Source organism: Scophthalmus maximus, chromosome 11 (assembly GCF_022379125.1).
Source record: "Scophthalmus maximus strain ysfricsl-2021 chromosome 11, ASM2237912v1, whole genome shotgun sequence".
Taxonomy (NCBI): domain Eukaryota; kingdom Metazoa; phylum Chordata; class Actinopteri; order Pleuronectiformes; family Scophthalmidae; genus Scophthalmus; species Scophthalmus maximus.
Genome location: NC_061525.1, coordinates 3,158,124 through 3,302,302, shown reverse-complemented (window position 1 = coordinate 3,302,302; position 144,179 = coordinate 3,158,124). Strand labels below are relative to the sequence as shown.

Sequence of the window (144,179 nt, the reverse complement as noted above, 5' to 3'; positions counted from 1 at the left end):
TCCTTTACTTGTCAATTTCTGGCTGTGCTTGTCTCTGTGTATCCATTCCCACTTCCCCCCCACCATCACTCTCTCTCTCCTCCCTTTATCATTGCTCCCTCCTTTCTCCCCGCTTTGTTTTTCTGTTTGCCGATTCAGTGGCTGGCCTAGTCCACTTTACCCAGTTACAAGTATGGGGAGGCTGGCCAGCGCCTCTGAATGCAGCCTGGGAGACATGAAGCCTTGCCAGCTTCCAATGTCATTACTGGAGCACAACAGCCAGACAGACTATGCACACACACACACACAGACACACACAGACACACACACACACACACGCAGACACAGACACACGTTCATTTTTAGCATTTCACTGATTAATGTTATTTACTCAACAATAATGCTGCCTTTTTTTAAACTCATGTTCCTGCAGATACCAGCTCACCATCAGGACCTCTGAGCAACTACAATGTTCTTGGAAGGAGAGATCTTAATTACCCTTCCTCAGACCACTTAAACAACTTCTCATCCAAGTTGGCATACAAGCTGAGATCGAAATTTCCTTCTTGACCTTGCAAAAATCAGATAACAAAATAGTTTTTGCTTAAAGATCCATTAAGAAGCGCTAGCAGACCATTGTCCATTTGTTATGGATAGAATAATGAATAGCATTGGTCTATATCAAGTTATGTGTACATAGATTAGAGATTAAAATGATGTACACAAGCAACAGCTAATACTTGTTGCACTGTTCAATATAAAGAATTATGAACCATCCATTACTGAATCTGTCCTCTTCTCCGCCATGATGAAAGGTTCTGGTCACCCGAACTCGGGTATCTAAATTATCTCAGACTTTCCCCACTCGTAATTACGTGCAATTTCCAAGTCAGATGCCGCATGAAGGCAAAATGAGTCCAGTGGTTGATGCTCAGCTGCCTGCTGGAATGTGAATTGATGAGAGCAGAGAGAGTTCATCAAAAAAAAGCTGTGGCTCCAAAAAGCAAATTGATCAGCTTGAATCATTTTTCTTCCTAGAGCTGAGGAGAACTGCTGAGTGTTAATTCTCTATGGGTTTGTTGTAAGTGATACCATCTACATTACACATGGTCATTTGGTTCGTTGTTTATATGAAAACAGTGATTTATACAGCTTTAAAAATGTTGTGGAAAGTGTCTAATTTCACCAATGGAATGGCACATGGAACAAGACAAGAAAACACCCTACACCACCATCATTTTGTGCAGGGGTGTTAGTTAGGTGAGACTCTGTGGGAAACTGTGTTGACCCTTTGTCTGTTCTGGGTCTGATGCTCGACTCGTTTTCACCTCTCCAGCAGCTCTCCATCTCTTTTGGTGCCTCATCCGTCTGTCGCTCTCCTCCTCTCCTCTGCTCTCTCCTCTTGTTCTCGTCTTCGCTCTCCTGTAAAAAAGATGAAATCAGCTCTGTCTAATTAAACTCTAACAAAATCTATTTTGATCTGATGATTACATCATGAACATATCTAGTTTATAAATGTGTTCATACATAAACTTGATCCGTTACTTGGACACACCAACCAACATCAGATGATACACAGTGAACCATTGTCACAACATAGCAACACAACTCAATGCCAGATACAGGCCAATATTCAAATTTCAGCATTAATATCAGCATTCATTTGCTATGTGTTACTCGCTGCAATGTCATCTAACTTCATGCCTTAAGGTTCCTCTCGCTCTCAAATTTAAATTCACATGAGCTTCATTGGCATGGGAAACAGAAGTTGACATTGCCGACACAAGTGTGAAGAAAAAACAAAAAAACTAAAATTACAATGTACATACAATAGCAGTGAACTAGAAAAATAGTTCTTACAGATCTGTGCAATGTTGTATTTAAATATATACATGAAAATAGGTCAAGTTTAATTTAGAAATATGAACAGAACATTTTAGGGTTTTTGTTGTCCTGTAATGGCCATGGCCACACATGGTAATGTTGCTCAAACACTCACCTGCTCACATAGTTGTTTTCTTTACTTTCTCATCACCTTAGTTTTCCACACAGTTAAATTTAATTTGCAGTCAACCGCACGCAGTTAATTAACATGACACTTAATTTCTGCAATATATATTTGTCTTAGCCTTATAATTAATCCATCGTTTCTTTGACTCATGGCGTGGCAGAGGGCTCAGGACACTTAGATGATGGAGCCAGCTGATTGGGCTAAACCATGTGCTGCCATATCATGGGGGGAATTTGGGTTTAATTGGTTTTGATTTATATTTAGTTTGCAGTTTGCACCCATCTTCTCTTCACATTGTGTATCATTTGGTTTGGCCAAACCAGTATATACGTTTCCTCCTATGCCATTGTGGGAGGTCTGGTTATTCTTTTAACACCTCATTAATTTAGTTCGTTTCTTTAGTGTAGTTTTGTTGACCTGTTTTATAAGCCTAGCTGTTAAATTATTGGTTTCTATGGTTTTTTGCATTTTGGGGGGTAAATAAAAACGGCTGCTTTGTGACCAAAAACTCTTTCACCGCTTCGCCTCACTTTTGGCATTGAGGAGCAAAGGGGCAGGTGCTTGAGCACCCAAAGCCCACCACCTCCTTTCACGTGCAGAGAGTTCAGTGCAGTCATTTTACGATGGTTCGAATGTATTACTTTTTGCATTGGTTTTCAGAAGGGATGGTGTGATTTACCACCATACACTAATCTCAGACAGAGTCAATAGTGCAGTTATTTTTAATTCAATGTGTGCGGGAGAGAAATAAACGTGGTAAAATGGGCTCAGGAATGGAGCGAGAGACGAGTGCAACACCAAGGGGGACAGAGGGAGGGTGAGAGAGATAGACATTCGGAGGGGTGGGAGTGCGGCGGGTTGCTTTGGGGGGGGTTAGTGTAGTGGAGTCAAGCTGCCGTCTGGCCTAATATACCAGCGGTGTGATTGGCTGGGACTGCTGGCCTGCATACCTGATACCCAGCTCTGTTCTAATCGTCCTTTTCCTGTAGCTGGGCTCGGACAACGCTCCATTCTCCTTTTATCTCGTCCTGCTCCACTCCAGGCTCAGATCAGGTTACTAAAAGAAAATCGCAGGCCGCCACCAGCTCTCTGTTTCAATGCCCCCTTGCAATCTCTCTTTCTCTCTCTCTCTCTCTCTCTCTGTTTGTTTCTGTTGTAATCGCTAGAACCAGTTTCTTCTCCATTCATTAAAAATCCTCCGGTGCCTCAAAACGGGAAACGGACACAAGATGGCTGCAAATGGATAAGAAGACATAGAAGACAGGGATTGAAGGCCTACTTGCAGCGGGGCTGTCATCTTAGCAACTTGATATGTTTCAAATCAGATGTCTGTTACTGTGAACACAAAACATAACACTGACAGGTGTTGCAAAAACAAAAACAAATATCGGGATAATGCTAGAGCTGCCCTCTTAAAATTGTGCTGAACAATATTTTATTTTCACTTAGTGAAAGGGGCAATGTAAAAGACATAGCCCCATATAGCTTTTAGTCGATTATGGCAGAAAGCTTCTTCTTCTTCTAATTATTATTATTGTTAAAGAGCCAGATATATTCTTCAAGAGTTGGTGAAGACTTAAAGGGAGCTAAAATTAGAGTAAATATTGAACCTGCTGTATATATTTACTGGGTGACTGGACTCCAAATGAATGCAAATTTTTCTCTGCATGTCAATAAAGTATGTTTAATAGGAAACAGTTTGACAGTTTTCCATATCAACTTTTTAAAGTACTGCTGTGTGACTCTTTTGTAACTGTCACCAGGAGGCCTAAAACTAAATAAAAAATTATTTAAAATGTGTTATGTCCACATGAGAGTAAATTGCCTCCCAAAGTGACACAACAAGTGATCCACAGCATTTGGTAGGCACGTGTATCACATCAAGACCTACAAAAAAATAAAAGGTCACCATTTCGTCCGACCAACAGCAAGTCGACCATTCCGATTTTAGTGTACAAATTTGGACATTGTCGCACGTCAACTCCTCCGCCAGACTTCACACAAGCAACTTGGTGTGTGTCATCCCAAGACTTATGGGATCAAACGATACTCAAAGATTGTTATTATTATTATTTTTGTTGTTGTTGTTGTTAGTTATGTTTAAATTAATAGCATCAATGATGTAATGAAGGTAGATAAACTATTTTGTTGTCAGAGGATGGCTTTAGAAAGAACAACAATAACTACAGTTTATTAAAGTGTGTGTCTGTGTGTGTGTGAGTGTGTGTGTGTGTGTGTGTGTGAGACAGAGAGAGCAGTGGTTTTGTATCTGCAGCAGAAAATGAGAGTGTGTGTGAGAGTGAGCATGACAAAGGATTCTGAGCATGAAGTGGGAGACTTAAGTTTCCAACCTGGCCTCTGACCCCCACACCACAGGATAATTGGGCAGATTTTGGGTCTGATGCACCCCACCCGACAATCAAGGGGGCGTTCCCAATTCAAGGATGTCAGAATCTATTATCTGCCCTAATGATCCTGTACTGTGAGCTGTGAAGGGGGTTTATAGACATTATCATATCGCATCCCTAATTTTGAATTGTAATGAAATCATGAAATGTGAGAGGAACAGTGATGGAATATTGAGAAAAAGCCTGCAATAGCAAATAAGAGCGAGCTGACCTTCGTTTTCTGTAAGGGCTGTCTCCTTACCGTCACTGCTGGAACAGCGAAGAGTGAAAGAATTGAGTGTGACTGCAGGTTTTTATTGATAACGCCCCCTGATCTTCAGGAGGCTTGTGAGGATGTCACAACCCCTATCAGCACAAATATATTGTTAGTGTCTTCCACAAGATTATAATCATACTGTACGAGCGTGTCACCCATGCAAGCTCTAAGGTTTGGGAAAACAGGTTGGGAAAACAAAGGGACTTAGGTCAACAATAGGGAAAGATTGTGATCGCGGTTAACAGAAACTAAAGCTCACTCTTTGAACAATAGTCTGCCCTGTTACATGCACCATACTCTCAATGGCAGACTTAGATATAGACTATTACTAAAAGACACAGAAATAGAAAAATTAAACATTCAACCCCATAATGTTGACAATAAAGAAACAGGATCCAATGTTATCAACAAGAATCATATTTGGTGTACCACATGGCTCAATTATGGGGTCAGTGCTTTTCACCTAATTTAAACCTACAAACCTATTACAATGCCGAGACAGCAAGTTGAGGTCATCTTAAACTACTGCCTTAAGGTAACCGAAACATTGTGGTCATAGTAAAAAAGAAACCAAGATTTACTAGTGGCAGTAAATGCAATGCAAAGTAAGTAAGTAAGATACTTTTTTTTTGTTTTAGCTTAAAACCCACCATGAGCTCTTTCCTATGAGGTTGTTGGTATCATAACATTATACTACTTCTGCTATGATAGACAAAATTCAATATTCACATGGCCACATGAGTGTGCTCATCCGGAAAGAGTTAACATACATGTTAAGAAGAACAAAAATCAAATCCTATCCTGTATGATCTTGTGTTGTCCTACATTGTCCTGTTCTGTCCTGCCTCCTCCTGTGTGTTAGTGTTACAGGGTGCAGGTGTTGCTGTGCGGGGATTCTCAGTGTCACTGTGCACCGTGGGAGGACAAAGACAGTATTGAGGAGGCAGGCATGGAGCAGGGAGCAAGCACAGGATACTCTTACAGACTAGCCTGTGTTTGTGCCAAGTCGTTTCCTTCATACACACAACAGACGCTGTGTTCAGTTTCTCCCCACTCCCAGCTTTGTCCTATCTGGATCGCTTTCTGTCCCTCCCATTCCCTCTACCTCCTCTCCTCCTCTTTTTTTGTGTAGCAGAGCAGGTTGGCTTGTTCTGAATTCGGCATCTACTGTAGGGTGCAGATGAGACGTCCAGATAGCAGGAGGTCTAAGAAGAGAGTTGGGTATTTGAGACTGTTCTCTCGACCTCCAGTGCACAGAAAGGTGGAGTTTGGAGTGAAGTTCAAAGAAACTCAATCAAGTTGCACTTCAAACTGGGCGAGAGGGAATGGACTAAAAATTGTGGTATTTTTGTTAGGATGATGACCTTTTTCTCTCTCTTGAGCCTCAGGATTGAAAAACAGATTTCTGTTTAGACAACCGCAAAACGATCAGATTTTGTTACATAAAGCACTGCAGGTAAAAGTATCTGATTGGCGCGGATGGCGTAAAGATAACACAACCGAATACTGAACATGCCAAAAAAAAGGAAATGATAATAAAAGCCCAGAAAGTATGAGAAAGCCTTTTTGCTGTCATGGTTACAGAGACCTTGGAAACTCTGCTGCTTTCTCATTAAAAAAACATAACTGCCTGCATTAGCCTGATAATCAGGCTCTCTGACCACTCCGACATTAAAGTACGACTATGGCTTCTTATTTGTATTTTCCAGACTTTTCAACATCACTGCAAATAATTCGTACGTTAAGGTGCAGTACCTCCTCTCACTTGAATAGTATTAAGCCCCAGAACCATAAGATGATACCTTTGGTCACTCAAAGAAACAAAGAAAATACATTTATCAAAACTTTGATGTATTAATATCTAAGCCTTTTATTTCCCACTATCATTTATGTTTACATATGTGACGGCTTATCACCAATCCATGTGCATTCATGGAATGTTTACCAAGATTCATAACTGCATTGATACTAAATATAAGGGGTAGATGATATTGTTCTTAGTAACGATTTCTTACTGGTGTACAAAACTTAGTAAAATACTCAAAAGTATCATTTATACTTTTAGATAAGTTAGTTACAATTTATCAACCCTTGATATAGACACTAAAATCAGCAATCATATAATGACATAAGTAATGAATAAATTCCATCACAGATATAATGACAATGAATAGATCTGGAACACACCTGCTTAAGTACACATATAATGTGACACATTATGCAAAAAACACCTATTCAGTGTTTGTGCACATACCTGTGTCTATCTGTGGAGCCTGCAAGCCCACAAATTGTGAGAAAAGTTTTTTTTGTGAGCTTGCTTAACCCTTCGGCCTGGCTTTGAACACCTGGTTCAGATTTCTGTCGCACTGTGATGTCACAGTCGGACTCTTTGGGGAAACCCCGCCTGCAATCTGAGAATCTTCTCTCTTCTGGTGAAGGCGCGTGACATTTCCTAGACATTTTTAAAATCGGTTGACCAATCACAACAGACTGGGCCAGCTGGCCAATCACAGCAGACGGGGGTTTATCGGGAGGAGGGGCTAAAATAAATCTGGGCATCAGACAGGGTGAAAAGAGGAGCTGCAGGAATGGGCAGTATGAGAACACTGATTTTTTTTAAACATCAGAGCATGTAAACCTTTTCAAGTAGTAACCCCAAATTAAAAGTATGAACCTGAATATGAGCATAATCTGTCTCCTTTAATGACAAAAAAATTACTTGTAGAGTTTGAGGGGTTCTTTGTTGTCTGACCTGATTTCAGTCCCACCTCTAAATGCCTTGATTGGCTGTTGCACTTTTTCTCTTGGCTGGGCTGAGATGCTGATGAGGGCGACACCACAACTCCGAAACACAGTAGGTGCTGCAGGGACCTGGAATGAGGCCACATTTTCCATAAAACAATTGTGCAGTAAAATGATACCCCTCTGCACTTTAACTCTGCATCACGACCAGCCACTCAACTTGTCGGATAAGTGCAGGTAAAAAGGTGACAGTTGGGAAGTGTGCATCACACAGTGCAAGACATTTGCCCTGACAATGTTGAGCCATGCGCACCAACAAATAGTGGGTCAATCTGATAACAGGCTCAGAACTACGAGGACTCTGTGTGTGCGTGTGCATACTCTGTCTGTCTTTGAGGGAGTGTGACCTGGCTTTTGGATGAAAACAGAGAAAGATGACACTGGTGCGATAATGAGAACCTCACCCTGTGGCTCCCGGAGAAAAACATTGTTCCAACCTACGTTGTCATCAGAAAACAGACAGCTTTGTACATTGTCCTCTCATTCTATGTCTGTAAATAAAGCATTTCATTTGCTTAAAGAAGGCTTATACGTTGCCCTGATTGCGCTCCTGAATCTGCAATGTGTAATATAATCATACTTTCCATACAGTTTCAGTCAGATTTTGCTCAATCTGACATACTACATCATGCCAATTTTGCTACATTGCTTATGATTTTATTACTCATGGCATAATGTCTGTTTTTGGCGCACACTATGTGGATCCATCCCTGGAACTGCACTGATTTAGCTGTAGAATTTAGTTGTTATTCAGGTGTCCCCCTGGGCTTTATTTTGGATGTTCCCACCTAAGGCTTTTTCTACACATACTGCATGTCAAATAATGCCTGTTTGTCAACTGTCCATCATCAATATTTAGTGGGTGATAAAGATAAATATTACATTTCTAACTTTCCAGCATCTACTGTAAAAGTCGAGCATAATAGTTTGAACAGATAACTCGCATTAGAATTTGATTATTTACTTTATTGATGGTGTGCCGTCAAACAGGAGAGGTGAGGCAACTCATTTCTTCGCAGATAATAGTGAACATCTCCAATTCCATCATGCAAAATAAAGCCCATATTTGTTTGCAATTAGGGAAATTTATACTAATATAAGTATGCCAAATTTACTATTAGCAGTTCCAGTTTGCTTATCAATGTGGATGTTAACTTGCCCTGGATATTAGAGATAATGAAATTCCTGGAAGGTGTGTGTCTGAGTCGTTCTCAATCTGTCTAAATCAGGTCTGTGTGTGTTCAGATTTAGAGAATGATAATAAGCAGCCTTGTGGGGCTCATGAAAAAAAAATTGTTGGATGGATGAGAAATTATGACAATAACTTATGTTCTTGCCACTATTTTGGGGGCAACAAAGTAAAGTTGAGCCTGGGGATGATGCCAGTAGTGACGCTGACCTTAATTAAAAGTGTTTATTTCCTTCCTTTTTATTTTCCTCCTTTTATTTTATTATTTTTTACTGAACTTCCAAGTTCAGTTCAGAAAAATGAACAACCTTGAAATCATTAAACATTTCTTCATGTGCTCTTTGATTAATGTAATGTATTTAGTACTAATTGTTTCTTTAATTCTGTGCATTTCTTTCTCTCCGGTTAATTTAGTTGCTGTTCTAGAGCTTTTCATCATGTCACATGATCTATATCAGCAGATGGATTTTATCTTATTGTCATGTTGTTGCTTTGTTGGTGACTATATTTTCAACCCTTTCTTGAAATTTTTTTCAGTATGTTATCCACCGGATCAACTTTATAATTTTTTACATTACCTTGTGTTTCCACTATACTTGTGGATTTTTATGTCTGAAGAAAAAGGCATTCTGCACAGCTGCTTCATGAAGTGATAACATCCAGATTGTGTGCAGCCTTTACAGCAGAGATGAACACAGGTTGGCAGAGCGGCAGGGCGTCTTGGGAGGCACCATCATTTGGGTGGTGGATCACCAGACGGAAATGTATGTCCCTTCTATTGTAAAATGGAGAAAAGGAAAAGTGATTGCACCCTAATATAAATGCAAGCACGTCCACACACTCTGTGTCAGTTACAGTATCTGGAGAATGGATGGTTCCGCTGAAGCTGAGTCGATGTTACTTGCAGAGAATAAAGCCAGAGTTGAGTAAGAGTGAGCGACGTGAGACAGACTGGGTGAATAGGGATTATGTTCATACAGTATGTGTGTGTGCACGAACAAACTTTGGAATATGCATATGTACATCTGCCTTAATGCATGTGGTCATGCACGTGTGCTGTTTGAGTCTGTGTGTGTCTAAGATAATTAAGCGTCCACAGAAGCGTGTCATTCCTCTATTGTGTGTCAGAGTGGACTGCGGGGGTCCTGAGGAGGAGCGGAAATGCTGATTTAGTCTCACATTAGTCTATGGAGTTCCCTTTCTCCTCGCTTTTCCATTTGATTAGACCAGAATCTTCCTCAGATGTTAGGTGGCTACATTTAGAAATACCTCCCAAATGTCACTTTCGTACCACCTGCCTGGCAGGCTTGGAGACCTGAGGACATGCACACGGACACTCACGCACACAATCATCCTCAACATTGCTACATCCAACATTCATTAACTCTACCACCAGCAGACTGCTGTTCGGCCAGCTCGATACTTGGAGGCCTTTTCCAGAGGAATTCTTAGGGTCGTTTTTTTCCTTGTAGATATTCCACGCCGCTTTGCACCCTCAGATTTCACGCTGCAACATTAACACGAGCTGACACACTGGATTAAAGGCAGACAGCTGGAATGCTCGGGCCTTTGTGCAGCGTGGACCTCAGCCAAGAGCCTTCGCTCTGAGGCCAAGAGAGACCTGGGAAAGAGAGACCTCCTTGGAAATAAACACAAGACTGGCCAAGAGGGTGGAATGCACCTGATGGAGTAAAACCTTCACTGGCCTGGCCTGGCCTTGGTTTTTTAGCCAATCGGGTTGCATAAAGGACGCTGACATTCTGTCAGTTTTTTTGTGTGTGCCACAATACAAGTTGTTTCAGAGTTTGTTTGTTTTTTTGTGGTTTTTAAGCGAGTCTATGCCACTTTTGCAGAACAGTGTGGCAACTAGCCAAAGTCGATTATATGCAAAAGGGAAACACTTGCAGAAATGACTGGTACTGTAAAAGGTTTAACAGGTAGCTATGTAAGGTAATGTATGCTTACGGTAGCTAACATTAGCTTGGTGATGCAGTGACATCTTGAAGGGCTACCCAGTTCACGGCAATAGCTCTGCCTGTGAGCATGTGAACTAGGTTGCAAACCAGACAGTAAGTAAACATAATATCTAACAAGTCCTTTGCCTTACATTTAACCTTCACGTTCACTAGACCATTGTTTTTATGGTTACATTAACACAAAGTTAAGGTTAAGCCACAAAGATGACTGGTTATGTTTTCAGGGGAACATTATGGTTGTGTTAAAATAAATATTTTATAATTTTAAATTTTAAATTAAATTAAAACCTACCAACCCAACAACCGACCAACCTACCAAACAACCCACCGACCTACGAACTAACCAACCCACCAACCAACCAACCCACCAACCAACACACCAACCAACCAACCCACCAACCAACCCAACAACCTACCAACCAACCAACCAACCAACACACCAACCAACCAACCCACCAACCAACCCAACAACCCACCAACCAACCAACCAACCAACCCACCAGCCCACCAACCTACCAACTAACCAACCCAACAACCTACCAACCAACCAACCAACCAACCAACCCACCAACCAACCCAACAGCCCACCAACCTACCAACTAACCAACCCACCAACCAACCCAACAACCTACCAACCAACCCACCAACCAACCCAACAACCCACCAACCAACCCACCAACCAACCCAACAACCTACCAACCAACCCACCAACCAACCCAACAACCTACCAACCAACCCACCAACCAACCAACCAACACACCATGATGGACATGATGCTAAACATTTTCCCTTCTACCTTCACACTTGACTACTGAAACCACAGTCTTTAATTCTGCCTGAAAATGAAATTCAGCCAAATGGTTGTTAAGTAAGAAATAAGACGGAGACAGGAAGAGAGAGAGAGAGAGAGAGAGAGGAAGAGGAAAAGCCACACCGGCTTGTTGAAGGTCTCCATGGTTACTGAGCAGTCTAGTCACACATCATTATGGCGAGCCAAATGTTTGTATTGGCCAGCCAGTTCCGGAATGTATTCTCCCCATGCTAATAGCCTTCAGATGCCATCAGCTCATTGCACTCAGCAATGTCACCAAACTCTTGCGCGCACGCACACACACACACATACACACACACACACACACACACACACACACACACACACACACACACAGACAGATAGGGAGAACTGGCAGTTTTATGGCTTCAAATATTTTCCCCAGGAGATCTGTCTGAATAGATAACATAATCATTCTCAAAGTACTGCTGGCTGGCACCACTGGCTATATTCTCTCCACTAAGCTTTCCCATTGTGTGTGTGGTGTGTGTGTGTGTGTGTGTGTGTGTGTGTGTGTTTGTGTCTGTGTGTGTGTGTGTGTGCGCGCGTTTGTGTGTGTGTGTGTTTTATAGAATACATTGTATGCAAACATTTACCTACATCCCCTATTTTGCGTGTCATTCTCCGTACTAAAATATTGTGTTGTGCATAATTGCATACTATGCCTTTGCCATAGAATAAAACTGAGAAGCTCTGAAAAGATCAAAGATTATCTAAATCATCAATTACCAATGATGTTGGTGATAAATGAGGGAATTGTAGTGACTGTAGTTTCAAGCACACTATTGTCCTCTATTATACCCACAGGTCTATTGAAATGTAGAGAATTACTCAACATGCAGAGGCGAAAGACACTTGCTGAGCATTGTTAAGGTCAAGGTTGCGAGACCATCTCCAAGCAGCTTGGTGGCCTCAGATTGAAGAGAAGGATAGTTTGATGAATAACCAAGGGAAAATTCAAACAGAAGCTGACCTCCAACATACAGGCACACACACCATTGTCCTTCACTTACTGATTCAAACTGGGCTCCATGGAGGGAAGACCCAGTAAAAGCCTATCTTTGAAAGAGAACTGGACTGGACTCCAGCTGGCTAAAATGGATGTTGACAAGTCACAGTGCTTCTGGGACAGTGTCCTGTGGACCAATGAAACAAAATTGGAGCTTTTTGGTATAAGTCACCATCAATCAGCTTTATGTTCAGAGAGGAAAAAAAGCATCCCAAATGGGAAAGACGGAGGACGCTCATTTGTGTTATGCAGCTGCATCTGGCACAATGTGACTTGAATCAGTGCAGGGCACAGTTGACACATACTACCCAGAGTCAAAAAGCTTTGTCTCAGCATCCGCCAACAGGATAATGGCAAGAATGGATGAGTAGAAACTGTTAGACCTTTCTAAAGTGGCCCAGTTTCAGTCCTGACCTTAACCGACTGAACATCTATGGAAAGAGCTCAAAGTCGCAGTTGGTAGAAGGGCAGCAATCGAACATGAGCGAACCAGAGCAGTTGGCTCAAGAAGAGAGCGTCAAACATGCCAGCTGAGAAGTCTCATTCTCAGCCAATAAACGTGTTCAATAGCAGTGATTGTCTCAAAGGTTTTTGCTTCAAAAATGTTTGGTTAAGGGTACCGATATTTTTGTCATTGCCATATTCATTTATTGTCATGCTGTCCCACCTCACTCAATCCACTCATCTCCTCCTGATCGCGTCAGCCACCTCAACTGTTCCTTAAGTTAAGTATTAAGTTAAGTATTTAAACTCTGGTTCTCAAATAACTTATTGCTCAGTTGTTTAGTCTATTTGTGTGCTACAAGCTCTAAGCCCTCATTGGGTTTTTTGCACAAGTTCTTTGCTTCCTTGTGTTCAGCCTTATTACTGACCTCATATCTCCTGTGCTCCAGGACCAAATCACATGCTACATGCTGCTCAACACCACCCAGCCCTGCTCCATCTGCCACCGGCCACTCTCATTCATCTCTCAGTCCTCACCCCAGCCTACTGAGCCTTCATTACCCTTACAATAAATTCTGTTCAATTTGCTCAACCTGAGTGTTCTGCTCCTTGGTTATAACAGAAAAATCTGGCCAACATGGACCAATTAGAAACAGATTCGATTCACAAAGCCTAGCCAAAGCATAGTCCTTGGACCACATGAGCAACACCTCACAGAAGCAATCTCGTCATCTCAGGTCAGGTCTCCTGAAGTTGTAATAATTGTAATCATTTGTGTAACTCTGAAATAGTCCAATTACAACACTACTCAGGTTAAATGTACCACACACCTACAATACTGACTGACTCTAACCTGCAACTCTTGAGATCTGGGAAAATGTAAGTAGTTTGTACTCCAATGTTTAGTGGATTCAATGATCCGTTGAACGATGATAACTTTCTTGATTTCAAGTTATTTTTCCAGGAAACTTCCTGTTGAGCTCCTGGAGTTGCACCTAGCAATGTAGAAGACTCTTGGCTTGGATCACTCCGATCCGCACATATATGTTTACAATTTAAAATGAAAAATGATGTCCTAACGAGGTTTTAAGAGTAGCATCTTCATAACTCATCATGGCGATAGTAAACAAGTGGTTATGTTTGTAGAATGGTAAACAGTTTGGTTAGGCTTATGGACGAAAACTACCCAGTTAGGTCTAAAAAGAGAACATTTCTTAAAATCCAAGGAACTTCATCATCATGGTCTCTAAAAAAACACATGGTTAAAGTTGAGAACAGTTATGGATAAGAGAAACATTGACGTGATCCGTTTCACATGGGAAACAAACAGTGGTCTCTTGTGTGAAAGCCCTGTCATTTTTTTTTTCCAAGCCATTTGAAGTGATGCTCGACTTGATGCTCTTCTAGGACTTCACAGGGATTTATTTTTCCCTGGCAACTCCAAAAACCTGGCCCAGCCTCACTAATCTGCACAGTGTAAGGCTACTTCACTTAAGAAAATGAGCCGTCATGCAAAAAGAAGGTAGGAGCAGCTTGGCTCGGCTCAGCGTGGCAGCTGAGTGAAGCAGGGTGGAGACATGCAGAGGGAGATATGGGATGAGAGGTGAGTGGTGGGGAGAAGTGCAAATAAAGAAAAAATGAGAAGGGCAATGGGCAATAGAGAAAGAGAGAGGGAGAGAGAGAGAGCAATTCAAAGAATATCAAATATTTTTTGAGTAATAGCCAGGCTTAAAAGATATAGATGCTCCCATTTGATTTGAAGATACAGTAACAGGCTCGGACTGACCAGTCACTCATTCTCTCCGCCGAGGTTCTGACAGAATGTCTGATGCGTTTGAATGGCTCAAACTGAAGAGGCTACAAGGCAACACTAACCTTGTAGAAAACGTCTTCACACAGTTAAATGAAGACCCTGCATATTTGTATCTCATCGTTGTCAGTGCAGGTTATGGGCTCCCCATTAAGTGGGAACACACACACTATTATTGCAACGAGTCCTCCAACTCATACGACGAACTATGTCGTATGTATAAACTACGACCAAATCGACCGGTGACAGGAGGTACGCCACAAATACTTTTCGCCTCAGAGCAATGTGGGGTTTTATTTACTTATCCAACACATGGTTAATGAGCTTGTACAGGTAAGGGTGGTTAGGACTACAGATTCTATGCAAATCTGTTGAAATGCACAAACTTGTCGGTCTTACCAGGTCAACGGTACATCTACTAATGAACTCTCTAAAACGACCACTTAGGTCGAAATGAGCTGCTTGAAAAACTGCCCCGAGTTTTTGGTGGAGGACACACTTCAGTGAAACAAGAGATGCTTTTTTTATGCAAAATATTTAAAGTTAAATTGAGGAGTAATCGTATATATATATAATCTCTCTATATAATACATATCCTGTGTGTGTGTGTGTGTGTACTGTATTTGTGGGTATGAAAACATCCGAGAATCCCTGCAGTAACAGACGAAGTATGAGTGAAGTAGACAAGTGGCTGTTTGGATAGAGTCCCTGTGGGTTTCCTCAGTGTCTGTAGTAACTGATAAGTGCCCTGTGATTGTACTAATCTCAATGTGGGCGGGATGAAAAGGCTCATTTAGTCGCGCAGGCGAGATAAAAAAACAAAAACAAAAAGGTTGCAAATCACTTAGGGCAAAGACTGTTTATGTAGTTCCACACAATTGGATAGAAATAGTTTGTAACATAAGGCCTTTTACGGTTTGGTTGTGGATGGAAATACCCTGCTCGTGGCATAGCATGACACACTGAAAACACACACACACACACACACAATGATTGTATCAGGCAGCGCGGTTCATCCGAGCATTAAATAACATCGCCATCGCCCTGTAAGAAAAACAGTCTGCTTCTCGGTGCGGGCGGCTGCAGCATGTCAGCGGCAGGGACGTATGTGGCCACGGAGACTGTTATCAACGCAACTCTGGCACTGACTTCTTATAGTCATGACTGTGATATTAAAAATAACACATTCGAATAAACACAAGCAAAGAGCTTCACGCACAAAATCTGCTACATGCTTAATATCATGTAACAGACTGCATATACATTTATTTACTTCTATAATGTCACATTTCTTTACTTTAAATCCTTTGTCCTTTTGGCAACTTGGGTTTACGATTTGTTTACCACCTCAAACACACTTCATTTTTGATGTTAATTTAGATTTTCCATTCAGCCATCAAGTCATTACTTTGAGTCATCTCGCTCGCCTTCTCTGCGAAACGGTGAGGAAGCCCGAAATAACATGTTTGTTATTCACAAGAAGCATCTGCTGATGTAGATGATCTCAGAAGACTTGAATCTGAAGACAAACTGGGGATAAAGATGATTTAGGCACAAGATGGAATGATCAGTGAGGTTAAAAGGAAAAGAAAGCAAAAGAAGGAAAAAAAGCCCAGATTTACAACTAAATGCATAAAGGAGTTGATAAGCTAATTGATCCGGTTGGGTGAGGTGACCAGAGAATAACTCCAAAACAACTAGTTATTAATAAAGTTTATCTCATCTTTGTTTTAAGAGTAGTGTCAGTGACCATGGAAAAGTTGTCAGGCCATTTCCTCTGCAGCTCTATGTGTGTGTGTGTATGTGTGTGTGTGTGTGTGTGTGTGTGTGTGTGTGTGTGTGTGTGTTCTGCAGGACGAGCCGCAAATCATTTAAATGCAAGTTCGCATTCCTGGTGGATTACTTTGAAATGTGAACGCTGCGTGTCTCCACTAACCTCGCGATAGTTGAGCTGAACAATAAAACAGGATTCTACAACTGTCCAGAGTAGTAAAATCCTGTCTCATTGCAATAAACCACTGTGCAGAAGTTTCTGGTGCCGCACGAGCCTTGAACCTAACTCACGTATCTGTTACTCCAGCTGTACTTCCTGGATCGTATTTTAAGTCTCACTCGTACGCGCAGCAACACTCCCCCCATTAACACAGCATCGTTTTCACACAGGTCCGTTTTTTGGTCTGCATTAAAATAACTCCGAGGTCGGCTCAGCTGCACAACATGTCTTATTCACAGGGAAGCAGCAGACGATCATGGAAACCTGCAAAAGGGGAGCCCATTTGGTGGTTAGGCAACACGTACATTTCGATAGGATCAATCAAAATTTGTCCACTGAGTCTATTCTTTTGTATTGCTCTACTTCTTGTCGTCGCCTTCAGGTAACCTTAGAGTCAGAGTTTGTTTTGTCCATTCCGAGGTACTGTATAAACATGTCAGTGCAACATGTCGGACTCCTGACGTAAGGGACGGGCTCATGCTACTGTGGAGGAAACACATTCTTAGTTTTGGCTTCATACAAATGAAAAGACCTTTGGAGCAAACACAATAAACCTGATCACAATTTGGAGTGCCACAACAAATTGCCTGAATGCTTTGATAATAAATTAAGACAACATGTAATTTTAGTCTTTTTCTTTGATAATTTGTAAAATAAACTCTACAAACGTGTTTTTACTTTGTTGTTATGGATTATTTAACATAGACTGATGGACAAAAACGACAACTTTGTCCTTTTCAATTTGTATATCACGATAAAGGTTCAGAAGGTGTGTTGCTTGTTACATGACTAATATAGAATTCTGTAGTTCTGTTTCAAACTCATTCTAATTGTCGCTAATGGACATGACCTGCGAAAGGAGTGAACAGTTTGGACCGTAACATTCATGTGTTTTAAAATGTTACAGTCCAAAGTACCTGCTAAGGTCACAAACCCGCACAGAAGATCACACACGCACAAACAAGTTCACAGTCATGCTCATCCACTGTGTGCCGTGTGGAGTGGGGTCATGTTTGAGGTGGAGGGAAGGGGCACGCAGAGGTGGCGAGCTGGAAAGGGGAGGGTGGGTGGCGGGGCATCAAATCCCATGAACAGCAGGGCAGATTTGAGGGGTCAGGGACCCCCTGTCGGCTGCTGTGAATGGTGAGTCGCACACGTTTTTCCGACTGCCGTTTGTGCAGCAGCGCATAGAAGAAGAGAAAAGGAGTAAAAGAAACACAGGGACGGGAGGGAGGGGGAGAGTAGACAGCAAAAGAAGCTTGTTTTTGAACTTGGTCGATAGTACGTGCAATTTCCTTCAACACGATGCAACAGGTTGAGCTGCTTTATAATTAAGCAGCGGTCTGAGGAGGAGCAGGGGAACGTCAGCTGATGCAACCAACGTTCGTCCATCGGCAGAGAACAGTGATGCATGTGTGGTAAAAAAAAAGAAGCCTTCACTCACAGTTAAAATTCTATCCGAACCAGTTGGGTGGAATGATGGTCAGCCTACATAAAGGATACATTCATCTCTTCCAACATAAAAAAGCATCTTATGGGGGACAGAATCCCCCATTCTTCACTGGCTGAGTTCATGATGTGTTTCTCCCAGACAGTTCATACTATGTGGCACGGTGTTGGATTTGTTTTCACCCAAAGAGCACCCAACGCTGTATGTGTGTCAGACAAGGTTTCATTTCCCCTTTGTCCTCACCAGAAGATCACCCATACAGGATTTTTTCCGATTTCACCCCATCATAGCGGCAACGCACCGTGCACCGCGTTGCGTCTTCTCCATTCAAAGGGCTCTACGAGATGTTTCCTCACTGGTGGGGCACTTCCGCGGGGCAATATCACATTTGTCTCTCGGCCGCTGGAGCGGCACCCGTGGGGGCACTTCATTGCAGACTGTCACGTGTAGAGGCAGTTCATCCTGTTTCACCCATAACGAAGACAGCCATTACAGAACTGTGGTATGTTGTCTCCTTGTGTGTGGGCACCTTAGAAAGTATTCTATCATGTTTACTCTCCAGTGGAGGCGCCTCAGAGAGCACTTATGCCATACTCTCTTGCACCGGGTGGGGCGGATGCTCCCCCCTTGACCCCCACTGGATCCGCCAGTGATGTGAGGTGACATAAACAACAGCGTTTATGGTCTCTACCGCACCATGCACAAACATTTCCACACTGGACCAAAGAGGGGAAAGTATTTGCTAGTGTGGGTCTAACTTGACCTCTCATTCTAACATGTTCATAACAACATAGGTTTGGAAGATGCGAACTTCAGACTGATCTGGGAGATATGTTCTTGCCTCTCCCAGTTTGAACAATCACCAAACAAACAGATAAGTCCCTAGGGAAAATCTCTGAAGCTGTGGCAGCAAGCTGAATAGCAGCGACAAACAGTGTATCTATGGCACTGTGGCAATATTTGAACATTCGGAAACTTGCAGACACAAATCATCATATCGGCCACAACTACTCTCAAGGGCTGAATGGGACACTAACTATGTTTCCATCTAAATGTCAAGCGAATTTGAAGTGAACTTTTGAACGTTTGCAAAAAAGATCATGTGAATTACGTGCGTTAAGTAGAGGTTGAAAACTGAAAAACAAAACAACAGTTGCCCTGGCAACATACCCATACGACATGCTGTATGCTTGGCAATGGAGAGGGGAAACATGGAGCGCGGTCTGCAGGAGTTACTCTCAATTCAGCGAGTTATCATAGTACTTTCAATTGGGTTATTGTTGGCAATGTGTAATGCTATCTGGAGACGAAGACAGAGAAATGCCATTCTGATGAGACGACAGGCGCCATACGTATGGGAAAGGCAGGCCCAGCTTCTGGGAGGTCATAGTGGACAGGCATTTCACAGCCGGCCTTTGGCGTTGCGATCTCTCATCGCGTTGTGGTCCTTCAATACGGTTGCAACCACAGCTCGGAGGATGACTCTGACAGTGGAAACAGCGGATCGGTCATGAATGTTCGCTATACGTCAGAGCTTATTCGGCAAAGTTGTTTTTTGCGCATTGATTGCAAAAGGCAAAAACCACCTCAAGCGAGCATATGAACTTTTTTGGCGAATTACAGGATTTTTTTTTTTTTGGATGTTCGGGTGTGGTTCATCAGGGTTTGGTCTCATCGGCCGAACAATAGACCAAGAACGTAAAGACATGAAGAACCGAATGCCTGGTTACTGCCCTCCTTTTCCCTGGGTCAGGCATGGACAGAGATCTGTAAGTCGAAGCCTCCACATAGGCTTGTAGTTACTTACCTCAATACATCAGGTAGATATTTACCTTTATTAAGGTTACAACTTCAGCGGCTATCTTTCTTTTCACTCATCGGTTTTTAAGGATGCCACTCTGTAATCTTCCTTGAGTAACTGTTTGAAATTAAAATTAAACATGGGGAGTAAGTCTTGAGAAAGCCATATGGGTCATGCTCTCAATCTGTACTATATAGAGCTCCCTTGTCTCCTGCACCCGTTAACAGTTCCTATATGGTCATATAGTGTCTGTTCCACCCAATCCGCCCATCAGACAATACTGCTCCACTTGGCTAACGTATTGTTCAGCCTGTGGGAACCAGCTTCCTTTATTGAGAAAACGGGAGAGAAGGCGGGAGAGAGAGAGGGAGAGAGAGAGCGCCTGCTCATTCTCCCGCTTAACACAGACATAATAGTCGTCTTAGACTGAGACGGCATTGAAAGACAGTGGAAGGAAGTTGCACACTCTTCACACTTCAGTGGTCCACACCCCCCCCCCCCTCCCCCCCTCCTCATCCTCCTCTTCTTCTCCTCCCTACTCCTACCTTTTTTCCTTCCCCTCCAGCACACACATTTTTCTTAATGGATTCTTTTGAAATGGGACAAGGGAGAGAGCGAGATCAAAGGAGGCCAATTGCCACACACAGTATTCCCAGCCCTGGATCTGTATGTGCACACACACACACACACACACACACGCGCGCACACACACACGCAAACACTTTACTTCATTTTCAGATTCCAAATATATCCTTTACATTGTAGAAGATATTGCATAACCATTAAATAGTTCCCCTCAATTGCTCAACTATGAAGAAAAGATATTTTGTTGAATATTATACTTTAATATCACACACACACACACACACATACATACAAACGTTAACACAGATGATGCTAAACAATGGTATTCAAGCTGCGACCAAAAAAGGGAAGGAAAACTTCATCACTCATAACCGTCTTTATCTCTGTTCATCAGGTGAACAGAATTTTGTCAGTCAAATCTGATTAAGCGGTTCAACTTTCAATATTCGAAATTTGTCCTTTTTTGAGCTATAAATCAATGCTTAAATGAACTGGCAGATTTTTGAACAGGGTTTGTTTGTGTGTTAGATGTGACGTGAAGTGATGTTCACATGCTCACATTAGCTCTCTGAGCCAACACTTAATATCAAACAAAATAATGTGGTTTTGAATTGCTCTGTCAGATGCAGCGGACTGCACCCGTCGCAGAATTCTTCACCAAGCAGACGCGAGGACTTCAGGTGAATGGTTTTACCCTAGAGAGCAGCGAGAAAGCAGGGAGTGCACATTCTGCAGCTACACACTGACATTTTTTTTTATTTTTACATAAAAATGACAAATGCTTTACAATTGGGATCGACTTCCAGGGGGCAGCCCTAACAGGAAAGAAACAGTATACAGCTTGTTATTTGAAGGATATCACTGTTGCGAAAGGTGTGTTAAAATGATTGAATTATATCTAAATGAGTTGAGGAAAAACTGACTGTCTGTGACGTTTTTGTTCAGATACATTATGGCAACAACTTCCGTTTGCAGTTTTGTCAAACGCTAATTTAAAAACTATTGTAAAGATTAACCTGATTTCAGACTCTTCAAGAATCTGGGAACAATGTTGAACAGATCAGGCTGTGTTATAATTCATATTTAATATTGAACAATGCATTGCACTCTTTCTGCACCTCTAACCGCACCAGAGCAACCGTCAGATGTGGAGACAATCTAAATGTGGCCTCACATCTCCCGAGGCACCATATGCTATCTTCATGCATACCTCAGCCACTGTGTGGCACCTCAGCCTGTTACAGTCCTCCCATTGGTTTTCAGGGAAATGAGATGTGGAACACAGATATAGAACATACGTTTTATTGGATTCAGAGATGACTGTGATTTCTGAAGAAAATCAGGTTCAGTCTGGAAACGCCTGCTGGCATTTACGTGTTCCTCTGCTATAGGTCAAAATACACAACAATGGTACAGTTCACCCACGTTTGAATTGGACGGCTCCTTTGGTTAAGAATTCTAATAATTTTGTAGGACAAAGGCTCCCAACTCTGAGCTCCCTGAACTGACAATGATTACACATACTTTAATTAAAAGTCCTGCACTCTACAATTGGCCCAATGTGGCCTATCAGTTCCTGCAGCTGTACCATATGATGGCTAAGTTTATTACTGTATCTGAATCACTTGACACAACTTGTCTCCAGGAGGAATGTGCTACCACTGGAGCCTGATGACCAGTGCGACACTGCAGTGAGCAGACAGTTCGCAGTGAAATTGCCTAAATAGTTTCACTAGACATGTGTTACTGGAGTATTACTGGAGGCACATGATCCAATACTTATTACATTTTAAAAGCAATGCCTATAAAGTAGATTGAAAAATGGATGCTTCGTGAATAAATCCACATTAATACAAATGATACATGACAGCAAATTATGAACAAGAAGAACAAGGTAGAAATACAGAGTCTGAATACAAATGAAAGGTAAGAGTTGGGTCCCTGGTTAGTTTTGAGATCATCCAGGGGCTGAGCAGTCACACTGGTTCACTCTTCAAACGCACATTCATTGTTAATGATACAGCTACAGCTAACACCTGGGCAGTTGGCTACATGGGATGGACGTGAAATGACAGCGAAAGTACCCCAGTGGTCACTGGAGAGCGACGCCCAGAACTGAAAATGAAAACCAGCAGCTCGTGCTGCTGACTGTGCAGTGCAGTTTGTTGTTAAAGAGGTACTGAACACACTTTTCTGAGCCGTTGACTAAGTGATACGACTAAACTGTGATTAAATACATCAGTGGTCATGTTATTCATTCAAATGTTCAAAAATTTTAATGAATTATTCAAAGCTGTCTCAGTGTGAAGTGGCTATAATTTACTCCTCAACTGAAAGATACTGTATACATACTGAATGTATACTATAAGTGAGAGTCCTTCACATCTAAAGGGTTTATTCCAATGGGAACAGCCACTGCAGTCAGACATTTTGGATTGAGGGTGACATCTGGAAAAAAACTATAAAATGAAAAGGGTTTCTCTTCTAGGGAGCACAGCCATTCGCTGTAAAGTTCACAGCAATTTTACAATTGGAATTGGCTATTTTTTCAAAAATCACCAAACACACAGATTTTTTCTGGGAGCATGAATAACCATAAATAGCCCATGTGAATTCTAACAAGTTGTTATCATTGTTAACTCATTGCTAAGAAAAGGTGACAGATACTGCTTCCCAGGAAGTAACCACTTGAATGTCCAAATTAGGGAAGGGAAGCACAAATTTTATGACATTGTGTGTGTTATCTATCCCTCAACCCCTTTTCCCAGGAATTAATATTTTATTATCTCTAGAAATTAAGTCCAAATTGAACAATTTCACATCTTGCGATACAGTCCAGTGCCATCATTACATCCCATTATGATGTTAGTTGAATGGATTTACGTTTTGGGAATAATGAAAGATTTAAAAAAAGGTATTCAATTATACCTCTAATTGAATGCCTTTTTTTTAGAATATTTCCCAAAACAGTATTCCCAAAATGTAAATCAATTTAAATAATATCATACTTACTTTCCTGTTTATTGTATATCTATATATATATATATATATATATATATATATATATTGCAACAATGTAACTTAGCTCAAATACGTGATTTGCCTACAGAAGTGGCTCTTGAAATTAGTTGAAACTCACAGCCACTGGCATCCACTCTTCTCTTTTCCATATTTAAACAGATATGGTGCTTTTTTTGTTGCTATTGCAACAAATGAAAATGACATGGACAAAAATAATTGGCTACTGAAAATAAAATATTGTAGCACACCTTTTTGAGGCACTAAAGTCATTTTTGTAGCTTTTAGTGTGACTTCTTTGATAGTAGTTTGACCCACTCTTCTTGAACTAACCCCAGTTCTCATAGGTTTGTCGGGTGCCTTCTCCCAACTCTGACTTTCAGCTCTTTCCATTGATGTCCAGAAGGATTAAGACCAGATTGTCCAGTGTTTTCTTCTCATCCATTCTTGGCTGCTTTGAGATATATTTTTCATTGCACTGAACACTGGGCAGCATGTTTTCCTCCAGAACACCTTGATGATCTTTCCATTGTGCCCTGCTCTGATTCAAGGCATCCTGTGCCAAATAAAAGCCCTGTAGCATAACCAAGCTTCCTCCACATTTCACAGTGGGGATGGTGTTCCTTTACTTGACATTATAGAAACACGTTCACTTTTAGCAAAAGCAAACTCCTATCAGGCTCTAGTCCAGTTCTCTTTCAATGTGGGTCCTAGGTCTTTTTCGATGGAATTTATTTATTAGTATGAATAAATAGTTGGAGGAATTTAAGACGATGCATCATATATGTTCATATTCAATGTTTTTTCAACATTTTGTATCTATCATGCTGTATACATGTCCACCTTTATTCAGACTTGGCATGGCAGACATAAGTGGGTGGTGTTTGGCTCCAGATAGGGAGACAGAACAAGGCAAAAAAGCAAATGGAGGAGGTAAAAGGAATAGTTCAAGAATGAGGGCAGTGTCACTCCCAAGTCGTCATAAATGGACAGTTTTCAAGACCTATTGGTCAACACACTGAGAAACCTAGCATAATTCTTCAATGTGCAGGGTCATCTGAAAGATGTTCTCTGTTGAAAGTTGATGCACGAGTCATACAGACTGCAGTCCGTTGTCTGCTGATATACAGCATTAAGGCTTTTGAAGTCGCAGTGAGGTTTTTCTGAATCAAACCACAGCACAATCTTCCCCCGAGTGCTTTTGTTGCCTGAACCAAAACCCCAGACAGAACCCAGGTCTCTGGCGTGAAAGTCGGGAGCTTTGTACACCCGCCGTCCTCCCACACCACCATTGAAAAAACACACTGGCCTCTGCATGTTGAAAAACGATAGTTACCCAGCGCATTCAAACATTACACCAAGGGGTCCTGACCAAGATTCTGTATACAAAAACAGACAGGAGTAGCAGAGAGGCATATACAGTAGACTGGAATGCTACGGTTGGAATGGCACAATAAACAATCTTACAGTGTTCGTGCAAATGGGGAGGTAAATGTCTGTACGATAAGGAACAGATAAGTAAAGGCTGGGTTAGGGTTAGGGTGTCAAGTGGCTCAAAGGCAAGAAGTGCTGGCAGGAGTGGTGGTCTGAAATGACGAAAGAGTTATGTATATTTAATTTACATTTTTTCACAAGAGTCAAACCATACGCAAACACTTTGGGGAAGCAGATAAACCCTGGAAACAACTCTGCACCTTAATCTTCTTGCTAATCACCAGTAATACTCAATAGTCTATCATGAAAGGTGATCTTTAAAGGTCTCCCGCTAAGCACAGATGAGTCAGGGCTGTGTATTAACTGGGATTGAATGTAAATGCATTTGTAATCTATAATGACGGGGATCAATCATGCTGACATCTGCTGTTTGTGGTGATCAGGAGTAAATACGGGGAAGTGAAACTGGAGCTTGCCTGAATGATGTGAATGATGGGATAAAGCAGAGCTTTTCTTTTACCACGTAGCCATTGTGCAACCAGGGCTGAACCTGTTTTTAGAATTAAAATACAAAAAAAGAAAAAGAATTAGTGCAGAAAACAGAGGTTTACTTGAGGTACAAAAGCAACTGCTTCAATGACCTTTTTCCCCCTTTGAACTTCACTTGCACCACAAGAATCCAGTGTCAATTATGCAATCAGCTGAAAAGTACAAAACAATGACATACTTCAACCTCATTGTACTTTCATCATTGACAGCAGCGCAAAAAAAAAAAACTCAGAGGAAACGGTGTATGTATGCAGGAAGAACCGTCTCAGCCATCTAGACGTACTGACAAACAGAAAACCCTGAACTACGGCGGGGTAGCCAGAGGAAGCCATTTGGAAGAAACATGGCTCTTCAGTATAAATAGCCTGTACAGGGCATGTGTACTGACAGATTAAACCATCTTTGAAGTCTGCCATACATCAGTTGAAAACTCCCTTCCCCTGCTCTTTAAGCTAATAAGCTTAAATCTTCCCGCAGCTTTGGTTGCTGGAAGATTAAAAAAAAAAGAGAGAGGAAAGAGAAAAAAAAAAACATTTAATCCCGGCTTTGATGATACATTATGTGCTGCTGGAAAGAACACTCAAAGTTCCCCCCGAAACTCAAAAGTGACATGGACCCTATCAGGCTGTTCTGGATGGAGGAACCAGCAGAAGGAGCATCCACATGACAATAGCATCGGCAGCTGGAGGGTTGGGGGTCGGGGAGATGCAGGTGTAAGATGGAGGAGTGGGGGGGGGGCATGTTTCCGTTCTTCATTGTAATACAGCATAATCACAAACATTTTGTCCCCCTAGGCTCAATTCCTCAGATATGACGGCGGCAAACAACAGCCAAACACAAGTTTAAACTCAACGTGACCCTGCTTTATGCATGTGTAGCAGTCAGCAGCTCAGTGCGCGGAGATTAAGCTCTGAGGAGAAGCAGTGTGGGGGCTGAGGTAGGAAGGGAAGGGGCGACACGGAGAAAGAGAGATAAACAAAAAAGGGGGGGGGGAAGAAGGATCACAGAGGCAGAAGAGGAGAGTTGTGAAGGGTGAGCGTGGAGAACTGGAGAGAGGAGGTGGTGGGGGGAGGCCACGGGGTTCAGGTTTGACTGTCATTTTCCAGCATCGAGAGAGACCGAAAGGAGTGAGTGAAAACAAAGTAGAGCAAAGATCTGCCTTCTGGTTTCTATGACAACAGCAGACTATTATTCTCCACCTTCATTTATTATGAAGGGTTCTGACGTCGGCGAGGGAGGAAGGGGAAAGCAGGAGTGAGAGAGGACATACAGAGGGGTCAGGCCGGTCAGGTTACCTCTGGGAGTAGAGAGGGATCTGTGAAGTTAAATGATGTGAGGTAAAACCCAGCAAATAGTTGCCTCTGCTCACATCACATAACAAGATCAGGATATGACCAGTACCGATTGAAGCAACAATATTCAGTAACTGGAAACATGCTGAAAAAAATGGTAATTTGAATATTTAGTAATACTACTTAACATTCTAAACAAGACTTGAAGGATCGTTCTCTTCTTTCAAAGCCTTTGTGGTCTCATTGAGATCGTAAATAATCAACACATACCGTTTAAACATAGACAGTCATGTGTTATATGTTTCACAAGTGCAACCTTTTAAAATGCTCCAATGCAATAAAAGAGTGTAACTTGTTGGGCAGCTGGGCAGTTTTTGCAGTATAACATTATAAATAAGCACCATACAAAATGAGGAACATTTGACTTTTCATATAAGAAAGTAAGTGAGAAAAGCAACACCTGCGACGAAGTGCAGCACACTGTGACGAGTCAAAAGGTGTGTGTTTGTGTGTGTGGGTGTGTGTGTTCAGTTGCCTTTTGATTGGCAAAACGGAAAAAAAGAGTTTCAGATCTAATACCATGAAGTATTTTGGTATGGGCAGTAGGCTGAATATTCCTTGGTGACCTAGAAAATAGTACACATTTCGTTTTACCAGTATTTAACACAAGCTTATGGTTTATGAGAAAAAGCTGTAATCTTCAAAAGCACACTGTTATTTTGCTGTTGCCTATTGTGGAGGTCAGCGTGGTTATGGCACTCAGCTGTAGGAGAGAGGGGGGCAGTGAGGAGCTGGCTCATCGGTATCAGTACCAGGTCGGCACGATTGGCAGAGCTGGTCCGAGTTTGCTAATCATGCTCTCCCTCTTTATTCAGTATCGTCTGGACTGAGCGAGGACCCAACGCGCGAAGGAGCAGAGAATTTAGAGTTGTAATTTTGGTCCCTGCGCCGCGGCAGCGCAGCACAGACAGCTGAGTTATTTTCAGTTTAATTGTGTCCCAAGAGAATAAAACGCTTACCTCGGCTGCGTGTGTGTTCAGTGCTGTGAGAACCCCGAAGTAACATAGTTTGTTACACATATAAAATGGTGTCATCTGCATAAAATGAACACAACAGTTTGGGATGGCAGAAATAATAATGATTTTGCGCATAAATAAAAGAGAACCAAGAATGGACCGTGGTAGAAACACCTATATTAACATACCATGTGATACTACTGTCGGATTTCTACATGAGAGATAGAACACATTTTCATGGACTGTTCATCTACACGGACGGAGAATATTTTTTTGGAGTAGAATGCCATGATTGACTATATCAAATGCTTATAGGTCCATGAAAAGTGCAGCCCCATATGCATGATTGTCTAGAGCTTCAAATATATGCAGGGGTTGTTGTGTTGTGACATGATCTAAATCCTGACTGCTCAGGTTGTAATAGATTGTTGTTGACATTGTTGACATGAGAAGCAGTCTCAGTAAAAAACAATGACTAGGGACTCCTTTTGATAAGCAGGGCAATTTTGAGTAATTGCCATCCTTAACATAAGGGGATAACCTGCAAAAGACTCCAAACTTTGGTTATTGTACTTGATGCTGCTGATAAGATGATAAAATGTAAGCTATAGGTGCTGCATTTAAGTCCAGACAGAGTTGTAACTTTTGCATGTTTTTCACCCTTCTCATATAACATATGCACTTTACTAATTTAAAAGCAGTGTATGTTTTTCACTGTGATGAAGCAAGAAATTAGTCCCATAACCTTAATAGCAATACCATAATATGAAAAAAACGTTACGTATATGTGTGTGTATGTATACACATATATATGTGTACAGTATATATTTATATATTTATATATATATATATATTGTCATGGCTCACTCTGGGACCCCTGTTGTGTGTGAGTGGGTGTGGCTGCAGGTGTTACCGTGGGCGCGGCCTTCATTCTGGACCACCTGGCTGGTTTGGCGCACCTGGTCTGAATCTGTAAGCAACCTCTGCTCTTAAGATGAGCCCGGACATGGCTTCGTCGCCAGATCATTCTACCTGTTGTGGTTTAGTACAAGGCCAACCTAGCTAGTCAGTATCCTGTTCTGTCAAAGGTTCTCTGTTCAACCACATTTTCTGTCCAGGTTAGAACCCGTGGATATCAGAAGTTTCAGCCAAAGGAGGAGATTACCTGACCTAACACCAGCCTGTCTCTGCCTGCCTCGCCCCCGCTCACCTGCCTACCACCCCTGCACATTCTTTGTACCATTGAGTTTAATTAAACCTCTTAAACTGCTTCCTCTGTGCATGCTCTGTATATTGAGTCCTAAACCTGAACCCCAACCCATAAATATATTCCATAAAAATAATTAATGCACTTAAATAACGAATTACAGTAATATACTTATAATATTGGACTTTTTCTACTTTACCATTTTTAAATGAGTATATAATTTAATGTACTAACAGGGGCTCTCATGTTATCATTGCATTCCCATAATATTGAGGGACTTATTAGAGGCTGCTTCAAAAAAAAAATCGTTATCAAAACTGAAGCAACACCTGGCCTCCAGTACTGTAATTTGATAACTTTACATTGCATTACAACCTCCGCAATTGTTGATAACTTTTTTCCCCCAGAGAGACAGATATAGTCTCTAAAAAGGATAAATCAATAAGTAATTTACAGTATTCAATCCACACAGTGAGTGTTCAAGCCTCTGGATACAGTATCACAGAGAAGTGATATGACTAAAGTGTAAATCAGCAGCCATTCAACTTTGAATTGCATGGTCCTGCTGTCTTGCCACACACACACACACACACACACACACATATACAGCATATATAAAACTTACTATTCACTAGAGTCTACGCTTAATCTTTTTGTGTTTCTGTATTTTTTTTGTATTTATTTTTTATTTTATAATGTGTTGACTGACTGAAAGTTATTTCACTGTTTGTTTTCCTGTAAAGCACATGTGTTGCTCTGGCATGAAATGCACTGTACAAATAAAGTTTGACTTGATCATATATACATACATACATACATACATACATACATAAATAAATAAATAAATAAATAAATAAATAAATAAATAAATAAATATATATATATATATATATATATATAAAGAGTAATATTTTGAACTGAGTCTATGAACTGAGTCCTCTATGCACTGAAGAAGAAAAGGCAGGGGAGAGAAATGTGGAGAATACAGAAGGGGGGGAGAAATAAGATATGGGGAGGTGGGTGGTATTTGGGTTGAGGTGGAAATATCTCTCTTGTTTTCCATCTCTCCTCTCCTCTCCCATCCTCTCTGTCTATCGCCCTCCACTCCTCCCCTTGGCCCAGCTCCTGAGAGTGTTTGGGAGCCGATCCAGCCAGTGCTCCAGGTGTCCCTCTGCAGTGCCCGGTGCTCAGAGCTGGAGGGATGGGGCCTTCATGCCATGCGCTACCTCGAGGTCAACGGGTTTGTTCTGGCAGGGCCTGCAGCAGTGAATGGGCATCATTACAGTTTCATTACAGCGGGAACTGGCTGAAATGAAAGCTGTATTTAATGTCCAGAGGAGCCCCTGCAACTACTTGAGAGCCAGAGACAGAGAGAGAGAGAAAGAGAGACAAAGGGGGATAGAAAGAGAGAGGGAGAGACGGTGAAGTGAACCTCGATGGGAATCAAGAAAGACATCTATTGAGGTATTACATCTGGAGAGGCTGGGTGAGGAAAGGGCTGCAGGCTTTTCATTTGGAAAGGAATTCACAGGGTGGGGGACAAAGTGAATTACCAAATATTTTGAAAAATCGGGGTGGGGGGGGGGGCTTTTTTGTAATGGCAAGGTCACAACAAGACAGAACTTGTCTTCAACTAAACGTGTGTGGGGCTCAAAACAGAAAATTCAAATCAAAACAAATTAACTGAAATAATACGTTTTTCCCAAAAAAACAAAATTAAAAAACATGTCTTTATTGTCCTGACTGAGAATTGGCTTGATGAGTACCAGGACTGTCCCAGGCCAGGATTTATGTCGCTGTTGGCTACTAACATTAACGACGACTTAAATTAACAATGCTCAAAACTCTCCCCAAAATGTTGCAAAAGCACACTGTGGCTGCCTGATCCAACACAATGGATCTCTAGATGAATGTTGTGGTTTTCATTTCATCCTGATTAAATAAGTTGATATTGTGCAGTTTGTCAAGAATTCTTATCGCAACAGAATGAGGAACCTTTACTGAGCCAGTAAAACTCGTTGTCTCTGGAAGGTGTAGTGGAAACACACAAGAGATAATGACATGGTCATATCAGCTCGAGGTCATTAAATAGCTGAGCTCATGACTGAGAATCCAACAAAGAAATAAACAAAATGTTACTTTCACAACCACTATTTAAAAGAATTCTTATAAGTATGTATTAAAAATGTGACCTTGACACCAATTGAGTCAAGCTTAATATTACAACTTACTTACATTATGGTTTCTGTCATAAAAATCAAGATCTTACGTAATTGACATTCATTATTGCTCTTTGTCATTTTCAACATGTATTGAAGTAGGAAGCGCCATGTACATGTCTTCAGTTATTTCAGTATTTATTAATTTAACCATTACTGTGTTTCTTACATTTCAGGTATGATAGTGCTTGAATGACTGCATACTCTAATGTAAAAGAATGTCCTCAGTTTGGCTGTGTTAGAATTACTTTGTTTAGTGAAATGAAAATGAGCTCTAAGAGTAAGAGAGAGATAAAAGTTCATTTAAGCTCATTTATAGACCATAATAATAATAATAATAAACTGAATATACTGTATTTTTCTCTTAAATGTGTGAAATCGTTTACTTCAATTTTAAGGTCCCTGTGAAGCAGATATCAGAGCAATATTTGATTCTGTATATTGACATGTTTCTGGTTAACACACAAAGCTATGCCGGAATTGTCATGGATTTTGATTGACGTTTACAGTAGCCAATAGTGCTGAATGTGCTTTACGTCCCCGCACCAGATTTGACAGCAGCTAGCATCTCCACATGTTCAGTCATGACGACGGCCGGCTCTCTGTTGTTGAGGACTTTTCACCACCACCTTCACCTCCGCCCGGAGATTTAACTGATGAATCAAGACAGGGATAAAACAGGGAAGATGATGACTATGTTTATATGTTTTTTTTGGAGTGAGGCCTCAATGTATATGTTCGAGCCTAGCTAGCTCCAAAGCGAGCAGTGCATTAACATAGGACACAAAATTAGTTAACTCTCCTGAGTCCATGATGTCATCAAACAGACTAAACCATTTTTAGGAGAGAGATTTTGATGTTTTTCTACTCAAAGCCAAAGGCTAGGGTAACAATTAAGAATGAATGTTAAATCAGTAAAATGTAATATAGTAGAGAGGGTTAAATATATACCATATCCTACAATGTCTTTGATTTCCACTGTCAAATTCTGGACCATTTCTCTGGATAACTTATTGAGAAAAGTGAATTCTAATTATTATAGAGCTGCATTTGTGAAGATGCAAAACAAAAACAAAAATGTAATGAAAAAAAAAAAGTGTAACGAAATTGTAGAGGTTTTGTGTTCTGTTCTTATTGAATTTAGTCACACTAAACCTTGAATATCAAATATTAAATATTCACAAAACAGGTGCTGTAGATAAGAGGGATGAGTGGATAGTTGGATGTGTGTGGAAATGTGTTCAGGAGATCTGACCTTTTTAAGACTGTAATTTAGCACTGTGAGATGAATTGCTTTGTGAACAACAATCTTTCACTGAAAAATCCTTCATGTTGCAGAGGTAAAACCTCTGGGTGAATATTGCTGCAAAGCATAAAGAAGCACAAATCGATTTTTTCGGATGTGAAGTCATTTGAGATGCACAAGGTTGAGTTCATTACTTTGCATTCAGACCCACAGAAGCAATTTGTAAAAGGCATCAAAATAAAATCATAATTTTTGGCACAAAAATGTAATACAGACAATTTCAAATGTATTGCTTGCCATATGAGTAAACAGCAATTTTGCTCATGTGATAAATCGATACAAACATATTAAACCCTGTGTTCTGTACAAAACCAATTCAAGTCAAAAATGCCAATAATAAAGAATTTAAAAAAAAATCTCAAACCCAACAATTCTCAACATGAAATAATTGTTTAATCTCAAAGATGAGTTGCCGAAATAAAGATGAAAGTCCAAACGATAAATATGATTGAAAGGTGCAAAATATAAACCATAAATCCTTCTTCATGTCCTTAACTGCCTGGACTTTGCCTCTCTGCCTCGCTCTGTCTCTCCCTCTTTCTCTCAGTGAGCGCTGTCCTCAGATGGCTTTTGGCCTACTTTTGGCTGCAGAGCGCTCCAAACTGTGTGAGCCAAAATTCAGCATGGATTTACAGGCAGAGCGGGAAAGGGATGGAGGGTTAGAGAGAGTGAGAGATTCAGCTTTGTGCTGTCAGTACGCTCTCTGCATTTACATTTTTATTACCAACACTCATGGTTTACATTTTTTCAAACTCATTTGGTCATGTAGCGCATGCTGTGTTTGACAAACTGAAATTAATACAACACCTATGTGTGACAAAATGGAAGGAGCACAGCACGAACTAAGACATGCAACATTTGAAAATATACATACACATTACAACCTATCAAAACCTGAGCAGTTTCTAATATGGATGTATTTTCACAGTGCTGTTGATAAAATTGTGTTCTATAATCAGAGGGTTCCATGACGACCACACAGAGGCAACTCACAAGATAACTGTTAATGAAGTCATGTTGAGGTGAGGCTGGGAAATCAAAGTGCTAAAAGAAATCGACAAATTGTCTAAATGTACTGCCTGTAGGCTCTCAGTTTATTACAGACTGAAGTGAAGTGAAAAGTATATTCAATTCTACATGATCTGCACCATCAGACATTAATCTATACCCTGGCCCTGGTTTTCTGGCCCTTTTGTATCTGAGAATATCCTTGACATAATGATATTGATGATATAATAATCTACTATATTCTGATAAATCCTTGGAAAAAGGGGCAACGATTTTATGTCCATTGGTACACCGATACACAGAAAATAGCAAATACAATTACTTTTGACTGTTAGTTTATTCTGGTCCCCCATGTTGTCATTTTAAAACTGAATGAATGTGTATATTCATAAATAGGAGGTTACATGTGTTTTATGCAAAAAACCCACAAAAAACCCTAGAATAGGCCCACTATTAATTTGTCTAGTTAATATGAAAATAATTTGATTTGAACAACTCATAACAACAGCAACAACAACAACAACCCATTTTACACTTTAATTTGAACACATTGGTTGCATGTTGACAGAAACATAATGAAAAAGAAGATGCAATTTAATTTTATCTTGTTAAATTAAAACTGAATTTTTATTTTACAACTTAAAAGATGTCTCTGTCTGTAGCTTTCCAACAACTTGAATTTTCTGAACTAGTTTTTTTAGATACTCTTAACCTTATACAGAAAAAAAATGTCTCAATGTGTAATCTACATGGTGTGAAAAACTGTAGATATATGTGTGGGATCCATGTATCCAGTTATTTCCCCCCCATAATACATCTCACTAAATGTAGATTAAATGATGCTGTGTAGACACCAATTCTGAAATTGAGAAAAACTTTTGGATAATTCGTTAACCTAATATTCAAGTGTTATGTATTTTGATTGAATGTAAGATTTAATCCTTTTTAATGAAATAGTTTTAACACAATGGAACTAAATAAACTGATGGTGACTAGCACTATTATTAAATAGCACTGATAAAAACCCAATGTATTTAAGATTTTAAAGCCATTTGATTCATTTTAAATGTTACATTACTTGTCTCATTTATATTTTATAAAAACATATATGCTTCACATTAACTTTGTGTGCATGTTAAATGTAAAATCAAACTCCCACATGAATCTCAAATATATAGATATATGTTTCAGTTGAAAACCATAAAATGAACATAATTATTATAGTAGGTATTTTTCAGTGGTTCTTCTATAACAATGCATGTCCATTATATGCAAAAATCCATGTTAGAAAAAGGAAGAAGAATTTCTTATTTTTGTAGCCCTAATTGTTCATAATGTGGCTGGACAAGTTGTGTTTTCAAAAAAAAGGGACACGACTGTGTGGATTTTTTACAGCTAGAAAATGTGTTGACATTCTTACTGTCTTGCTGTGTCAGCTCCACATGGCCAACGTCCTGATGCTATCACTCTATCGAATGTGAAACCAAATGCTGCCCGTAACAGGTCCAGGCAGGAACTCCTGGGGTGTTCAAAGTTTCACTTGGAAATAACTGGCAGGTCGAGGGTTAAGTGGACGCCACAACAAGACAATATTTCAACCCAGCAACTTCAGGAATGTGTATTCATTTGTCATGTGCTTGTGGTGCATTGGATCAAGACTTTTTCTTTTTAATGAACATGGGCCTTTTAGTTTTTCTGAATACGCAACACTTTTGTATATGTGACACATTATGTGACGTTTTTGAATAGTGCATTCTTTCCCCTGCACAGTTGCTTCCGCTCACCTGCAGAGCGGCTGCGCCACACTAAGGTCTGCAGAGGGTCCCTCCTGCTGGACTGCTGACAGCACCGTCGGCGGTAACACTCAGTCATCCTTGGACAGCTGCGTGGACGAGGCCTGCAGCAGCAATCCGGCTCCGGGAGTCGCTCATCTCGTTCAGCGCAGGTACGGAGGGCGTGTCGCAGCGGGGCGCGAGTCACAGCGCCCTCCGTGTCCACCGTCCTCCTCCACTTCCGTCGCAGTTAGTTCTCAGGTGAGGTCACTCTGAGCAAAGACTCGGTTCGTGAAGTTTACATCCAAATGCTGTGTATAACCACAAAGATAAAAAAAAACAAAACAAAAAAAAACAATGATTGGACTTAACGAAAGTCGGGTCCGCTCTTATGAAGAGCTAGTATGGAACCTTTTACCACTCAACACTGTGCATGCTAACATCTTAGCATGTGGCAACATTTCCCTGAATATAGGCCTGCATACTGTGCTAAAATGTTAGCATTGAGGCTTCTACTCAACAAGGAGCATGCTAAAGTTGTAGCGTCATAAGGTTATTAAGCAGAATTTAAGCTCACGTGTTGCAATTGAATGGTCACAGAGTAGTGTATGCTAAATAGTTAGCATGACGTTTAGCCTACTCATGCGCTGAAGTGTTAGCATGCAGCCGACTACACAGCATAGTAAGCATGTGTTAGCGCAAACCATGAAATCTATTAGAACATTGAATTAGTGTTAAGAAATGGCAAATGCTTACATATGCCAATACATAGCTAGCACTAAATATTACCATAGATCTTGGAGGGATTTTTTCTTGAAATAATACGACAGAAGAGCATTTTAAGAAATGATTTATTTGCATTAAAATCTTTTCTTTTTAATGATATATCAGTATCTCATCATTAGAGCCACATCGAGAAATAAGTTGCATTTCTATGACTAGATGTCAGTGAGTGAGCTTTCACACGTACAGATGTATGTCCTGGTCAGGATACCCTGTGTGTGTACGTGTATATGGGCAGACGAAGCTTGCTTCTGTGTCCTATCCATCTCATGTTCCTGGACCTTTCTGACACGTCCTGACCTGTTCTAATAAGCTGTAAGTGAGAGCAAGACAAAGCGGCCTGAGCAGTATCAGGACATATACTGTAGAACAGTAACTTAACAGAGCAAACTCGCTGTGTTCACACTCGCTTCATTTGTCAAAACAAGTGTGAACTCATGAAAAACAGCAGATTGATTTTTAAACAGAATCTATGAACATTTGTAAACTTTTAATAATAGATATTTGCATTACTAATTAATTATTTACAGTATTTATGCAGGCAATTGCCATGACAAACATGAATTAATAATGTATTAATGTGGTATTTTGACCCATTTAACAAATAACCATACACAAATTCTCACATCCAATTTCTGACTTCTGAGAACTTGCTTGTCAGTCGTCTTTTTGAATGTCTTTATCTAGGTCCATTTACTGCTCCATGGATAATGTCAGCAGAGGAGGGGGTTGTAATACATCTTGGCAGCTCCGCAGAAACACACATCATCAGCCAAGGATTTAATCTTGTTGAAACAGATTCAAGCTTTTGAAAAGACATAAATGATACCGCCAAAGATAAAATGTAAAACATGCCAAACGGCAAAATTTCACCATTCATTTGGAGCTCCTATTTATAAGCACAGCAGTGGAAAGAACTGATAATCATGTGAAATGACAGCAGTGAGACTTTATTTAGACACAACTGTAGGACTTCTCTGTCTCACACTGCACCTACTGTTCACTGTGCTCTCACATCGCTGCCACATTCATTATGAAATATTAAAAATTGTGTAATCATCAGTCATGTTGTAAAATATGACCACCAGTCATCAGAGCAAAACACTGCCAAATTTCACACACACTGGATTGACAAAAACAAAAATTTATTTGAATATGACATTTGAAACACTGACAATATGCAACATTTTGAAATCTCAATTTGAAAATATTGAAACAACAGAGCCAAAAGCAAAAGAAAGAGGAAAAAGTAACAAATTACCAAAGACGTAAGTTGATGGTGACTCCTGATGTGAGCTCGTTGGACAGGTCACAACGGCTCATGGATATTACAACCTGGTGCTGAAATAAAAGCAGGAAATGAGCAATGAAGCTTGGCTCACAACTGGTTTGACATTGTGTGAGCATATAGTAGTCTTATGTCAGATATTATGAGCATCACATCATGCAGACAGTAATTTTGTAAACTGAACAAACACTTAATGGTATTCATTAAATAGTTTAGAAGGTAACACAATTTCCTGGACCTCACACATTATGAATGTCTAACGTACACACAGTAAGGCATGATCATTTTTTAAAAATAACAAAAACTAAATTAAGTATATACTTTTTCATAGAATAGAATAAAAACATTTTTAATCAACTTTATTGGCCAAGTATGTTTGGACACACAAGGACTCTAATACAGGAAGGTAAAGCAGACATGAACAAATAGAACACATAGAGACAGTAATGATAAAGAGTGCTTGAACAAAAATAGTCACATATAAAAGAGGGGACAAGGATGGTGCAATAAAATGAATTCATTATATAATGCCTTTCTTTTTCTGCTGTGGCACAGAAAAAAAATAAAAGTCATTATTAATGGGTGGGTCTATTGATTATTTTCTCATCTCAAGTTTATGAAAACATGAAAAAAAATGCCTAAACTGTAAAAGTCTCTAAAACTGTTATCTACACTTTATTTAATTTTTCATCAGACCAACAAGCCAGAATTCAAAGTTATCAAGTTATAGCTGAATGTTGCCCATCAAATTTCTGTCGTTCAACCAAGCCAACTGTTGCAGTTGCAGCTGAACTAAAGACGCAGGAAAAAAGTAAGGGGGAAACAAACATTTTGTTTTGAAAAAAACCCAAACAATTTCCGTAATGTCACAAAGATTCTTATCCTGTTACAGGAGCCAAAAGACAGAGGGCAGGTCAAGGAGTCCCTCAAAATCCTGCCAGCTCAAAAAGAAACCAACTTGGAACCCCCACAAATCTAATCTCTGTCATCTGCCCAGCGACATGGCACCAAGGCTGTTGAAGCAAAAAAAAATAAACAAATTTATATGTAGCATGGTGGCTGTAGCCAACATGCTTAAGACATTCCCTTCAAATGTCCAACAAAAACATTTGCAGCTTTTTTTGGTTGACGTGGCAGGAAAGTGTTAAATGTCGATTCATCGGGGGATTTCCAGCCGGTCTTTACAAAACTGATACGGAGGCCTGCCGGGGAAGAAGAGCGGACCTGCTCTGCCTCGGCCTCCAGTCATCAATACCTGGCTCTCTATTCGGTAAAGACAAAAGGAACAGCTTTAAATGGGATGTGTGTGTGTGTGTGTGTTTGTGTGTGTGTGGCTGCTGACACATTGTTGGTGACATTAGTCTCTCTCAGATTAATGAGGTTAGTGTGTAGTCCAGTTAATCTGCTGGTGTGATGTGGCTCCGCGCACAATCCCTGAGCTCCTTTAAACTGGCTTTAGCCAGAGTTAGTAAGGACAAACACACACGGCGTACCCCCCCCCACCCCGGCAGCACATTTAGAATCGCAAAAGAGCTGCAGACAAAACAGCATACAGTTTGGCAGCTGAATCACACACTGAGTGAAAAAAAAAAAAAAAAAAACGAATAAAAATGAACAAGTTAAAATGATGAAAGTACTGGAGCAGCCCCAAATTCTAAATCCGGCGAAGTGGGCCAAGCTACAGTACCGAGAAGTGCCTCAGCAATTCCAGCTATGTGGCAAGTAAATAGCCCACAGGTGTGCAGCTATTGAAAAAATGCCCCCTTGGCTTTCCTCGGCCACAGGTAGAGGGCAATAGAAATAACCAGCGTGGGGCTGCAACGCCATCTTCATTCATTCATCGACAGACTGGAAGGAACCCCCTCTGCATTGTGATGCACTCCTACACACACACACACACACACACACACACACACACACACACACTGACCAGCTCTGATTACTGATGCAAGTGTTTCTCCCGCCCGCAGCCGACAAGCAGGCTGTGCATGGGAGGGAGTGGCAGATGAAGAAACTGCAAAATGGTTGCTGCGAACTCGGCACAGCGAGAAACGCACGCCGCCACAAAGGGACGCAGGGGGCTCATCCGTCTGCCACCTCGTGCGATTCCGTTCTTTTACCATATCGATCGACCCTCTGATCAATAATTTCGCTTCGCTACTTTGACCCGAACGGGGTAATTCCTCAAACATTTTTTCCCGATGCCGTCCGGGTGCAGATCTGTATACTGTGCCCTCCCGACACGTACATCTGAAGTGCCCCTGCTTACCAGGTTTAAGTCCACTGCACCTTCCTGTCAGTCCACCCCAACAAAGGGTCACCCAATCAACAGCTGCCTGCTGCCATTCATATTCAACCAATACGGGAAAAGCCAATATTTCAAGCTACACACACACACACACACACACACACACACAGATGCAAGTTTTTGGTGACCGACACACCTGAAGAGGCTGCGCATACATTTTCAACCACGTTTCAGTTAAATCTGTATGAAATGCTATATCAGATCAGATTCACGCTCACTGGCTGTCCAGATGCACACTGCATCATCTGTATTATGTCCAGATAACATGTTATCGGCTCGTGTCCTTTTTAGAAAAAAAAGGAGAGAAAAAAATCAATCAACACTAGTCTGTCTGTTCGTCTGTCTGTCCGTCTGTCCGTCTGTCCGTCGGCGTCTATCCTCCATGTCTGCCTCAGCCATGGGGACACAGTGTACAGACAGTGCGCGGAGCAGCCGAACAATGGAGCGCACGCCCGCAGCCCTTTTCGAGCTTACCGGCGAGACGCGGAGTTGCCCCAGGTTAGTGTTTGTTTCCCAAGCTGAACAAATAAAATTAAAAAACAGATTTTGTGCAGAGAGATGGTAGGAAAGAAAAAAAGGGGGGGAGGGTGGCGCGGGGGGGGGGGGGGGGGGGGGGGGGGGGGGGGTACTCACAGAGGCATTACATAAGAGAATTGCTAAAGCAGCAGCTTACCAGTGAAATGGGGGGGGGGGGGGGGTTGTTCAAGCTAAAATCCATATTAGTTCATTAACAACAGGATGGAAGCATCTCAGGGAATCAACTCGATCAGAGGCGACACAGCGGGACAGCATGAAAGCCCAAGCGCACATCATGTCCGGCTACTGTCAGCTGAATACGTTTCACTGAGGGTGGGAGGCGTCTTCGATACACTTCTGCAGGTCAGAATCCAGAATGACCGAAGTGAGGTGAATCTTCAGGACCACAGTGAGACACCCAGACATCAACGGTGGTCCCCGTTGAACATACAGTACATGCAGAGACGTGAGCTTTGATTTCAAGCGAATCTCAAATGTGTGCAACATTCTAATGACAAACATAAGAAATCCTGCGACAAAGAACATTTCAAACTGACTGAAAGGCCATGCAGCGACCTGTAACATGACGAATGTCCTGCACCATTTGCTGTTGCTTAAATCTTAAGTGCTTTGCTATCCATTTCAATGAAGGGGAGCAGCCATACGAGATTGTTTTTTCTACGTCATGCCCCATTAAAATCAGACATTAGCCGCCAAGTCACATATTGATGAATCGTGCTGCTGCCATAAATAACAAAAAATGAAAGTGGGTCTCGGGAGAATGACGACCTCCTGAGACCAGACCGCGACGTGCACTGGAGGATGACACGGCCCACTAAACCCTGCGAGAAAAGAACACCAAGGCTCAAGTGAAAATGTGCCGCCACGTGCTGCTTTTGAATAACAATTAGTTTGGTCGTAGTAGCGAAAAGTCAGCGAGTGGGATCCCTCGGTCACTACCGATGACAAAGTGTGCCGTCGCCCGGGTTCGCGGCTCCAAAATGCAATTGCCGCATCCAGAGAAGCGGTTGGGAAAAACAAAAGAAAAAAAAGAAGAATCACGGGGGGGCCGCAGCCATGTCACCTAGTGGCAAAAAGGGCACTGCGGGTCATTCTCGGTGGACTCCACTCGCTGCCACCGCTACGCCGGCGTTACCGCGGGTGAGTGAGCATCAAACGTCGCTGGGGGTTCACTGAGGTCAAGCACATAATGTACAGAGCTGTAAACGTCACGCTCAACATTACTCTGTGCCGCTCTCAAGCCGTAAAGGTGCGCACGCACACACACACACACACACTGACGGCCAGGCCTGCAGTCGCAACGAAGGGGCAATCGCACCAACAGATGCTCCTTTGCTCAGCGGCGTTCACTGGCGTGTGGAGAGGTCAACGCCTTCACCTCAGCGGCTCATGCCAACCAGTTGTTTAGCCGTGCCCTTCGCCAGCTGACAAGCACTAGTGTACGGTGAGCATCCCCACCAGGGCCCTTCGGTTTTTTCTTCTGTGCCGGCCGGATGAGGAGCTCAGATGCTTGACTGTGCAACTGTGGTCGTTGCTACCTCCGACGGTGGGGAGTCATTTACCGCGGCATTCGGGTCATGTGTCTCCATTGAGAGGCAGAATAAAAGACATTGATGTGTCTTCACCCAAGCGTGAAATTGGATCAAAAATGCTACATTAGCATGAGGCCACAACAAGTGCTTCCTATACGACCAGACAGGCAGCATCACATCAAAGATGAACGACGCCGACTGACAGATACTTGATGGTTAAATTTAGGCAAATGGCAAATGATTAGCGTAGACCCCATGTCAATAGTCAGAGATACAATCAGGACCCTGTTACTAAAGGATGACGGCTTCCCTGCGTCTGACTTTGTCACATGACCCCTTGAAACGGCATGCCGCTACCTCCCCATCCTCCTAACCCCGGCGAGTTTCGCCAGGGGTATCTGTGGTATCTGCGCAACTCACACTCCAACATGTATGGAAGGACGAAGAAGAAGACCCAAAAAAGAAAGGGGCCCAGGTGACGTGCGACAGCAGCGGCACGTGGGCCACGCCGAGGAGTGCTCCCATGGCGAGGGCACGGTGAACGCCTCGGCTCACTGCGCCATGGTCTTCCTCCTCCGATCGCCATTGTTTTTTTCGAATCGGGAACGTGCGGCAGATAGTGCTGGCCACGCAGCCCTCCCAGCTCCCGAGAGCCTAACCCGTGGACATGAACGCACAACGTCACAAGTTAGGGTCTCAGGGACGGAGAGAGACACATCTTCTACCTCGCACGGCTGAATTCGGCCCTCCCGTGGCTTTTCTTTGTATTTCTACTTTGGCGTTGAAAAAAAGGGAAGAAAAAAAAGAAGCCGCCGCCGCGCGTCACGCTCCCGAGCCGGGGAGCTTCCGCACGGAACTGTCTCCGAGTCAAAAGGGGGCCGCGGGCGTCCCAGGGTCTCCCGCGCGCGGAGCCAACCCTGCGGGCGACAGACCCGCGGCCACGCGTCGAACACCCACTCAGCGATCACGTACGTTTATCGAGCACGGCCACTGCAACCTCCGCTGCCCCCGTGCACACATCGCGAACACACAAGTGCGAGCCTCAGCTAGACACAACACTGTCCAACCCCCCACCCCCCCCCCCCCCCTCTCTCTTTCTCTCTCTCTGTATCACTCTCTCTTTTCCGTTTCTCCCTTGCCCCCTCCCCCATCTCGGCTGAACAATACAGCACTTTGAAAAATGCCTCCTGCTTTCAGGTACAGAGCCTGCCGCTGTACAGTATGCCCCAAAGAACCCCCCCTCCCCCCCAGCCCGGCTGTCTCACAGACGGATTCAAAATCAGCGGATGATTTGCAATTATTGCCGCAGGCCACAGACGACAAAAGCCCCGCGTGGACGCGTCGTTCACGCCGTCCAAATCCGAGGCTCGGACCGCACAGTCCGTCACACAATCCGTCCGACACGACGACTCGCGCGCTCCACTGCCTGTCACATCTCGCGCTCCTAATAAGAAATCTCCCCGTGCCTACGAGGTTGCAGATCCCCGCGCGGCGGAGCCGCTGAATTCTCCGGAGAGGCGGCACAGAGAAAGAGACGAGCCAGATAACAAAGCTCTACGGCTCCTCCACGCTACCATGGTGGTCCGGAGCTTAGGAAACAGATGGGCGCTGAGAGGGGAGAGGAGAGGAAGAGGATTTGCTGGTACCGACTCACCCTCCCCTTTGGATCCGGGATGTTCCCCACATTCGTTGTTCTTCTAGCCTGCCGCCTGCTCGAGGGGGGGGGGGGGGGATAGGAGACAGAGAGAAACAGAGAGCTCAGATTTAAACTTACAGTACACCGACATGATTTTCCCGGTTATGTTCACGAAGCAAGGATGAACGCTGGCCCGTCTGGAGAGCCGCTCAGAGTCAGGCGAAGACATAGACGGCGAGGGGGACATAGAGAGACAGACGGAGGGAAGAAAACGAGGCTTGAGGATGGGTGGTAGGACCAAGCTGTAATGAACCATTTGCACGCTCTCTTTCCCTCTATCTCTTCACTCTCTCTCCCTCTCTCTCTCGCACACACACACACACACACACACACACACACAGACAGCGAGAGCGAGCAGTCTGGGGAGGAGAGAGAGAGAGAGAGAGAGAGAGAGAGCGAGAGAGAGTCAGCGAGACGATTCCTCTTCCCAGAAAAGGAGACGGCGAGAGGTCGGATAGAGCAGGTAGGTGGCGAGAAGGCGAACCGGAGACACCGAGGGCGAGTCGAGGAGGAAAGGCAAGAGCCAGAGAGAGAGAGAGGGGGCTGAATCGAAAAGAGCGAGCAGCGAGCCACAGAATCAGAGCTCGCAGCCAGGGCCACAGTGCCAGGAGCATACCAGTGTGCTGCCTCACCGAAGGGAGAGAGGGTGTCGAGGAGGGGGGGGGGCGCAAACACACACACACACACACACACACACACACACACAATTCCGCAGAGACACTCGTTTGCCTTTCCTGGCACCTTCTCCTCAACCACATTGTATCCAAACCTGCAGGTCCGAGGCAGGTCGGTGCGAGGGGGGGATCCACGCACACGCACTCACACACACTTTGTCACGTGCACACTTTCTCTCACACACACACACACACATACACACGCGCGCACAAATCCGAGTTAAAAAACGAACGCGCCCGCTGATCTCTTGTCTCGCTCCGCTTTCTCTCGCCTTTGCCCCTTTTCCCTCGCATTGTTTTCTCCCTCTTTCAGTCACATGCAGAGCTGGGGAGGAGGGAAGGCAGAAAAAAAAGCATGACCCCCTTCACACACACACACACACACACACACCCCCTCTCCCCTCTTTTTCCTCACCCCTCTCCTTCTCTCAAATATTAGAGCTCTTTCCTTTTTTCTCAGTCCTTCCTGTACTCTTTCTCCCCCCCCCCCCTCCCCCTCTGCCTCATTGTCCTTCCCATGTTGATAGGCAAGACAGAAACAGCAAAAAAGGGGGAAAAAAAGAAGAAAAGAAAAAGCAGGAGAAAGGGGGGAGAGAAATATCATCCATTAATTTGCCTCACAGCTGTATTCGCTTACAGCCAGAGGCCCTTCTTTTCGTCTGTATCTGGCGAGAGCGAGGGAGAGCGACAGAGAGGGAGAGAGGGAGAGAGAGAGAGAGAGAGAGAGAGAGAGAGTCAGGGGGTGGGGGGTAGTGAGAGAAAGTAGTCCTCCTTTCGTTGTTTTTTCCACCTTGCCAGTGTCCGTTTTCCACCCATAAAACAAATCCAGTGTTCTCTCTCTCTCTCTCTCTCTCTCCCTCTCTGCATGCATGCAAAAAAACAAAAATCCACTTTTCCAGTCTTTCTCTCCGTCTTTCGTCTCATTTGCTGTCTCACACGGGCCGCCATCATTCATACTATCCCTTCAGAAAGACAAGGAGAGGCAGACAGACAGACAGACAGAGAGAGAGAGAGAGAGAGAGAGAGAGAGAGAGAGAGAGAGAACGGGCCATAGAAACATTGCTATATGATGTGATTTGGCTTATAGAGGCTACATTTAATCTCCCCTGCTCCCCCGGGCTTTGGTATGGACAGACAGAGAGAGAGAGAGAGAGAGAGAGAGAGACTGAGCGACAGGGAGAGAGGGAGGAGAGAAACAGGAGAGATGATGGGGGGGGGGAGGAACAGATGGAGCAGAGAAGGAGAGTGACGACGTGCAACCGACTGTAGGCTCAAATCAGCGACGGGGCCCAGAGAGAGACCGGGGAGAAGGGGGGAAAAAAAAGGAAAGAAGCAAATTCTCTGAGATCACACTGCCCTCTTGCTTTTTCTCCGGCTCCCTCCCTCCTTGACTGACTGATCGACCAACTGTGTCTGCACCCCGGCTAATCTCCAATCCTTTCGGACTGCCGTCTGGCAGACGGAGCATTGTGCTGCTTTCTTATCCATACAGCTGCAGTTGCCGCAGGAAAATCGTGCATCTGGATCTAAAGCATGTTTTTTCTTCTTTTTTTTTTTTTCTGTTCAAACCCCCCACCCCATCCACCGTTATAATCCTGTGTACACGCACACGCACGCACGCACACAGCCACCCCCATTTATCACCTGCTTTGTGTCCAGATAAAGACAGTCTTCGGCGAGGCGCTAATATTAGCCTGCTTTGATGGTGAGAGTCTGCAGCAGGCAGACAAAGGCTCACACACACACACACACGCGCGCCTGCACACACGTGCATACTATGCACACGCGTGAACAGGCAGGGACAGGTGCAGTGTGCGAGTGCAGCAGCTCTGCACAAACACCGAACATGCACCGGAAGAGAGATTTCAATGTGTAAAATTAATTTTTTGTCCGGAAAAGGGGAGTGGGCCAAACTCCTTCCATCAGGTGAATGATTGACTTTTTCTATCGGGTTAAATGATCGCCGTTGATTTACTGATGCCATTTGGCTCTCTTTAAGAACTATGTGCTGGTAATGGCCAGGAATCGGCCCCAGCTTGCCAAGCAGTATATCAGGAGAGACCCAGATCTGTCACACCGGGCCCGCGCATGGTCCGGGGAAACGGTGCGGGTCGCTGTGTGCGTCTGAGAGCTCGCGGGATGGCTGCGGGAGCCGCGCAGTCGCCCCAGAGTGACCGATTGGCAGCATGTCACATCTGACTGAGGGGTCACCGGGGTCATTGCCATGGCAACGGTGAAAAAAAGAAAAAGGTTGGGGAAGATGGGGATGTCTCGGTGATATTTCTGCAATAATCATCAACGCTGTTATTATTGTCGCTATCGTTCATTTTCAGTTTGCGGTATTTCTTTTGTAAGATTCATGAAACAGAGATGACTCAATCAACATCCGTGAAAACGAGAGGGGAAAGTGGAAACGTCGGGGAACGTCCTGCAGACAAACAAACAGCGCGTCTCACACTGCACCGTATGTACATTGGGAGGAGAGAGAAAAGAGGCAAAGGACGGAGACGGAGGAGGAGAACACAGGCCACATGAAACCCCACAGAGCTCTCACTTTCTGCTCTGGTTTGGATTAATGCATCGTCCCCCCACAGACGCACACACACACACACACACACACACACACACACACACACTGAGCGGTACAGTAGGAAAACCCACACGAGCATACGTCTCACTTCGGGAAAAAGCCATTCGTCCTGCAAAATCGCCCGTGTTTCATTTTCCTCCATTTGCAAAGTCACCAGATCCCGGCCGGGCCCACAGCTGGACACTTCCCGGAGTCCTTCAACAGGGGGCAGTCTTTTGCTCCTCTACCTATTACCTCGGCCGCACACAAACAAGCACAGTCACTCACACTCACACACGCACTGGTGGATGTGGAGGCCTCGGCACGTTATATACAGTCAAGGCGCATGTTTCGGGCGCTGCTGCTGCTGCACTGGCACTGCTCGAAGCCGCCTGGTTTGGCAGCTCCCTTCTCGTCCACCGGCAGACTTCCACCGAGACCGTAAAAATCTCACGGAGATTTTCGCACCGGAAAGAGGAGCAGAGGAGGGTTTTGGCTTTGACGGTGAAATATCAGCAAAAAGCTGTGCAGGGACAGCAGCTGACCACGAGCGGCAACAGGTTTACGGGGTTGAACCCTGAAACAAGTTTTTCAGCTCCCGCAGGAGTCCTTTTGCTCACCGCGTGTCACAATATTTCACAGTCTGCTATTTTGACAGCAGCCTGCATCTGCTGATTGGAAACATTATGACAATAATTGTTCACGGCGACAGTTGATTTCACCGCGTGTGAAAAGGACCGGGATGCTGTTGTCTGCGACGCTGCCCCCCCTTTTGTGTCTGAAATCCTTTACAACTGCTCCCTGTCACCGCGCAAGCAGCACGACTGAAGCGGAGGGACTCCTTCCGCACAGCCGTCAGCATTTAATGAGGTTACGGCCGCGCGAATGATAAAATGTCACCCCAGAATGGAAACGAACTGCCGCTTCCAACGCGCGACATGTTTTCAAAAGCCCTCGCGCAGGTGCCAGATGCTCTGCGGCGCTGCGATGCCTTTCTGTACCTGCCTGCTGCAACGTTCCTGACCTCGAATCAGCCAAAGCAGAAAAAAAAAATACTGCGCTTCCGACGACACACGCGGAAAAGACGCATCCAATAAGTCCAAAGACCAACTCAAATACAAAAAGAGAGAAATGAGCAGATACCGGCCTTTTAGTAACAATCTGACCTCAACCAAATCCAGTTGTCCGCTTCTATTACGCAGGCCCTACATCATAATAAAACAATAATATTGATATATGAAAGTGTTGATTAAAGCAGAACCATTCGTTGACTTATGAGTTGAAAATTATTCCGCAGCTGCTGCTTCTGATAATTAATAGTTCATTTTCAAAAGCTAAAATATCCCACGTCTCCAGTTTCAACTCATCACACGAGAGTACACTGCCGCTCTCTTCTGTTTGAGCCAACTGAATAGCCCAAAATAAGCTGTTTAAAGACGACGCCATGGGCAACTGCGCTGGGCAACTTTAGTTGGCTGCACTCGGAGCAATGACGACAATATTGACATGTCACTTTAGAGATGCATTGTAACTCAGACATGAAGAAAAAATCTGAGGGGAAGTCCTAAAAGCCTCTCTTCTGAAATAATATTTTGGCACTTAAAAGGGTCATATTTAATATTATTTTTATACTTATTCAGCAGTTCAAAAACATCAGTGTCAGTCTACAAAGGTCCCGGCGATCTTCGAACCCCTGGTGCCCAAACACATCATCATAGACACACAATCCGGGGTCACAAACCCATGGCCTCTTCCTCTCCTGCTGCTCCATCAGCCACGTGGAGCAGACAGTCATCTTGAATTTTGTCTTTTTTTGGTTCTTTTTTTTTGGGGGGGGGGCGGGGGGTGACTTGTACAGCTTTGGTGTATTGATCCGGCTTTGCAGAGCGCCATGCATACCTCAGGGAAAGCTAGGAGGTTGTACAGTTATCTCCTGCGGTGTAATTCTCAACTATACAACCTACTACCTCAGCCTGGGAGCAAGCAGACCTGGACACCGGGGCGTCATGGTTCAGCGGGTTGGGGAATAAACGGAGGGGAAAAAAAAAACGAGCGAGGGTGCAAACATTTCAACCAGAAGAGGAATCCACTTATGGTGAGAAAAAAGAAAAAAAATACGTTCAAATGTTGGATGCTGAACTTGTGTGTGGCAAACTTGAATCCAATCCCCCAAAGTGACTAGGACATTTTAAGAGTCTTGTCTCCACGATACAAAGCAAATAAGAACGAAATCTCGCTCAATGGAAAAGGGCCCACGGTTTCTCATTGTAAGGGGTTAACATTGGCGAGGCGGTGGCCGTTTGTGAGGAAAACAAGCTTCCCAACTGTCGTTTATTCATTTGCATTCCCTGACTGGGCCAAGGTTCGCTCCTTTAAGGCCAAGCTGCAGCTCCGCGACTGAAACTGCGCTGGTCTCCGAGAAGGAGGTGGTAGCAATCAGTATCTCTTTCTCTTTCAATTGAAGACACGTCTTCTCTCCTTTTGGCGTCCAATTCTCCGAGGAGAACTGTGTGGAAAGTGTCGAGGAAACTTGACAGACCCCAAACCCCCAGTCTTTTACTAAACTTTGCTGAGATCTGCCCGAGTCAGATATGTTCACATTTGCGTGCTATATGTCCTTTAGAGAGATTCGAAGTGACACTCACGAGGTGAAACAAACGAACTTAAGCGGCATAATTGCGATGCCGCGAGACACGGAAGTGGCGAGTGAAGTTGGCGGGAGCTGGCGAAGCAGCCCCCTGCTGCCTTTCGCTGACGCTGCTCAGGCTGTTGGAGCTGCACAGACGCAGACCTGTAGATACAAGCTTGTGGTGAGTGTTAACACAAGTTCGGATCTACGGGTTCGGGGCTGCGAGCAGATGACTTCACACATCCATCAGCATGGGGAGACGGGGGGACGGGGGGGGGGGCACACAAACTCATTTCTAATGCCAATGAAAAGGCTTAAAGCTATATTTATATAGATTTAGAGCTGAAGACAGATGACCTCCACTTATTTCTGGAATTTGGATGCAATCATTTAACCTAATATTCAATAATTTAAATAAAAGTTTCCCATTCTATTTCACGATTTCCCTTTTTGAAAGAAAATATTTTTCTTGGCCCGTAAGAAAATGACAGTTTAATCGTCTGCTGCTATTTAAGCGATTGGAAGAAAAAAAACACGAAACTAAGTGAAAAGCGGTGGCATTTCATTCCTCATAAGATTTTATTCACAACGGAAAAATTGCGTGAGGTGAGCAAAAGAGTCACCCCACAAAGCTCCTGTGCACTGCCCCTGTTTTGTTCCTGAGGACAAACTGAACTTCAGCTGCCACTTAATCATTTGCTCACAGGTTATTGTCTTACCGGCACTTGTTTTCCTTCTCGGTGAGATGCGGGCAGACAAACAATTCAAGTGGCGTTTTAAGAAGCATGTGGTTCATCCAAAATGAGACACGACTAACAAGAAATTGCAGAAAAATTGCTCCCATAAAAGCTGCGTGCAGGAGTTTGCCTTGGTAAATACCTGTGGTTGTTCAACAGCGATGGCACAAAGACTCCTGGCCGTTCAGTAAACACCGGAATAATAATGTCATCTTGACTGATGATTATTAAGTGACCCCTACAAGAGTTGTTTGAATTCATTTACTGAAAAAGTACTTGAAATCACTTCAGAGGTTTGTGTTGACTTGAAATCAGACCATGGATCTTTTTTTTGATGTCATCTCATTATTATCTGGGGGTTCCTACACCGAACTACATGCCCAAATTCTCCTGAATGTTGAACCGTCGATTCAAAATAATGACAAAGGTAACACAGGAGTGTTATTTTCAAAATTTTCTAAAAGCGAATACTGTCATTTAAGAAAAAGAAACTGTGCATTCAAACAAATATACAATCACACCCTTCACATGACAAGTCTTTCACTCAGGGAAGAGGCCCCCAATCCACACTGATATTTTCATATACAATTTTAAAATCACAAAAAGTCCCAGTGCATTCCTGCATGCTGTGAATGGAGTTGTTGCTGTGCTCGGCCGGGGGAAAGAAAGTGAGCGGTCCAATTTCAACTTTCGGTCTCCGGCTGAACTTCTCTCTCCCCTTCTCCCTTCCCTCGGCGTGAATTTAAATGAGACGTCTGACTTTGAAGCTGTCGCCAAGTCGCTGAAAGTATGTCAGCGGGTCTTTGCCAGTCAGCTGAAAGACACCTTGAGATTGGCTGAACAAAGAGGTCAGCGGGGTCCACAGCTCCCTGCCAGCCAATGCCGCCACCGCTGCAACATCGCGCGCGCGCGTGTGTGTGTGTGTGTGTGTGTGTGAGGAAGACTTAGAAAGCACCGACAAAGCTAAGACCAGCTAAAGGCCACCGCCTGCATAGTTCGGCACCGAACAGCGACAGCGGCCGTACCCAGCGGCGATAGGCGCCCCGCTCGCCAAAATCTACCCAGCAACAGAGGTAGTGTGTGTGTGTGTGTGTGTGTGTGTTTATATATGTGTGTGTGTGTGTGTTTTAAAAGAAAAGCAGGAGGAGGGGTCCCGACGAGGGTGAACAAGTGAGCGTCGAGGAAATGACATGTCATCGGTGCATCCAAAATACCACGCAGTGTAAAACAGAGAGCGCCGGCCGGCCCGACGGGTAGCGCCAAGTTCGGGGGCCCCTTTCCCCGCAGCTGATGCACAGTAAACAAACCAGAGAAAGCTCCACCGTGGAACGAAAGCAGCGACGGCGGCGCACGGCGGAATACTGAGAGCCGCGAGGCCAAAGTGTGGAGAGAAGAAGGGAAGAAGAAGCAAAGCTCAGAGCACATTGGGCAGCGTGGTGACTTACCGACTTGTTTGGCTCTCCGCACGTTTCTTTTTCTCTACTCTGCGGGGCCTACGGTGCTCGGCGGGAGGCACAGGCGCTCGTGTCCACTGCTGGCCCAGCGAAAGACATAAAATAAAAACACATGCAACTACAGTAACAAAATCACCCCCGAAAGGCGGCTGGGGTGGGAGCGAGGGAGACAAAAGGGAAGAGGGAGAGAAAGTGGTGGGGGGGGGTGGGGGGGTGGGGGTGGTGGAAGGGGGATAGGGAGGGGATAAGGGGAGGGTGGGGGGGGGGGGGAGTAAATGATGACAGAAAAAACAGTCTAGTTTTTGTGGTGTTTTTACAATTTCGGGTACGGCGCGCGCGACAGTAGCAATACTGACTCCAAAGAAGCGAGAGGTAATCGCTCAGCCTGTTGAAGCCCCTGCGCTCCACAAGCTGCTTCCCTGCACCGCGCACGAGGCAAATGACAGGCAACATCTGTTTGTGAGACACCCAAAATCCCAGCCTTATGAAGAAAAAAGAAAAAAAAGGAAGAAAAAAAAAAAAAGAAAAAAAGAAAAAGAAAAAAAAGGGGGAAAAATTGGCTGGAGTTTCGCCCCCTTTTTTTTTTATTTTTTCGTCTTTTTTTGGAAACTGCAAACTCTGCCAGTCTGCGTTGGGCTCGCTCACTCGCTCACGCTGAATGAGGCGAAACAGAGAAAGGGGGGAAGCGGTGCGAGGAGATTCGGCGAGAGGGAAAATGCAGCCATGAAGCCGTCCTCCGGTCACCCCTGAATCTCTACCCTTCCCTTACTCACTCACCCCCCCCCCCCCCCCCCCCCCCCCCCCCCCCCCCCCCCCCCCCCACCCCAGCAAAATACAAAATATTAAAAAATGCCCGCTCCCTGCCCTGCACACTCCCTCTTCCTCCTCTCCGTCTCCCGCCGCCCCACCCTCCCACCCCCTTGAACGCAACAGGGACAGTCCAGTTCAGGTAGAGCCACTACTCGCCCGTCCTCCTCTTCCCAAAACGCCCCATTACTCAGACGCACAAGCGCTCGGACCCACACGCTTGTATCCGCGTCTCCCAGAGCGTCCCACACAGCCAGAAGCAGACTGCCCGCCTTGCACGTACACACTCGTGGACACGCTGACAAAAAGTGCATACACACGCACACACGCACAAACACACACCGGCGCACATTTCTTGGAAAGCTTCCCTGCACCAAAACAAATACCAATCTTTAGTTAGCCTCGGCTGCGAATAGAAAAAAGGAGTCAGTTTGGGACTTGGCTCTGGTTTAAGCGAGGAACAGATACAGACCATTTCCCCATATGCCTGCCCTTTTTTTTCACGGCTCCGGAGCAGCTCCAGATTTGACTGCATCCTAACACTGTGGAAAACATCCTCTGTCACTGAGACCCCTTCCGATGGCATCCAGCTCCAGCAATAGCACCGTGGAAGTGGCCGATATTCTGCGAAACCAGAAATGCCGGACTCGTCTGTCGCGTTTTTTTGTTTTTTTGGGCGGGGGGGGGGGACTCTAGGAATTAGCACATAGGGTTGTGTGTTTCCTCAAGTGCCAGTGACAGCACATGAGCACTGTTCCACGATGGGACACGAGTGGTTGCCAACTGAATCAATGAAGGATTCAGAGACGGTTTCAGTTTGAGCCAATAGATACGCACGCTCCACTGAGATGCTGCAAGTTTACTTGAATTTCGTCCCTTAAATTCAGGAGGAAGGTAGAGATGGCCTCCGTAAACAGAAAGCTAGACTCAATAAAATGAGTTAGTTTCCTCTCTCATCTCTATGGTATGCTTTGGTTCGAGGCATCACAGACTGGCTGATTTGGTAAAGAGGTGCATGTTGCATACTGACATCACTTTACAGGAATTTCGGGCATTCGAGTCTAAATCTGGATCGCCCCAAAATAAAATGCATCTACAGACCTCATCTGGATTATTATGGATCCCATTGCAGTCATAGTCAGAAACCAAAAACAAGCCTACATTCTTATCCTAATTTTAGCCATCCTCCAAACCACTACTAAACCATAACAAAACTGTTTTATATTTAAACTTTACTGTGTTTTAACCTCAGGCCAAATCCCAAACTCAGTTAGGTTGAAAAAACAGCAACATTACTGCCAGTGTGTCATCCGTCGTTTCACCACACGATCGCATATGATTCTAAAGACTAGTGACGGTGAGTGCCTTATCATTTATCATCGTGTATCATCATTCATTTAGTATGGCAGTCTTTGAAAAACAGACTCTAAAAACTTTCAAAAGCTCAAATTAGTTTAACTCTTACCCGTTATTTTTTTTATTCAAAAATATGTATTCAGTACGGTAATTATGTTTTGATGTGATTGAGAAGTAATACGCAGGTAGAGTTGCTGTAACTCAATAAACTCACCAAGAAAGCTTTTGAAAATACTGTGGTCTTTGTGATGTGAAGCACAGAAGATTGTGGCTATCCATAAGATGCATGTGTAGATGCATGTACTGTTAGTGAGTGTGTGCAGGGGTGGGAGGGAACCATCACAGCGGCACTGTACTGTACTGTACCATCGAGAATACCAGGATACTTCCCAGTTGGACATTGCATAAAAAAAAAATTATTAAAAGATTTTAACGGTCCTCTGCATGTGCATGTTATTCCGGGTGCACATGAGAGCATGCAACAGTGTTGATTACACTGTAAAGGGCTGAGAAATGTGCCACAAATCAGCCACATTTTGACATTCCTCAAAATATGAGCTGCCAATATCTCAGTGTATGTTTTGAATCAGCAATTTCCAAATTCCGAAATAGAAGTTACGGAGCTCAAAAGGAACCATGAGAATGTAGTTTGACCAGAGCTTGGAGAATGTAGGAAAATCTTTATGATAATAAGGTGAAGATCAGACTTTTGGATATATGCTGCAATCATTTTCCACTTGTGGCTGTGTCTAACATGCTGTTTTGAGTAATTTGATAACCACTTTCTTTGCTTTTTGGAGCTAATAGAGGCAGTGTGGCGAATGCAACATGCAGCTGTAGCTAACATGCAATGTGCTGTATGTGAATGTGCAAACTTGTTTGTGTTTCCACGGAAGGTGAGTAGTCATTTATTCTTTACTCCTGAGTAAAGTTTTCCTTTAAGAGTTCCAAACTTAGAGTCTCTAGATAATCCAACTACAAAACAACACCGATATTGTGAATACCAAACCATGCAAACAAATGAATAAGGGGCAAAAGGTAAAGCCTACAGCCATTTGATCCGTCTGTTTTTGATGATCTTACGATCCTTTGTCTGACCTGGCCTTGAGGTACTGGTTCCAGCACCTCTGGCACAAATTGAACTAGCTTAAAGTTTCCTTCAGGGAATGAAAAAGACAAATACATTCCTTAATAAAATTTTACCGTCCAAGCTTCTGGTGTCAGGGTTCAGACGATGTGTTTGCTGCAGTCTTCGTAATCCCTTCACATTGCCACGTATACAGAAATGAAAGATGCATTGTGCCGTTTCATGATGGATTATGGGTTCTGCCTCAAACACACTTGATGAACCTGCGTTCTACCATGCTGGACTGTAATTGTGTCTGACTGGTCTGACTGCAGCAGCTCAAAGCAGGCTGACTACTGGAAGTGAAATATTGTAGAACAATTAATCAAGCCCTCCTTGCCTTCCGTGTTGTCCTCCGACTTTGGACTTGATCAATCCTCGTCCAACTTTTCATTTAAACAGCACCTCAATCAGTTCCACACCTCAGAAGTGTGCATTTAGTTGAAGTTTACCAGCACTTTTCCTTTATGCAGAATGAGCCGCTGGTCTTTTTGTGTCCTCAAGCAGAGAATGTCAACCCTTTCCTAATTCAGCATCTGTACCCTTTCCATCTTCTCTCCTCTCTTCTCCCTCTGTCTGATATTCTGGTCACGCACAACTGCGGCAGCCCTCCTCCAATCGCTGGCATTAATCCACACCTCAGACCCCCCAGACACACAGTCTGGTCTCCTACAATGTACCTCAGCTGCAAAACTTTCCCAGACACATTTGGCCTTCTCTCTATCGCTTACCTCTCCCTCCCTCTTCAGCCCCCTTTCTTTCACTCGGTCTCCCCATGGCTCTTCATCGTCCAGTTTCATTTGCTCTGCCCCTTTCTTTCTTTCTATTCAGCCCTGGCCTGTCTGACAAAAGTATCTCCTAATCTTCCTCAGAGGCCGTCTGACATAAAATGGCGGCAGCGCAACCAACCAATGCTGGCTGTTCTTCTAACATTCGAGTGTAGAGCTACACTCCACCTCAGTTTTTTTCAAGGTTTTAGATTTGAATTGCAATTTCTTGCTGCAGAACCCCAAGTAGACCCACAGTAAAGTCCCAGATTCCATTTATCAAGATTTCCGCAGACGTAAGGCACAAAGACCTCCAAGTCTTAAATGTCTCTATTCTGATCATTAAAAATCAGGTTTTAGCCACATATTTCTGCATTGTTTGGTTGATAAATTTACATACAGAAACAAAAAAAATCTTCATTTTATTCACCTAATTTTCATTTCATACAATTCAGTCAGGACCACTGTAGTCAAAATAGATTAATTTTAATAATAGCGAATAGTTATATGTGGCGGTATGGCTCTGTTCTGGGACAACCCTGCCCTTCCACATGTATATGTGGAATGTCTGAGGTAGGGAGAACACACCTCCCTATCCTCCCATGAGCCACTTTATGTTGCTACATGTGATTTTTATGTTTATGTTTAGATTCAAGGCTTGTAAAATATGTTATTAAAGTAGTATGGCTCTAATTTGATGCACCTAATTAATGTCATCATAACATTTTGGGCATTCAGAAAATTGTGCAAGGTAAATGACGCAAGTGTAGAATAAAGAATTCTCCATATTAGATTGCACTGCAAGATTTACATGTATGTCAACTTAATATCATAATAGGGATAGTTTTATCTACCTTGTGTCACTGACAAGTTTATTTTGTACAGGGAGCACACCTCCCTACCCCTTCCATGAGTCCAAATGCAAAATGAAGCAGGGACATCAAAAACTGAAGACCCCCTGATAAAACCATACTAGACAAACTTAACCACCCTGCCCTTCTACGCGCACAAGTGGAATGCCTGAGGTAGGGAAAGCAAAGCTCCCTATACCTTCCATAATCCTTCATGGAAAATGAGGCAGGGATAGCATCAGCTAAAGACTCCCCAATACGACCATACTAGGCAAACCTAACCTCCCTGCCCTTTCACATGCAGACGTGGAAGACTTTAGGGAGGGAGAGCACACCTCCCCACCCTCCATGTGATGACATGGAAAGTCAGGGGGAGCAGCAGCTAAGGCATTGAACACACTACATGATTTCCAAAGTCGTAAGATTGTGTACCGTTCATACTACACGACTTGCTGTTTTGTAATCACATGGCTTTCAGTCATTGTGCTGTTCAAACTAAGGGACTCATCGGTGACAGGGGGGGCCCACTACACAATCCTTCACCAGGATAAATCCTCAACAAGCGTCTCTCGTCTCCAAAGTATTTTTTGTCACGAAAACACACGCGAGAAGTGACAAGTCAGTTTCACGTTCATTTCTGCAATATTTTATGTTGAAATGTAAGAAAAAGGAAGTAGTTTGAGCGGAGGCTCTGTGTGTTGAGTGGACGGAGATTAATAACTCGGCATGTTAATGTGTTTCAGCAATAAAGCCAGCTCGAGGTTACGCTAATTTTATATTGAAGTGAAGTGAGTGAAATGACAAGTTAGGTTAAGGTAACGTGGCCTCCTCAAAAAAACAGAATTACAAAATACTACGATTTCATTGACTGCATATACACACTATACCACACACACTTTATTAGGAAAATCTGTGCACATGCTCGATCATGCAATTATCCAGCCAGCCAATCATGTTTCAGCAGTGCAATGCATTTAATCCTGCATCCGCCAACTACTTTTTACAGAAAGGTCAGAGGTAATGACCAGGCTGTTTTGAGTTGACAGACTACGGTCACTCAGATAACTCGCCAACCGCATTTGTTTCAACAGACCAGGCTGCTGGTGGTGGTGCAATGATGTGGGGAAGGTTTCATCAACACCAGGCAATCATGGCTTTAATGCCACAGTCAATCAGTTTTGCTGTTGACCATGTTCACCATCTTCTAATGGCTATTTCCTGACGGATAATGCTCCAGGTCAACGGCAAAAGTCTCAAACAGGTTGCATAAACATGACAGTGAGAACAAAGACTCTTTATAATAGGAGTACAAAGGATTGGAAATCTAAAACAAGAGCAGCAAACAAATGTGCTATAAGGATTCAACTGGTACAAGGAAGAGATTCACGTTATTAAAGGAGGATCACAGAAGTAAGTCATAAAAGCAGAAGGGCACCTGCTGAGGACCACCACAGAATTAACTTATCAATTGTTTACCTAATCTTCATTGGGATGCCAAGCTCTTGTTTCTTAACATTGTTGCACTACATGGTCGCTAATTTGTGCCATGCTCACTAATTTATTCTTTGGCAGTCATTCCAAGGAAAGAAAAGACCCTCTGCAAAAAGCCACTAATCAGTGTTTGTTGGCTTGGACGTGTAGTCTCCCCTCACACAGTGATTTCCTCATAAGGTTTTAACGTTTATCTGTGATCTTGTTTGGCCGCAGTCTTGGGAGTCTTTCTGTTGTGCTGGGAATAGACAAAGCTAAGAGGATTGAATTCAGAGCTGCAGGCAGACATGATGGGAAGTGTAGATAAAACATAGAATGAAATCCCTTCAGTGAATAAAAGTTCATCCAGGGCTCAGCTGTCAAGCAATGGGTTTCATTTTATTGAGATGTGATTATGAGGGAACATCCACCTTCCTCTCCCTACCACCTCTATTTTGTAGTTGTAGCAAGAATTAATTTAAGGACGTACAAAATGTTCAAAATGAAAGTCAAAGTTTTGCTCAAGTCTTGTCTGACAATTTAAAACAGCATAGATCACACTGGGTCCAGGGCTGGATAGTGAACCGCAGGACTTTTAACGTCCAAACGCCTGAAATGTTGGTAGAACCCAGTAACAAAACACTGAGGAAACTGCCAATTATTCCTGGATCTGACAGTGTCTGGTTTAAATTACAAGTTTATTAAGATTTATTCTTTTTTTATCATCCCTAGCACCCGACAAGAATGACAAGATCAAAAGATTCTTCAAAACCCCAGATCCATGCACACAGCCAGTCACTCTATGGGTGACACAACATAAAAGCAAAGGCTGGTCTCCTGCCAGAAAGTCAGAATCACTGCGGCAATTCACCACCCTGACCCGTGTACTGTGGCTGTGGCTCGGGTGTTAGAGTGGGTCGTCCCCTAACCAGAAGGTAGGGATGGGCAGAATAATACTGTAACGATACTGTAACGAACTTCGACACACACAATCTATCCATTTAGTATTGGTTCTGTTTTTAAAAGAATCAACGTTTTCAAGTTGAACGTTTTACTTTTATTCAATCATATTATCGCTGTAAAACTTTTCATTTTACTCTAATAAATTGAATTTATTGGCCTGCTTGTGTCATGTGATTATAATACCCATTTAAGTGTAGTACAGTATCGGTATTGTTAAAATTATAACAGAAAGTATTATATATTAATGGAATTGGAAAAAATGTTTGGTATTGCCCATCCCTACCAGAAGACAGATAGTTTGATCCCTGACTCCACCAATCTTCATGCTGAAGGGTCCTTGGGCAAACTGTAACCCTGAAGGCTGTGCAGGTAGTGTATGAATTTGTATGCTGGAAAAAGGGCTGTGTATAGAAGCGCTGTATGAATTGGTGTGAATGGGTGAATGGAACTTGTACTGTAAAGCGCTTTGACTGGATGGTAAGACTAGAAAAGCTCTATATAAATACAGTCCATTTACCATCCATTCACCAACTGCCCTCCTTTCTACGTGACGTTCACACTGCTTCCTCCATTAGCACTGAACACCGGCATAAGATGTAAATCCAGTTGCAAAGTGGACGTAATTTTGATTTTACTTACACTGTCGTTTGAAACTTTGGATTTTGGAGCGCTTTTTTAATATGTTTGAGGTATTCATAGCTCCGTTGGAGAAAGTAATGTCACATCTTCACGTTATGTGAGGATTTCAGTAATACATTTCAGGATTTTGTAATAAATCAGTGTGACGACTTGTAGGACTGTTTGCCCAATGAAGCAGATTAGCTGAATTTTTAAATCGTACTCATAATACCGAAGGATGTGGGGTTTTTTTTTACTTTGATTGTTGCTCATCTAGTCATGAATATGTATTGTTATGCACGGATAGTTTTTCCAGCGTTTTCCCATCAAGAACAGTTTTGTAGAAAAACGTGCTTCCCTTCGGGACTTGAATTTTTTACTGTAATACAAGTAATCAGAATCATATAATGACTCCTTTTTTGTGACGTCAGTGTTTAGAAAAAGGTCATTATGGACCTTGTATCGGCAAACAAATTCATCTGTTCGATGCGACGCCCAATCTTTTGTTCGCCTTTCTTGCTGTCCTTTTGTTTCCTCCGTTGTATCAAACGCTCCCTCGTTCTCTCCTCTCCTCCAAACTCCCTCCCCCCTTCCTCACAATCCCTTTTGCGTTCCCTGTCTTTCTTCCCATTCTTTCCATCTCTCCGCACGCCTCACCAGCCTTCTCCACCCAACCCCCCCCCCCTCCTCTGTGTTTGTGTCCTCATCTGACCCTGCTCGGCCTGAATCGCTGTTGGTGCCCATTTGGAGCGGGCACAGCTGGTGCTGCTGCTGAAAGCCGAATGCCATTACCGCCGCTATCTCCCGTCCTTTCTGTCTGCCGGTTTGTCTGAGAGACACGTCTTCATAATGGTATTAGCCTTATTTCTCTGATTCTTTTTCTCTTTTGCACGTTCTTTGTTTTCTATGTGGTATCCTTTTTTTTTTTTAATTCCCTGCCACAAGGGGATGATTCAAGCTTTATCTTGTTTGCCCTTCCATTCAGGAAATGGGAAGAAATGGCACGTAGTAAGATAGGGTGCATTTACGTAAACATGTCAGCCATTTCGTGAAAGGACAATACAAACGAGGATGAGAGGAATAGGAGGGCACTTGTGCTCCTCACTGTCCGATCATGGGTCAATAGAAACCAGGAAGGACTGGACAGCGCCGCAGCAGCGACTCACTGTTCATCAGCTGCCAGTAAACTTAGTGAAAGCAAAACTCAAAGGCTGCTGTGAAGAGCGGAGAGCCAGAAGAAAAGCTCCCAAAGCAGCACTCAAGTACTAGATAAGAGCGATAGATATACACCAATTCTTATAATCTAATGTGATATTTAAGGGGGCGTGTGTAGTTAATAACATTTATGTACATAGATAGAGGTGATTATAATGTAAAACATTAATCTGCGCCCCTAATGGGATTGTAACGTTAGTAGATTGCTTTTACTCTCAAAGGAAGTCGTAGATTCATGATGAAAATAAAAGCTGCTGCTGAACTAAACCCCCACCAGGCTTCATTTAGTGCTCAGCCATGCCTGTCATGTAGCATCAATAGCTCCGGTCCGGTGTATCTTTTTTATAATGTGTAGTGAAGAGTAATTTTCAATCACAATGACTTCTTTTATTATGACAATCAAAGGAGCGTTGGGCCTACAGGAGGTATGTAGATGAGAAATTATGATTTTTCCAACACTGCATGGAGAATTATCCTACACTGAGCTCACTGTTTGGTTGAAACAGGGATCAAGGCTTTTATTTCATGATCTGGATAGTCCCGTTTTGAATTTAGCCTCCTCCACTGTGGTCTTTAAGCAGCATGATGTTACAGTGTGGATAAACCCTTTTCTGTTTTCTATTGACAGTAATTTTGTCTCAAAATAAAAAGACAAACATTTTAAAACCACATGACCCTACAAACAATTCTTACTTCTGATTGGCTGGCTGGTATGGATACCAACAGTTTGCCGTATATGTTTGTTTGGGGGTTTTTTTCTTCATTGGACTAGAATTAATCTATAACTGAAATCAATGGTTTTCATTTCTAAGTTAAAATTGAATATAACTTGTAAGCAGAAGAGGATATAACGGAAAGTTCAATCTGAATTGAATACATTCATATAAAATTCTGAATGAATATCAGGATATTCATGCAGAATATTTCTAATACCTCGCAAGTAAGCTTGTTGCTCCAATTGATTGCTAAATGAGGCATGCAGTTATATTTGCATGTAAAACGTTAACATTGAAAGGATGAATAGATGATTTTCTCCTTAAAACATGTTGGTAAGTAAAGCCCATTCAAGTTTTGTTTTCAAGTTTTTTGTTAGACACGGCTGAAATTAGAATCCCTTTACATTGGTTTACAAAACAAATGTTACCTCTGAAACATTTCTAAACAGACGCGAGGGTTTCCATTAGAATGAGACAAAGTATCCTTTTTTCACCATCGAGTTACGCCAAAACTCTTAAGTGAAACAGATGGTAATTACTTCTTTTATTGTTGGTTAGCAGCTCAAGGCAGTGTGAAACTCCCAAATTTAAGATTATATTTTATTCATTTATTAATTTGTATTTGTGTCTATATTAATATAAAATATAACAAAAACTACCCCCCCCAAAAAAAAGATTAAAAAAATTATAATAATCCATTTTATTTGTAACGCAAGGTTATGCTACAACGTCAAAGCATCAATAAAAAAGCTAACATCATAAATGTATGAGCATAAAAGCAGGAACCAGCAAGGGTAGTTAAAAGTCACAGGTTCTGCAAAAAAGATAAATAAATAAAAAATGTCAAAAATGAAGATGAATTTTTTGTATACCTTCGAAAAACGGAACTGACAGAATTATGCAACGCCCTCTGTCTGGAACCATTGTCTTTGACCCTTCAAGTATTACTCATGGCTGCTTGTAACGGTTATTTCAGCTGCTACATATACGTATAGTATTTTTTTTTTTTACAGTCAGTCAATTGCAAAAGTGTATAATGTCATGAACAGCCGATGCTATCAACATAATGTGAGGTCCAGTGAGCCAAATGTGACGTGATGTTTAATTAGACTGCTTAAAGCATGTTGACTGTTCATTCAGTTAATAGTGAACCAGACCAACAATTAAAAGTAATGGGTAAATCTGAATTAATAAAGCATACAATCAATAAAAATCTGCCTTTTTATTTTAAAGGAAAAGACCTTGAATGCAGTTTAAATTCCAAACTTTGAGGGATGACTTGATGAGCACTTACAACTGACAGTCTCTTTTTATGTATATGACTGCTTTGCAGGATTTTTGAAACACCTGAAGTATCCCTTTCCTATTGCTGTACTTCTCTTCCGCTTCACTTCAACCTTCTCTCGTTTTCACGTACCACTACCCGGGGTTGGGATGGTTACTTAAAAAATGTATTCCAATACAATTACTGATTACCTGTTAGTAAAATGTATTCAGTAACCTAATCCAGGTATCATAATGTTTAAGTAATGTAACTTGATTACTCTCCGTTACATACATATTACATATTCGTGCTGGTAAAATTGTTTAGCCTAATGTGCACACATCCTCAAATGCTTCCTTTGTTAAGCGCAATAATAGCGGTAATTATCGCATTTACTTGTTAACTTGTTAAGTATGCTGTTCACACTTTACTCTCAAACTTCAATTAAACTGCTATAAACGTATTCAGGTCTGGGGTTTGAGTTCTACGCGCACAGCATCCCGGTCACGAGCATCACCACCTACAGTACGGTCCCAAAACATTTTTCACTGGTAGTAGGCATAGTAGTAGCAGATAAACCGTCTCTGGTAGTAGTATTAGGTTAGCTCACATTAAGTTCAGCTAAGTAAATGTCTGTGTAAATAATGCGAGCGTTTGGATTTACCTGTAAACGTTCCCTCAAACTTGATGTGGAGTCTTTGGGAAGTGACAGTATTTTCGGCGCCGGGAGGCATAAGCCGCATGGTTAGGTTGTTCCCATTATCAGCTTCGAAGACAAAATATTGTCTACATTTCCAGCCAGCTTTCTTTAATCTCAAGGCCATGGTGGTGAACCGGAAAGCTCCGCCGTGACTCTGCCTTATTTCCCTCTCTCTCCCGCTCTCGGTATGAGTGTGTTGCAGCCGGTGCAGCACTGGGCGTGACGCTGTCTCTATGTTCGTAGCTGGTGTCGCACCTGACGCATCTTCTCATCAGTGTCCGCCTTCTCAGCGCCACATTGTTTGGACTGCAACAACTTCGTAAGATTGTAATCCTACATATAATCCCCATTTTTTCGAAATCTATCTGTCATCTGATTACGTCTTTTTTGATCTGTAACTGTAAGGTAATAGTTACCTCTTTTTCCTAGTGCCCAAGCCTGCCACTGCCATATGAAGGACAGCTGCGGTGAGCTGACAACCTGGCTGCCTGCCATTTCTTACTCTGCCAGTCGATTTTCTGTACCACCCCCCAACGCCACAGCAATACCCATCATGCATTTGTCAGACACAGTCTGGGATGCTGCTGCTGTTGAAGGGCTCTGACATGAATTCAAAAGAGAAACTATGAGCTTGTGGTCATTGTTATGTTTTAAGACACGTAGATCGCTCTGCTCGGAAGACTCAGTTTTAAATATCAACTTTCCTGATTTTTGATAACGCCATATTTCGCCTACATCTGCGTGTTGCCGTCTGCGTGCTTCTCGCTACCTAGCAACCTACACAGTATATGATAGCAAAAATAGGACCCAGACGGCTCTACTGGGCTGGGGTCATTATGCCTGATTAGAAGTCCTTTAAATGTCTTACGGTACTGCCAGTTTGTGACCCCTGCTTTACAGCTTTCTACTAAAAACTGCACATATCCAGAGTGAGCTCAAAAGAGAAATCTGATTTACTGCTATACCCCGTAAAGCATCTTCTTGTGGTAAAAGAAGAAGAAGAAAAAATACCATCAACTAGCATTCACATTCCTGAGAAAATACAATGTGACATTTGCCCTACAAGTATGCTGACAGAAATTCCACAGAGCCAGCAGCAAGGGAGTCTGGCATAGACCCAGAGACAAAAACACAAAAAGAAATGTATGATTGTCACTCTGTGTATTTCAAGGCCAGAATGAAGCAAGCCTGAGACAAGCCTTTCAGAAAAAGGAGGCCATCCTTACATGCAAATGACCCCAAAAATGCTCAAGAAAGCCAAGGAGCTTTTTCCACTGTGGAGAATGCTAACCCCAATTCCTACTCATACCTGTGGATATGGTTCAGGAATGTTTGGGGCAATTCCTGTTTGTTTCCATGGCTTATCAGGGCTGCACTTGCTGCAAAGTGTGCCAAAGTGTCAGCTGGCCTTCTTTTATACTTCCCTGTCTTTTTAAGTCTCCATTCTTCATCAAGTCTATCACCATATTAGAATACTGATATTTGATGATTCTGCAAAAAACCCAAATAACTTTAGTTTTTTTATATCAGCCTTTTTAAAATTCTTACTTTTTCAATGTTATACTTTCTAAACTATGGTTCAGCAAATGGAAAGATATGGAAATAAAAAAAATACTGTGGTTATGATGATATGGTCGGGGGGAAAAACAGGATATTAGGAGAACAGTTAACAAGTTGACTTCTTTGAGATCTTATGTTCTTCATACACTGAGCTGGTTAGTTATTACTTGTATCTACTGTATTAACAGCTTAAATGTTTAGAATGCAACAAAGTTGTTTGGCGGAGCTATAGTGAGCAAAATCCCACAACCAGTTAGTTAACGAGAACTTCATGTTTCACCTTAAGACCTTAAGAACTTTGGCAATGTTGTTGGTCTTGGGCACATTGACTGTGTTGGCGCCTCCAGGCACGACGGGCTGGTTAAGTGGATTACAGACCAAACGGTGTGATGAGCACTCATTATCTTCTTACGTTATTTGTCACATTGCTCTGCGACACGTGTGGCAGTTGCAGTGCATGCAATACAAAGCCATCGTGGAATCTTGGTAAATGGACTGTATTTATATGGCGCTTTTACTTATTGACCACTTTAAATTGCTTTACAGCACAAGTCACATTTGCACATATTCCACGCTTTTTCTGTCACATTCATACTCTTCCGGAATAGCTGTCAGAGGCAATTTAGGGTTAGTGTCTTGACCAAGGACACATCGGCATACAGAATAGGGGAAGCTGGAATCAAAACGCAGACCTTCGAGTTTGTGGAGGAACGTCTCTACCCGCTGAGCCACAACCTTGTAAGGTAGGTTTCAACGGCAGGGAAATTTGAAACCATCAAATGCTAGTTGTGCTTGTTTTAATGGACCACAAAAAGGCCTACAGCCCTGGGTGTGTTCGAAATGAACCAGTTTGTGCGATGTGTCATCAGTACATGTCTGAAGGCTGAAAAAATAGCCATTCACTATAGCAACACTCGATGGAAGGGTGAAAAAAACCTGTAACTGCGGGACACAAATGTTCAAATGGGGATAATTTCTTGACAGTCTCTCCTCTAAGGAATTTGCAGCATACACACAAAGCGTGGCAGAAGTATCTGTGTCGGGAATAAAAACGATTGCAATTGTAAAAAAGGAAATTCAACCCCTGCCTACTTTGTCATCTCCACACACCCGGCCAGTCGCTGTGTGAGGTGGATGCTTGTGAAGTTGACGGTTTTGTAAAGTTACAAAAATTGTTGAGCACCTACTCACCGAGAGGGGGTTTTGATGCTCGCACAAGCACTTCCTTCAAAGCACTTTGATGGCTCAAATAATTTGTTGGACTTCATAGCGGAAAATGACCTGGTCTGAAGTCAGTGGTGCAGTATTTCACAGATCTTCAGGGTGCATTACCAAATTGCACCTACAAGGGCAGGTGTAACACTCTGCTTGTTCCATGCCGCAGTAATGACAAATGACATTTACTTACTATTTGATCAACCACGGCAACATACACATATGTAGTCAAACACAACAAGGATTGTTCCCTCTAACTACCAGGTATATCTGTCATTATACTAGCAATCCAGCAAGGTGCAACCACACCTGGGTGTAAAGAAAATGGGAGATGGCACTCTGATTGGTTTATTGCATGCTAACCAAAACACACCCATGATTATTTAAGAGACTAAGCGCAACCCCTTAGAACCATGCACCTGGTGCTGCAATTGTCTTCTTAAATAAACTAACTCCTTCAAAATAGAAGTACGTTAGCTTACTGCCATGCTGGGAGTGAATAAGTGAATAAGGGGTCAGCTGTAAAGTGCGAATAAAGCACTATAAAAATGCAACTATTCACCAAATGGCTAGTGTAACAATGCATATGTCAGATTAGCTTTATAAATAGCTAACATTGCAGGAGTTGGTAAATTTAGTAGCTGATTTAGTAAAACTAATTGTGTCTGTGGTATTCTTTTCTGAAATGTGGCTTAGGATTATGAAGAAAGTTAATTGATTGCAAATGTATCTATAAAGAGATCTGCATCAGATTGATAAAGAAGCAAACTCAGTTGAAATGTACTGTAAATGTGTATTTAAACCAGATGGGAATTCGGCAGTATGTAGAAAAATGAATTGTTGACACTAATGTATGTATGAAAACTCCCATTGGATGTATATAGGGCATACTTTTATCATAGGTGCCAGTCCCTATTATTTCAGCCCAAATTTGGCCGAGTTACACCCTCGAGTTACGAATACCATCAACTCTACTAAAAAAATGGAATAATGTGTTCTGCAGCCCCGTTTTCACATCAGAGATAGATCCTAATAAACTTCCTACATGACATACCTTTTATTAACAGAGACAGAAGTTTGAAGATGGGCCATGGGTGGAGAAAAATATGGAGTAAGGGAAGCCTGTGTTGGCGAAGAACAAATGCCTTTCTGCGAGAAGAAATTATCTGTGAAGTTGTTCAATCCCAATTTGACAGTTGATGCTGCATTATTAATTGCAAACACCTTCATAATAAATGCAGTCTCTGTGAATGACCTCATTGGTGTTTCCAGATCAGGTCTGCTTTGATCAAACTGCGATACAGCTCAATACAGTGGGAGACTTGACTTAAGTGTTGCCAGGAAGCTCTCCCTGCAGAACTGAATGGCAGAGGGCCACAGGATGTGCTAGCAGGCTGTCATTACAACAAAAGGGTGGCCTTTGCTAAATAGAACAAAGGGGAAGGAGAGAAAAAAAATACATAACATATGGTTGGCTACTTACTTAGTAATGAACTTTGCATGCTGTTGGCCAATGCAGAAAACACAATGGAAAGATGTTACACATCTGCACAGCGCGCTGGAAGAGGTAAAAGAGGACACGTTTTTCCATAGAATTCTGCTTGTCATCATGAATAAAAATGGATTTCTGATTATCGCTGAAATATTTGTCTGTCACAGCATCCCAAACCTTCTAATTGTAGTTCTGATCTAATGAATACATTAATGGCAATGGCTCTTGGCAAGACTTCTTATAAAGCAGCACTTAAGACAATAAATCTGGCATGTCAGAAACTGCTCTTTCTGTTCTACTGTACATGGAACACGGGGAATAGTAAAAGGGGCACTGCAGACTAAGGGACGGCAGGTAGTAAGCAAGGAGAAGAAAATGGAAACGCAATGCAGGGTTGGAGAGACTCCTTGGGAAATATAGTTTTTGAAGACTTACAGCAATAGTTTTGATGATTTACACACGGTAATAGATTACATTTTGCAATTAATGTTCACCTTTTATTATCAACTGTAACCTCAATCTTTCGATATCCCTACCGAGACTGTCATGCCATGCATAGACTTTTAAAAAAGTAAGTATTTGACACATTTCACAGTGCAAGGGAAACAACCATGAGTCGGCAAACACTCAGAAACAGCATGAATGATTTAGGGCGCTTTCACACCTACCTTGTTTTGTCAAGACCTTCAGTCTTTCAGTTTGGTCCGGACTGAAATTGCAGGTGTGAAGGCTGCCATGGGCCACGGTCCGGAAAATGGACAAAAATTTGGTCCGACCTAAAGAGGTGTTCCGGATCAAACTGAACCATGTGATCAGTTAGTTAACAGTGTGAAAACTCTTTTGGGGATGTTTCTGACTTTCGGACCAATTACAGTAAGTTGAGTCACCTAACTATCATAGAAGAAGAAAAAGAACTGGAAAAAAAAAATGGAAAAGGCTACCCGCCGAATTGACAACACAACCAATGCCCATCTACAAACCAATCAAAGTCAAGTATAGGGAAACGCAACCCACGTAGGTGATAACAACAGGACCTAGGTATGTCACGTAAAGTTCTTAAACGGCCCATATTATGCCCCCTTTTACACAAGTTACATTGGTTTTCAGGTGTGTGCACTACATGTCTTTGCCATTCCATGTCAAAACACCTCAAGGATCAAGCCACACAGCACCCTCCTCTTTCTGTATAAACAGCCCTGTGAGACTATGGTCGATTCCAACGCTTTCCTGCTCACTCCTCACCCCCCCTCCCTTCGTGTTCCGCAAAGCTCCGCCTCGCTCCTCCCCGGGTCTGTTGCACAACTATGTCGTTGCGCTGCCATGACAACAGTCGCACGTGACAAGGCACAAACACGACGTAGAGACTCGGGTGGCACAGCGAACACGTTCTCCATAAGTACACACAGAGCACATTAGGCCTGGGCGATAGAACGTTAACGATATCCCGCCCAGCCTGCGTAGCTCGCGGCCGGCCGGTAGCCGCGAGTCTAGCTACGCCTCTAGCTCTTTTGCATCACTTTATGTCACCACTATGTGGCACAAGAGAACATGCACCAAATATGCATTATATTTGTGTAACTCAAGTGTAAAACAGACCATCAAAATGTTATGTACTTTAAAAGATAATGACAGAAGTAGATGGGAAGTAGATGTCCTCAGACCAGGATTGGGGCAGTTTGACAATGTATATTTGAGTTATACAACTTGTTTTGCTGAGGAAAAACATTTACCATGCCAATAAAGTACAAGTAAATTGCAAAAATTGGGCCAAAATTACACCGTAAATTAAAAAAAACTTTCTGTTTCAGTTTTGTACGTGTAACTTTAGCCACAAATATTGATCAGGTATATTCCTACCTTGTAGCTGTGACCTTCCTGACACAACTCAAGAGGTTCCTGTTAAACGTTGTCAAACCTAGAGCAATAAGATGATGTTGTCACTGTGGAATTATAAGTGTTGGATCGAAAGTTTTTATCTAATAAAACAAAACCCTTCTCCTCTACAGCTGTGCCCTGACATAGAAGTTGTAAAATGAGAGGTCTGAGGAGACAGCATGTGTAAACAAGCTGCTCTGACTATTGTTTCTACATACAGCTGGCTGACCAGGGTTTTCAGCAAAGTGGGAGTCCAATACTTGTGTAAGTCAGGGGAATTCAGACAAAGTGCTGCATCAGTTCAGATGAATAGACAAAATGATGAATACATCCTTCTGATGCTATAGACAAAGAGTAATCAATTCTACAACACTTTAAATGTGTAATCAATGAACCTGTTTCACACCTTTCATTTAGAAAAATTGGATAACAATAACTAGATGATCTGCAGTTATAAAAAGCCCATATCAGTCCTTTATAATAGAAGCCAAATGTATCACTGGAGAGCGCTCTACAGCACTTGGTCTCTAACTGTGAATCATTTATCATGCAAAGTACTTGAGTTCTCTGGTGTATTTGGCCGTATGGGAACATTGTGATGCACTTATTTCATAGACTGACGATAACAGTGAGAGAAGAAAGAAGGAGACAGGAAGGAAGGGGGAGAACGGCGCTGTCTATGACTTCCTCAAGCTCTTTAAGCCCTCAAGAAGAACAAAAATTCCTTCCTCTGAAACTGCTGCAGCACGCCAGCACAGACAATACCACTGAGAGGTGTTTGGCAGGGAAAGATAGAGGAAGTATACCCCAGTGCGTTTAGATTAACATTAACTTTCATAGAAAGAGCTGCCTGGAATGACAGCTATCTGCTCAGTGCACAGCACTCAAGAGCCACTGACTGTCAAATAAATGATGATAGTGGTTAAAACAATGCTGATGACAAGTGGTACGTGTAAATAATATTGATGAACTTACAAGGGCCTGATACCATTTTCTTGTACAGATGTACAAGAAAACATAAAACAGCGGTGGTCAAAGCGAGCTTTACCACCACTTTTAGAAATATTATATTGCATATATAATATTAGGCTGCACGGTGGTGTAGTGGTTAGCACCTTCGCCTCACAGCAAGAAGGTTCTGGGTTCAAGTCCCGGTTCAAACCAACCAGGGCTTTTCTGTGTGGAGTTTGCATGTTCTCCCTGTGTATGCGTGGGTTCTCTCCGGGTTCTCCGGCTTCCTCCCACAGTCCAAAGACATGCAGAATGGGGTCAGGTTCATTGGAGACTCTAAATTGACGGTAGGTGTGAATGTGAGAGTGAATGGTTGTCCGTCTCTGTATGTGGGCCTGTGATAGGCTGGCGACCTCTCCAGGGTGAACCCAGCCTCTCGCCCAATGTCAGCTGGGATTGGCTCCAGCCCCCCCCCGCGACCCTTAAGTGGATAAAGCGGTAGACGATGAATGAATGAATATATAATATTATATATATATTTTCAAATTAAATTGTCCTCCAAAGGTAAAAATATACTGTCAATGCCTTCCAAAATTAGAAATATTTTCTGATGTCTGATCTCATTCAAATTTGCTCTGCCAAAATACGGTCTGGAACCCCTCCATTGGGAAGTGATTTCCCTTTGCAGAAAACTTGCTGGTCCAATTACAACTGATTATCTGATAATGGGCGGGGTTTATACCAATTTACGTGGACAGAAGCAACTTTTGTAAACAACCAAGGCTGCCACTGATGAACGAGCATTTGTCTAAAAGTACCCGGTATCTTAAGTTTTCTCCCACAAAGACAGCAACACTGCTTCACAGACATTGCGGAATCATCATCACAGACATCTCCTCTCTGCTCTAGTCTGTTGACATTTCCGTGCGCTAAACTGACGTCACATGATTCGTCTGCGTCCATGGTTACGCCTCTAGGAAATCGAAAATGAACCGGGAGTTCCCAGACTAATACGTATTTGAGTGTAAGTCACACACTGGCCAAACACATCCATCCATTCGGGCCTTTAGGGTTTTGCCAAACTAACAATGTCACACTACCTTGCCTTTGGTCCTGCCAGAAGGCAGGAATAGTCATAACTCACGTGGCTGCTCCAGGTCCTTGTCTGGTAGACACAGACATAGGAACAAAGGACAAATTCATTCACTTTCTTGTTACAACAGTCTTGGAGTTTTCTTGGTGCAAGGCAACAATAAAAAAAACTTTAGGATCATAAACTTACTGTTGGATTTTCTGTAATATTGTGAGGTCTCGACCTCACTATGTAAAGTACCTTGAGACGATGTACGTTGTGATTTGGCGCTATACAAATAAAATTGAATTGAATTGAAAATTAAACAGGACCGAGACAAAGCCTTTAACTCATCTCCTAACACAATCTTCTACATTGCCTCTTACTAAACTCATTTAAAATTATGTAATTAATTATGTATTTATGTTCAATCTTTCAATACAAAAGCAGGAAGTCCAGTAGTGATCTTATAGTGCAGTATGAAGTTGTGGTGATGGATTTGTATATTTGCTTTTGATACTGTGGTCTGTGATTAACGTCCTCTTTCATCTCTCTCTCATAACAACATGGCAGGTTTAGTTCCCTTTAGTTCTGCCAACAGATGCATTTATTTGAAGACAATATGTGAAAAATGTAATGTGGAAAAAATACTATTGGATCCATGGAACCTCTACATTGATGGTTTTAGATTTGACTAATACTGGAGTCTCAAGTGGGTGTGGGCTATTATGTCCTCCACTGTTTACCGCTTCTATGCCTCCTCTCAGGGAATGCCACTGGCGTGAGGTAAGAAATCTTTCAACTGTACAGCAACATTAGGCCACACACACGTCGTAAGTGTAAACTGAAGGCTGGTTTTAGAAAGATGACTATGACTTGATCGAACAAACTGCAGATAGAACCAAGGCACGGACTGTATTCAAGATTATTTTGCTACTAATTCAGGGTGATCAGGACTTTTCTGTCTAAAAACATGGCCGAATGAGCTCCAGCTTCAAGGTGCCAGGCTCCACTCACTCCAGCTGAAAGTGTGTGCTCAGTGGAAAATATTAACATTTGCAGGGATGTTTTACTGCATGAATCTGTTGATGAGTGAAGCAGTTACAGATTTTTTTTTAAAAAAGGCTACTGCTGTCGCTTTTAAATATACCCTGCTTTTTACACATTTTTAGCAAACCACGAATTAAGCTGTTTCGCCTTCTATGTCGAAAGTGTCAGCAGGTGTGCTTCTCATTGTGAATTTTCAGCAGGTTTGTTATTTTTGGACCTCAAATATCTTGGGGTTAGTCATTGTACTACCTCACATTATATCATTCTAAAAGCAAAAATTACTGGAGACTAGTCTTGCATATCTTTGTGACACCAGCCTAGCCTCTGATTGGAGAGATGTGTGGGTGGTGAAATCCATTGTTTTTTTTTTCACATGTTAGCATTTGCCAGTATTCAAAATCAATGAATATTGTACCTTCAAAGTTGAACGCCTACATGATGGTGGGTCACGTGCAAGCTGTCAAGGCTGACTTTGCTGCAGGTGTCGCATCCATATCAAAAGGCAACAGAGACCTACATTTAGAGAAAAAGTAAAACAGAAGCCTAAAAGAAAGATTCACAGCTAGTACTGTGACAGTAATTGCCTTACCTTCTGTGTATCCCATTACAGGCCTTCAGCTTTCAGCAGCAAGATCGGCCGCAGTCACTGCTGTGAATGCCCAAAAAAGAGAACACAAACGAAACTTAAAATTTTGAGTTGGTACAAGCAATCTTGTATATCATGATCTATTTGAATATCGCAAAACCAAATAATTTCAAGTCCTATCTGTATGGAAGAAAAATTGGGATTTTCCTACGAACATATTCACCGTGACTGTAGTTTTTTGGGTTAAAACTGACTAAACCCTGTAGTCACTCTTTCACCAAAGCTCATTCAGCTGCCACCAATAACAACACAAGAAAAACTCTTTAAAACTCTAAGTCACTCACAGGGTGTGCTCTTCTTTCTACAGCTGCTGTGTCAAGGATTCAGGTCTATTGTAAATAATTTATCTCATGTTCATCATAGGTGGAACTGGCGAAATTGGTGTCATGGTAGAATTAGAAGAGAGAATGAAGAGATTGTATCACATGGCTAAAAAAATTGGCAAAGTAAAAATGAGAGCAGATAGTTCTAATGCATATTGATAAAAAAGTTAAACTTCAGATGTTTTAGTTATTATGCCTACAGAGTTCATTTTATGGGTTCTAATCGAATAACTAAGGTTGGTGGTTTGCAGCGCGCTGAGCTTCTAATAAATACTGTCAATTGGTTCAAACTAAATTCTAGATGTTGGTTTAATTTTTGCTTGCCAACTTCACAATTTAAACTTTCTTCTTTATCAGTTTCTTGTTCCACAATTTCTAAGCTGATGTGCAGTAAAAACATACGCAGATGTTGCTAATAGATTTAACATTATTGTCTCAGTTCTAAGATGTAAGTAACAATTTAAGGTTGTGAAATCAAGAATTACGATTGAGATACTTTGAAAATAAAACACATTTTAGCAATGTCACACGTATAGTGCCAAAAGTCCGTCAAAAGTTTTAAACAGGTGCTGATTTAAAGAGAACTTGTCCAACAAATACCCACAGTCCGCCAGGTTTCCCACTAAACTGGGTCCGTCAATACTCTAGTTTAGTAGGGAAACCAACTCCACTAAACTGACATTACAGGGTAGATAAAGCTTTGCCGTAGACTCTAAGGCTTAGAGCATTTGAATGCCTTCAAGTGAAAACATCATTCTGCCAACACAAGTCACTTGCAAAAATGATTTTTCTTAACATAGTATAAGAACAAACAAATAGTTCAGGTCACACGTCCTTTCTGGCAGTTCACCCAAAGTCTAAAAATGCCTACACAGATTGCCTGTATTCAAGGCTAATGTTTACCTGAAGATGGTTTGCTAAAGAAAGCTACCATCTGAGCATTATCGCTCTAAGTAAGTGTCAAATAAACCCAACGTGACGTAACCCATTGGTTCGTCAACTGTCGTTTTTAAGCCTCCAGTTTAGCATTTTGACCAGAGCCATCTTGCTTTATTTGGAACCAGATGTAGGAGCGGGATGTGGGCCTGACTAAGACGTCTTCCACTGCGCGCCCACCTACACCTGAAACCGTGCACCAGTATGACGGTACTAGATGTCAATCACGCTGTATCCATGCGCCAATGCATAACGTGCTTTATCATCTTTTTGACTCCAAATGACACCATAATTTACAAAATGAACATCATGCTGTATTGAAGAAGACTTGAAACTAGCGACTGAGACCATAAACTCCTCAGCTAAATGTTTACTGACGTTATAAATCAAGTAAGAATTGGAATCATGTTCTCATAGATTTACACAGATTATAGAAACGTACTTATTTTTATAGCAAGTGAGTCGCCCTCTGCTGGTCATTCCAGAGAATACAGGTTTCCGCATTGGTCTAATTTTCCAGTCCATTTTTTTTTATACAGTCCGTGTGTCATGTCTACTGCTGCAACTACAACTTAAGTCTGTGTGTTTTGTATCTTTGACAGTCAGTAAGTCAAATCCTCAGTGAGCTCCTGCAGCTCAAACTGTTTACAAAGATGTCACTCTCAGTCCAGTCAGATTTTTGTATGTTACCTGTTACTGATATACCGACTGTGTGTCTGTCCTCAAAGCCTGACTACAACATGTCTATTTTTTTAATAATTTCTGCCATATGGAGACTAATTCGGAGCCAAGTTCTGGACACCACTGTGATTTGTGACCACTGTGGTTAAATCCACCTAGATTGGGGAGCTTTTTCTTTTTACCATTTTCCACTGCTAATGCTGGTCAGGGTCACATGGCAGCAGGACACACTTATATTTTGCATTCTAGATATCTATGACTATACCTTATGTTATTTTTCGTTTTTATAATGTCGTTTTCAGGCAGTGGCTCCAAAGCGGCAATCGCAATAATCAGGATAATATGGAAACACTAAAGTGCTAGAAATGTTTTTTTTGTTAACTTAAGGTTAATGGCTGAAACTTTTTGCCTCAGAATTGACCCCTGAAGTGACGCTCCAAGCCATTCAACAGCAATTATATCAGCAGTTCTGTAAAGCACTGACTATTAAATCAAAGTGGACTGAATGAGGACAAGACAGAACAAATCAGTATTTTGAATCCGTAGAGCAACAGAAGTATTTTTAGCTGTGATGATAAAAGCAAGTCAAAACAGGAAAGAAACAGTCCTTTTAAGCCCCAGTAGAGCCTATCATCTATTTTGTATTACAGTAGGACGAAATTAACTTTGCTGACTTTGTATTCTTTAAGATAAAAAAAAAAAAAACAAGTGGAGTTCAGCAGGGTTTTTTTTTCTAGGCCCCTGTCCCTTTAAAAACAATGACCTGACCAGCAGGGCACCTTGGCTGGAGATGAGAAAGTAGTTATTTCCAGCACCCTCCTCATTTATTTGTGTACGTGTTTTAAGAGACCTAGCAGCAGGCTGGATGCCTGGGAGCCATGCTGATAAAGCAAGAAGGGGACTGTGTGCACTTTACCCAGGGCCCCTGAGTGAGTTGGGGCAGCACAGGGGGTGCAGACAGGTGATCAGGTCCAGGCGGACACACTCGGGTGGATAACATGTCTTTAATGCTACTGATGGACTGTCCAACTGGCGCCCTAGTTGGCTGGCTGGCACCATGCCCAGCGTTCTTCCACTGGCTGAGCGGCTTTATATTGTAACTTGGATGACTGCTGTGAGTCAGAGAGGGACAGTCAGGGGTCACTGACAGACAGACCGCAAACAGAACGACAGACAGAGGCAACGTCAAACACACCAGACACACAGAGGCCAAAGGCATAGGCACACTAGAGGAGATAATCACTGACGAAGAAAAAAATGAAGAAATCTGAGATTACAAATTCATAAATTTCTGAGCCTAAACTCACAAATTTAGAAGAAAATTCATAAATTTAGATTCAAACTTAACATGTTTTAGGCCCAAATAAAATAAGGCATTTCCTTATTGCTAAATCTGGTTATATACTTATCTGCTGCAGGGGTCTCCTTGACAACAGCAAACAGTTTATTTTATTTTTTAATCCAAGAATTAAAGGAGTACGCGATTTTGGAGAAAGATTTTTTGTTTTTGATTTTGTTTTTGACCAGTGCATCTGTCTGTTGCTAGCGCGTCTCTTGAGGTGTCGGGGAGTGATCTTTACAAACTGCAAACAGTGTTGTGCGGTGCGGTTTGCACCATTTTGTTTTGCTTTAAATTTGCAGAGGCAGGACTGAGCCGAAAAAAATGTTGTGCACACACAGAACTGACAGCGAGCGGACCGTGTGGAAATATTCGCTGAATTTTACAAAAAGTGTATCGGATTGAAATTGCCCTATTGCCCATTTAAGAGAGAGTTCTTGAAAATGTACAACTTCAAAATTTAAGATTTACTTACAATATAACCATCTTCCCTCCCCTAGCTCATACATACATACATACCTACCAAACCTACTATGATCCTGATATGCTGTCCTAGTCCATTAACTGACTGTTGCAAAATGTATGAAGTTAAGAGTTTTCTGCCAGGGGGAACAAAACAATTTTGAATGTGATGTTCATATCTGTTCAGGGCGCATTTTCTGTCTGAATACTGTATTTGTACAACTAGAGCAGCCAGTTTGATGAAGCAGAACAATGTCATGTGTGCACAGTTGCTCATCTGATGCCAGCCTACAATATTTCATGATACAGAAGTTGAACAATGCCCAACTATTTTTTTGTATCTGCTATGGCATTTAGCCACCTTTTTTTTGATTACCAATTCAACACTGCAGCAAACGAGCCACAATCTGTTTTCTTGAGTTCCAAATGAGAACCTGTGAAAAACCAAGCTGTTAGAAGTGCCCGGCGATTCCGAAGAAAAACTAACGTATTAATCTCCTTGACGATCTCACTCTAAATGTGCTCAGTCCCCCTTGAGCTGCACTGCACAACAACGAAACAGGACAAAATGGGAGGGAGTTGCAGATTGCAGTGCTAATGAAGCCATGAGTCAATTGACTCCCATTAAGTGAAAGCAGAACCAGTAATTTTGTGGCCGCTGCAATGTCAAGAATATTTCACTTCTTGTCTAGCAGTGGTATGAATGTTCTTCATTGTCCGGTACTGATTTTAATTAGTACAGACTGGTCTCTGTCTGTACAAGTAGCACCACTGCACTAGTTTTGAATTCTCAATCTAGTAAAATATGTATGGACTAGATTGAAATGAGGGAACTGAACCCTTGAACCCTTGTTCAACATTCTATTAACATTTGTAATAAAGTATCATAAGTTCAACTTTTGGCTCTGCTCATTAGATCACTGACTGCTGGCATAGCTTATTGGGTTATACCGCTGACTTTCGTACAGAAGGTCAAGGTTCGATTCCAGGTCATCCCATTGTGGGCCTGTAGTCAAGGCCCTTAATGCTACCTGCCTTGATCCCACCCTCTCAGGTATCTCTGACTCCAGAGCTGCATCCAAATGCGACACTACTCAACTGTTATTATAAACAATGTCATTACATCAGTGTCAGTATTATTATTGTCATTATAAAAATCTCCTCTCTCTTCTCTACCCCTCTTTTCACCCTTCTCTCCTCTCACCCCAACCGGTCACGGCAGATTCAGGAGTCAAAGGATATATATATATATATAAATTTCTTTTTCTTTTTTGAAAAAAATGTGATTATCAGGTTGCATACTAAAACATGAAGCTGACACAGGGAAACCACAATATTCATTTACTGTAGAATCCTGATTCTGACCATGTGATGGATGTAGGCTGCTGTCTTATATAATTCTATAATTCCTTTATGTCTGGTTTGTTCACCACCAATCCCTGAGGAAATATATCTGCTATTTAACTGCTACATTCTCCACTGTGTTCACCAGCTAGTCGCTAACTGTGTGCTAACTCTTCTGATTTATGCTGGGGCTTGTGACTGAGACTAGTCTGGTGATTATTCAGTTTAGTTTCATACGCGCGACCTTATTTTGATACTGAGGAGCTGGGTATTATGGTCAGATTTATTTATCATCCAAAAATGATTATTGCAAGCACAGTAAGGGATTCTTAATTTTTCCCTACACTGGCAGAGTCACACTCTAATAACCACTATCTTCCCTGAAGAGTAAATGGAGCATGTTCAGAAAACCTGAATGAATTCAGTCTGATGATACCTGCTGCTACAAATACCAGGACACAACTGTATTCAAAATATGTCCTAATGACAGGACACTTTATTTAAAATCGCGCGACTGGATCTGCTGTATACAGTTAGCTCGTGGTGGACGGCCTGTTTATATCTGCAGGGCTTTTAAGGAGGTCATGCTTTGTTTAGATTATCAGACATTTCAGCTCGCTGCTGGTTATTTAATAAATAAACAGCAGAAGCTCTGGGTCTCAGATTCTGTTTTGTGTTTAGTTCAAGATGGTTTGAGTGGTCTGGTTAAGCATTTGCCATCTATTATTATAAACCCTCATCTTGAGAGTCTGCTTACTAGACGGAAACACAAACCTGATCTAATCTATTTTCAGATTTGTTAGCTGTTAGTGATAGTCATATTTGGTCAATCTTTTTTATTTTAGTGTAGTTCAAGTCAAACTGTGGACAAGAGTACAGCAAGTATTTTAGTCTCATTTAAATCTTCAGAAAACCAGTTCAAATAAGATTCCGCCCAATTAATTTAAAGCTTAAAAAACTGCGACTGAAAATCAGCCAGAAAATGACAGATTGTATAATTAAGTCTGCAGGTTTGCAGATAGGTTGTCTGGTCTGATGCTATAATTTAAGCAATACATCAGGATGTGAAATTTGTTCTGCATATTTATTTTGAATAAACGCAACTCAAGAAATGACTCCCCCAGATGAATGGGACATGATGTCTTCACAACAGACAATTACTATAAAGAAAGTCAACATCAGTGACAACAGATGTTGTCACTTACATTTGGAAGAAAATATTTGTATGTTTTTGCAGACAACAGAAGTTTTGTACCAGATTTTGACAAATACACTTTGTCAAAATGTCCATTAACAATATTAATACCATAACTAAACAAGAAATCACACTGATGAAAGTCATCATGATGTCATCCATGTTGGACTTGGTGATTAAGTGGCAAAAGAAGGGCTGCAAATCGTATACATACTGTAATATTCTCTCATATTCTAAATATTCTCCATTGTCGTTTAAGTGGATCAATGAAAAATACTGGCTCAAAATACCCTCAAAAACAACTGTAAGTTATACATGAAAAGTAAGTGTATTTTAATTGAAATAATATTATTCACTATAAAGATAATGGCTACTATTATTAGTAAGTAAAGTAACATTGGTAACATGTTGGGACATATTATCCATGAAATGAACCCTCCAGTCAGCACTAACTCCAGGCTGCACTCACAGGATGCTCCACCAATCAAATGCTTTATCTCATAGATAGCTGATGTCAGGGTCCTGGTTGCCAATCCTGGTGAAGGAGGCCTGACGGGGAGAGGACAAATATTTCCCCTGTGATTAATAAATACGATGTATTCTGGCTGGACTCCAACTGGAGCTGCTCCAGTCTGCTAGCTGAGTGACACAGCATATTTACTGACTATAACACTGAATTCTGGAAGAATCACACGGGCTTATCGGAGCAAGCCGGGCCAAGATCTATAGAAGCTGTTGTTTCAGACATGGGCTCAAGGCGTGCACTGGGGCCAGTGGGCCGGTCTGTTGGTCTGTTAGGACAGTGGTGGGAGTGGCCTCAGAGTGGTGGGAGTGGCCCGGCCCAGATGGCCGTCCTGTACAGCCCAGGGACTTAATATCTTTCTTTTCCCTCCTCTCAAACCAGATGGAGACCATTACAGTGGCCTGAAAGACCTGAGAGGTGTGTTTGTGTGTGTGTGTGTGTGTGTGTGTGTGTGTGTGTGTGTTGGGGTGGGTGGGTATCTAATTACCACAAAAGTTTTTTTCCTGTCCATTCTGCTTTTTTCTTGCTTTTCTGACACAAAATGCTCCACTGCAAACCCTCCAGAGAATTCATATGAGAGACCAGACTGTTTCACACAGAACAGAACAGAAGGACGGACAGAGAAAGAGAAGAAATTCAGAGAAGGGCAGGAGAGAGGAGGGGGAAAAAAAGCACATTAAAGATATGCAAATCCAGCTGTCTAGGGTGAGGAGCATTAACTAGTGTTAGCAGGATAGCTTCCTCTATTTTTAGTGTGTGTGTGTGCGTTTGTGTGTGTGTGTGTGTGTGTGTGTGTGTGCGTGTGTGTGTGCGGGCATGTGTCTGTCTCTCTCTGCCGAGGTGTGTGATGACTTCCTTAAGTCTGGGCTTTCATGTTCTAGTCAGACAGTCTGGGCGTCAAGATATGTCAGCAGAAATATTCTGCCTAATTGAGACACCTCACAAATGAAGCTGTCAAGCCTGGGCTTCAAACAGAATACACAACAGCAGTTCGTGAAAAATTTCTAGGACAGCAGTGTGAGGCAGCGCCTTTTTCTGATTTTATTATGGCCAAGTAAAAACAAAGTTGAATGATTACAGGTTTGTTTCAGGACAATCATCAGAACTTCAAAAACTTTATAGAAAAAAAAACTTGGAGTAGCCATGCCAATCACGTCTTCATGAATTCAGATGAAGAAGGTCAAGGGGAGGGATGGATTTAACATGTTTATTCTTATTTTCTTTTGGTGTTATCCAAAGCCAGTGTTAAAGCTACAGTGTGTAATATTTAAAAGAACGTATTCACAGAAATTTAATATATTGTCCATACGTGTGTGTTCATATATATATAATCACCTGCTACAAAGAACCGATTTTTTTCGTCAACTTCGTCAGTTCAGTTATATATAGTAACATTAGGAGGACCCGACCTCAAGTCTCCATGTTTGCTGTGTCGTGTTGTGCTGCGTTCCGGTTCCACTGCGACTCGGGAGGCCGGAAACAAATCACCACTCCGACTTCCGGGGTCCCAATTCCGAGGTATAATAGACGCAGCATTAAATACGGTTGCAGAAAACGGTCCAGAATACCTCACGTTCGCGTTGAATTTCCAGTGCTGCGGGGAACCGGAAATGGACTTTAGAGTCTCCAATTCACCTAAACTGCATGTCTTTTGACTGTGGCAGGACGCCGGAGCACCCAAAACAAAAGGGACAGGGAAAGGTCTCCAGATGCTTGTGAAGCAATAAGGGATTGTTAATGCATCAAGACTCTCTCTACACATGAATAATAATATGCCAATGGGTCTGGAGATTCTTGGATTGATCTTCAATTTCCAAGTGGTCTTAGGAATGGTCACAGACCAGCATAGCATATCAACAGATACTGCGGGGCCAGTGGATGTCAGCTGAGTAGGCCCCATAGGTACCCAAGACAAAACCCACGCAATCACTGGGAGAACATGAAACTCCACACAGAAAAACCCTGGTCCGCCGCCAGCTTGATGAAGCGTGGAACTTACTCGCTGTGAGTCGACAGTGCTAACCACTGGCCCTAACCTCCGACATCTCAAAGGCATCCTCAGTTGCGTTCACACATGTACTTACTGTACATCTGTTTGCCTGATCACCCAGGGCGGATGGTGATGCAAAGTTCCGAAAAGAGCCTAAGGCTGCAAGGCAAGTTCAATGCATCAGTGCATACATGGTAAGTACTGTAATGAACTTGTCAGAGAAGCAACAGCCCACTTTGCATCATGTCAAGGTTTCACCTCTTCTTCATCCATTATTTGCTAATGTCTGGACACTTCAATGTGCTTTAGGAATTTGATGCTAACAGCTCCATTCAAGTGTCATGAGTCAAGAATGTGTCTCTTTAATTCACTCTCATTAATATTATGTCTATCCTTCAATTTGCTCTGTAGCCGTGACTCTAAGAAATGTCTGCTCAAAGCATCCAGTGTTTACAGCAGCTGACGTGACTGTCTTCCTTGAGCGTGATCACAAACTGATCTGATATTTGGTGCTGAAAACTGTAAGCTACTCATGCTCGGCTGCACGCCCTTGCCATACTGTACAGACACGTACACCTACAACCATGCAGTATCTGAAATATGCAAACACACACACACACACACACACACACACACACACACAGAGTATACAGCCTATGTAATCCCATCGTCTGTGTCTGCTCATCCCCGTGTCCTGTGCTTGTTTGCGTTGTATCTAGTTCCCAGTGCCATATGGTATCTGTAGCCATCAGTATCACACTCTGCAGCCAACCCTAATAGCCTGCTGTTCTCAGGGCTTGGCGCTCCTTGTCTTAACAAAGACTGCACTGACAAACTCAGTATAAAGTATTGTAGTATTGGAGCAGACACTCAGATATTGTTTTACTGGTCCACTCTCTTCACAGTTTTGCATCCCCATCATGTGTAGAATCACTTTTCCAGCTACGGGTCCAGTCAGTGTGCCCATCATGTTGCCTGCAGCATTTTTCTTTTATTGGAGATACCAAGCTGCATTATACATGGTTATTAAACTTCCTCTGGTGATTTACATTTTACACTTACGGTGGGTGGCTTGTGAGAGGTGTTCTTTTTTAGGTGGTCACAACTGAAGCAACAAGAAAGAGATGTCCTGACTTTGAGTTCCAAGTAGGTCACACCCCAAAAAACCTGGATCCAACACAGAGTTATGTTAACTGAACATGAAAAAAACAATATACGAAGTTAGCTCTACGATTCAAACTGACAATCTTTGCAGACAGATTTGCTTTCCGTTTATATTTCTCAGTTTAAAGAGTAATTTGACATGACGACTGATGCTGTTCAAGCCATTTTGTACCCGAGTCAGACCAAAGACAACTTGCAATACTGCTCCCAGTAACTTTGTGTTATGTTTACGGGGATAAATCATTGCCACCATTATTATGAACAGAATCAACCATGACTTGACAGAACATGTATTAAAGACACAGAATAAGTTTACATCATGTTTTTTTTTTTATTACAAAAAAATTTAATTATAATGAAAAAAAATGAAGATTACATGATGTGATGTCTCGTAACATGCTAGTTTTGTTTCTAATTTTTTTTCTGCATTTAATGAGTTAAGTGTACTTTTTGCATTTTATTTATTCAACTCATAATTTTAAGTCAAAAGACTCCAAGTAAGCAAAAATCAAGCGTGAGTATAAACTCAATTATACAATATGAAAATTGAAAAGTGGAATTTGGCTTGAAATCAATAAAACTCACATTTTATTTTAATCTTGTTGAGTTAACAAGTAAAATGGGTAACACTTCTAAATTCCTGTATGATATTGATATACTCCAACTTCTCGACGTTTAATGGGCACTTTTTTCCAAGCCTGTGGCATACAAATCTGAAAAAATAATAACAATAACAATGTACGACAACAGAAGCAGAGCTGTTTTAAGGAGCTGTCAGGACCAGGATTACTATTAACTGCAGCAGAAGTCTAGTAGATCATAGCCAGAGGAGAGAAAGGCGAGGGGGGTCTGACAAAAAGCAGGAAGCCTAAAGTCTGCCCGGCCCGGGGCGAATGCTGTGCTCCGCAGGGACACAAACACACTGAACTGCAACTCGGCTCTCTTGTGATAAACAGTAAGCTAGGGAACATATGTGGGCAGCACACATGAGCATACATGAAAATGCATGCAGAACACAATATGTTTGTGGAGGAGACATTGGAGCCACGGGCCTGTTAGACAAAAGGATCCTTTGTTCTGTTACAAGACACACACACACACACACACACACATACACATACAGTACACACCAAAAACATGAGTGTTCCATGCATACCAGACAGAGCAGAAAAAGACTGCAGGTTCAAGGCTGTTGGGGACTGTTGGAGTCTGAAAGTTGCATCTGTCTCATTCATCAGTGTTCTATCTCTCGAGTGCAGCTACACTGCAGATCCTCTTGCATGTGTGTGTGTGTGTGTGTGTGTGTGGCCAGGTATTACTCATGTTGTGGGGACCTCAATCTGTATACACAGTTACATTATTGGGACTTGTAATTGAATTTTAAGTTGAAGATATGTTTTAAGGTAAGCTTTGTGTTAGGTTATGGATGCTATGGTTAAAGTTATGAAGAGTATATATGAGCTTGTGAAATGATGGTTACAAATAATTCCTCAGCCAGCAGCTGTATATCAACATAAATTGAAGTTTAATTACATTCGGGACAAACTGGTGCCTACTTTACAAACCTGATTCTACAAGGAAATGTTAACTCAAGTTATGTGACACTGTGAATGTGCTGTTATGTTACAAGAAAACAATAACAGGAAATATTTGTTAAAATAAAATATAAAATATTCAGGGGCAGGCCGTAATAAAGGCTATTGCAGATTGCAAAGCCAACCAGTCCCCAGTCTTGGGAAAAAAATATTTTATAGCAAATATTAAACTCCATTTCTTGTTAAAATAAGGCACGTGCAGAACTAATATTGGTAGGTTCAATTTGATTAAGTATAGGACAGCAAGATAAGGAGAGCAGTATCACATATCCTAAGTAAATGTCTGAGGCAGCTTTATGGAGTAAAAATGTACGTGAATGCATTTTTTTTACATGCACACATGTGATATACAACTGTAGGCAGTCGAATTATTTGAAACTTATAAGAAAAATGTAAGTCAACGTAATGTCTTATGCAGTCATTGTGTGTGTGTGTGTGTGTGTGTGTGTGTGTGTGTGTGTGTGTGTGTGTGTGTGTGTGCGCGTGCGTGCGTGCGTGTGTGTGTGTGTGCCTGTGCGTGTGTGTGAATGCTGTATGTAGGTCAGGTCATCTTCACCAGCAGGTTCTGTCAGAAGGTGAAGATGAACTGTTAGGAGAGAAGTGTCTCTCCGTGTCAGTGTAGCAGTCTGGCAGCCTAGCCCCTCCTCCACGCTGCTCACATCTCTGTGCAAACATAAAAACGGAGATTTCGCTAAAATATTCAGTTATCTACAGTACGGCGTATCAAATTGCCAGCACAGACCCTCCCTTTTTTTCCGTTTAATAGAAATTATTTATGAAAAACCTTCATATAACCATACTTCTGTGCAAACATGGACACGGATAGCTACGCAATTGCACACCGACAGTAGAGACACCTGCACTTGCATACTACAATCCATTTTGTTCATATGCGGTGTAGGCCGTAGTATGTAGTAGCTTCAAGTGGTGAGATTGCAGATTTTGCAATCAACTAAATACCCTTGGTCTCAACCTCCCCTGTCGAGCGTGAAGGAGAATGGAAGCTGACTTCGAACATGGGTGTGGTATGACTCATGAGTGCTGAGTACTTGTATTTATGCAGTATTGTCTACTGAGTACTCATGTAATGTGAGTATTCACGGAGCGGTTTACATCCACATGTTGATGGCTGTTGCAGCTGGGGTGATTCCATTGCGAGATGGTCTCTAGTCTGCCCCTTACCAAAAGGCAAAACAACATTAACTAAATAACTTACAGTCAGGACCACTGTTGTCAAAATGAATTCATTTCGATAATCGCAGGGCCTGAGGTAGGGAAGGCATACATCTCAACCCTTTCATGAGCCTTTCACGGATTGTGAGGCAGGGAGCGGAGAAGTTAAAGACCCCCCCCCCCCAAAACAACCATACCAGGCTAACCTAACGTCCCTGCCCTTCCATGTGCATAGGTGGAAAACCTGAGGTAGGGAGAGCACACGTCTCATTTTAAATGGGACTCATAGACTGTATGAGCTCCTATGTCTGGTTCCAAAAAACAGAGATTGCAATGGTCAAAATTCTGTACTCATAACGGCAGTGGGTGATGCCATGGTGGGTTGCCACTTGATGAGACATCAGCATGAGTTCCAAAAGCAGAAAAAAAGCCCAACAGAGGATGTTTTTCTCCAGGATGTTTTTTCTCTAGCTGAAGAAGCTCAGCCCTTTCGCAGGCTGCGTTGATCCAGTTCCAAACTGACATCATTGAGTCTGTCCTCACATCAATCATCGACGCCTGGTATAGTGCAGCAAAACAAACAGGACATTCAGCACATAATTCACTCAGCCCATCGGATGCAGGCTGCCCCTCATTGATCAGCTGCACTCCACTAGGTTCAAGCAGAATGCTGGTGTGATCATCTCTGACTCCGACCCATCCCTCTCCTGACACAGACTCTTTGAGCTTCTTCCTTCAGGCTAAAGACTGAGATCTATATAAAACCTCCACGAGCTGACACAGGAACAGCTTCTTTCCAGAAGCAGCTGTGCTGCAGACCTGTGTTGTTAACAAACTGCTCTTCACTGTACATTTCGTTTCATCCCACCTCGACTGTTATATTATTGTCTTATTGGTCACACATTCCTCATTTAATCATCGTACAGATGTAATACAACTAAACATTACATTGCACAGTTTTTCAGCATTTTTATTGGTTGCATATGTCATTTAACTGTTGCACTTTTCATCGGACTGTCCATATTTCATATACACTTTCACGTCCCATTTCAAAACTATCATAACTGTAAATGGAGCTTAAATTTTAGTTTTTAATTGTATTCCTGTTCTTTCATTACTTATAATAATCGTACTTTGACTCGGTTCTTCGTCATCTATGTTGCCTTTGTGGACTGAATGCTGGAACACATTCTTTATATAGCTGCATACTTGTAAAAAAGAAAAAGAAAATCCACAACAAAACGTGATTTCATTGATGGCGGTCACCAGGATAATAATAGGCCAATTCAAAATTATTATTATAATAATTAAAAGATAATAATATCAGATTATTATTGATTGTTTTAGCTCTATTATAATTTGTGTTGAATTATTTATAATAATACTTACTTTTTTCATATGCTCCTCTCTGTTTTAGAATGCAACTTTTGACTCCCAGTAGATTACCAGATGTTATAGTGATCAAATTTTGATGCTTTTGGGATTTAAAGAGACCAAAACAAAAGTTGGAATACAGTAAATACTGGACTTTTCCAGGTGACAGGAAAAAATGTATCCAAATGAGTGCACACGTTGTCAGCTGGATGTGTAAACACAAAACCGCTTGCAAAAAACTAAAATAATCTGTCGATCTTCCACTGCCAGCAAGTTGGCACTAAATACAGCTTTAAGGTATTGTGCTGATACAAAAATTCCCATTATGGTTATTGAAAGTAATTAAATAAATAAAAGTACAGCTTTAGCCAAAGTTATTTTTCCCATTTACTTCAAATGAAAGAACGCATTTGTTTCACTGTGCAATCCATCATTTAAGACCTGCATATCAGTCAGTGATTCATTTGGTGACGTGTTCAAATTGCTGTTAAACGACTATTTCTCAATGTGTTTGCTTAGGCAGCAAATCAATCAATGTTGTGGGGAATCCTTTCATACTTTTACTGCACCAAAGCAATACGATCAATGCGTCAGCTCTTGACAAAAACTGCACGTCGCCTCTGTTCACACTCATCAACACTTTCCCCCACAGCTCTGCATGAAAAGTTTGCTTCTTAACTTTTCATGTTATTAGATTTGACTAGCTCATTTTTCATCTTGACAGCTTCACTAAGGCAGCCTGAAAAGGATGAAAATATTTGCGCGCGTGTGTGTGTGTGCGCAAGCAAACGAGTACAGTCTCCATGCCTTTTTTTCCTCAAGTCTGCTCATCCTTGTCACCATTTCAAAAGCTGTTCTTCTTTTTTCTCCCTCCAAATTCCCGAATCCCCCCTCCTTAACCCCCCATCGTATTACTCTTTCTTCTACTCCTCCTCTATGATATTTTCTTCTCTCTTTTTTTGCCAGAGTAAAAACCAACAACAACAACAACAACAACAACACTTGTCGTCTGGCTGCCAGTTTGTCTCCAGCCTCTCCAAACCTTTCCCTGCTTTGGTATTGGCTGGCTGGAGCTGCTGTATTGGTATTGGCTGGTTCCAGCAGGTGAGGAGTAGCTGTGCCCCTTAATCAAGGCCCTGCAGTGAGGGAAGCAAGTGCCAGACAGACAGTGCAGCAGCAGTAGCTGCAGCCGTCAGCATTGGCAGCTCTCCATGAAGCCGAGCATGGGGATGCCATGACCTTCAGACAGCTGGGACTAGCAGGGGGAAAGACAAACAAACACAAATACAACCCATACATATTTTTTATCGCAGTCCAAATTCTCTCTGTGCCCACGTAGCTCCAATTTTCCTCCGCAGACGACAATGCGTGCAAGCTTTTCACAATGCATAGCAAGAAGACGTATTGAAAGTCAAAGAGATGCTCAGATGAAATCTGCACACAAAGACCAGACCACGGAGTCTGCCAGATGCATTTAAATGTAAACCACAAAAAACGAATCCGTTTAAAAAACGAAGATAATGTGATGTTTAGGATGCAACTAAAACAGAAGACTCTGAGGCTCTCTCGGACCATAAATACATTTAAAAGGCCTTTGCTGAATAATAGTGAGCTGGCAGAATGCCATGTCACAGCACATCTTGCACAAAAAACTATTATTGCCAAGTAGCAATAGGGTCAAGGACAAGGCTGGTGTTTTTCTGTATTCATTCTTAATAAATCCCATGAAACAATGCTTTACATACACACTCAAACCAGTACAGCACTAAATGGGTGTATTGCTCCAGGTATTGTTGAGAAACATCATCATCTTCAAAAATGGGATATTGTGTGCATTTGAATTTGGATTAATAGGGATAGGAAAACAATAGTGCCCACTTTGTTCATTGCAGTGAAGTAACCACTGGTTCCCTCAATCCCAAGTGGTCAAAAGGACCCTGACCACAATACTGAACCTACATCTGGCAGGTCTGTATTAGATACAGTCTTGTTGTTTAAAAATATATAATATGGTACTAAAGGTACACACACACTGACATGTATTTATGTCTTAGGAGGAAACCCACAATGACAGTGAAAAGACTGAAGCCTCAGACCTCAGCCAGTCAGCCGGGCTCTTACTCAGCTGGTCGACTGATATCAGACAGACTCAGACTTACTTTCAGAATCTCCAACTCTTTTTGTTTCTCCATCTGATCTATTATTTGTCATCATCAGACTCCTGGTCTCCTCCTTCTGCAGCTCAGTTTTCACTCGCTCGATCTGGTCTGACAGACACTTATTCTCGTGGGTCTCCATCTCCAGCCCGGTGGTGAGCTCACTGACCTTCTCAACAAGGTGAGCCTCTCTCGCTGTGTTGCACTGCTTTGCCTCCATAAGTTCCTGCGGATGGTCATCCTTTTTGCTTCTACATTTGATCTATCATCTCCAGACTCCTGGTCTGCTTCTTCTGCAGCTCGGCGTTGAAATACTCGTCCTGTTTTGACAGCGACTCGATCTTTTTAATCTCTGTCTCCAGCCGAGTAGAGAGCCTGACTGACTGATTTGTCTTTCAAGAGCTCTGTTGAGACTCTTCTCAATCTTGAGGTTGTGATAGAGGTCAAAGTTGAATATTTTCAGGTCCACAAGTTCGTGAATGTGTGCCACCCGAGCTGTGTTGACCTGGTTTGCTATCAGAAGCTGCTGCCAAAAGAAGTCTTCAGCAACTGGTCACTCGGCTCCAGACTCCTGGTCTGCTCCTTGTTCAGCTCAGCTGTAAAACCTAACTGGTCTGACAGAGGCTGGTTCTTTTTAGTATCCAGCCAAAGCAGAGAGGTACCTACTTTGACCTTTTTAAAATCAATATATTTTTCATTTTGATAGGTTAATAAAAAAAAATCGTTTAATGTTCACTTAAGTCTGCAACAACAATGAACCCAAACCTTGATACTCGCCATAACCCTAACCCGATCGAAGTTAAAGGCAACATTTTAATTTAAAGTGTCAAATCAAAGAAAATACCTGATGTTACGTTGATTGTCTGCCATCTTTGGAATTCCAGGAGATGTGACAATATGCATGCATGACGATGTGATGTGCATTGATTTAGGAACAATGACTTATGAAATATAGTCTCTTTTTCAGATACATAGTATATGCAGAATCTCATTTTAAACTCCTTCACCCTCCCTTCTTTCTTCTTTCTTTCTTTTCTGTCTCCAACACTCGTCCAAAATATTGCCCTCCTCCCTAACCCCTGACCTCCATTCACTCTCCCAACCTCCTCTTGTGAGCCCTGTGCAGAACCGACAAACCCCCTCCATCCCGGGCCTATTAACAGGCCTCGGATCACTGTAATGATGCCTGTCCTTATGTCTGTACAGCTACTGCAGCACTGAATAACATCCACATCAGAGGATGGTATGATATGAGGATGGAATTTATATACTGTATATATATACATATCTTTATCATTATTGTGCTAGACACAATACTGTTTGTGTATGTACGTTTTGACAGTATTAAGATCTGAAATTTAGATCTGTGTGTAGATTATGTGTCTATGTGTCATGGAACGGCAGACAGCTGCTGCAGGATCCGTCATTCAGCTGCTGTATTTATAGGTTGATGACCATAGCACTCAAACAGCTGCATCACACAGGGGACAGAGAGTGAGACGGAGAGGACACAGGAACCTGACATGTTCAACGCTCACCGCTTAAATTCTGCCAGGGCTCAAAGTGACTCTTGCGCCAAGTTTAAATGAGCTATCATGTCACAAACAAAAGAGGGGGCCCTATGGGGCATGTCCACCATGAAAATCAAATAAAAATGAAAAATGTATTGTAAAAGTCACTTTTTTTTGTGTGGAATAGATTTTCTGTTTGCTTCCTTCTCCATGGGTCCTGTGCATGGGTGTTTTAAGTAGAGCAGAGTAAAAAAAAGATGGATTACTGCTTTGTTAACGCTTCTAATTAAAGCCTGTGACATACAGCATAATTACTCCAATGTTACTTTGTTACATTTAACTACAATTTAACCCGTCAAATATACTTGATGTTGATATATATACAGCAGTCACAGTTAAATGACATTGGTTTCGTCTCGTCGTCATTACTGAAATTTAACGCTCTCCTGTTCTAAACTAGACATTAACTGGGTATAACTGCGTGTAAGATGAAGACCGTTCATCTGCATAAATTCTACATTGAAAAGTTAAGTTCCTCCATTTGCCAAAAATGTCTGTGAGGAAGTAACTGCAAAAAACCCAGCTGCTCATGAAACTTGCCCTGCTCTATTAAGTTAGAAACAAAATGTCTGAGGTTTAGGTCAATTAAATTGATTTTCGAATAAATTTGTACAGCCCTGAATGTAGAGGTTTCTTTGTGATACTACCACACTAGACGCAACTAATGATTATTTTCCTTTTGATTATTGTGGGACATTCTCCATTATTTGTTTAACCAATAATTTTTTTTTTTAAAAATCAGGAAATATGCAAAAATGATTTCCTTGAGCATATGGTGATGTCATCGTTGTTCAAGCGATGCTCCTGATCGTAAAGGTTTTCCACACCGACACCGGCGTTCCCCCCCTAATAAGACCTCTGCCCAGGTGGAAGGTGTCCAGAGCCATGTTGGATTTATGTGAGGTCACCACCAAAGTTCATAACACAGTTAGAGTGATGTGTACCCTCTCCCACCCTAACAGGTGCAGTAACACTAATGGGACTCATTAGAGAGATGTCAGTCAAGCGCTGTCTGTATGTGTGGGTGGAGGTGTGTGTAGGGCAACTCAAGTTTCAGTTTACTATCACACAAGACAAAGACAATACACACAACTGAGCGGCTGGAACTAGGGATTTTAAAGGTTTACATTATGTTAAATTAAGAGTATTGCTTTCCTCACAAGACGCATTTGTTGTGCTTTAAGTCTTATGTATTTCATAAGATCAGAGGTGGCGAAGCAGGACCCAGAGAAAGCAGGTAGAGAAAAAAAGGAAATTCAATTAAGAGAAAAATAAAAAAAGTAATCTTACAGTGTACAGAGGGGAAATATAAGTCCAAGCGGGAAACAGAACAAAAACGTAAAGTGACTGATAACAAGACACATGAGAACAGGAAGTGAATGCGAAATAAAACAGGAAATACCAAACTCAGGCTGCACAAAGAGACACACAAGGAAGGGCAAACCAAATAATTCATTAAAAAAGCCACAAAGAAGTGTTTTAAGGGCTTCCAAGAGTTTTTCCAATGTTCACAAGAATTCATGATCCTGGACAACACTAACTATTACTGCCTTACAGGGATAAAGCGGCAGTACAGCTTATATCTACACCACTATGTACAGTGCATACGGTATCATTACTTACAGATCAATGCCAGGTGTCATTGGTACTCTCTGTCCTGGCAGCTCCTGAGGACAGGGAAAGATAAAGCGAGTTAATATCTAAATGAGTGCAGAGATTGTGCTGAGCCAACTGGAAGAAAAAGCTCTGACGGATTGTATCGTGGCAGAAATAAAAATGTTCAGCTGACCATCCACCTGGCCTGCCTACTGAAATATCAGTGAAGCAGCTTCTCTGTTTCTAATGAATAAAAAAGGAAGGAATGTACCTGCTTTATATTTCAGTGGCTTCTGGTCTAATATTGAAAACTGAGAACCATTAGATATTTCTCACAGGTGCAAATAAAATTGTTGTAGGGGCCTCTGTTCCTTTTGGTGTGCAAATCAGCCAGCATGGACCATACCATAGCTTTGAGACACAGTAATCGAATGCCACCATTATTCATGTTATTAGTTGCATGTGTGTTTCATGAGTCAGGATTATGCCCACATTGTGATTACATTATAACATTGATATCTGGTAGGTGAAGGTGTGAACAAACATGGTGCTTCTCACTTCTAAAAGAGTGCTAAAGTGGAGTCCCCAAGGCTGGTAACTGAGCAAAAGGGGCTTTTGCCCCAGGGTCCCAGAACTCCAGGGACCCCGACTGTGGTTTGGGCTAATTTTAAGGCTAGACCTAACAATTATTTTCCTAATCGATTCATTTGCAGATTCTTTTGTCGATATATATATATATATTTTACAGTGTAAAACTCAAAAACTGCCTACCACAATTTCTCAAAGGCATCAGCGGTCAGATTACTTTTTCCTGATTTTTGAGAAGCTGGAATGTAATGTTTGGCAGTTTTACTTGAAAATAAATACTTCATGGTGCTATATTTAAGTCTGTGGTTTGTTGTTGGGATTAGGTGATGGTGATGGTTGCTGAGCAAGATCTTCAGCCATTGTTATATTTAAAAGCAGGAGATGATTTTATGACCTCTTAGCAGCGCTACTTCTTCAGGGCCTACTGGATGGGCCAGCTGGGCCAGGGCTAACTGGTTAGCATGCTAACTTTGAAAAACAAACATTAACATTGGTGTTGCTTTCGACCACTGGAGAAAGCCCATGGAGAGTAACGGAATGAAGTCGGAATGCTGAACTTGCAATGTTTCATCTTGATTGGTTAGTAAACAGACACAATTCTTATGCTATGCAAAAAATTACATACAGCATCTTTAAAGAGTAATGTTTCAAAATAGTATCGCCAATGACTGGCGATACTACTATCCATTGACTGTTCAATACATTGGGTAAATATCGCATCTCTGAGGTATTTCAACTGAATATTTGTTTGGCTGAAGCAAAATGCATAAAGCGCATAATGTCCTTTAAGGTGGCTCCTACTTTTGTTGTGTTCAAAGACCTTTGAGACTTTTGTCAGGTCAGTTTTCAGTTTTTATATATAGTTTTTTTTTGAATGATTGTGTTGGACCAATTTACTAGACATCAAATCTATGACTGTGTAGCGTTCTTAAAAAAACAGATTGTGGGACTAATGGAAGATTAAAAGGAACCGAGAGCCCTGAGAGTTTGATGACCTTTTAACTTGCCGTTTGTTGTGAGGAGGTGGCCAAGGAGTGCAGATTACATTTACACCTGGCAAGGCTACGATCTGATCTGATCTGATGTTGTGTAGTCGATCTGATTGCATTTAGATAGCAATGCGTTGTGTGTGCCTCCACACTTATTGCTTACTTTTTCTGATCTACATGAGATATCAAGATACAGACCGAATGCCTATACAAAGTGCAAATGAGTAGAAACTATCCGCAATGAGACTAGTCATTAACCCAAAATGTGTTAGCCTGGGACCCAGCCGAATTCTGGGAGCTCATTTCATTTGCTCTGCCAGACTACGGTCTGGATCCCCTCCATTGGAAAGTGATTTTCCCACAGGTAGAAAACTTGCCGGTCCAATCACAACCGATTATCTGATGATGGGCGGGGTTTATGCCATGGCACGGAGAGAAGTGACTATTGTAAACAACCAAGACTGCCGCTAATGAACCAGCATTTGACTGAGCATGTACCCGATACTTTTTAATTTCTCCATCAAAAACAACAACACTGGTTCACTGACATTGTGGAATCATCATCACAGACATCTCCTCTCTGCTCTCTGCTCTAGTCTGTTGACATTTTCCTCAGCAGACGTCACATGGCCATGACCTACTGGTTGTAGGTCTGTCCAATTGCGTCCGGGGGCATTTTGACCTGAATCTGTTGGTAACGCCTCTTGGAAATCGAAAATGAACCGAGAGATCCCCAGACTCATATGCAATTGAGTGTTAGTCTGGCTATCCTAGGCTAAAATTAAGGATGGGACACATCAATCCTTTATCACTTTATTTGCATGTAATAACTATATAGCAAAGACTGTATCTGCCATATGTGAGTATATCTGCAATGAAACACAGTGTCCCCCTCATTGTAATGGCAAAAATCAAGTGTTTTCCCTGAAACATTCATCCCTGGCCTCAACTTAAATTACAGGAAAACTATTCAGGCAGCGAAGTTACACAGATATACATTTTTTTGGAAAGGAGAGTGCCGGGTATCGGATCAGCGTGCTCACACATACCCTGAGGGGACCTGTCAGAATTGGTAGCTGGCGCATCCCTTCACATTGAAGGCAAAAACAGAGGTAAACATTCACCCTTGGAACTGGAACTATTTGAAGATCGCAGGTTAAGCCAAGTGAACTCGTGACTGAGTTCAAATCCCCACACAAGATGCAAGTATGAGCGGAGGAGGTAGAATACGCCGCCTCTATACATTAGCATATCCTTTCAAGGTGCCCTTCAGCCGGGCTCTGAGCCCCCGACAGTGTCGACTGGTGTCGCGCTGGGCAGCTGCTCGAAGGTGCTGTAGAGGAGTAGGGCTGCTGGAGAAGGGCAGAGCATTGAATCATATTTCACATCTTTATTTATGCCGTGAAAACTGAAAAAGAAAAGATGATCTACTAATATTGTTAATTTGCATCCGTTCAGACCCACGGGCCGCCTGACACTGAGTAGATGCAAGAAAGAGCTACTTTGTGCGCAGCGGTTTGACGATTCAGCGGACAACGGTCATGGCTGTGCTGCTAATTGATTTTCGGATCAAAGGCGGGCCCTTTGTGGAGTACGGGGCCTTTTCCGACGAGTTTAGTGCCTTGTTTATTGTGTTCACAAGAGCCTCGACAAGGCTGATCACAGCCGTGTCGCTGACTGCAGCGCAAAGACCAAGGAAGGCCAACGGTTAGCGGTCGCATCACGGCCCCTGTGCGTCCCATTAAAACACACGCCGTTGCACATGAGCAGCCTACCCTGCCGCACCGTCCAAGGTTGGCTGTGAAGCGCCTCACCATGGGTAGGAAGAGAGAGAGAGAGAGTTAGAGAGAGAGAGAGGGAGAAGGACAGCGGTTCACCTCGAGATTGAGCTCAGCTGTGATGTAACTGTTTCGACGACGGCTGTGCCGCAGTCAATTTAGGATTCGGTGTCCTCAAACGACCTCAACACCCCCCCCCCCCTCCTCCTTCCTTCTCTGCCTCCCTCCTCTCTCGCTCCTCTGTCTCTTTTTTCCTCTCCTCACGCTGATGCCATTTATCTCTTCCACACCCTCTGTGTCTCGCCTTTTTTTTTATCTGCAACCAAAATCTGCGGCTACCCTCTCTCCGTACCCTCCGTGCAGACTCTAATATTATCCCCTCGCCTCTTCTTCCCCTTCTCTCCTCCCTCTCTCAGTGTCAGCTCGTCCACACATCACTGCCCCTGGTCTCCTCCTGCCCAGCATCATCCCCTCTCTCTCTCTCTCTCTCTCTCTCTCTCTCTCTCTTTCACCCTCTCAGGCTGCAGTGCTAACCTGCCACACACACACACACACACACACACACACACACACACACACACATATAGAGTAATATGTGTACTTCAATAGTGCTCTGGAAGCGTGGAACGCGTTCGCTCGCTGCAAACTGTCCACCTCCACAGTTACGCTGCTCGTCGGGTAACCTTGCTTCTTTCAATGATGGCGTATCCCTGGACATATTTAGCTCTACTATATATTAATGGCTCCGCTACACACATCTCAACCTCTCCCTGCACCACTCGCATCATTGTTCGCCTTTCCACAACCCCTCCCCTTCACCTTCCTCATTCTCTTTCTCCACACCATCTTGTGCTTACCTGTCGAGTCAGGGCTTTTCAGTGTTTTACCGCTGCGACTGCAGACAATATTGCTAAAGCATTTTGGTTTGTGATAAGCTGACAAGCAAATGCTTACACATTTAAATAGAATATTTTGAATATGAAATAATGCAAACCTCTATCAGAGCATCTTGCCTGTTGTGTAACTATTTTGCGTGTTTGTGCATGTGTGTGTGTGTGTGTGTGTGTGTGTGTCTGTGTGTGTGTGTGTGTGTGTGTGTGTGTGTGTGTGTGTGTGTGCCCATCCCTGCTCTCCTCTCCTCTCTCTGACTGATGGAGGGTGGGGTAATCTGCACCGGTTGCCATGACACCAGACAGCCCTTGCTTGGCGAAGGCACGTAGTTTCCTCTCTGCTCTATTTCCCCGGAGCCCTCCACTCACTATATGTGCATCTGTGTGTGTGTGTGTGTGTGTGTGTGTGAATCTGGGAGAGTCAAATATGATGCACAAAGCTAAATGGAAGAATAGAACATGGGGAGAGCGAATTTACTATCTCTTCACGTGGAGCTGGGGGGGTAAAGCACACAACACCTGTCTTGAGGTAAATATTTTAGAGTCATGAAACAGTGTTGAATATGGAAATCATGGTTAGAGTATTTCACATTTTCTTTAGTGGAAGACCTTCTGGTGAACTTCATCCAATCCTCAGGATGCTCAGAGACCCTGGAAGCTACTCAAGGACGCCCGGACTTCCCACAGAAGACCTTCAGTACAAACACATGCCACAGTCCTTATCCTATGGTTCAGACATCTTGTTCCGAAACCCAAACTGTTGGTAGCTACTGGTCAAAGTGAGTAATAGTTGATACACTCTACAGGTATTGGCATTAGGGAGAAAAACTACAACTGTTGAGACAAAGAAGGCAAAAACCGTTTAATGCTTCATAACTTTGGTACATACAGAGATCTGTACTCATTTCACTCTTTAATTGAGAACATAGATTTAATTCCTACAGCAAATAGCTGCTCCCCGGCCTGATGCAATTACTTTTCTTGGTCTCAAAAGGCAATCACGGTGTTTTTCAAGCACTCCGCTCACAGCCCTCGGAATCCTAATAAAAGTGTCCATGCCAGCGCCTATCCATCTATCTATCTCCAGACTCCAGCCCAGTTGAATAATTTAGCAGGCTATATTTCCAGCCATCTGCTTCCCTCTCTCCCTCATTCACACACACACACACACACACACACACACACTCGCTCACTCCCTCTCCCTCCATCATTCCTCTTTTCCTTTCTCAGTCCCTCACTTTAGATTCTGCTCTTTCTTTTGCCAGATTATGGCTTGCGATGAAGCTCCACATATAAAATCCTGTATATGAAAAGGTGCATGAAAAGGTGTGTTTGTGTGTGTGTGTGTGTGTGTGTGCGTGCGTGCGTGTGTGTGTGCGTGTGTGTGTGAGTGTGTGTGTGTGTGATTATACATGGGGGGGGTCATTTGGCGTCAAAATAATAATAATTCACATATGTGTTTGTGGTCTGCGAATATTTCAACGTTCTTCTACTCTCCCGAAGACACTCTGTGGTTAATAGGAGCCAGAGGAACACACACACACATATATATATATCAATATGTATATACATCCTGGATCAAATCGTTAGCAGATCAACATCGGCCACACTGCCTGTCAGAGCCCAGCAGAGGTCAGCCAAGTTCCTCTTCCCTGTCAGCATAATGAGCAGAGCAAACCGCATGTTGCTGCACCAGCAACGCGCCCATCGTCATCCGCGTGCACCGTTTACGCTGCCTCGGTAACTGATGGTCCCCCCCCCCCCCACCACCACCTCCCTCCCTCCTTAACCTCCCGCCCGCCCTGCTCGCAGCAACAGTGTGAGCGTCACACTTTTAAATGAAAAATGAATGCTTGATTGCATGTATAGGGACCGGTTGATTTCACGGCGTGTGGAATTAATGTGGGCAAATAAATACAGCTGGGGCCGACGCAAGATGGAGGAGCAGGCAAGCAGACAGACAGACAGACAGACAGACAGACAGACAGACGGACAGACGGGCAGGGAAAAGCTCCGGCATAGGTTAATGTTAATGACTGGAAGATCACGAGGTAATTAATTCAGGTTGATGAGGCCGTAATGATGAGGAAGATGGAAAAGTTTAACAACACTGACTCAATAAGTTGGATTCATGTTATGTTTCTCTCCCTCTCGAATAGAAACAGATGATTTCTTTTTTTCTTTTAAACATGAATGGCCGGGGGGAAAGAAAAAAACGAAGACAGCACAAGGAACCCTGGGCTGATGGGAGACTCCGTAATTGTTCGGGGGTTTGTAATCAGTGGTAATTTTCCACGTGAGGCAAAAACAGTCCTCTATGACATTGAGTCATGTGACCTACAGATCAACGTAAGGGCACCGAGCATCAGTGGGAACAGCAGTCACGTCTCCCCTTTTCATTCAACCATACTTCCTATTTATGCACACAAAAAATTTGCTGGATCATAACTTCCCATATTTGAGTCGGTATACTGCAACACTGGAGTTAAAACTTTCCCCAGTGGCACCATTCGGAACTCAACCTCTCCCAAACGGACTTTTTGATGACGACTGTTAAAAATGTTCGGTTTCAAATGTCATAAAACTGACAATAAATATGTAGCAGTTTTGAGGAAAAAAAACACGAGCCCTCGGTCAAAATAACTATATTTTAGTTTGGGTAAATAACTCTGGAGTAATTTAATTCCATAAAAACAAAATTGGTTCTGGGTAAAGACGTCCCAGGACTGTGCCAGACTGGGTGAACTTATTCCAAATGATATTTAACACATTCGTCCCCAGACTGTTCTTTTGTTTTTCTCTCTTTAAAGTGCTGATCTTTGCGAGCAAATGTAGTCCAGAGGACGAAAATGTTGAACAATTTGAATAATTAATTAAGAAATCCAGAATACCTTGTTCTGGAGTAGTAACTCCCCCAAAATCTCCCCATCTCTCTCTCTCACACACACACACACACACACACACACACACACTCACACACACATGCCTTCTCACCTCCTGCACACTCAAGACACTGCACGGCCCATTCCCATGAAATGTGCTGCAACTGGATAGGTATCCTTTTTCTCGATGGACTTACTGTATGTTCTGCTAATCTTTGTTTGAACGTTTTGAATGGGAATAATAAACCATGATGCACGGGAGAAGAGTTGTGCAGTCATGGATCTTTACTCAACTAATGACACTGAGTGACATACTTTGAGTATTTCCAGTAATTGAAGCTTAATCCTACCCAACCTATAACAGCATTTGAAATTCATACAGAAATCTGATGATAGAATACATGATGAGCATTACATTACTGTAAATAAGGACTCCTCGGTGTTGCATTGCTCTTTTACCAAAGTGGACCAGAATACTTGAGTGGTGTCAATGGTCCGCACCTCCTTTTGTGTGTGCTTTCAATTCAGAGTCAGATTAATGTAGAGATGATTCTATAAAAATAAATGGGGATGGTGGTGAGATGTAAGGAGAAAACAGGCAGACAGGAGAGAGCGAGAGGAAGGGGAAACCAGGGAAAGTGAAGGAAAGAACGGGGAGGAGAGGCGGCGTGAGGAAAAAAAGGAGAGAGGCGAGGCGGGGATGAGAGTGAGTGGAGTGAAGGGGCTCTGGAGGGGGAGGAGGAGGAGGAGGAGGAGGTGGGGGTGGGCTGCTGCTGCTGCTGCTGCTGATGCCGGAGCACAGCGCGGCCAGGCTGAACCGAGTGAACTGCGGCGGAGGTCAGGGAGTCCAACATTCCTCTGGAACACTGTGTTTACACTGCGTAGCGGCGAGGGGGTGCGGGGTGGGGGTGCGAGGGGGACGACGCACAGGGAAGGAAATCATCTCCCGGAGACACTCCTCTCGGGGCGGGAGTGTGTGTGTGTGTTTGTGTGTGTGTGTGTGTTAGTGTGTGTGCGCGTGTAGTATGGAGTGTTTCTCAAGCACTGGAGTAACTTGATTCCAATCCCCCCCCCCCCTCCCCTCCCCCAGCCAGAGCTATTTCAATCAACCTTAAATCAGCCTTAAATATCCTGTACTGTACATACGACTGACAGCCATGTGCCACATCCAACACCGACATCCAACATTCAACCTGAAATCAAACAAGAAGCAATGTAATTTTCTGGTGATGAAAACCTGTTTTGTTTTTTTCGTTTACTGTTTGTTTGTTTGTTTTTTTACTACAAATTGATATAATAAAGATTGAAAGCATTTGTCCTATCAAAAGTAGACTCAAATTTTGGGTATGATTAAATAATAATGTATGAAATAATATGTGAAATATTGTGTTTTAATCCTATTGAGTCCATTGCAAAGTCAGTAAGTCTTTATTGCAAACACTAATGCTTTTTAAATGTTTACAAAGCAGCTTTAAACTTCTTTGGACTGTTGCAATTGAATTTCTGCTACGTTTAAAAGACAGCAAAACATTTTGTGTATATATATATATATATATATACATGTATATATATATTTATATTTATTTGTACATGTAAAAAACTTTCAGGGGAAACCGCATTCAACAACATCTTTAAAGAAAATGTAAGACCTTTACTGCTTACAGCAGAAGCTAATTATTTATCAAGTCTATTTTTTCTGCACAGTTAACAGCGAATCAACTCTAAGCTGCAGCTGAATTATAATTTTTTTTTTTTGAAACTACACAGACGACTATCTTGACTCATCAAATAAGAGCAGAGCGGCGAGTGGACGCGAGCGGAGACTGGGAGCCCCGCGGCCGGTTTCCCTCTGTGCCGCTTGCACATTCTTTCATCCATCCCACAAACACGTTTCCTTTCCCCATCTGCTGGCACAAGGGAGACACTGCAGGGCAGCAGGAGCGGCACGCACACGCGGACAGAACGACGAGACTCGCGGTCACACCTTTCCGTCTGAGGAAGCCAGACCATGGATGAAAAAGTGAAGTTGACTTGGCGTGATAAACAACTCGTTCTACAATTGCTCATCAATACTCTTGATGAGAAAATGGTGCGGGGGCTTTTTTTTGTTGTCAGAGGTTTGTGAATCTCTAGCAATGAATACAAATGACATTAAAGTAGCTCTTTAATTCTCTCTCTTCACTCTGTTTAATGCTACGCAAGCCACATTTCCAGCATATCTGCTAATCAGAGAAAAGTTCTTGATATGCACCGGGGAGTTATTGTCTTGCCTTCTTTTATATAAATATTACTATTTCAATCAGATTTGGCCCGGACACTATTCAGCCTCGGTAAATATTGAGTGTTTACTGTGCCATTGAGGAAATTATCAACGGTGCCATCAGTCAGAGTGACATTTCAGTGAATCAAAGCCGAGCAGGAGACAATTGGCTGTCTGGGCTCCAGACTGCATAATCAATTTGTCCCCAGACTGCTGCATAGCAGCACTGCAAAAGAGCAAAAAAAATACGCAGAGGTGGCAGACTTTAGGTGGGGCGAGAATCTTTACGTCGATTCAAATCTGAAACCTTTGGACCGCTTGTGTCTGAATACTGTCAACGTATGGCAACCGCTTCACATTCAATATTCGATTAATCATTCAAACATGGAGCAGGTCAACGACAGTCTGACATCAGCCGTCACCTCCGGTTCGTGGTCTGACTGATATTTATTTACTTCCTAAAACGCCCTGGAGTAGAATTGTGAAGTATAATGACTATATCCAAGTATGTCAAGGCTGTTCTTAGGTACGGTATTTGAATGCATGTACTACTGATGTAGCTGAAGGTTACATCGCTCAAAAAGAGAGACCGCCGTCCACTTCGACGCCTTCGTTAATGTACCAGACGATTGGAGGAAGGGACTGGGGCGAGAACACGGAACCGCCCCAACGTTTGCACGTTCCTGTGGGGTATTAACGACCACCGCCCCAGGAGGATAGCCGTGGTGTACCGTCGGGTTTGAAGCAACCATGCCGACGAACAGCTTCACGTCAGACATCTGTTGCATTTGCCCCTGTCCTGTGCGTCCCCATCCCTCGCGCTGGAAAAGCCCGGAGGCCTGGAGAGCAAGTGGACAGACGAGGAGAAGGAAATCGGAGACAGAAGAGATGGGTGAGGTCGGTGTCGGATCAGGAGTGAGCCCAGAAACAACAATGGATGGCCACAGCTTTGACAATGCCTTTCCAGCAGCACCCCCCCGGCCCCCTCCAACACCACCACCACCACCACCGACCACCTCACCTCCACCACCACCCCCCACCCCACCCAGAGAGCCAAAACCTTTGCTCTATCTCCGTGACAGGCGGCATTCTTTTGTCTGTGTCCGCCAGACTCTAGCCGGACACACACAAAGGCAAGTGCACCGAGGGGACAGAGCATGACAGAGTGAACAGAGTGGACGGTGGGGTGGGGGGTGGTTGAGAAGCATAAGAGCATAAGATAAGCATAAGAGGCTTTATTGGCATTGTAAATGTACACAGAAATTCTGATTGGTAGCTCTCGGAGGCCCCAGCGGCAATATAAGGGAGCAATGGATTGATGATAAAGGTTTAGATCGGCAAAGTGTGCTCACCTTTTGTCCGATAGTCTCCCTTCCCCTTGTGCGTGTGCGCGTGTGATTCCTTTCCCCACCTTTTTGCACGGGAACGCAACAACAAAGTTAGTTTTTCTCCCTCCTTAAATTGAGAGTTGCGAGCGTGCATAGGGGTGATGATCAGTAAGTTTGCATTTTCATTATTCTGTTGTAAAGTGTGCCCCCCCCCCTCCTGAACACCATCTGCTGTGTCCTGCTGTGAGGAGAGGAGGGGAGAGGAGTCAGGTGATGTTGTTTTCTTGTTGGTTTCAGTACTCGCCTTCCTGCATTACCACCATGTTACATCATCTAAAGTTCCCTCGCTTCCATCCAACCTCCCTACTCTTACTTCCACTTCTACCAGTGCAACAGTCTGAGGTCAAAAGTGGATTTATTGTAGCCTGCACAGCTGAGTGCATGTACCACCATGGGTCAGTCTGTTCCTGGAGACAAGTACGGTGGGTGCATTATGTATTATTCAAAGGATAACCAGTAGTACTTGAAAAACAATGAAAAACAGCAGAACGGAGTCAAATTAAAATCAGCTCAAAGAAACATTTTCTTGGTGAGCAATGGCAGCATACTTAAGTATTCTTTTGACAATTACCTGTAATCTAACCCGTTTCTTACTTTGCATAGCAATACAGTTTTTAAATACACTCTTTGAAATTATTGCTATTTTAAAAAGTAGGCTAGGTGTCTTTCTCTCAACCCTGTTTCTATTTGGTTAAACTCCAACAGCAAATATACATTTTTTTGAGGAATTGTAATTGTGAACACTTCCTACTGTACCAAATACCTTTGCTGTTGCAGTTTAGAGATGTATTTTCTAGGAGACAGTGTTACTTTTTAACTTTGCCTTTTAAGTAAACTATCTAACCCTTACTTGGCTCCTTTAACTCCCTGTTTTGGCTTTATATCCTGCAAATTGAATGTCTTTTTAAGTCTCTCTGTGCACATTAATGCCGTTTCAAGACAAATACCAAGATAAGCCCTACAGTAATAAAAGCATAAAAGCTATTGCAAAAATGAAAGAATATCTGACAATTGAAATGTCATCAAGTTAGCCTGTTAGCCTCAGTAAAAACATGTGTACTAATAATAAACCAAAACCGAAAATGTCAAATAAAGTATGTTATATACAAAGTGAGTGAGACATTTTCAAATATTGGGCTCTATTTTAACGCTCTAAGCTCTTGTTCTGAAGCACATGGAGCAAGTGCACTTTAGTTTGTGCCCAAATCCACTTTCCTTGGTTTAATGGTGGGGAGAAAAAAAAGGTCACTGCACCAGTTTGATGGTTCAAAAGAGTTGACCTGTGGCTACATCCACATTACTACATTATCATTTTAAAACCCACCGCTGCTGCTTCTCCATTTTTCTACGCCAGCTGGGCACTACTCCGGAGTTTCTGTGCGCCTAAAATGGGGACGTTTGGAAACAGCGCTGCATTGTCGTATGGACGGACAAAAGCTGCGACATTTGGAAGCGATGCCGCAGTCACCCGCTTTTGCTTCCTGATTGGTTCTCACCAGTCACGACTATCGACTACCAGCCGTGAAGGCGACACGTTGTGAACGCTCAGTGCCAGGTGATCTTCCAGTTTGGCAGATTGATATTGTAATGGTGGATTAGCATGTAGTAAGAGGGAGCAATTCACTGCAGAGGAAACAGATCTGGCTAAATAACTATGCGACACTGACTTCAGACCACTAAAGCAAAACCGCTTAGCGCTGCCTCAATATATCAATGTGCCCACACTGCACCTGATCACACCCTTATTTAAAGACCAAAGCGCTCATGGATGGTCAAATGAGCGCATTTAAGCAATGTGGGTTCTGAACAGGAAAAAGGACACATGTATCAGTCTGAAACAAGCAAACACACTTTGTGGTTGGTGCTGCTTTGTATCCGGTGTAAGATAGGGCCCATCATCTCCATGTCTTGGAGACGGACGACTATGTCCACCCCATTATTTAGTCCCTTAAAAAAAAAAAATGCACATATAACTGTGAGCTGAAGTGGGAAAACATGTTTTTTCCACCTGTCTATTAACCTCCTGAATTCAATGTGCATGGCCTAATAGGACACAGGAAACAGGACATATGAATGGGGACCTATAGGGTAATGTTACATCCTGTGCTTTCAGTGTACACACTCGCATAGCGCAGTGTCCCCTCCTCCAGTACACCACCGACAGGCGACACACCCCGATCCCCCCGCCCTTCCTGTGAGCGTGTGCCATTTCCAGGCTCCCTGGCAGAGCTATAACTCATAAGTTGCTATAGTCACCACAGTATACTGCACCTTATGCTGGGGCACATAATCAGCAGCGCAGTCGGCGTTTTTAACGGCTCAGCAGAGAGAGGAAGCCGAGAGGAAGTGTGTGTGAACACAAGAGAGGAGGTTTTCCACTGAAAGTGGCTAAATAAATAGAGGAGGTAGCCGAGGAGAGAAAACTGAACCGCATGACAGAGTGCACCCAGTGAACTTCAAGGGGAAAATGGCTTTTTCCACTGTATGATCAAGAATATAACATGCTAATGGGAAATTGTAGAATTGCATAATTAAAGTGACGTTGTACTCGTGGTTAAATTATGAAGATTCATCAAAAATCAAATCCACAGACTTCATACTCTGCTGCGTTTTTCTGTTCCGGAAAAAAACTGCAGTGGATTGCACACCTTTGCCAAAGTCAAATATTGTTGGAAATGTGGGGGGGGGGGGGGGGGGGGGGGGGGGGGGGGGGGGGGGGGGGGAATGCCCTGACTCGAAAGACTGATTCGTAATCTGGCATCTCCTGGCCCACACACCATCCATCCACCAAGTTTGGTGTAAACCGGTTCAGTACTTATTATAATAATCCTGCTGACAATCAAACACACAAACAAACAAACACTTGTTCCACTGACACAGTAGTGCAGCATTTGAGCTGAACAGCATTTTAGTGTCTAGCTTCAGCCCATTACTGCCTATCACTACTATCTGCGGTAGCATTGCTCAGGCCTCGGCAGATTTGTTCGTGTACCAGAGTCAGACAGCAGATCGTTAGCCCATTAGCCAATTGGCTTGGTAGCCTGTTGCTATTACTCCTGATTCCTGCTGCCCGTGGAAGGACTCGCTGCTGCAGTTTGGCCGAGTCACAAAACTCTTAGTGTCTGTTCGAATCAATAGTTTTATCGACTCTACGTTACTTCTTATGTCTATCATATTACAACATATATACAAGTATGTCAATTTTTATTTTTAAAGATTACATTACATTCATTTTGCTGACGCGTTTGTCCAAAGCGACCTACAACCCACTAGGCTTTATGAGCTGCTTTCTTTCTTGTTTTTTTACTGTAAATACAATACACTCATAGCACCAACTTCATTATCACAGACGTGAAGTAAAATTGCTTTTCCTTAAGTTATCAGCTGTGTGTAGCGAACAGCTTCATATTGTGGGAGAATAACAAAAGCATATTGTCTGAATAACAGTATAGCGTGTTCCCGTGGCCTGAGAGTCTATGTGAAACACACAGTAATGGAAAACTCGAAATACTGGATACAATTGCACCCATGGTGAGGGAAAATAACATTTACCCTTCTAGAACTACACTCCAGTTCATTAGCATGCACATCATTTAAAAACAACAAAAAATAATTTGCAAAGAAGGGGATGCTATATAGACAAATGACAGAAATTTTTCTCCGTCTCAAACAGAACTACAATATCCAGTACCATCCTCGAACACATATTAAGATCCACCTCTTGAGAAAGGGACTGGACTGATGGAAACCACCTGCTCAGTTCTTCCCTTAGTGTGGGGCTGTTCTCCACTCGGCCCCTGATGTATACTCTTTCATCTCAAATGGCACCGCTGCCACGGTTCATCTTCGTTTACACGCTTTAATCTTGTCGTACACTGTCTTGACTGTGTGCCTGTCTTGTGTTTGTGTCTTTTGTTGCTCCTGTTTGACTGTCAGTCGCAGTTGTTGCTTGACTCAGCATGTCTGTTCAGTTCTATCATTTATATTCATAAGTAACAAACTCAAACAACAGACATCAGTGCATGATGAACAGCAGACAGAATGTCAGACGCATGCAAATACAGTACAACACTGTATATACTATGAACACAAAACTATAACAACACTATTTCATACCTGACAACACGATTTTCCCATCTGACACATGATTTTGCGGATGTCTCCCTAACTTTAACCTTTTCTACCACTGTGGTCCCGATTGATAAATTCACCTATTAATCTCCCAATATCTAAGGGTTAAAATCAAATTGGTGTTTCTCGGTTTGTGGGATCAGAGACTGTATATAAAAATGGACATTGTCACCTGGTCCAAATGTGAGACCAATGAGGAAGTGCCTGAAGGCTGTATTCTCGCAGATGACGAGCAGGTGGACGTGAAGTAGACAAGCTCTCAGTCAGGACCTGCCACCACTGCAAGTATGCTTACTTCTGGGGGGGGTTTAAAAACAAGATGGCCGTCATAGTTGGTGAATGGTGTTGTTGACATTAATTTGGAGGCTGGCTGTCGATTTTCGTGGTTCTGCTTCACATTGTAAGCATGACATTTGGCATAGATAATGTTCAAATGTTTTGCTATGGATTTCTATAGGTTTTGGGCTGCAACTGCATTACTACATAGGGGATCACTCCAAAAGTGTAATTTCTTTTTTAGGCAAACATGAAATCTTTAATTAATGTTGTGTTCCATCTTCATTGACTCTGACCCAGTAACATCTATGCTACCTCTTCAGAAATCTCACAAGTAAGAAGTTAACATCCAACCTTGTATGTATTCTATTAATCTGGGTTATACGGGGGACTTTTCTCTCCCCCTCTTTTTCACCCCCCTCTTGGCACAAGGCCGCCCACCACTGAGTCTGGTTCTGCTTGAGGTTTCTCAGGCCAGCTCTACAGTTCATAGTTCAAATAAAAAAGGTGCCGAAAGCAGAGTAATTCTAACCATGAGAAACCACTGAGGTGGCCATTGAGTGTTGATTCCATGCAGTGTTGACCTGCATCTTGCTATGACAAACAATCCACACATTTAAACACAAACAGGTGCAAGTGTTGCAATATGTCTTAAACCAGTCTGTGTCTGTGTATGTGGGACACATTGAAGTCTACATTCCCAAACTAACAATAGCAAATAAAGCCAAAGATATATGTACTGTAGATATGAAAATATGTTGACATTCAGCAGAGTTACAACTTTGAAACCTACAGTGGCCAATCTTTATATTTACAGAGGAGCTTCCTTACTCGCTGAGACATTCTGTTTTGGGAATCTCAAATAGACAGAGGTTTCTACTTTAGAACAATTTCCTGTCAAGGTTATGAGTGTCGATAATTGGTGAAAAAATTTAACTTAAAACACTTCAAATGAGCCTTACATTAAATATTGATAGTCACCAAGCCCAAAGAAGGCCAACTGCCAGAATGACTGTCAGACATTTAAACATATAAGTGAAATCTAAAACTCTAGAGCTACAGTATATCTCTTAACCAAAGTTAATGAAAATATAGGTATAAATAATCTGTCGACCTCAAGTGTCCATGTTTAGGCTATTTTCAGGTTCACCATTTTTTGAAGGGGCTCTCCTAGAATATGTCTATCTGCTGTATTGTTCAAAATTTACATTATTTGTGTCATACTCCATTTGAGCTGGTGGCCCACCTTCCAAAAAACCCAGTCTGCTCTGAATGGCCAGCTGGCCCCCGCTTGGAATGTGTCGCAAATGTCATGCCCCTTACCTAGATGATTCCTGATCAGCTGGAAACACTGCTGTAGCCACAGTAAAAAATGCCGTCTCTTCTGCTGTATCAATTCGAAAGGGACAAACCTGCAAAGCATAACGTGGACAGTGTCTATTGTCAGGAAATGCTTTTGTGGAGACAAACATAATGTAAAACAAAAATCTGCATTTCAGAGCTGGTGCCCTTTCCACACAATTACTCAGTCTGTATTGAATGAAGACACCCCCGCACTCACCGACCACCTGCATCCAACCTCTCAAAAAACCCTCCTGCTGTCTGCCACGCCCTCCTAAACCCTTCTGCCTCCATTGTGCCATTATTCACAAAGTCCGGGTGGAGACCCAGCCTCCAGGATCTAAGCTCAAGGCCAGCCCTTCACATCACAGCATGGCTGCCCTACATTCCTCTCACTTATCTGGGGTAGCTGAGCACAGATGGCCCCCTGAGAGAGGCTGAGATATCAGGTTGGCAGCGAAGCGTTGGGGAGGTTTTCTGGCTGCCAAAATAATTACCTGTCACACAGGGGCAATAGTTTGTGGTGAGAATCGGACATTTTTACACCATGAAATAAGGTAGTCTTGGGGATAGTCTACTTACCCCCCTCCCTCTCTAACTGCTTTAATTTACTGGACCCTCATTTACCAACCTTCCCTCATTTCACTTCCTCCTGCTGCGCTGGTCTCTCACACTTCAACACAATTCATTACCAACTGCCAATCATCTGTCCAAGCCAGGAAGACTTACACATGAAATACTCGAGCAACTACATCAACCACAGGCAACAGGTACAATGAACAAGAAACAAAAGAAACTGAATCGGATGCAGAATGGTCAGATCACACTTCCACTTCTGTCTTTGCAACATTTGTGATTCATTATGCACTACTGAAACGTCAGGATTAGAAATATATATATATATATATATCACTAAACAATTTCAATTGATTAAGAAAGCTGGAGTCAATCCCAGCTGACATTGGCAAAAGGTGGGTATAGAATGGAGATTTTTCCAGTCTACAAATAACCTGCATGCATATATGGAATCTATTAGCAACAGTATCAGAATATCTCTTGATGCTTGAATTTACGAGCAGCACACTGCATTTAAGTAAAAGGACTGCCAGAAAAGTTAGCTAATGATAAAAAAGGGTATTAGTATTTCTTGGGACTTTTTTTGGATTGGCACAAAATAAAACTTTCAATACGTCAAGTTTAAACCTGGAACATCCGCTACACTTCAAGGTGTAGTGTTGAAACAGTGGCATCATGACAAAATATACATTGTCTGTGATTCTTGGCCCCACAGCAGCATTCAAAGAGAAATACAAAGGAAAAAATCTCTTTCCATCAGCCCTGTGTAAATGCTTCGCGATTACAACCTTGTACATAAAATAGTAAGACGTCACTCAGCACACAAGTTTTTACTCAACATCTGATCCAGGATAGTCACCTTATCTCAAAAGATATCCATGTGTTTACTACAGAACTGACCAGGGATTATGGCTTCTCTTGGAAAGGCAGAACTTTAACCTGGTCTATATTATTACGATTCCACCTACCTAAGTACCCAACATTCATTATGATTTTATTATCCTTTTGTAAAGACCATGCTCAGTGGAGGGGTTTAAATGTTTATGGCTCATCCTCACAAAATGTGTCAGATTTTCTTAGTCGTGAAATGTAACAATTCAATGAGTGTGGGATATTAATAAGTTATGGTTGGTCTGATAAGATTTGAGTGTTTTTTGTTTTTTTTAAATGGACTGGAGTTAACAGTTTTTTTAATGGAAGTGGACATGAAAAGTACAACTGCTAATGGTAATGAGCTAGATTGTATTTAACTTAAAACCTTGTGAAAGAATGTCAGAGCTATCTTATTGTTTCTGCTAAAAACCACGTGGCTATGGAGGGAATTGTCATGGATACTTCCTGGCATTTACAGTAGCTAATATGTCATGCCTCCAAAGTTGACAGTAGCTAGCAGCTCAAACTGGAAAGTCTTGACTACAGTCTACTCTCTGTTGTCGAGGACTTCTCGCCACCACCCACGCCTACATCTGCGTATTTAACAGATCAATTGGATAGTGTAGCTCCCTGTGTGCTCCGGTCACTAAATGGCAGGATTCATGGTCACGGGGAGGGAGTTCAAAAAAAACGAGAAGGCATTTTAATTGGTGAAGGGTGAGTCATCAAACAGCTGAAACAGTTTTAAAGGAAGAGAAAAGACGGGTTTCAATGTAAAACTACTTTTTTGACATGTATTCATCAAATAAATAGAGATTCCTGAACAATTAACACAGGGACGCAAAATGTTAGCAGATAGTGAACACTGGAGGATTTGGCAGCTAAAGAGACCAGTATTTCCTATTGTAGAAACCGAAGAGCTGAAATAGTATTAGTCTAACATTTGTCATATGGCCAGAGACACAGCTTCAAAATGTTAATGCTTACTTGTCTGCTGAATGTTTGCATCAGCCATTGTTTGATACCATGGTCAAAGTAATTTATAGCTTGACATACACTGACATACACATTTATCATAACCATGGCAATAATTTAATTTTGTACTTATCCTAAACTATAACAGCAAATATCCGAATATACGGATCAAAACCCACGCTGATGCAGGTGGTCAACGAGTCTAGCCTTGGGCCTCCCCAGCTTGCACAGCTTTTGGATTCAGGGTAGTTTAATCATATTTAACAATACTGCATGGTTTGCTTTTCTTTCCACCAGGAACCAAATGTGACCACCCTGTAATTGCTTCCATACTCCCTCTGCACTGTCCACGTGTAAATATGTTAGCATGGCAGGTAGCTCCGACTCCTCCTATAGAAAACACAGGCTCCTATTGTAAACAGGATTTTTTGTTTGAACCCCATGCACCCTCCTCTCCCCCTCCCTGACACCTAATAAATAAACGTGTGTCTCTGAAGAATGCTTTGAGAGGTTTGATGGATTCTACCCACACCATAACTCCCTTTATAAAATAAATAAACATATGTGAAAGAATTATGGTACGGCGCCATTGACATTTCCAACACGCGTTGGTCTTGTGTCTTCTTTTATCAGTCAGAGGGTTGCTATCTCCCTGATCCCTTAAAACAGAGTTACAGCCGTGGGTGTTTGTTAAAAGCTGTTGGAAATTAATTTCATATTTCTTTGTCTTTCCTGACACAGGAACAGGAGAGTGTGGCACAGTTAAGGACGGCATATGAAATGTGTTTGCTTAAGTCAGGGTATGAAATATTCTCTGCTATTGGCATTTTAGTGAATTTTTGATATTATTGGATGCTTTTGATTTACTGCACTGGTGCAATTAAAACCCACACAACCTTCATCTCTCCACATGTGAGAAAAATAATACATGTTATTGAACAAAAGATTGTTTTGCTAACATGAAATTTATCTATGTGACTCATGCTTGTAGGAGGCCCCAAGGACACAAATTTATGCGTGAGGATTGCAGCTTTGAATTCACATCGTTCAGAAGAGAAAAAATACTGCCCCTGCTACTCAAGGTTATACACATAGAAAGGAGTCTATTGATAAAAATCCACCGTTAGCTTAACAAGGCCATTTCCAACATTACTGCTAAATTATCTACCCGCAAACCTTCAGGCTCTGACCACTCCTGCACAATTACTCGGCTTGAAATGTCATATGTAATTTGTCTTTTTCAGGACTTGATGAAAAGTATAACAAGCTATATGAATAGAGATGCATAATTATCCCATACTTCATGAAAATCGCCTTTGACTGCAGGGCACAAATACAGGGTTTAATCGTGTTTACCAAGTCAATATGGACAGAGCTGGAGGGTAACATGAGGGGTCGAACTCTGAACTGACCAGTCATTCCAAGCTCTAAATTGCAAGCGTAAACACCAATGAGGTAAAATTCTATCTGCAGTTTTGTTTCCCATTGTGTCAACTATTTTCTGAAGTTTTGGCAATTTCTGCAGGCAAGTGCAGAGTGGTGTTGAGTGGGACAGTAAGTCTGTAGAGGAAGAAAAATGACATTGTTAGGGAGAATTTTCCCTTTACAGGACAGACCCCCAATAAAATGTGTTTTGCCTGTCACGAGAGCCAAAGTTGTGTCCGTTTTCTTTGAAAACATAAAGGTATGGGAAAAAAATGGTTTAGCTTAGCTACAAATTAGCCTGTCATGTGTGGCCAAAAAAAAACAGATAAGTGTTGCCTCTCCAAATACAATGACAAAACACCTTGCTGCACAGTCTGACAGACAGCTCAAGGGAAAACTTAGGTACAAAATGGTATTCACAGCAAGGTCAGCAGAATATCATCTGCAAACTTTCTATTTTATTTGCAGCTGTGGAGTTATTTAAACATATTGTTGTCACTCCAAGCAACATAAGCCATTGGCTATTGTACTAGGGTACCAAACCTTAACAAACCTTGAAAAATAAGGGTCAGAATTCTGAATGGGCATCTACTAAGTTCCACTTCAGTGCATTCATATCCTGGCACAGATCTGTAATTAATGTTAGCTTATGTTCTTTGGCCATGCTACCACTGTGGTTTAGGATGGCAGCGCTGTCCATCAATCCAAACAACTGCTTTTGAGGAATTTTGAACAGACATTCATGCTCCCCAGAGGATCATATTGGCTACGCCAGGCTAATAATGTAGTTGCCACATTCAGATAATATAGAAATAAAAATGAAATCTGATGTTTTGCAGAATCAGCAAATATCAATGCTTGTTTGGTTGAAATCAAATCCAAAAGGATTGTTTGCAACTATAAGGACTGAATATGAATTACCAGTGGCTTCAAATTCAAAAGTCTTTACGGTCTTTTTAACAAATGTGCCAATTGAACCTTAAAGACGAACTAGACATTGTATCATTCCCCTCTGCCCTAGCTCCTCCTCAGGTTTACCAAGCCAGCATCTACTAACATCCAAGAACTCTGGCACCACTGGGAGCAATGGTTTTGCACCCTGCAGCAAAGCCACTCGGGTCCAGTCTAGCACAGTCCAGCCCCAGGGCCAGACTCACTGGGGAATTTCAGCTGAATTCAATTTCACCTCTGGCCTCTGTCGCGGCAGCTTGAGCCACAGGGACACAAAGGGCTAAGTTTTCACATTGAACGTGAGAACCCCCTCATCTACTGACCCCTATTTCCATAACAATTGACCAGAAAATGGAACTCAGGGCGAAGAGAATGAGACAGGAGAGAGTGAGATGAGGCAAAATGGCTCATTTTAGAGTGCTCGGTTTACCTTTCCCACTCGCTGAGAGAAGGAATTTGTGTCTCTGTGTTGCTCTGAGACACAACGTATATACACAGAGATCACCTGAAGGGGCTGATATATCTAAATCTCATATCCAGAGTAGGGCCTGATATGGATTTTTGGGGGCTTGTGCCAATACCGATATCAGGGATTTCTGATACTTATATGTTCGGAGATAGACTGTATACTGTATATTCAAACAAACAAAAATTGGCAATGATTCCTTGGACAAGGACCAAGTGCCTGAAAAACCCTAACCCTCTTCCCTAGATCTGCAAACAAGCTGTTGAACTCTAAACAGAAGTGTAATAAACTGTGCAATACATTTTTATGCATAGTACAGATAATGATCTATTTCTTTTAATTTACAAGCTGATTATCAGCGATTGTTTGTTTTTCACGAAACTGAATTTGTTTGATAAAACAATGACAATAAATAATCTATCTATCTATCAGCATTAACAGCTAAAACAAAATTAACAGTTCAAGTCTTCTATCCAATATAATTATAAATAAAGTAAAAATGGAGTGTTTTTATTATTTTACTTGTGGAGTACTTATCAAGACTCGGAGGAAGGAAGGTATTGTATGAACAATGTCCATTATGACCTGCTCATTATAAACTTCTGAAAAAATTAGATGAAACCCCCTCCATGGGGATCTGCTCACACCATGGCTGCTGAGCCATGGCTCCGTTTACACCTTGGACCGAACTTGTTCCCACAGTACTGACTTGAGGTTATTATCCATCTTGAGCTAATAAAACTCGCTCAACTTTTACCCCAGGCATGATCATGCAATCATTATTAGATTCAAATATTGTGGAGACACATACAGACAGAAGATACGTGATTTACATGTGTTATTGTGTTATTTGTGAAATGAAAATATTTTTTTTTATATTATCAAAGTAATGTGAGCACAACAGGCTGCACTTGTAGTGGTGTAAGTGGGTTGGGTTATCGCAGCAGCAGCTGTTTTGGGATTGTGATTTTAACTTCTCTGCAAGCCCATATCATGTGATTAAAGTATCTTTATCTTTTCTGCATAATCGGACATGAGCAGGCAAAATATGTTATATGTGCAAAATTATAATTCTCCATCTTCCAAATAAATCCCCAAGTGTACCTCTGGACGTTTTGTTCATCACGTTGTTAAATTTCAATGCAATAGCCTTTTCTGTTGCATCATTAATTCCGGTTTAGGCTCATTATATGTCAGCCTGAGTGTGACCACATCTTTGCCAAAATATTAGGTCAATTGTGTGTAATATCTTCTAAAATTCTTAATTTTCAATACATTATGCAGCTTTAAGATGGGCAAAAGTTAAAATTCCTCAGTGACATTACAGCAAGTGCAGTTATAAAATAAATGGGGGGGTTAGGGGTAGGGTTGGGGTTTGGACAAGCACTTCACAGGCACTTCCCAGGGTCCTCAGCAAGACACACACACACACCCACGCATACAAAAGTCTGACATGGATCTGATGAGTGGTGAGAAAATCGAAGGACAGACAGGCAGACAGACAGATTTCTGGAGTCATTTGTTGGATAAGTCCAAACACAATAATCTGTACTCTGTTCAAGGTTCCAAACTAGAACCTCTATCAAGGCCCAACCGTCCCCTTAAATTCAATCAAGCTGCACCAAATTGCACACACTTATATAGATCAGTCGCCTAAATATGCTTGATGTTTTTAATCAAGATTCATGAATAATTCTCCGGGAAATCAAAAATTGAAGAAAAAAACCCCGCCTTCTCTCACAATGTTAGAGACAGTGATTAAAAAAAAATCCTGGATCCACCCCTTTGTCCGGACCTGCACCAAAATTTGATGGATTTTTTTTAGTCCATGTCCCATTCTTCCACCAAGACTCATAGAAATATGTTGGTAAATTGGACATAATCCTACTGACTAACAAACTAATAAACAGACCAATAAACAAACAAATGGACAGGGTAAAAAAACTGACCTCCTTGGTGGAGTTAATAACCAATTTAAGGCTAATAAACATATTTATATTGCACTAAATATGTTTATACTGACCAAAACATATTTATACTGAGCAAAAACAGATAGAGAGGTATTTAGAGACAGGTTACATTATCCTAGGGCTGCACATATTATTTCTGAAATAAATGAATATTTTCACAGAGAGCAGCAGTAAGTTATTAGGGCATGGACCTTTAGGGTAAAAATAACATAGATTGTCTTTGTGAAATCATGAATTCAATTTTGCAGTTTGCCTTGATGTCAGACAATTCAAGTTTGGAATAAAAGTTATAAAAAGATATGTTGATATAAAGACCTATATATAAAAGAATGTAATGAATACTGTATATTGAGCTGTTTCACTTCATACGAGTGACCAGTCAGAGCCCTGCCCCCTCCCTCCTCCTGCTGCATCAGAGCCTGTGGTCATTATCGCCCTCCACACTGCTTTTTATCATCTCTATAAATCTCTGCTGGCCCAGACGCAGCACAATGAGGAGACCTGCAAGGCTGTCAACCTGCACCTCGCACCCCGTCGAGAGAGAGCAGAGGCGTATGAAATCGGTGGAGAGAAGCTTGGGAGAAAAAGACAGAGATGAAGAGTTAAAAAGAGAGATTATGTACCCCTTCACCCCACCCCACCCCACCCTACAATGTTCAACGTACTACTTTCCATAATTCAATTATTTGTACCCTCAATTACTCCATAAGTTCCCTTGAATTCAATTATTTATGCTCTGACTAAATTGTGCTGTTAAATGACATAATTCATTCCCTGGCTCGGCTGTTAACAGAGTGGAACAGCCAATCTACTGAAGATGTACTTCTGATTTTGGCTGTGACCTCACAGCAACAAATGTTCAAAAAGAACATGGCTACGAACAATAAATATAGTACATGGGACAATGACAATGCTAGGAGGGAGGGATCTATCACTACACTCTGAGAACTGATCAGTAGAGTATACTCAGCCCATGATCACAGCAAAGTTAAGGTCATGATTTGACATTTGAGAGAAAAAAAGTTTTCCTCCACTTGGTGGGCCCCATACATTTCACATGAATAGATTATATTGATATGTTTTTCATGTTTCACTTCTTAGGCCCCTGAAAGTGTTGACATGTGTGACATCAAATCTTTATGACAAAAATGAATAAGCATTAAGTTTAGGTTTGGAATAAAACATTTTTAGTTTTTATTTATCAAGAGGTCAAGTTTTGACATATTACTGACTCCTGATAGGGGAATAGCAGTATGTGATATCATCTTCTCACTTCAGACCAAGTATTAGAAGTAGAAGAAAGCCCATCAGTGTTTTCATTTTTTTTGTGTGTGTGTATAATACATTTTTCATGAATTCAACTTTTCATTTGTGATTGAAACGCGGTGTTGCATAGTTTTTCCTGTAAAGCTGTTAGGTGTTTGCAGCCTGGGACACCCCCAGAGAAGAAAAAGAAAAGAGGAACTATTTATTTATCTATTTTGAACATTTATGTTTCTTTTTTAATCTTGATCTCTAAGTTTATAAATGGTAAAGTACTGATATGGGTTCCTTCGTTAATTTGATTATAATTTTGATAGTTATTGCTTTACTGTTGTTATGGGTTCTCCTATATTGTATACTGTGTCATGTTTTTTTTGTCTGACTAAGTACAATGAATGATGTCTTTCATTGTTTTCAAATGCTCTGCACAACTGCACATTTGCATGTTTAAAAAAATATTTTTTTAATACATGAAAATAATTGATATGTGCCTTGTCTTTCATTTCAGAACATTACTATCCCCTTCACATTTGTGTTGTATGACATTTCTTACAATTACAAAAAGTGTACAGCAACAATCGACAGATTGACAGACTCAGATAGAATTTTTTCTTAAATACTGTAAGTTATATTTCGGTTCAACCCCAGAAAGACTTGGGGCCTGGTGCAGCCCTGCACATAGGAATTTCTTCAAGGCCTTTCCGGGTGACTTTATTCTTTAATGTTTAACTACTATTTTCAGCAAAAAAACTCAGTTGCAACTAAACTGAATGCGTGTCCATAAACATGGAGTGTCCCTACGACCCTGCCCCATGTATCAAAATCCCTTTACGGTTGTACTAAACCTGCCCTTTTATACAGCGAACATGTCTTGTTTATTTTTCTCCTTTCTCGGAACTGCACATCCACAGCAGCTGGCTGGTACGCCTGCTTGGGGCCGAAGTGACAAACAGCTCTGGGGAGACTGACCAGAGCTGACCTCAGTGACCCACGGTTTATGTGCGTTCACGTGAGAAAGCGAGAGACAGAGGCGACCAACGTGTGAGCCGGCCTGAACCCGTCCACCTCTCCACTCCCGAGCGCCATTTCTGATGTCAGACAGAAAAAAAACATTGCATCACAGCTGACGCCCGTGCAGCCGGTCAACGGAACACACTCTCTCACAGCTGACACAGAGGCTGGAACCGGGACCGCGCAGCAACAGCCCCGTCATCCAGCGGCAGCCCGGCACTTCCCCCGGTTCGGTCCCATGCCCTCCCACACTGCCAGGAGCTGTCTCCGAAACCGCCCACGCTCAGTTATGTAAGGGGATAATCCTCCGTAGTCATTAAAATGATGCACAACGCTGGCAGTATGCAGGCACATAACTATTTGATGCCTTTGGTGAAATCAGTGCATTAATGTTTGATAATCATAATACTTTGCTGCAGATTATAGCGCCATACATGAAATTCCTCCACTAATGTAACTAAAATGCCGAAGAATATTTGAGGGTACGCAGCTTCTTCTACTGACACTTTAATGACCCCAGCGTCTCCAGACTCCCTGGCCCTTTCTCAGACATCTCAATCACTTTCCTCTCTGGTACAAGGAAGGGAAGAAAAAAAAATCCAATTTCTCACGAACACTTGCTGTGTGGCTCCTTGCGACAGAAAAAGAAAATGGCAGCCTCTCCATCATTCGGCAAACCATAAGCCTTCCTTTATATCCTGTCCTCATTAAACTCTGAATAACTCAGTTGAGGGCCAGAAAGAGGAGAGAGAAAAGTGATTGAATTCTGTTGGAGGAATAAAAGCCCCTTGAGGTTGCGATTTTTGAATGTGTGCCACGTTGAACAGGCTGGATCCAGAGATCCCAGAGACAATGGGAGCAGGGAAGAATGGTCCACAGACCGAGCTCGCTCCAGACCGGCTGGCCCACTGTAGATAATGTACCATGAATGCTGTGTCATTGTAGTGGGAGGCTGGGGTCATGGTGACGACCCATCTCAACCTCGGAGGGAAGTGGGCAGAGGTGGAGGAAGGAGCGGTGAAAGGGAGGTCAGAGGGAAACAGCGGCATAAGACTTGATATCTCTGTTGGAAAGGTGCACTGACAACCTGCCCGCACTCGGTGCAGCCCAATTATTTCAATACCCATGCAATCCTGGGAAAGCGGGACGCAGGAAGAAGAAAAATGGCTCTGACATTCAGGCAGGCAGGACGAGGGAGGTAACAAGTTCACAGCCCTTTCACAAAACACGGCTGCCTGCTGTGTGATGGATCACGGTGCCTCACATGGGCCATCAAGGGTGGGACTCGGGGAGGAACACATGGAAAACCCAGCGCCCCCCTCCCCAGGAAGAAGGGAGTCATCCTGACAGAGAAACAAATGAACTCCTGAGGGCTGTGATACAACAGCAGCTCCAAACAGCTGTCCGAGTTGCCCCCATATGGAGCCACTATGCCCACCTCAAGGGCCAATTCATCGCATTTCCATGTATTAATTCTTAAATATAGAGGGTTAAAACAAAAACAAAAAAGTGCTCGATGATGCTCGAGAATAAATTTATTGGAGCGGAAAGAAAAACGTTGAGAGCTAACAATAGTGGACCTCATCTGTAGCTGACAGATCTTTTGATTAATAATGAGCCAGATCTAATAAATGCCTTGATAAGGCTTAACACTTTAAAGAGGCACCTACAGCAATTTAGTGTCTTAAGTGACACTGAGCGAAGTGAGGGGTCAATTTAAAGCAGTCGAAGTCTGGGTTCTTCGTTGTAATTTGATTCAAAATCATTGTGAATCGAGGGGTATTCTTCCTCAATGATTCTCTCAAGTAAGAATAGAGGGTGATGTTGACGAGATAATCTGACTCGCAGTGAGTCAAGCATCGTCTTTCATAGACCTAATGCCCTTGTCTTAAAAATTTACATTTCAGGCCCAGTGCTTCTTTTGAAAGTTGCACATTCAAAAATTCCTTAACTCTTTACTGCTACATGTGATTTGGTTGCTTTGCTAAGCCTGGAAGTACTTGAATTAAGAAAATGAATTGTGTATTATATGATGAAATAAGTTTAAAAATTCAAGCCGTAAACTCTCGCTCTCTCTAACACACACACAAACACACACACACACACACACACACACACACACACACACACACACATCAAGGTGCAACTCCTCATTCAGCAGCTTGAACAAAGGTAGAGGGTGCTGACACTTATTTCCAAGGTTAAGAGTGAACCTTTACACTCAAATCCCATTTTAACATTATCTCTGTTGAATTTTTTTTTCCTTTCAACTATCTATGGCATGTTATTAATTGTGCAAAGTGCCCAGCCAACATAAAAGACTCATCCAAACTAAATGAAGAGCCTGAAGATCATCTATTTCGTACAAATGTTTAAATCAGAAAATTAATGAGAAGGTCATCCCAAATGAAGGACATTTTCTTTGAGGGATTCCAAGTAAATTGTCACACGATGATCAATAAATCACAAGAGGTAAACGCTGAAAGTAAATACGAGGTCCAAGTGATTCACCAAAACTGTTCACCGCGGTAAAGAGACATCCGCTGTAGCCATGACGACAATGACGATCAAGCAGAGAGGGTCAGCTACAGTATGTGTGGTATGCAAGAGATGACGACAACACACGTTACCACTGTAAACGTATTGAGGTATGGCTTATCAGTGGGAGGGAAAAAACACAGGACAGGAGTCAGTGAGGATAAGAGGTGGAGGCAGGAACGTAATACTGATACAACATGAAGTCTTTTTAATATAGCTGGCCAACATTTGTGGTCATATGTGTATCCACATTGTTTGTGTGACCAGCAGCTATTTGGATAATCAGTCAATAATTTTACTAATTTTTCAAGAAACAGTACCAAACCCCCCCCCCCCCCCCCCCCCACAATGGATCAATACATAATCTGAGGAAATTAAGGAATTAAGGTTATTTTTTACAATATCAGTCTGCAATGCTACCAAAAATGAATCAGGAAAATAGTCAGCAGAATAACCAGTTTGAAAATAGGAAAATGATTTGTAAATGCACCCACCCACACACACACACACACACACACAAAAAGCTGGAATATTCCTTGAATATAATAACAACAACAACAATAATAAATAATAATTACAATAGGTCCTCACTCTGACTTTGTCAGTGGAGCTCGGGCCCTAATAATAATAACAAGAACAATATGAGCTACACAATCCGATCTCTTCTCACCACAGTATCAGTGGTGTGCCCCACATCCACAGCTCAGGAATAATAAAATAATAAACCTGTCAAAAACACGTCTCCCGGGAGACCACGGCTGACACTTAGTTGTCAGTGGCAAGGCGCGCTGTGATGGCTAATCGGACAGGCCCTGGGGTGGGGGGGGTCTCAGATGGAGGACAGCCACAGACAGGTGAGCTGTCTGACAGCTTAAATATAATAAAATAGTCATCAATAATAACCGTTATGCCTTCTTCTTTTATCTTTTCCTTTTTCTGAAAATCACAATTGGTAACGGCTGTAAAAAAAAAAAACGCACTAATATTATTAGAGTGTGATCGAAATCAACAATATTAAGGGCGAGTTAAGTTAAGGTCAAGGCACCGTGATTTTTATGGGGGAAAAAAGGCATCATGAAATATAGATGACAGCATGTGTTTTGGAGACGTAAAGAATATGGATTTTCCAAGACAATGCGGGTATGAAAGCCAATGGACTGGACGAGTTCACTCCACTTCTCTGTACAGACACTAGAAAGAACTTCTGCACCCAAAACCCCCTTCAAAAAACTTGAAATTTAATCACGTGTTTGGTCCCCCCCCCATCCCACACACACACACACACACACACAAACTCGCACACTTGACTGAGAGAGTGAACAACCTTTTTTTGCGTGACCACGTGTCAGCATCCATCGAGCCCCGGCACACGTGAACGTCTGAGCTGACCGGCCGCGCGGTTTCCACACGCAGGGCTCGATGGGAGCAGCTGGAGGCTCGGCGCTCTCACTCTGCCTCGGCCGCAGCGTGAGAGTCGGGACGGTGCTGAGGAGGAGGCGCGATGTGATGCACGGCGTCGCGTTCACCGTGTCACCCCGTCTCGTCGACACAATTCCACGCCGGCACACACAGCTGTCGTTGCTTTTCGGTCACAAGACAAGCACGAGGCAAAAGGGGGACGGCGTGCAGAATGTGCACAGGCTGAACGAGAGCTGGGAGGCAGTTAAAAAGAACCAAGTCAAAGGGGAGAAAAAAAAAGAGTGAGCAATTGTTTTGGTCTTTCCCGGGCACTGACCTGGACAGCACAGCACACCGAGCGCCGGTCAGCCTCCCGACCGGCTCCTGCTCTCAGATTTCACACTCCAGCTCCCTCCTCACTGGCTTTTTGAAGTTGGTCCCGCCGCTGCTTCCGAGGCAAAAAGTCTTTGGCAGTGGAGGGAATGAGGGTGAGGAATAGAGAGATGGGGGCTGGGGGCTGGGGGGGGGAGTCTTTCCCTCTTGCCTTTTCCCCCCTCATCCTCCTCCTCTTCTTCTTCTTCCCTTCCTCTTTACTTCCCCTTTTCACGAGCCGAAATCTGCACCTCCTCTTCGCTCTTCCAATGCAAACCCCCCCCCCCCCCAAAAAAAACACACACACACTCACTGACTACTGGGAGAGGAGGAGAAAAAGAACATAATGGAGAGAGACAGGGAGAGAGCAGCAAGAAAAGTCTGCTCAGTCACCTTGTCTCCCTCCTGTTCAAATTTAGAGGCTGGTTTTCAGGCTGCAAGGCAAACTCTACTGGGCATGCCCACAACTGAGAGGCACACTTTGTAATGAACACTCACTTCCTCTCTTGTTCTTCTGTCCTCCCTCCTCCCTCACGGCTCTTTCTCTCCCTCCCCGGTCCTCCCTCCCTCCCTCCCCCCCCCCCCCCCCCCCCCCCCCCCCTCCTCACAGGTCTCAGTACAGCAGGGATTAGGAGAAAGCTGCTCAGACCACAGACAACATCAACAAAAAAAGCAGAGCAATGCAATAAAAAATATATATATGAGGGAAATATTTTTGCCGCGTGACATCAGTTCAATCACAAACTTGCTCCAACTGTCACAAAGACCAATATTGCTGGTTTGCAGCATCTTTCCGATCCAAGTAATTCAGTCACATGCAATCTAGATGGCTGTCTGGACTTCACTCATGTCACATTTAATCCAAAACTAATGGCCATGTCGCTGGAAATGGCAAGGCAATCAATTTTGATAATGAAATGTGCTCATTTTAACAATTTCCTGCATCATTTCTGCTTGAGCGAGATAAAACAAAATATATCATCTGGATCTGAGGGTCTTCTATTTAAAGCATGCCCGAGCGGGGCTCTGCTGTGCCTTATCACTGATCCCACCGACACACACGGTGATGCAGCTCACACTAACACGCAGTAACATTAAGTATTGTTTCCTCTGGTCTGTGTAACGTCAGCCTCGTGTCTGTGCTATCTCAGGCTCCCCTGCGCTGACCCAGATTCTCCCCAGCACACTATCAGGACATTATGTATCAAACCCAGGCCATGGAATGAGGACAACAAGTTCGGGAGGGTGACAGGCAGTGAGAGAAAGAGATGCAGACGGAGAAAAGGTCCCCTGCTGTCTGTATTGTGCTTCTCACCAACACGTCATAAAAGCCTTCTACAAAATGCTTTGGAATAACATAACAAGCCTCTAAAGTCAGGGCTTGATGAGAAAGGGAAGAAATTATATAATCACAAAAAGAATTCTGGAGCCAGAGCCGCCGCTCCGGCACGGAGCTTCGTGGAGGCTCTGTGTTGAGATAACAATGCAGTCCCGTAGCCATCCTGAGCAGAGAGCAATCCATCTGGACCTTCCAAAGGCTGGTGATCGGGGGCCAGGTCAAGGAGGAAGAGGTCCAGACGGCTGGAGGCTCGACCCTGAGAGGTCAGGGGTCATGGGAAGCAGCGGGTCAATATGAAAATGAGAGGTCAATGCCACTGCTGGATAAGCCCGAGCCGCATGTGTCTGGGTTGATGGAGCGATGGGGAGTGGCAGGAAAGTGGGAAGAGGTCCAAATTTGAAGCCGCGCAGTAAAACAAAGGAGACGGGCCGGTCGAGCTTGAGGGAGTCACGGTCGTGCTTCATTCAGAAATATTGTCAGTGTGGATTTTAACTGTGGGAGAGTAAACATAGAAAAAAATGTTGGGCAGTTTGCCTTAAAAAGAAGTTGTTTGTACAATGTGTCGTCCGTCAATGTCTAAAGAATAGAGTGTTCATTTGGAGGAACAAGCACCACTACATCAAAAAAGGCGACTTATTCAAAAATTATGAAGATGGTGGAAATTAAAGCAATAGACTTTGAATTTATGAATGGTGTATTAAAGATCAAATGGCTTCAATCTTTCTTAAGGAATGGCAATGAGATAGTTTCTGTTAAAATGTGACTTTGAAATATCCAAACTGCCGGTCAAACTGTCTGCATTTCATCAACAAGTCCTGCTAAACTGGAAATTCATGTTTAAACAAAACTTTAGACCACTATGGAATAATAGAGCCATACTATGCAAAAAGGTATCGATGTTCATGGATGACTGGGTGGGTAAACAAATATGGTCAATCATGCTTTAAATGGATATATACAGTAACATACTCCAGTTAGAGGCATTTAATGACAAATATAATTTGAACTGCTCCAGAAAAAAAACATAAAAAGGTAACACAAAACAACGGCACTTATTCAACTTATCAAAAACAATATAGATAACATAAACTACCATATTTTAATATAGACAATATGAATTTATTACACGAAAAATGCAACAATATATTTATAAGACAACACCTTATTAAAACAATGTATCCTGGCTTAACGAATAGAACAACCAACTTCAAAGATTATGGGAAAAAAGGAAATATTGTCTCTTAGAACAACATTTTTAAGATTTTCATTAACGCCAAAATTTAAGGAAGTACATTTCAAAATTCTAAAAAGTATATATCCCTCAAATGAATAATCAACAAAAGTCACCTGTGTAACACTATTTTAGAAACTACCGAACATTAATTTTAATTCTTTTAAAGCTATACTCAAAGGTTATGGAGATCCTTGCATGATCCAATTCCAAATCCATTAACATAGATTTCTTTTCTTTCAAAAATATTCAATTAGGTCTAATTCTAGAAAACAAAAAACAGGAATCTTTAATCAAAAACATCATCATCATTGCCAAATATTATATACACAAAACCCGATATGCCAAAACACCCCCCATTATGGACTGTATTAAAAAATAAACTTTCTTTACTAAAAAAATTCATTGAACAGATAAATAATAACCCATGCCAAAAATCTTAATATACTTATGTCCGACTTATTTTAACCCCATATTTTATTATTTGCTGTTTTTCGTTTTGAATTTATTTTCTTTACTGTCTCATATTGTTAAATTATTGTTACTATTACCATTACTGCTGTCGATTTATAGCATAAAATACCTTAATACCTGAATTGTTTAATTAAAAAAAAAACTTCAAGCCGTCATATTAACATATGCATATTTTTGTAGAAGGTAGATGACTTGTTATTTCATAACAAAATGTGACTTGCACTACACGAACCTTGTCTATGTACTTGTGTTTGTAATATGTTCATTTTAATAAAATTCAATAAGAAAATTATTTAAAAAATAAGTAATTGAGTGTTCTTCTTCCTGGCTGCCACTGCTTCTCTCCAGAGTTCTGTCTTAAGGGGTGCAAATTTTCCAACTATCTCTCCTCAAAGGTATTCATGCTGTTTGAACAGAGCTATGCACATGTAAAGTAACACCAGTGTGGAGTATGTAAAAAGACAGATTTAGCTATGTAAAGATACAGGTCAGTATCTTCGGATCTATGGTACATCTAATGTAGGGTCTTATGTGAAACCATAGGTCACAGGGGCTTGACAAGTAGCTGATGCAAAGACGAGACAATATCATGTTGTGTTGGCTCAGTGCGTCAAACAGATTTATTACTCTTGACAGGTTCAATACGGATACCTTGAGATAATACCCAAAATGTATTTTTGAGTATGCAAGAGCAACACCTTTGGATGCGAGTGACACCCAAGCCCAAGGTCTTCATGGGTCCACTTGGTTCTGAGTAACTAAAACTTGACCCAGCACCCCAGTCCAAACCACATTCCAGTCCAGTTGGGTAAGGTCCCACTGTGGTGGGTGTCGAGTCTGGGTGTCAAATGTCTGATATACCCAGGAGGATCAGAGTGGGCATGCCGTCAGATCCGATCACGTGGTACATCACACTCATTCAATATTACTGCTATTTTGGACCAAGAATGCTGTTTAATTTATGGCTCATGATTCTGCTGCCAGTGTTGATGTCAGTGCTGGAACAGGTCTGACTGTCTTTAGGGCCCCTCTTTTAGGTGGGTTTTGCAAAGGTCCCTGCTATGATGGGACCCCCTTGGACTCGAGGAGACCTCTGGTTAACAGCCCTCCAGCCATCTAGCCCTCCACTTTACTCTTGGCGGCTCGTGTCAGGAGGCTCCACTGTCAGGCACAAAACAGACAAATTGGCCTTGGCCGTGTCAGAACCATCTGAGCCTGCGGCTGCGGACCACACGAGCCTGCTGCTCTGAGCTCAATACTGGCTCATTAGCCCTCTCAACCTTGGCATCTGAGGACCTGTGACCCCAGCTATTGTCTGGCTCGGGCCTATCCTGGTGGGAGCCCCAGCTCTCAACAAAGACTAGTCATTATATCTGGCTCGGCTGCCCCCCCCTCAGCCACATCGTGCAGCCCCCAGCAGTCTGTCTTGGACCAAATGAAGTGGGGTCAGGCAAACACGATGCACTGCTCATCTGCTTTAACCCCCGACGACGACCACCACCACTCCGACCTGCCATGATGACACGCTAGTTCCAGGCAATAGATGAGCAGTGTCCATCCTCCAGCTCCTGTGCAAACACAGATGTGTGAGGTGTAGCCGGCCAACACTAAGTGCATAGCGAGGGGCGGTGGAAAGCAATAATGGCGGCAGGGCAGCTGTTTTGTTTCCCCATTCTCTCAGTCGATAAACCAATAAGGAGTAGCCAAGGAACACGCAGACATGTTGTCGTAGACATGATGCCGTAAAATCAATGTTGGCAAAGTAGGCTATCCATTAAAGGCTCCATCAACCACACCTGTAAAATACACAGTTAAATGTAGACTGATGATTTCATTAAATCAGTTAGCTTAGGACTATGAGCAGAATCAATTACGAAATGTATTATTCAGCTTGTAGACAACATGTCTTAAGCAAGCTGGACTATAAAACCAAGAGCGATTACATCGTCTATACTGGACTAATCGTGAGCGGAGGTAAAATGTACATAACCCCTCTTTAACACACATTCACCCATTGATAAAGCAACTAATTATTTTTGCAATCAAAGGTATTGATGTAGTCGGTCATTGAGGGGCATTTTTACAAGCCATCACGATGACAAAATCCACTCAAAGCATCATTAGCAACAATTATTGGAACACCTTTTTTTTCCCTTCTAGCTCAGCAGCCTGCTACAACAACACACACTGTAACACAGGCTCATTTACAAAACGTGTGATATAGGCTTATCAGCAGAGGCAGCGTAGAAGACAGAGAACACTGAATGAGACCAGCGACCCAAGTAAGAATATTGGAGCTAAAACATGTTGCAGGCTGCGGACTGAGAACTGGTGAGACCGGCTGCTCACGACTTCCCCCTTGTGCTTTGCACTGACTGTTTAACACACGTACACGTGCATGTGTAGTAAATGCATGTGCATGTGAAGTAAACCCACGGATGCAGCACTAGCGCCACCCTTTGTACAAACGTCATACTGCAGTCAGTCTACTGAGGGAACAACTTTGAAAAGCCTTTTGTTCGGGTGTCTGCGTGTGGCAGCAATAGTCTTTTTTGTAATTTCATCGCAGGCAAATAAACTGTGCCCCAACTTCATACTTCCTCAGCTGGTTTTTCCACACTCTGGAAAAATTAAACAATTAAGAAAGCCCAAATGAGTCTTTATGTACAGTATACATACTACATAGTATACTACTGCAAAGCATCAAGGAAACAGAGGAAGCCAATTACAGCTGGAAAAAAAAACTTCTGATGGTGGTGTAACAGCTCAAGGAAGCAGAAAACAGAAACAGAAATAACAAAAAACAGTATTATAAAAAAAGATTTCTTTTTTGCAGAGTGGAATTATCCTGTTGATATGTCATATAGAACTGGAAACAAACTGTTGATAATTGATTTTGATAGTTGACTGGCTCCATTTCGAGTCCTCGCAAGTCATCACAGTGAAGCAACGTAAGAGGTGTTTCTGTTAATGTTCCGACAAATCTTTGACATGGGAGTCGTGACTGACCAGAGCGAGTCCTTGCTGTCACTGTCACACTGTCATTGCTCACATGTGATAACTGCGCTGCTCGCAGTACAGGTGGCTGCTGAGCTCTTAAACACATGTGTGCATGCCCAAGCGTTGTACTGAGGTGAACATAACAGCATTATAAACAGTGACATGGTCACCTACTGATGACTGGACTGAAGCGGTTTTCACAGTGATGTAATGGCTTAGCTTGGAGGAAAAAAAAGAGTAGCAAACAAATAGCAATTTTCAGTGATAACCCATCTTTGAAAAATATTTTTTTTCCAATCAACAGTGTTTCTTAACTTCCACCTGTAGCCAGCATACACAATAGCGAGGTCCTGGAACCGGTTAATCTGAATGAATGTAGACCTTATTTATGCGATAATATATGTTTCTAGTTTGCATTTCATGCGATGCCAAATAAATACTGGGTGATACTGATGTCCTCTCCCTATCAAAAATAAAACAAATAAAAAGTCCCATTAGAAAATGCATTGTTCTGCACAATACCTGTACAAAATACTGTATCTGAGGGGCCATTTTTTTACATCTCAATTTTGTTATTGATGGCTTTTTGGCCTGTACTTTTGTTGACATCATCACACATTTTTCTCAATTAATCAACCAATTGTTAGGAAAGAGTTGTCCAATGTGACACCTTGGGCCGAGGTATAGAGGTTGTCCACAATAATATAAATTGGCTCTGGCGCTTCAGCAGCCAATCCAAATGACGTTATACTGCTCCTTATCACAGGCCTGGAGATGGCTCTGTAGCCTTCTAATCATAAATAAACAGTGGAAGCACTTTAAGTGACTTTTGGACAACACTGCACTATTATTCTTCTTATCCCGAAAAGTCATTCGTCCAAAGCAGTCATGACCTACCTGTTGGCTTCCAGGTAATCTGGCAGGAGGTCCCGGAGCCTCCTGACTTCCTCTGGATGGACCCGGAACGCAGCTCTGAGCCGCAAAACCACACCGGCTCCACTTTTATAGCCTGGATCCTGCAGCAGGGCGGAAATCGAGCGAATAGATTTCCAAGACAAAACCCACACTTCAATTGATCCGACCTTGAAAAAAATAAATACATTGTCATCGATGACGCTCTTTGTTAATGCTTTTGTTGGCGAGGCCGGAGAGTCAATCTCAGGCGAACGGCCGACATCAATCGGTGCTCTATTAAGAGACACTCCTGTCATTACGCGGAGAAGGTTATCAGACCATTTTGACTCAACACCGTGGTCAATAAAATGAAAAAGTACAACGATTTTAATGTTGGGCTCGAGGATTAAAGTGTGGCATGGATGTTTTCCTGAAAATTATTATGATAATGATTCTTTTTTAAATCAGAATACTAGCCAGATAATATTGGGTTTCTTGTGTATTATTGTTGTGGGGGTTCCACCTTCTTTATTGAAAAAAAGGCCACTATGATTATTCAAATGTCTTCAGGCCTATTGAGCAGTCTAAACAAGCAGATAGTCGACACTTTGAAATTATAGCTGCTTCCACGCAGTGAAAACCCGGAAGGGGCCTGTGTTGTCTCCAGAGGCCCTGTCACAGATAATTAGTGATCAATCATGAATTAGTCTGAAAGCTTGAACAGAACGCCGTTAGATTGCAATGATTCAGCGCTCTCCAATAATTGCTTTGGATCTTTTTTACCGTTACAGCGGAAGTTCCTACTGATTGTTTTCTATTACTCCAATAAACTGGATGTGAGGAGACCCAGTCCTGAGCAAAGTTCACTTATTGGTTTGTTAACTTACTTGACTGGCGGATCAGTGCATGTGAAATAAACACACATGAGCCACACAGTGTAGAGCTTTAGCCTCCATTTCTATCTCTTGACTATGATCATAAATGTACACAGTTCGACTAAAAACTGCCACACTTTAACTTTCTTGTACATACTGTAGTTACAGCTGGATAACACCTCATCTTACTGTACACAAGCCCCATAGAACTAATGTATGGGAGAAGGGAAAAAACAACAGAAAAGTAAACTGGTTTTCTCTGCTGTGTTGTGGGTGTGAGTAAGAAGTAAAAAAAAAAGTCTTCATGGCACTTCTTTTTAATTGCTAATAAGATTTGAAGATTTTGAATTGGACGTCAAAGTGGACATGGGTGTTGTGAATTAGAAATCCAATGTACAGAAATTAATCCTTAGAGTACTTTATCTATTGTAGGGTTAGGAGTATGGGGTTAGGGTTAGTGCCTGTTCTTGAGACTGTTCCTTTGTTAAAAGTGACCCTGAATGTCTGTGCAGCTGCTTGTTACGACAACTAGTGGTCAGAGTAATTATTATAGAGCCAAAGGAGAGAGTCAGGTGACAGGAGTAAAGAGCGACAAAGTTTGTATTAGTAGTTTCCCTTGTGAAACCCATAAGTCTGTGGCGTTTCTTTTATCCACGACTGTTCCTCATCCTTAACAACGTTATTATCATTTTAGCCACGGCAATGAAAGTTTAGTAATCCGATACGGAAATATTGGTTTTGAATCCCAGAAAATCAAAACCTAACAAGCGTTTCTTGGTGCTTAAACCCAACCAAGCTGTGACCGTTCCATCAGCTTAACTACATGTTTAACATTGATACCATGGTAACAAAGGCCTGTAGGCGTGTCGCCATTGAGGCTCTATTTCAGGAGACAGTCCAATGGGTCATAGCAGAAGGTATGGACAAACGGCCCATCACAGGTTGGTGCTCCTTGTTGTGTAGGATGTGCATGGAAGTATCTTTTGTTGATGAACCACAGAGGTACTGTAAAATAAAATTTACTACTGAATCTTAAAATGGTATTTTGGCGGGGCTCACATTGAACTTTCCCCGATCACCTGGACCTAAATGCATTAAACTTAGCCTAGGTTCAAAAGAGACATCCTTGCCATTTGATTCTCCATGTCGAGAACATAAAAGGTAAGTGAATAGTATTGTTGCCAAATGACTCCCTCTTGTGGAGAACCATCCGCATGATAAAATGTGAACGCCTGCATTAGTGGAAGTCTGGGTTTGTGACATAGGAAAGATTGCATCTAGCTGGGAAAAGGGCAACCAAAGGCCAATAAAGTGCACAGAGATGAGATGGCTGTAGCACTGGCCTGGCAGACCATCAGTATCATGTGTTTCAGAGAAAAAACTCTTACAGTATCAATTACCTCTATACAGTGCACTACCTGCCCAGCACACATTTGGCAAACAGGCAAACTTTGAGAAAAGCTGGTCCGATTGTGTTGGTATTTAAAATAGCTTGTGGCCCCTCCTCCAGTTTCATTTGTGTTGTTAGCAGAGTTATGTGTGACATAGTTGACTGGGTGTTGTTGGAAGTGGATCTCCCTGATGTGTGTGAGTGAAGTTATCAAAACGCCTGCTTTTGCCATTTGCTTCCCCTTCTATTGCTGTTAATAAACATTCTACTTGTGCTATGTGTCGCCTGTTTGTTGTTCATTATTATAATTAGTGTCCTAATTGAGCAGAACATAAAGCCCCATTTTATCTCTGGGCATTGTGATGAGTGGTTGTTTCAGTGTGGCGTGTTGGGGAGAGGTATCAAAGTTTTTGGAGCAGGACCAGGCTTAAAGAAGAATGATTTCGACTGTTTGCTGATCTGGTAAAGGAAATAAGGAGAAGGTATCGGATCTGAGACGACTAAATCATCATCATCATCAGATCATTTCGGTCTTTACAATGCTACCATGGCTTGGCTGCAATGCCACAGTCCATGGGTGGGTTGGTAATCTCTTTAGTGTCACAGTAATACAATCAGGAGTATCCTTTAAATAAATCTGTGCGCAAGTTCTTTACCATATGTCTGTATGTTATATGCTCTGTGGAGTTGTAAATGAAGATGCTTAACGTTAACCGAGATACATAAATCCAAGCATTAAAAGTATACTTCTTTACTTTTTGCAGTATGCACACTGCATTGCATCTGCGACCAGACATTCATGCAGCTTACTCCTGCCACAGTGTGGTTTTGTGAATTGAATCCTCAGCATCTGAGTGCAATTATAAAATGACCGCTAAGCTTTTAAAAGTGGTCTTGATTTAAAGGGGCAGTAAGCTATTCTAAAGCAATACAAGTTTTGTAAAAATCTGCAAATATTTCTTCACTGTCCGTTAGCTGATGCTTTTGTGTATGCAGCAGGAAAAGTCCACGCTCTGTTAATGGAAAAAGGCTGCGGAGCAGAGCAGTAAAATCACAACAACAAAAAAAAGAGAAAAAAGCTTTCTCCAAAATCGCTTACTGCCCCTTTAAAAAGTAAACTACACTGAAGTTAACCTTTTTTTTTTTCAAATTTTCATGCAATGTTTTCTAAAATAAATTATCTTAATCATAATAGATGAGTCATGTCGGATTTGGATCCTGTAGCTCTTGAGTCAGAGATAACTAAAATATTAGTAATAATATGCAATATGCATTTTCATCCCGTATGAAAATGCATTGCTCTGTTTATTTATGAATAAATAAACAAATACTAAAATGAAGGGGTACCTAATTAAAAGCAAAAGCTTGTGAGAAAAGAGAAAAATATGTTTTTAGTCCTGAGTTTGCAGAGCAAACATTTAAAGGGGCAGTTAGCAATTTTGGAGAAAGTCTGTCTCTCTTTGTTGTTGTTGTGGAAGTCCTGCCCTGGCTGGGCCACGTACCCGGGTGTGGGAGACCAACGCGCAAACCACTAGGCCAAAGCCACGGAGTTGCAGCACTGCCCGCTAGCACGTCGACGAGTGATGTTTACAAACTGCACTCGCAGTGTTGTTGGTGCAGCCTGCACCATTTGTTTTGTTTTTGATTTACAGAGCCTGGGCTGAGCCGAAAACACTGAATTCTTTCTTGCACGCACACAGAACCAACAGCCAGCGGACAGTGAGAAATATTTGTTTTTTACAAAATGTGTTTTGCTGTAGAATCGCTTACTGCCCTGTTAAAAAAAAAAGAAATACTTTGAGAGGCATTTTTGCCTACAGTATCAAAACTGTTTGATTTAATTACATGTCGAAGCAAAGGTTACAAAATTAGCTAAAAAAAAAACCTGACCTCTGAAAATTAAGTGTTTTATCAACATATGCTAGATTTGTTCAGTGAAGTGTTATCAATTCTGTCACTTTGAAGCTTGCACAGCAACAGTTGTTTGACCTTCTGTCACATTAGGCACACCTCTGAAACATAATAAACAGGATAAAGTCAAGACTAATCAGCTTACCTATCAACTTGTCAGGTGTCTCCTTGTCACTAAAGTTGACAACAATTCATTTATTTATTTATTTATTCATTCATTCATTCATTTATTTATTTATTAATCCATTGGAGTCCATTAAGATCAACACATTTATTCAGATGATGGATGAAGGATTGTTTATTCAGATTTTAATGTCACTCAGCATTAAACACAGATACACGTTGTCTGATACAAAGACGATTCCAACGCTGGCTCTCTGATCCCATGTTGAAGCACATCATTTGCATGATATTCACCACTTTGAAAATTTCAGAATGATTTTCTCATTTTTGCTGGGAATGTAACATCCGATGCCTACAAACAAGATCCATTTTGTGTATTATAATCTGATTTACGATGAAATGAAAAGATTGATCGATAGCTATTTTCCTAGTTGACTCACCAACATTAGGTCTTATGATTTTGCCATCCGGAGTCTTGACCAATAATTCCCAGTATGTTCGGTCTTTATCACTTCCGGCCAAACCATTCACACTCTTCAGGTATGGGCCATAGTTTGGATCCTCTGTGTAGGTAAACCTGCAGGACAAAACAGAAGAACAATTTACACCCACAAAGTAAGTTTCTTTGAAAAATAGCCATAAGCTCATTATGAAAAGCTACAGATGCATCTGATTCTGACTGTCCTTTTCTTCAAATGTGGCATAAGTTAGGCAAACATGCTTTTATCAAGTTCAACTGATATTGTCAATTCTCATCCAGATAAAAGGGTTCTTGGAACACAGAAGTGCGATGAAATAGACACCTGCTGCAGCAACCAAGTAGATAAAGGCTGCACCAAAGCAAAGATACATTGAGGGCTGGGTGCAGTATGGCAGGCGCAGTCTTGGCCTTGGGACCAGTACATCATAGACAATGTATGAGATGGGAAGGAGTGGAGAAAAGGAAAATCTCCAAGACAGCCCTAGCCTACCTGCAACCTAACTGCAGTGACACGCGCAGTAATGTGGCTGGACAACAAAGGTCTGAACAGCTGAGGTAGGAGATGGAATTGCAAGGGAAGACAAACTGACAAGTGGTCAAAGATCTCTCTACAGCTGTTGAAAAGAGCAGTCCGTGGCTCTGGATGAAGTGGAAATACTTCACCAGGACCCTCAAAGGAGTGAACAGCATCCAAGGGGCGAGCCCAGGATGCTGGGATTCACTGCTGAGCATTCTTGAGGTGTTGTGGGTCTGTCAGCGAAACACCGAATAAAGGGATCTTCCTCTTGATAACCCAAAGGTTACTGGACCAAACTGCAGGGTCAATATCAGTATCTCCCTCTCAGGTGTGCTATAAGGGAGATTTACATCTAATCCTACACAACAGAGCAGGGTATATTAACTGGTTTCAAGTTGTAGAATCACTCTCAGGTGACAATGGATGTTGTGACCTTACTTAAAGTTCTCATTGGAGTCCATGAGTCTCTTCAGTGCACTTATTAGGATCCCTCTGTGTGCCACATGAGTGGGGTAGGTCAACGGGGTAGAATGTTGTGAGTTGACCACCACCACATCAATGGGAACTGGATCTGATAGACGACAAAAACAGCAGTTGAAACGGTACATTTTTTGATACCCAATCCTAAAAAAATCATTTGAAATTAAATTTAAAAAATATTATGAAACCTACCTTGAGTCAGAGTCCCAGGGAGCAGCAGCAGCAACAGCAGGGCTGCAGAGTGGAGAGCAGGATTCATCATCATCAGGACTGTTGTACAGCAGACTTAACTGACAGCGAACCCAACGTCACTGTGTTTTATTCCAGTCATCACTGTTTACTTACCGGAGTGGGCAGAACCTTGATAAAAAATTTCCACAGAGCCATCTCAATTATCACCTTGAATTTAAGTTATGAAATATTGTTTGCACTGCTACATTTTGTAATACACACAATGAACATGGACATTTGTCAAGATGTTATCCTATTAGCGATAGTGATACTTGTAGTAAGTGTAGTTTGTTTGCTAGGAAAGAGGAAACTTGTTCATACTCACTGAGGTTATTAAGTATGATCTGAAGTGTAAACACAATGAAGCACTTGATGGTAGGGCAGAGACTGCTTATGGAGGTGGGATACATATTTTCGTAGACTGCATGTCCAGCCTGCAGGACAAGTAGCTTCATAGCTTTGTGTTATGAAAAGCGCTATATAAATGCAATACACTGTCATCATGATGATTATAATTTTTTGGTTTATAATTATTTACCCTTTAAGGAGGGGGAAATTCAGAATAATTTACAACAATATCCAAAGGTAGGCTATTATTTGGAATGAAAAAGTGGATCACAGGAACCAAATATTGTTGACAATATGCTGCATTCAGTTGAATGTACATTTCGAGTCAACTAGATGTAATTGAGGCGAGCAGTGTGTTGAAATGATTACAGTGATCTTGATTTTAACGTATAGTACGGTATTAGAATGAACAAATTCCTTACAAAAGGTTGAATTTCAGCGTGTTTGGATCTAGCTTCCAAACAGTAAAATAGCATGACTACTTTATTACAGGAAAAATATATAATTGCCTTGGTTTCTCAGTGTACAATTCAGTGCAATGAATAATACAAAATTCAATAACACGTACAGACGATTAAAAGCATTTATTTTGATAGATGAGTCATGTGTTACTTTGCAAAACCTCGTTGATAAAAATAAAATACTGAAACGATGAGTTAAACAATCCATATGTTGCTATTTTTCATTTACTTAGGTGAAATCAAAGCATAGTAGTTTAGCTCCACCTTCGCTGAATGCATGTGCGCTCCCGCGGCCAGGGACACATTTCCTATCTGGGGTACGTACATTGGCACAATATAGCCTCTGCTTCGTTTGTTTGCCTTGTAGGAGACTGGTCACGCGCCCGAGCAGAGTGTGCGCAAGCAGGAAGAAAGCAGGTTCATCCAAATGTTTTCTTTCTGAATGGACGTGGTTTTTACAGTCCTGCCACGACCACAGATGAGTGTTTTTTTTCGTTTCAATGTCATAACATTCAATTTATTCATCGCTATTGGTATGTTACAAGAGTTTCAAGTAATATGACAGAAAATACTTCTCACAGAAATCGCCTACTCTACCTTTAATGTGACAAATTTTAAATCATGTGAAAGGTTGAATTTGATCATCACCTGTATTTGCTTTACAACTTTTATTATCTTTCCTAAGATAAAGGTGAAAAATGAATTGACAATATCAGTTCAGAATAATAAACATCAATGATAAAATTGTTTAATGTCAACTACCTAGATATGCATGATTTCTTGTTGTTGTGAAAGTCCTGCTCTGGCTGGGCCACGTACCCGTGTGTGGGAGACCAACGCGCAAACCACTAGGCCAAAGCCACGGAGTTGCAGCACTGCCCGCTAGCACGTCGGCGAGTGATGTTTACAAACTGCACTCGCAGTGTTGTTGGTGCAGCCTGCACCATTTGTTTTGTTTTTGATTTACAGAGCCTGGGCTGAGCCGAAAACACTGAATTCTTTCTTGCACGCACACAGAACCAACAGCCAGCGGACAGTGAGAAATATTTGTTTTTTACAAAATGTGTTTTGCTGTAGAATCGCTAACTGCCCGGTTAAAAAAAAAAAAAATACTTTGAGAGGCATTTTTGCCTACAGTATCAAAACTGTTTGATTAAATGACATGTCGAAGCAAAGGTTACAAAATTAGCTAAAAAAAAACCTGACCTCTGAAAATTAAGTGTTTTATCAACATATGCTAGATTTGTTCAGTGAAGTGTTATCAATTCTGTCACTTTGAAGCTTGCACAGCAACAGTTGTTTGACCTTCTGTCACATTAGGCACACCTCTGAAACATAATAAACAGGATAAAGTCAAGACTAATCAGCTTACCTATCAACTTGTCAGGTGTCTCCTTGTCACTAAAGTTGACAACAATTCATTTATTTATTTATTTATTTATTCATTCATTCATTTATTTATTTATTAATCCATTGGAGTCCATTAAGATCAACACATTTATTCAGATGATGGATGAAGGATTGTTTATTCAGATTTTAATGTCACTCAGCATTAAACACAGATACACGTTGTCTGATACAAAGACGATTCCAACGCTGGCTCTCTGATCCCATGTTGAAGCACATCATTTGCATGATATTCACCACTTTGAAAATTTCAGAATGATTTTCTCATTTTTGCTGGGAATGTAACATCCGATGCCTACAAACAAGATCCATTTTGTGTATTATAATCTGATTTACGATGAAATGAAAAGATTGATCGATAGCTATTTTCCTAGTTGACTCACCAACATTAGGTCTTATGATTTTGCCATCCGGAGTCTTGACAAATAATTCCCAGTATGTTCGGTCTTTATCACTTCCGGCCAAACCATTCACACTCTTCAGGTATGGGCCATAGTTTGGATCCTCTGTGTAGGTAAACCTGCAGGACCAAACAGAAGAACAATTTACACCCACAAAGTAAGTTTCTTTGAAAAATAGCCATAAGCTCATTATGAAAAGCTACAGATGCATCTGATTCTGACTGTCCTTTTCTTCAAATGTGGCATAAGTTAGGCAAACATGCTTTTATCAAGTTCAACTGATATTGTCAATTCTCATCCAGATAAAAGGGTTCTTGGAACACAGAAGTGCGATGAAATAGACACCTGCTGCAGCAACCAAGTAGATAAAGGCTGCACCAAAGCAAAGATACATTGAGGGCTGGGTGCAGTATGGCAGGCGCAGTCTTGGCCTTGGGACCAGTACATCATAGACAATGTATGAGATGGGAAGGAGTGGAGAAAAGGAAAATCTCCAAGACAGCCCTAGCCTACCTGCAACCTAACTGCAGTGACACGCGCAGTAATGTGGCTGGACAACAAAGGTCTGAACAGCTGAGGTAGGAGATGGAATTGCAAGGGAAGACAAACTGACAAGTGGTCAAAGATCTCTCTACAGCTGTTGAAAAGAGCAGTCCGTGGCTCTGGATGAAGTGGAAATACTTCACCAGGACCCTCAAAGGAGTGAACAGCATCCAAGGGGCGAGCCCAGGATGCTGGGATTCACTGCTGAGCATTCTTGAGGTGTTGTGGGTCTGTCAGCGAAACACCGAATAAAGGGATCTTCCTCTTGATAACCCAAAGGTCGCCGCCAGTCACTGGACCAAACTGCAGGGTCAATATCAGTATCTCCCTCTCAGGTGTGCTATAAGGGAGATTTACATCTAATCCTACACAACAGAGCAGGGTATATTAACTGGTTTCAAGTTGTAGAATCACTCTCAGGTGACAATGGATGTTGTGACCTTACTTAAAGTTCTCATCGGAGTCCATGAGTCTCTTCAGTGCACTTATTAGGATCCCTCTGTTTGCCACATGAGTGGGGTAGGTCAACGGGGTAGAATGTTGTGAGTTGACCACCACCACATCAATGGGAACTGGATCTGATAGACGACAAAAACAGCAGTTGAAACGGTACATTTTTTGATATCCAATCCTAAAAAAATCATTTGAAATTAAATTTAAAAAATATTATGAAACCTACCTTGAGTCAGAGTCCCAGGGAGCATCAGCAGCAACAGCAGGGCTGCAGAGTGGAGAGCAGGATTCATCATCATCAGGACTGTTGTACAGCAGACTTAACTGACAGTGAACCCACCGTCACTGTGTTTTATTCCAGTCATCACTGTTTACTTACCGGAGTGGGCAGAACCTTGATAAAAAATTTCCACAGAGCCATCTCAATTATCACCTTGAATTTATGTTATGAAATATTGTTTGCACTGCTACATTTTGTAATACACACAATGAACATGGACATTTGTCAAGATGTTATCCTATTAGCGATAGTGATACTTGTAGTAAGTGTAGTTTGTTTGCTAGGAAAGAGGAAACTTGTTCATACTCACTGAGGTTATTAAGTATGATCTGAAGTGTAAACACAATGAAGCACTTGATGGTAGGGCAGAGACTGCTTATGGAGGTGGGATACATATTTTCGTAGACTGCATGTCCAGCCTGCAGGACAAGTAGCTTCATAGCTTTGTGTTATGAAAAGCGCTATATAAATGCAATACACTGTCATCATGATGATTATAATTTTTTGGTTTATAATTATTTACCCTTTAAGGAGGGGGAAATTCAGAAAAATTTACAACAATATCCAAAGGTAGGCTATTATTTGGAATGAAAAAGTGGATCACAGGAACCAAATATTGTTGACAATATGCTGCATTCAGTTGAATGTACATTTCGAGTCAACTAGATGTAATTGAGGCGAGCAGTGTGTTGAAATGATTACAGTGATCTTGATTTTAACGTATAGTACGGTATTAGAATGAACAAATTCCTTACAAAAGGTTGAATTTCAGCGTGTTTGGATCTAGCTTCCAAACAGTAAAATAGCATGACTACTTTATTACAGGAAAAATATATAATTGCCTTGGTTTCTCAGTGTACAATTCAGTGCAATGAATAATACAAAATTCAATAACACGTACAGACGATTAAAAGCATTTATTTTGATAGATGAGTCACGTGTTACTTTGCAAAACCTCGTTGATAAAAATAAAATACTGAAACGATGAGTTAAACAATCCATATGTTGCTATTTTTCATTTACTTAGGTGAAATCAAAGCATAGTAGTTTAGCTCCACCTTCACTGAATGCATGTGCGCTCCCGCGGCCAGGGACACATTTCCTATCTGGGGTACGTACATTGGCACAATATAGCCTCTGCTTCGTTTGTTTGCCTTGTAGGAGACTGGTCACGCGCCCGAGCAGAGTGTGCGCAAGCAGGAAGAAAGCAGGTTCATCCAAATGTTTTCTTTCTGAATGGACGTGGTTTTTACAGTCCTGCCACGACCACAGATGAGTGTTTTTTTTCGTTTCAATGTCATAACATTCAATTTATTCATCGCTATTGGTATGTTACAAGAGTTTCAAGTAATATGACAGAAAATACTTCTCACAGAAATCGCCTACTCTACCTTTAATGTGACAAATTTTAAATCATGTGAAAGGTTGAATTTGATCATCACCTGTATTTGCTTTACAACTTTTATTATCTTTCCTAAGATAAAGGTGAAAAATGAATTGACAATATCAGTTCAGAATAATAAACATCAATGATAAAATTGTTTAATGTCAACTACCTAGATATGCATGATTTCTTGTTGTTGTGAAAGTCCTGCTCTGGCTGGGCCACGTACCCGTGTGTGGGAGACCAACGCGCAAACCACTAGGACAAAGCCACGGAGTTGCAGCACTGCCCGCTAGCACGTCGGCGAGTGATGTTTACAAACTGCACTCGCAGTGTTGTTGGTGCAGCCTGCACCATTTGTTTTGTTTTTGATTTACAGAGCCTGGGCTGAGCCGAAAACACTGAATTCTTTCTTGCACGCACACAGAACCAACAGCCAGCGGACAGTGAGAAATATTTGTTTTTTACAAAATGTGTTTTGCTGTAGAATCGCTTACTGCCCGGTTAAAAAAAAAGAAATACTTTGAGAGGCATTTTTGCCTACAGTATCAAAACTGTTTGATTAAATGACATGTCGAAGCAAAGGTTACAAAATTAGCTAAAAAAAAAACCTGACCTCTGAAAATTAAGTGTTTTATCAACATATGCTAGATTTGTTCAGTGAAGTGTTATCAATTCTGTCACTTTGAAGCTTGCACAGCAACAGTTGTTTGACCTTCTGTCACATTAGGCACACCTCTGAAACATAATAAACAGGATAAAGTCAAGACTAATCAGCTTACCTATCAACTTGTCAGGTGTCTCCTTGTCACTAAAGTTGACAACAATTCATTTATTTATTTATTTATTCATTCATTCATTCATTTATTTATTTATTAATCCATTGGAGTCCATTAAGATCAACACATTTATTCAGATGATGGATGAAGGATTGTTTATTCAGATTTTAATGTCACTCAGCATTAAACACAGATACACGTTGTCTGATACAAAGACGATTCCAACGCTGGCTCTCTGATCCCATGTTGAAGCACATCATTTGCATGATATTCACCACTTTGAAAATTTCAGAATGATTTTCTCATTTTTGCTGGGAATGTAACATCCGATGCCTACAAACAAGATCCATTTTGTGTATTATAATCTGATTTACGATGAAATGAAAAGACTGATCGATAGCTATTTTCCTAGTTGACTCACCAACATTAGGTCTTGTGATTTTGCCATCCGGAGTCTTGACCAATAATTCCCAGTATGTTCGGTCTTTATCACTTCCGGCCAAACCATTCACACTCTTCAGGTATGGGCCATAGTTTGGATCCTCTGTGTAGGTAAACCTGCAGGACCAAACAGAAGAACAATTTACACCCACAAAGTAAGTTTCTTTGAAAAATAGCCATAAGCTCATTATGAAAAGCTACAGATGCATCTGATTCTGACTGTCCTTTTCTTCAAATGTGGCATAAGTTAGGCAAACATGCTTTTATCAAGTTCAACTGATATTGTCAATTCTCATCCAGATAAAAGGGTTCTTGGAACACAGAAGTGCGATGAAATAGACACCTGCTGCAGCAACCAAGTAGATAAAGGCTGCACCAAAGCAAAGATACATTGAGGGCTGGGTGCAGTATGGCAGGCGCAGTCTTGGCCTTGGGACCAGTACATCATAGACAATGTATGAGATGGGAAGGAGTGGAGAAAAGGAAAATCTCCAAGACAGCCCTAGCCTACCTGCAGCCTAACTGCAGTGACACGCGCAGTAATGTGGCTGGACAACAAAGGTCTGAACAGTTGAGGTAGGAGATGGAATTGCAAGGGAAGACAAACTGACAAGTGGTCAAAGATCTCTCTACAGCTGTTGAAAAGAGCAGTCCGTGGCTCTGGATGAAGTGGAAATACTTCACCAGGACCCTCAAAGGAGTGAACAGCATCCAAGGGGCGAGCCCAGGATGCTGGGATTCACTGCTGAGCATTCTTGAGGTGTTGTGGGTCTGTCAGCGAAACACCGAATAAAGGGATCTTCCTCTTGATAACCCAAAGGTCGCCGCCAGTCACTGGACCAAACTGCAGGGTCAATATCAGTATCTCCCTCTCAGGTGTGCTATAAGGGAGATTTACATCTAATCCTACACAACAGAGCAGGGTATATTAACTGGTTTCAAGTTGTAGAATCACTCTCAGGTGACAATGGATGTTGTGACCTTACTTAAAGTTCTCATTGGAGTCCATGAGTCTCTTCAGTGCACCTATTAGGATCCCTCTGTATGCCACATGAGTGGTGTAGGTCAACGGTTTATTGCCTGATAAGCTGTTCTCCACCACCACATCAATGGGAACTGGATCTGATATACGACAAAAACAGCAGTTGAAACTGTACATTTTTTGATATCCAATCTTAAAAAAATCATTTGAAATTAAATTTTTGAAAATATTCTGACACCTACCTTGAGTCAGAGTCCCAGGGAGCAGCAGCAGCAAAAGCAGGGCTGCAGAGTGGAGAGCAGGCTTCATCATCATCAGGACTGTTGTACAGCAGACTTAGCTGACTGTGAGCTCACCGTCACTGTGTTTTATTCCAGTCATCACTGTTTACTTCCCGGAGTAGGCAGAACTGTTTCCTTGATAAAAAAATTCCACGGATCTATCTCAAATGTCACCTTGAAGTTTTGTTATGAAATATTGTTTGTACTGCTACATTTGGCAAACCACACATTTTGTAAAAAAAAGAAGAAAATGCAGTCTGAAATAATGTGTATCCCCTTATAACTTTTGCTAAGAAAGAGGAAATGTGTTAATACTCACTGAGGTTATTAAGTATGATCTGAAGTATATACACAATGAAGGACTTGATGGTAGGGCAGAGACTGTGCATTATGGAGGTGGGATACATATTTTGGTAGACTGCA

The 144,179-nt window shown here is 42.1% G+C and overlaps 1 protein-coding gene and 1 long non-coding RNA gene across 8 annotated transcripts; both read right to left on the bottom strand.

The window, feature by feature from the left end:
• Positions 1–36,200: 36,200 nt before the first annotated feature.
• On the bottom strand, positions 36,201–123,491 carry LOC118299611. 3 transcript variants are annotated; one of them, XR_007031712.1, is made up of 7 exons: positions 123,016–123,491; positions 122,605–122,932; positions 109,215–109,303; positions 92,737–92,780; positions 73,231–73,290; positions 43,469–43,523; positions 36,201–38,700 (listed from the first exon to the last, which is right to left on the bottom strand). It is a non-coding gene; the product is annotated as an uncharacterized LOC118299611 (long non-coding RNA). The 3 variants fall into 3 exon arrangements; XR_007031713.1 differs by lacking the exon at positions 43,469–43,523 and adding an exon at positions 73,057–73,154 and having other exon boundaries at positions 122,605–123,491; XR_004789903.2 differs by having other exon boundaries at positions 122,605–123,491.
• A 10,953-nt stretch (positions 123,492–134,444) lies between these two features.
• LOC118299694 (transcobalamin-1) lies at positions 134,445–143,891 on the bottom strand. 5 transcript variants are annotated; one of them, XM_047335822.1, is made up of 7 exons: positions 143,718–143,871; positions 139,602–139,734; positions 138,644–138,732; positions 135,958–136,058; positions 135,724–135,856; positions 134,728–134,864; positions 134,445–134,639 (listed from the first exon to the last, which is right to left on the bottom strand). In XM_047335822.1, exons 4-7 carry the CDS (start codon positions 136,028–136,030, stop codon positions 134,578–134,580), a joined length of 405 nt encoding a protein of 134 aa, XP_047191778.1. In that variant the 5' UTR covers positions 136,031–136,058; positions 138,644–138,732; positions 139,602–139,734; positions 143,718–143,871; the 3' UTR covers positions 134,445–134,577. The 5 variants fall into 5 exon arrangements, with proteins under 5 accessions (XP_047191778.1, XP_047191779.1, XP_047191780.1 ...); XM_047335823.1 differs by lacking the exon at positions 143,718–143,871 and adding an exon at positions 139,836–139,944; XM_047335824.1 differs by lacking the exons at positions 134,445–134,639; positions 134,728–134,864; positions 135,724–135,856; positions 135,958–136,058 and adding an exon at positions 138,313–138,507 and having other exon boundaries at positions 138,596–138,732; positions 143,718–143,891.
• Between the last annotated feature and the right edge of the window lie 288 nt (positions 143,892–144,179).

Coding starts and splice junctions, on each gene's coding strand:
- LOC118299694 (XM_035623633.2), bottom strand. CDS start 143,790: ATGATGATGAAGCCTGCTCTCCACTCTGCAGCCCTGCTTTTGCTGCTG. Junction 142,611..143,479: donor GACTCCAATGAGAACTTTAA/GTAAGGTCACAA, acceptor TTGGTCCTGCAG/GTTTACCTACACAGAGGATC. Junction 142,386..142,473: donor AATCACAAGACCTAATGTTG/GTGAGTCAACTA, acceptor TCTTGTTTGTAG/GCATCGGATGTTACATTCCC.